Here is a 144,179-nt window from a genome sequence, read left to right as displayed (position 1 = left end):
CCAGGTAGGCAAACTGTTGCCATTTTGAACCATTTCATGTGTCTGAAGGCACAAAAACTTTGCCTTCCCGGCAGGCCCAGAGAGAAAATCATGTGCACTATAGGCCTACCACTGGCCAATCGGATGGCTCAGATGATCGTGTCTGCAGTAACGTAGCAGGCATAAAAAGAAAGCTACAGCAAAGTTGATATTGTGAGATTTCAAAAGGTTTAAAACTATAACTGCAGAGACTGTCAACGAATACAGCAAAGAGATGCTGTTTTTATGAGTTCATGTTTAAGTTGCTACTCAGCACTGTCAACACTTTGATTTCAACACTTTTAAAAGCCATAAAAAGCACGTTCTTCCTATTTCCACTCTGTGCTACAACAAGCACTGCAGCAGTAATGAATGAGCATCTATAGGCTTGCGTTGTTGTTATTATTATTAGCGGCTTGGGTATTTGTTAATATCAAGGGATATTTCACTTTCTCTGTTCATATCTGGAAGACGGTGCCCCTTTTTGGTCAGGGAGAGGAAAGGAGAGGAAAGAGGAAAGGGAGAGCGGAGGGATGTTGAGAGGCGGACACTCAGTCTGCGGCTCTCCACCTCTGCTGAGAATGAATGACCATCAGATGCAGGCACCATCAGCCCAGTAAAATAAAAAAGCAAATTATTTCAAATGTATGCTCACTCAGCTGTGTTTCAAATATAGCCTACCTCAAATATAATTTTCAAAAATGGCCCGAACAACAATGCATTGGCAGGACAGTTCAAGCAAAGCCAATATGCAGTGATAATGTATAGTTTATAGTCTAGATTACTGCACAAACCTCATTGATACATTACTGTTTTTAATTTCTTAAGTCATGTTAAAAGAAAATTCTAAGCGGTAGATCTCGGCTTGGTGGTTTTCCTACTAAATTCAATACATTTTGGAATATTGTTGAATTCAGTTTTAATGTCTGGATTCCGTCATTCTGTCCGCATCACAGATTTTATAGGGCCCTAATTATTCAGGAAGGACACAAGAAGGAAACTGGAACACAGTGCCAGTCAACTCCAGCAGCTCCTTAAACTGTGAGCGACCAAAATATTGCAGATGAGAGAAAGAGTTTAACCCAAATAACAAATTGTAAAAGTTTGGAACGAGTTCAACATTTTTGGACATGTGAATACTCCCCTTGCTTCTCAAAAACTTAGCTAGCCAAAACTAAGGAGATGTTCTCCAGCTGTGCCATCCATCCTGAACCTAATGGAGCCTGTGAGGGGAAGGGCCTGCTACATCTGTCTGGCTTCATCATTTCTCTAGTCTGGTTTGGGTTGCTGGTAGTTGACAGTGTCAACATGAGCCCTGGAGGGGGTGGGAGCATGCTCTTTTTCACTAACTGACACGGTGAGGAATGCCTGGGCTCCGCTCTGGGGCCTCCAGGGTTCCCTGGAGACTGGTGACTCCGAGGGACGCTAGCAGACCTGGGTTCAAATAGTATTTGGCCTCTTGAGCCTGCCTGGCGTATATGAAATGGAGTGGCGTTTGCACTTAGGGGACTATTCCATTGGCACTGATGCACCAGGCAAGCTTAGGCTTGAGTGATTTCAAATACTATTTGAACCCAAGTCCAGACTCTAGAGAGCGAGGCAGCAGGTAACCTGAACCGGATCCAAAGCCTGGAAAGGAATGGGCCATGGGCAGGCGAGCGACAGCATTTGAGCGGCTTATTATTCCACACCGAGGACACCAAACCTCAACCACTTCAGTCAGTCAGACCGGAGTTTGGTTTCAGTTTTAGTAACAAATCTACAGCCCAGCAGAGCATGTCTGTATTACTGTACATGACATGTCAAGATGAGTGCGATTCAATTATAGTGCTGTTGCTTGGCTTTGGTGAAGCCAACATAAGTCATTACACATTTTGAGCTGAGGGTTTAAGCGGCTAGAGCTACTTTACCCCCAGCATATGGCTGTGTAGCCTAACCTCTTTAGCCTTGTTTTAAAGAGGATCAACCTCTACATGGGCCTTTGTCCCAAATCAGAATCAAAGGACTGTTTGAGGCTACACCGTTTGCATTCTTTATTGAGCGTCACACCGCAGTACTTTCTTCAGGGTCTAGGGTATGCATATCTACTGTCCTCATAATTCCTACTCACTTCAGTATACAGACGCCCACGTTCAGAGACAGATATTCAGGTTTAACACAGAACGAAAGATGTAGATGACACAATGTAAATGTGTAAGTTGGCCAGAATAGTTCGTACTTTTATATGTCATCAAACCTTGAAAATATAACCTTGACAGTGTTTTCCCCTAGGATTTTTCTCAGCAGTGGTGGCAAAGGTAGCAGGGGTAGCTGTTCGCATAGACTTCCAGTCATTGAGCCAATGACGATCCCTTTAAAAAGCGAGTCTCAGCTGCTAAATGAATATAGGGGAAACACTGCTTGACCGACCAACTATAAGGGCAGCAGCAAGCTTTCAAAAGCAGACAGCATACAGGATTATCTAGGCAGCTTGCTCCGCAATGAGGATTCTGCATTTAATTCCATATAGTCTCAAGTCAGCAAATTGTAGTTTTCATTAAATGAGACAAAGATGCACGAGGCCCACCACCACCAGACAAAAACATATAGACGCCAATGGAATGAGGACCAACTTAAAATAACTTTACATTAAGATCGGTATGGCACCTTTTCTCATTTATGGATTTATTTTGCATTTCCAGTATAGGCCTTGAGGTTATGTGATGCCACAGTATGACAAAACAGTACAGGTCAGGGTGGTATTTCCCATCTAAGATACCATATATTGACAGTGGGTACTCAGCTGGCAAAATGGAGGGTGTTAGGTGATAGGACAAACAACGGGCGCTATGCGTAATCAAATGCACTTTCACTAAATTTGGTCGTTAAAATACATACAATCATTTGAAAACATGAACGTGGAAGTTACCCATAATATATAAAAATCACAATAATATACGTTTTATTTACGCGATGAGCCCAAATGTAAAGTGCCTTGGTGAAAACGGTCAAATCTGTGGGACAGCCTTCATGAAACCCCTGTGCTCATATTTGTTCTTTGCCATTAGGTATTACTCACTCTTCCAGAGTAAGATTAATGTGACATTGTATTGCCAACAAGTATGGGAACGTTCTGAGGGTGTTTTACGGTCAACAGACGTCCTTGGACGTGAAATATAAGGTTATATGTTGTTTTTTCGCTTCGGTCATTCAGATGTTTTCAAAAGACACTAAAAAACAGGTTACAAAGTACAGCTTTTGTATCTACATTTTGGTGTATGGGGTGTCAGAGATAAGTCAAAATTCACATGTTGCCACCTGTTCTCAAGACAAGATGCTAGCTAGCTGTATGAGGGAGTATGTTGGCTTGACGCCGTTCGCTTAGGTAACGCTCTGTGCAATAGGCAGCGCTGCTCTGCAGTGGCTGTATCAGGGTTTCGGTTAGGAAAACGTGGCGCCGAACAACGTGACCCGGGGAGATTTAAATTAACCGGCCATTGGGTGCATAACCCATTTTTAAAAAATGGATTTAACCTTTATTTAACTAGGCAAGTCAGTTAATTAGGGCGTCCACCCACGGTGCTCAGAATGACAGAAATCGCATTTAAATTCTGGTAACGCATCTTAACAGAACATGCAACTCATGTAATAAACAGCCAATAAAACATTTTGAAACATTTGCCAAAATTCAATCTGCGGGAAAACACCATTCTAAACAGCGCACCTGATGACGCTTCCATGTGACAGAGATTAAAATATCTGCTAGAAATTTACAAAAACAGTGAATCTAAAGATGCAATAATTAGGATGGGTTGCTAATATGACTAGGATTGTGCCTTTGGCCTGTTTATATGAAATAAATATGCAAAAATAAATAATATTATTCAAAATACTTTACCAGAAAGCATGACTTAGCCGCACAGGAATCGAGAAGCATTAGCTTCAAAAACGGTGTATTGTCTCAAATCACAAGCTCGTAGGCCTATACTTATTTGGGAAGTCCGCAATTAGGGCAGCGTGCGTGGCAATAGGCCTAGCTGATTATTGAGTTGCGGCTGTCAGTGACAAGCATCAAAAATATGTGTGAAAATGTGACTTGAGTATAATTTTAAAAAGGTGCACTAAGCTGTGAAATGTCTTTTCAATAACCAAAAATATTGTATTTGCAGCTGGTGTACAAAAAGTTAAAAGATGCAACAAAAATAAACAGGAAGCATAGAAATAGTGCACATAGAACAGATCTATCGCTTCTTAGACTTGCTTTCAATGAGAATGACATATCTATTATATTTACATCGCTATGTGAATTTGGTCAGGTAGCCAAAAAATTGTTACATATTGCAGCTTTGAAATGTTGCGACAAGAAGAAGAGGGGTGTGTGGTGAAGATGTAGGCAATGATTGGTTGGATAAATTGTAAGCTTCCTCAAACTTGAAACTCGTGTGAAGTCTTTATAAAATAATTGCCTCCCAGTTTCCATTGTCAGATTTTGCCTATTTAAATTTGCAATAGGCCTAGCTTTGAAGAAAAGTAAGACATGCCTCATAATATGAAATAAAACATTCAGGTTTTATAAATACATGCATAGAGTACCAGTCAATAGATTGGACACACCTACTCATTCAAGGGTTTTTCTTTATTATTATTTTTTTTATACTATTTTCTAGATTGTAGAATAATAGTGAAGACATCACAACTATTAAATAACACATATGGAATCATGTAGTAACAAAAAAAAAAGTGTTAAACAAATTTAAACCAAATCAAATGTTATTTGTCACATGCGCTGAATACAACAGGTGAAATGCATTAGTGAAATGCTTACTTATAAGCCCTTAACCAACAACGCAGTTAAGAAAAATAAGTGTTAGGTAAAAAATAGATAAGAAATAAAAAATTTATAAACAATTAAAGGGCAGTAGTAAAATAACAGCAGCGAGGCTATATACAGGAGGTACCGTTTTTTTGTTGCAGCAATTCCAACCACAAAGGCCTGATTCACGCAGTCTCCTCTGAACAGTTGATGTTGAGATGTGTCTGTTACTTTAACTCTGTGAAACATTTATTTGGGCTGTAATTTCTGAGGCTGGTAACTCTAATGAACTTATCCCTTGCAGCAGAGGTAACTCTGCATCTTTCTTTCCTGTGGCGGTCCTCATGAGAGCCAGTTTCATCATAGTTTCATCATGGTTTTTCTGACTGCAATTGAAGAAACTCTAAAAGTTCGAAATTTTCCAGATTGACTGACCATGTTTTAAAGTAATGATAGACTGACGTTTCTCTTTGCTTATTTCAGTTATTCTTAACATAATATGGACTTGGTCTTCTACCAAATAGGGCTATCTTCTGTATACCACCCCTACCTTGTCACAACACAACTGATTGGCTCAAACACATTAAGAAGGAAAGAAATTCCACAATTTAACAAGGCACACCTGTTAATTGAAATGCATTCCAGGTGACTACCTCATGAAGCTGGTTGTGAGAATGCCAAGAGTGTGTAAAGCTGTCATCAAGGCAAAGGGTGGCTGCTTTGATGAATCTCAAATATAAAATATATTTTGATTTGTTTAACACTTTTTTGATTACTACATGACTCCATGTGTTATTTCATAGCTTGATTTCTTAGTAAATAGTAAAAATAAAGAAAAACCCTTGAATGAGTAGGTGTGTCCAAACATTTGACTGCTACCATTAAATATGCACACACATGCACCCACGTAATCATTTTTAAAGTTCGTTTGATGTGTCTAGCTTAAAAAGGTGTAAGAGCAGAAGCATAAAAAATAAAAAACATTTAAGTGAATGTAACTTTACAATTCCCAATTAAAATATTATATATATATATATATATGGTATTGCTATATTAAATTGTTACAACCTCCCAGTTCTGCATAAAACATCAATATATGTTAACAATATGACCATTTTACTTTAAATGAATGAGCTTAACATTCTGTACATACTAATTAGCATGTTACGTATATACCTTGCATAAAGTAGTATAAAAAGTTGCATTCTAATGCCATAAATTGGTTCATATTGTTACACGATCTCAGTTTTGCATAAAGCATGATCATTTGTTAATATGACAAACCTACCTTAAATGATTGGTCTTATGTTACTGTAATTATGTACGCCGTGCTGCCTCATTTGCATAATATTGCATTTAATACAATTTACTTGAATCATCTCTGTTCTACACCAGCCCTAAAAATGTCATAACAATATGACCACCCTATTTTATTGGGAAAAAAACATGTTGAATTTAAGGATCCAGACAGGCGATTTAGTGCCATTATTGACTAGGGATTAACATTGACCAGTCCACAAACGTTCGACCTTTTCCGATCACTTGAAAATAAGATCTCAGCAACGATAAGTCCTGTCCTCATGAAATAAAGTGTTGTGTTTTCCTGAGAAGCTTCTATATGACATATAATACAAAGTATAACACAATAACCAAAGTTTCAATTTGACCCCTAACACTCCACAAATTGGTAAGAATGCCTCGTATGTGGTTTACGGCTAGTTCCATGGATGCTTCTTCATGTTTTTTTTTCAGTGGTCTTGGTGCACTGGAAATGTAATGCTGCACACACGGAGGAAAAGGAATATTCCAGGTATATCCACACACAGTGATTCCTCTTACATCATCAATCAACAGATACCTTCCCACTTATACTTGGCCCTGACTGAGAAGACACCCAAGTGCATTAAACTATTCAATCACTACTACCGCTGTTGCACAGCCTGTTTGCCATGCAACAAATTGCCTTTCTACATTACAGGTGTCCGCATACTTGTTAGTGAGAAATCCCATTTGTTTGTCTCTCTGTTCAAGCAAAGTGTAATAAACTTTAAAACGAGGCAAGTGTCACTGTCAAAGGCCAAGGCGCATTTTATCATCGACTGTGTACAGTATTTCTAACACAACCATACATAGAGAAGCCAGTTATTTTACCAACAGATATCCACCCACCTGAGGACAACGAGATGAGAAAAACAGCAAACGCCAGCTCGCTAGCGGCTCCCATTTTCAATCCAATTGAAATCCTTTTTATTTCCGGGAAATAAACACAACACACAGCTGCAAAGGTTTGCTCCTCCACTGTGTGTTATGAAGGTCTGTGCAAAAAGCTAAAAAATAAAAGACTAACGTAACTAGCCAGCTATTTTGCAAGCTAGTATTGTCAACAACATGTTGTGGTATTGACACTGACTTTCCAGCTGACAGGTGTTTGTTGAGAAGACCCACTCCAAAAGATCCACTGGCCAGCTACTACGTTACACAGTTGAAGGTCCTGACGAATTATGCCCACAAATATGGAAGAAGTGATACTTGTGTAGCTAGCTAGACTAAAAAAGGGTTAAAAAACCATAGCTATTGACTGACTTGTGGCAGGTTGGTCTAACGACCCATCTAAACGTTAGTTAGCATGTTACAGTACTACTAGTAGCTAGCAATATTACTAACGATTTCCAATTGTTCAACATTGTTATTTGACCTAATAAGACTAAACTAGGTAAATTTAGCAACAATACCATGGAACATAGCTAATTAACCCTGAATCTTAAAAATGTGTACGTTAGCTAGCGTCAGGTAGTTTAAATTACTTAGTTGTCTAGTTATCGTAAATTATCTAACGTTAGCTAAAGACGTTTCAATACACCACATGTAGTGGACTAACGTTATATTTGATACATCTCATTTCTTGGTCCTCACAACGCTGTCTTCACCTTCCAAAATGTAACGTTAACGTTATGCTAGCGCATAATCCGATTCCAAACAGAGACATTGCATTTTCCCTTCCCAATGGATTGCAACGTGTTCTGTCCGTTGACTTTTGCGAGCTAGTTATGCATACGGTAAAAGCTGGCAACCAGTGTCTGTAAAAATCGTATCCAATTGCAGCTTTGGAACAACCAAGATTTAATCAGAAACGTCGTTGGGAAATACACATGAGATCAACAGTTAATTCGTTTTGTCAACACGGCTGCTGTCAAGTCATGAGCGTATCCAAGACAAGCACGGCAGTACAGCATTTTCCCATGCGTGCAGTATCCTCAACGTTTCCCTCTTCTGTGCCACAGTTTCAAGATGGCGTTTGGTGAGGATTGTCTTTGTATTTTTCTTTACTCCACCCTCAGACCCCTCCCCTCCGTTAACTCGAACCCCCTCTTGTCATATCGAAAGCGAGCTCGGGCAGCCTAAAGATGACTGGAATCCAATCAGAGAGGAAGAAAACCGTTGATATTTGGGATTCATCTCAATAGCCTCGTGGATTCCTCCTTTTAGGTCCTCTCCTTCATCTGCTCTGATCGGAAAACATTTGATAAGTGAAATAAATATGATGTATTCTTAAAGGAAGTTGTTTTACCTGTCCTGTTCAGTTTCAGATCAACCCATGAAGGAAGAGAGTCAATGTCAAAAAGCAATATACCCCCTAGCTGACTAAACTAAACTCCACGAAGCAATTTTCCCAGTAAGCAAAATATGTTGAAAATATGTCTTAGATGTATTTTCCAGATGTCGACGTCAGGTGCATTTTAGGTGCAGAATGAAAAGTGAAAGGCGTATTTTCCAGACGTAACAAATACATATGTTCCAGATGTCGAAAATAAGCCTTTTCTAAACATCGCAAATACGTATTTTGTGGACGTTATAAATACATATATTCTGGATGTGAAAATACGTATTTTACGGACGTAGAAAATACGTATTTTACAGACTTAGAAAATACGTATTTTCCGGATGTTGAAAATACTCATTTTCTGGACATCTGACATTTTTTATTTTGTGGAGTTTGGAAATACATATTTTACGGATGTTGAAATCAGGTGCATTTTACGTGCTGAATGAAAGGTGAAAATAGATATTGATTCTATGGCCAAATTTCAACTGCACATACAGTACCATTCAAAGTTTGGACACACCTACTCATTCAAGGGTTTTTATTTATTTTGACTATTTTCTACATTGTAGAATAATAGTGAAGACATCAACACTATGAAATAACACGTGGAATCATGTAGTAACCATAAAACTGTTCAACAAATAAAATAAAAAATATATATTTGAGATTCTTCAAAGCAGTCACCCTTTGCCTTGATGACAGCTTTGCACACTCTTGGCATTCTCTCAACCAGCTTCATGAGATAGTCACCTGGAATGCATTTTAATTAACAGGTGTGCCTTGTTAACAGTTAATTTGAGGAGTTTCTTTCCTTCTTAATGCGTTTGAGCCAATAGGTTGTGTTGTGACAAGGTAGGGGTGGTATACAGAAGATAGCCCTATTTGGTAAAAGACCAAGTCCATATTATGTCAAGAACAGCTCGAATGAGCAAAGAGAAACGACAGTCCATCATTACAGTAAGACACGAAGATCAGTCAATCCAGAAGATTAAGAACTTTCTTCAAGTGCAGTTGCAAACCATCAAGCACTATGATGAAACTGGCTCTCATGAGGACCGCCACAGGAAAGGAAGACCCCGAGTTACCTCTGCTGCAAAGGATACACATTCATTACCAGCCTCAGAAATTGCAGCACAAATAAATGCTTCACGTAGTTCAAGTAACAGACACATCTCAACATCAACTGTTCAGAGGAGGCTGTGTGAATCAGGCCTTCAGGGTCAAATTGCTGCAAAGAAACCACTACTAAAGGACTCCAACAAGAAGAAGTGGCTTGCTTTGGCCAAGAAACATCAGCAATGGACATTAGACCAGTGGCAATCTGTCCTTTGGTCTGATGAGTCCAAATCTGAGATTTTTGGTTCCAACTGCCGTATCTTTGTGAGATGCAGAGTGGGTGAATGGATGATCTCCACATGTGTGGTTCCCACCGTGAGGTGTGATGGTGTGGGGATGCTTTGAAGATGACACCGTCTGTAATTTATTTAGAATTCAAGGCACACTTAACCAGCATGGCTACCACATCATTCTGCAGCGATACACAATCCCATCTGGTTTGCGCTTTGTTTTTCAAAAGGGCAATGACCCAACACACCTCCAGGCCGTGTAAGGGCTATTTGACCAAGAAGGAGAGTGATGGAGGGCTGCATCAGATGACCTGGTCTCCACAATCAACCAACCTCAACCCAATTGAGATGGTTTGGGATGAGTTGGACCGCGGAGTGACGGAAAAGCAGCCACCAAGTGCTCAACATACACTACCGTTCAAAAGTTTTGGGTCACTTAGAAATGTCCTTGTTTTCCATGAATAAGAAATATAGTCAAGACATTGACAAGGTTATAAATAATGATTTTTAATTGAAATAATAATTGTCTCCTTCAAACTTTACTTTTGCAAATAATCCTCCATTTGCAGCAATTACAGCCTTGCAGACTTTTGGCATTCTGGTTGTCAATTTGTTGGGGTAATCTGAAGAGATTTCACCCCATGCTTACTGATGCACCTCCCACAAGTTGGATTGGCTTGATGGGCACATCTTACGCACCATACAGTCAAGCTGCTCCCACAACAGTTCAATAGGGTTGAGATCCGGTGACTGTGCTGGCCACTCCATTATAGACAGGACACCAGCTGACTGCTTCTTCCCTAAATAGTTCATGGTTTGGAACTGTGATTTGGGTCATTGTCCTGTTGTAGGAGGAAATTGGCTCCAATTAAGTGCCGTCCACAGGGTACGGCATGGTGTTGCAAACTGAGTGATAGCCTTCCTTCTTCAAGATCCCTTTTACCCTGTATAAATATTCCACTTTACCACCACCAAAGCACCCCCAAACCATTACATTGCCTCCACCATGCTTGACAGATGGCGTCAAGTACTCCTCCAGCATATTTTCATTTTTTCTCTCTCACGAATGTTCTACTTTGTGATCCGAACACATGAAACTTAGATTCATCTGCCCCATAACACTTTTTTTTCAATCTTCATCTGTCTGAGTTTTGAGTTGAGTTTATTTTTATTTTTACAGGGACAGTGCACATTAATCAACGTTTCAGTAAAAGTGCCGGTTTTAGCCAGCCGGCTAATTTTCAACCGCAGTCCCTGGGCAGGTTATTAAAAACAATTACAATATAGACAATAGCAACATAGAACAAGCAAGACATAGCAACATAGGACAAGCAAGACATAGCATACAGACAGAGCAACATAAAACAAAAAGCAGCAAGACAAAATTCATAAAAGCAACAAAGTATTTCCACACCTCACAAGCTACAGACAACAGACAACATGGAGAGCGGCAACACACAGCTAGGGACCATGTTCACAAATCTGATTGACCTTTAGCCATGTCTTCAAGCATTTTGTGAAAGTGTGATATGTGGTGCAGTTATGTGTGTCTGATGGCAGTGTATTCCAGACATGGGAAGCTCTCACAGAGAATGCAGATTTACTAAAGGTGCTTTTCCTTAGGGGAACTATACAGTCACCTCTCATGGCAGACCTTGTGGATCTGCTGCCATATGTCTGGGTTTTCTGTTTAACAAAAATATTGAGTGGAGGGGGAGCCAGGCCATTAAGGATCTTGAATACAAGACATGCGTCGGTGTATTGCACAAGATTTTCCCAACTCAAGAGCTCATGCTTTCTAAGGATGTGACAATGATGATGGCTATTGGGCTTCCTATCAAGCACTTTGAGAGCCTGTTTGTCACGACTTCCGCCGAGGTTGGCTCTCCTGCCCGTTCAGGCGGTGCTCGGCGGTCGTCATCACCGTCCTACTAGCCACTACCGATCCCTTTTCGTGTATCTGTTGGTTTTGTCTGATTGGTTTCACCTGTGTGTTGTTTAGTTAATTAGTGTCTGTATATAATGTAGGTTGTCCCACCCTTGTTTTGTGCGGGATTGTTTATTTTGTCATTCATTTTCGTCTGTCGGTGTTATCGTGTTTCTTATTCTCCGGTTAGTCTGTTATCCTGTGTTGGATAATTTCACCCTGTGTGTGTTTGGGTTGACCGTGTTTGTTTTGTTCACCGGAGAATAATCTTTATTATCGCTATCTGCTCTCTGCGCCTGATTCCACCCACCTTGATTAGATGTGACACTGTTTGTAGACAGACTGAATAGGTTTTAATGTTGTACAGCAAGCTTGGGCCCAACTAGTCAAGCAATATGTTAAGTGGGGGAGTATCATAGATTTGAAGTACAGTTTTGCTACCTCTGTAGTCAAACAATTTCGTATAAATCGGAAATTAGCTAGGTTGAATTTGGTTATTTGAATTACCTTTTTCACATGCTTTTTAAAAGAGAGGTTGGAATCAAGTATGATGCCAAGGTACTTAAAATCGGATACCACCTGGAGCTTCTCCCCTGACACAGAGACATCTGGCTCAGTAGCATCTGTTGCCCTCTTTGTGAAGAACATGCAAACAGTTTTTTTCACATTGAGATGCAAACACGAGTCACTGAGCCACTTTGTAACCTGGACCATTACAGTAGTGAGTTCTTGTGCAGCTTGTTGTTTGCTCATTGCATGCACATATATCACTGTATCATCTGCATACATTTGAACTTCAGACCCAGTACAGACAGAAAGCAGATCATTAATGTACAGGCTGAACAGGAGGGGCCCCAGTATTGACCCTTGGGGCACGCCCACATCATAGCTACGAGTGGGTGACAGCTCATTGCTCACTCTGACACACTGAGTTCTGCCTTCAAGGTATGATTTCATCCATCTCAAGGCATCAGGGGAAAAGTTGAACTTGGACAATTTTGTGATGAGAATCTCATGGTTAACAGTATCAAAAGCCTTCCTTAGGTCCAGAAACACAGCCCCAACAGCCCCCCCTTTGTCCATCTTGGACTTCACATTTTCCAGAAAAAAGCAGTTGGCCATTTCTGTGGAGTGTTTCGCTCTGAAGCCAAACTGCATGGAGTGTAATGTGAAGGGGCTGTTGTTGAGGTGGGCAATCAGTTCAAATCAAATCAAATCAAATTTATTTATATAGCCCTTCGTACATCAGCTGATATCTCAAAGTGCTGTACAGAAACCCAGCCTAAAACCCCAAACAGCAAGCAATGCAGGTGTAGAAGCACGGTGGCTAGGAAAAACTCCCTAGAAAGGCCAATACCTAGGAAGAAACCTAGAGAGGAACCAGGCTATGTGGGGTGGCCAGTCCTCTTCTGGCTGTGCCGGGTGGAGATTATAACAGAACATGGCCAAGATGTTCAAATGTTCATAAATGACCAGCATGGTCGAATAATAATAAGGCAGAACAGTTGAAACTGGAGCAGCAGCACAGTCAGGTGGAAGTTGAAACTGGAGCAGCAGCATGGCCAGGTGGACTGGGGACAGCAAGGAGTCATCATGTCAGGTAGTCCTGGGGCATGGTCCTAGGGCTCAGGTCAGTTGAAACTGGAACAGCAGCATGGCCAGGTGGACTGGGGACAGCAAGGAGTCATCATGTCAGGTAGTCCTGGGGCATGGTCCTAGGGCTCAGGTCAGTTGAAACTGGAACAGCAGCATGGCCAGGTGGACTGGGGACAGCAAGGGGTCATCATGTCAGGTAGTCCTGGGGCATGGTCCTAGGGCTCAGGTCCTCCGAGAGAGAGAAAGAAAGAGAGAAGGAGAGAATTAGAGAACGCACACTTAGATTCACACAGGACACCGAATAGGACAGGAGAAGTACTCCAGATATAACAAACTGACCCCAGCCCCCCGACACATAAACTACTGCAGCATAAATACTGGAGGCTGAGACAGGAGGGGTCAGGAGACACTGTGGCCCCATCCGAGGACACCCCCGGACAGGGCCAAACAGGAAGGATATAACCCCACCCACTTTGCCAAAGCACAGCCCCCACACCACTAGAGGGATATCTTCAACCACCAACTTACCATCCTGAGACAAGGCTGAGTATAGCCCACAAAGATCTCCGCCACGGCACAACCCAAGGGGGGGGGGGGGGGTGCCAACCCAGACAGGATGACCACAACAGTGAATCAACCCACTCAGGTGACGCACCCCCCCAGGGACGGCACGAGAGAGCCCCAGCAAGCCAGTGACTCAGCCCCTGTAATAGGGTTAGAGGCAGAGAATCCCAGTGGAAAGAGGGGAACCGGCCAGGCAGAGACAGCAAGGGCGGTTCGTTGCTCCAGAGCCTTTCCGTTCACCTTCCCACTCCTGGGCCAGACTACACTCAATCATATGACCCACTGAAGAGATGAGTCTTCAGTAAAGACTTAAAGGTTGAGACCGAGTTTGCGTCTCTGACATGGGTAGGCAGACTGTTCCATAAAAATGGAGCTCTATAGGAGAAAGCCCTGCCTCCAGCTGTTTGCTTAGAAATTCTAGGGACAATTAGGAGGCCTGCGTCTTGTGACCGTAGCGTACGTGTAGGTATGTAAGGCAGGACCAAATCAGAGAGATAGGTAGGAGCAAGCCCATGTAATGCTTTGTAGGTTAGCAGTAAAACCTTGAAATCAGCCCTTGCTTTGACAGGAAGCCAGTGTAGAGAGGCTAGCACTGGAGTAATATGATCACATTTTTTGGTTCTAGTCAGGATTCTAGCAGCCGTATTTAGCACTAACTGAAGTTTATTTAGTGCTTTATCCGGGTAGCCGTAAAATAGAGCATTGCAGTAGTCTAACCTAGAAGTGACAAAAGCATGGATTAATTTTTCTGCATCATTTTTGGACAGAAAGTTTCAGATTTTTGCAATGTTACGTAGATGGAAAAAAGCTGTCCTCGAAATGGTCTTGATATGTTCTTCAAAAGAGAGATCAGGGTCCAGAGTAACGCCGAGGTCCTTCACAGTTTTATTTGAGACGACTGTACAACCATTAAGATGAATTGTCAGATTCAACAGAAGATCTCTTTGTTTCTTGGGACCTAGAACAAGCATCTCTGTTTTGTCCGAGTTTAATAGTAGAAAGTTTGCAGCCATCCACTTCCTTATGTCTGAAACACATGCTTCTAGCGAGGGCAATTTTGGGGCTTCACCATGTTTCATTGAAATGTACAGCTGTGTGTCATCCGCATAGCAGTGAAAGTTTACATTATGTTTTCGAATAACATCCCCAAGAGGTAAAATATATAGTGAAAACAATAGTGGTCCTAAAACGGAACCTTGAGGAACACCGAAATTTACAGTTGATTTGTCAGAGGACAAACCATTCACAGAGACAAACTGATATCTTTCCGACAGATAAGATCTAAACCAGGCCAGAACATGTCCGTGTAGACCAATTTGGGTTTCCAATCTCTCCAAAAGAATGTGGTGATCGATGGTATCAAAAGCAGCACTAAGGTCTAGGAGCACGAGGACAGATGCAGAGCCTCGGTCCGATGCCATTAAAATGTCATTTACCACCTTCACAAGTGCCGTCTCAGTGCTATGATGGGGTCTAAAACCAGACTGAAGCATTTCGTATACATTGTTTGTCTTCAGGAAGGCAGTGAGTTGCTGCGCAACAGCCTTCTCTAAAATTTTTGAGAGGAATGGAAGATTCGATATAGGCCGATAGTTTTTTATATTTTCTGGGTCAAGGTTTGGCTTTTTCAAGAGAGGCTTTATTACTGCCACTTTTAGTGAGTTTGGTACACATCCAGTGGATAGAGAGCCGTTTATTATGTTCAACATAGGAGGGCCAAGCACAGGAAGCAGCTCTTTCAGTAGTTTAGTTGGAATAGGGTCCAGTATGCAGCTTGAAGGTTTAGAGGCCATGATTATTTTCATCATTGTGTCAAGAGATATAGTACTAAAACACTTGAGCGTCTCTCTTGATCCTAGGTCCTGGCAGAGTTGTGCAGACTCAGGACAACTGAGGTTTGGAGGAATACGCAGGTTTAAAGAGGAGTCCGTAATTTGCTTTCTAATAATCATAATCTTTTCCTCAAAGAAGTTCATGAATTTATCACTGCTAAAGTGAAAGTCATCCTCTCTTGGGGAATGCTGCTTTTTAGTTAGCTTTGCGACAGTATTAAAAAGGAATTTCGGATTGTTCTTATTTTCCTCAATTAAGTTAGAAAAATAGGATGATCGAGCAGCAGTAAGGGCTCTACGGTACTGCACGGTACCGTCCTTCCAAGCTAGTCGGAAGACTTCCAGTTTGGTGTGGCGCCATTTCCGTTCCAATTTTCTGGAGGCTTGCTTCAGAGCTCGGGTATTTTCTGTGTACCAGGGAGCTAGTTTCTTATGAGATTTTTTTTTTACTTTTTAGGGGTGCAACTGCATCTAGGGTATTGCGCAAGGTTAAATTGAGATCCTCAGTTAGGTGGTTAACTGATTTTTGTCCTCTGGCGTCCTTGGGTAGGCAGAGGGAGTCTGGAAGGGCATCAAGGAATCTTTGTGTTGTCTGTGAATTTATAGCACGACTTTTGATGTTCCTTGGTTGGGGTCTAAGCAGATTATTTGTTGCAATTGCAAACGTAATAAAATGGTGGTCCGATAGTCCAGGATTATGAGGAAAAACATTAAGATCCACCACATTTATTCCATGGGACAAAACTAGGTCCAGCGTATGACTGTGACAGTGAGTGGGTCCAGAGACATGTTGGACAAAACCCACTGAGTCGATGATGGCTCCGAAAGCCTTTTGGAGTGGGTCTGTGGACTTTTCCATGTGAATATTAAAGTCACCAAAGATTAGAATATTATCTGCTATGACTACAAGGTCCGATAGGAATTCAGGGAACTCAGTGAGAAATGCTGTATATGGCCCAGGAGGCCTGTAAACAGTAGCTATAAAAAGTGATTGAGTAGGCTGCATAGATTTCATGACTAGAAGCTCAAAAGACGAAAATGTCATTTTTTTTTTTGTAAATTGAAATTTGCTATCGTAAATGTTAGCAACACCTCCGCCTTTGCGGGATGCACGGGGGATATGGTCACTAGTGTAGCCAGGAGGTGAGGCCTCATTTAAAACAGTAAATTCATCAGGCTTAAGCCATGTTTCAGTCAGGCCAATCACATCAAGATTATGATCAGTGATTAGTTCATTGACTATAATTGCCTTTGAAGTAAGGGATCTAACATTAAGTAGCCCTATTTTGAGATGTGAGGTATCATGATCTCTTTCAGTAATGACAGGAATGGAGGTGGTCTTTATCCTAGTGAGATTGCTAAGGCGAACACCGCCATGTTTAGTTTTGCCCAACCTAGGTCGAGGCACAGACACGGTCTCAATGGTGATAGCTGAGCTGACTACACTGACTGTGCTAATGGCAGACTCCACTATGCTGGCAGGCTGGCTAACAGCCTGCTGCCTGGCCTGCACCCTATTTCATTGTGGAGCTAGAGGAGTTAGAGCCCTGTCTATGTTGGTAGATAAGATGAGAGCACCCCTCCAGCTAGGATGGAGTCCGTCACTCCTCAGCAGGTCAGGCTTGGTCCTGTTTGTGGGTGAGTCCCAGAAAGAGGGCCAATTATCTACAAATTCTAACTTTTGGGAGGGGCAGAAAACAGTTTTCAACCAGCGATTGAGTTGTGAGACTCTGCTGTAGAGCTCATCACTCCCCCTAACTGGGAGGGGGCCAGAGACAATTACTCGATGCCGACACATCTTTCTAGCTGATATGCACGCAGAAGCTATGTTGGGCTTGGTGATTTCTGACTGTTTCATCCTAACATCGTTGGTGCCGACGTGGATAACAATATCTCTATACTCTCTACACTCGCCAGTTTTAGCTTTAGCCAGCACCATCTTCAGATTAGCCTTAACGTCGGTAGCCCTGCCCCCGGGTAAACAGTGTATGATCGCTGGATGATTCGCTTTAAGTCTAATACTGCGGGTAATGGAGTCGCCAATGACTAGAGTTTTCAATTTGTCAGAGCTAATGGTGGGAAGCTTCGGCGTCTCAGACCCCGTAACGGGAGGAGTAGAGACCAGAGAAGAATCGGCCTCTGACTCCGACCCGCTGCTTAATGGGGAAAACCGGTTGAAAGTTTCTGTCGGCTGAATGAGCGACACCGGTTGAGCGTTCCTACAGCATTTCCTTCCAGAAACCGTGAGAAAGTTGTCCGGCTGCGGGGACTGTGCCAGGGGATTTACACTACTATCTGTACTTACTGGTGCCACAGACGCTGTTTCATCCTTTCCTACACTGAAATTACCCTTGCCTAACGATTGCGTCTGAAGCTGGGCTTGCAGCACAGCTATCCTCGCCGTAAGGCGAGTACAGCGGCTGCAATTAGAAGGCATCATGTTAATGTTACTACTTAGCTTCGGCTGTTGGAGGTCCTGACGAATCGTGTCCAGATAAAGCTTCCGGAGTGAAAAAGTTGAGGAAAAAATTAATAAATATATGAACGGTAATTAAAAAGTGAAAACCGTAAAGTTGTCAGGTAGCAAAACAGGTTGGCAACAAAACGCACAGCAACTCGAAAACAAGCCTGCAAGTTGTGACCGGAAATGTAGCAGTTGTTCTGCTACACACTTTTCAACAACCTTTGACACCACAGGTAGTATACTAATGGGCCTGTAGTTACTCACGTCAGCAGGGTCGCCTGATTTAAAGATGGCCGTTATTATGGCCGACTTCCATACCCTTGGAAACACACCGAGACCAATAGATGTGTTGGTGACCTTAGTAATGGGGCCAATGAGTGACTCTTTGTAGGTTTTAAGAAAGGTAGAGTCCATCCCAAACACATCTTTGGCTTTAGAGTTCTTTAGTGAGCTAATCACCTTGTTCACCTTTGACTCAGAAACCTCCCTTATGATGAAGACAGGTTGAGTGTCATTCACTAGCACTGAGCCCAAGAAACAAGTGGAGGGGTTCTGTGTCAGTACCCTGACAGAGTCAATAAAGTAGGAATTGTAGGCTATTGCTATTTCGACTGCATCCTGTGTTAGATTGTTATTCACCATGATTTCTAGTCTTTTTGCAGTGTTACTATGGTCTTTCCCTGTTAACTTTTTTAGATTCTCCCATATCAATTTAGAATTTCCCTTTGCTTCACCAATTATGTTAATAAAAAAGTTTGCCTTGGCCTGTCTGATTTCTTTCATCACCTTATTTCTCAACATGGTAAACCTACGTCTGTCATGCTCTAATTTAGATTTTAGGGCTATTTTTAGAGCATAATCTCGTTCTTTCATCAATTTCCAGATTTCTCCATTTAGCCAAGGAAGAGTGCTCTTTTGGCCAGGTTTGGATTTGATTTTCTTTAGGAAGCCATTTATTGTAGTCTGGATTGTGGATAGAAAAATCTGACTGTCAGCTTCTACGTCTGTATAGGACAAGAGATCATTCCAGTTTATTCCCTTAATTGCTTTTTCAAAATTATTTAATTCACTCTTAGGTATTCTGAGTTGATCCGGCTTTCTAACAGTAGAGAGGTTAAACCTGCTCTTAGACAGCTTTCTGGCTATAAGTGTCAGATTATGATCAGACAGCCCAGTAACCATATTGAATGATTTAGTCACTCTCTCTGGTTTATTACTGAACACCAAATCAATCTGTGTTTTAGAGCAACAAGTCACCCTGGTTGGCCCTTTAACTAGCTGTGTAAGGTCAAAGGTATTAGTGATCCGTTTGAGGGTTTTCCTACAACACTTGTCTTCATAATTAATGTTAAAATCTCCCATTAAGATGACCTCTTTCCCAAAATCACATTCCCTAAGCATGGTATTAAACTGATAAAAAAACACACTTTTGGTGGAAGGTGGCCTATACATTCCAATGAGGGTAAAAGACATTTGGGGAGACAGTGTAACGTTCAGGCCGATACATTCTAGTTCATTATCACATGACCACTCAATTTGTTTACATCGGATATGTTCTTTAATGTAAATCATCACACCCCCTCCTCTTCCCTCAATCCTGTCTCTCCTGAAAACATTGTAGCCAGGCACAACCAAAGCAGCACATGGAGAGTGTTTATGGAGCCATGTCTCTGAGAGGCAGAGAAAGTCAAGGTTGGAGTCTGTGAGTAGATGTTGAATTTGATCACTTTTTGGAACGACACTACGAATGTCTAGTGTCTGTGTTCTTTTGCCCATTTTAATCTTTTCTTTTTATTGACCAGTCTGAGATATGGCTATTTCTTTGCAACTCTGCCTAGAAGGCCAGCATCCTGGAGTCGCCTCTTCACTGTTGACTTTGAGACTGGTGTTTTGCAGGTACTATTTAATGAAGCTGCCAGTTGAGGACTTGTGAGGTGTCTGTTTCTCAAAGTAGACACTCTAATGTACTTGTCCTCTTGATCAGTTGTGCACCGGGGCCCCCACTACTCTTTCTATTCTGGTTAGAGCCAGTTTGCGCTGTTCTGTGAAGGGAGTAGTACACAGCGTTGTACGAGATCTTCAGTTTCTTGGCAATTTCTTGCATGCTATAACCTTCATTTCTCAGAAGACTGAATAGACTGACACGTTTCAGAAGAAAGTCTTTGTTTCTAGCCATTTTGAGCCTGTAATCGAACCCACAAATACTAATGCTCCAGATACTCAACTAGTCTAAAGAAGGCCAGTTTTATTGTTTCTTTAATCAGGATAACAGTTTTCAGGTGCTAACATAATTGCAAAAGGGTTTTCTAATGATCAATTATCCTTTCAAAATGATAAACTTGGATTAGCTAACACAACGTGCCATCGGAACACAAGAGTGATGGTTGCTGATAATGGGCCTCTGTACACCTATGTAGACATTCCATAAAAAAATCTGCCGTTTCCAGCTACAATAGTAATTTACATCATTAACAATGTCTACACTGTATTTCTGATCAATTTTATGTTATTTTAATGGACAAAAAATGGGCTTTTCTTTCAAAAACAAGGACATTTCTGACTGTTGGAAAAAGATTCCAGGTGTAGCTGGTTGAGAGAATGCCAAGAGTGTGCAAAGCTGTAATCAAGGTTGCTTCTTTGAGGAATCCACTCCGCTCTCAAACAAGTATACATTTACGGGTTGTGGCTGTGGCTTTTGTGGCGCGATGGGTAACGGTGGGTGTCAGTTGTTGATGTGTGCAGAGGGTCCTTGGTTCGAGCCCGGGTCGTGGCGAGGGGACGGACAAAAGTTATACTGTTACATGTACTGTACTGTGATGTGCTCTACTGTACTGTATTGTGCTCTTCTGTCCAAACTTGTAAAACATATGATTGGTTCAGATTTGGTCTGGTCTGGACCGGGCGGCAGGGTAGCCTAGTGGTTAGAGCGTTGGACTAAGGTTGAGAGTTCAAACCCCCGAGCTGACAAGGTACAAATCTGTAATTCTGCCCCTGAACAGGCAGTTAACCCACTGTTCCTAGGCCGTCATTGAAAATAAGAATTTGTTCTAAACTGACTAGCCTGGTTAAATAAAGGTTAAATAAAATATACAATTGAAGTCAGAAGTTTACATACACTTAGGTTGGAGTCATTAAAACTAGTTTTTCAACCACTCCACACATTTCTTGTTAACAAACTACAGTTTTGGCAAGTCGGGTTAGGTCATCTAATTGTTTACAGACAGATTATTTCACTTATCATTCACTGTATCACAATTCCAGTGGGTCAGAAGTTTACATACACTAAGTTGTGTGCCTTTAAACAGCTTGGAAAATTCCGGACAATTATGTCATGGATTCAGAAGCTTCTGATAGGCTAATTTACATTATTTGAGTCAATTGGAGGTGTACCTGTGGATGTATTTCAACGTCTACCTTCAAACTCATGCCTCTCTGCTTGACATCAAAATAAATCAATCAAGGCCTCAGAAAAACAATGGTAGACCTCAACAAGTCTGGTTCATCCTTGGGAGCAATTTCCAAACGCCTGAAGGTACCACGTTCATCTGTACAAGCAATAGTACCCAAGTGTAAACACCATGGGACCACGCAGCCGTCATACTGCTCGTGTTGACGTGTTCTGTCTCCTAGAGATGAACGTACTTTGGTGCGAAAAGTGCAAATCAATCGACATAACCTGAAAGCCGTAACGACCATCATTATGTTTGGAAGAAAATGGGGGAGGTTTGCAAGCCGAAGAACACCATCCCAACCATGAAGCATGGGGGTGGCAGCATCATGTTGTGGGGGTGCTTTGCTGCAGGAGGGACTGGTGCAATTCACAAAATAGATGGCATCATGAGGGAAGGAAAATTATGTGGATATATTGAAGCAACTTCTCAAGACATCTGTCAGGAAGTTAAAGCTTGGTCGCAAATGGGTCATCCAAATGGACAATAACCCCAAGCATACTTCCAAAGTTGTGGCAAAATGTCTCAAGGGCAACAAAGTCAAGGTATTGGAGTGGCCATCAAAAAACCCCGACCTCAATCCTATAGAACATTTGTGGGCAGAACTGAAAAAGCATGTGCAAACAAGGAGGCCTACAAACCTGACTCAGTAACATCAGCTCTATCAGGAGGAATGGGCCAAAAGTCAAACAACTTCTTCTGGGAAGCTTGTGGAAGGCTACCCAAAACATTTGACCCACCTAAAACAATTTAAAGGCAATGTTACAAAATGCTAATTGAGTGTATGTACACTTCTGACCCACTGGGAATGTGATGAAAGAAATCAAAGCTGAAATAAATAATTCTCTCTGCTATTATTCTGACATTTCACATTCTTAAAATAAGGTGGTGATCCTAACTGACCTAAGACAGGGAATTTTTACTAGGCTGAAATGTCAGGAATGGTGAAAAACAGAGTTGAAATATATTTGGCTAAGGTGTATGTAAATCAAATCAAATCAAATCAAATGTATTTATATAGCCCTTCGTACATCAGTTGATATCTCAAAGTGCTGTACAGAAACCCAGCCTAAAACCCCAAACAGCAAGCAATGCAGGTGTAGAAGCACGGTGGCTAGGAAAAACTACCTAGAAAGGCCAAAACCTAGGAAGAAACCTAGAGAGGAACCAGGCTATGTGGGGTGGCCAGTCCTCTTCTGGCTGTGCCGGGTGGAGATTATAACAGAACATGGCCAAGATGTTCAAATGTTCATAAATGACCAGCATGGTCCAATAATAATAAGGCAGAACAGTTGAAACTGGAGCAGCAGCACGGCCAGGTGGACTGGGGACAGCAAGGAGTCATCATGTCAGGTAGTCCTGAGGCATGGTCCTAGGGCTCAGGTCCTCCGAGAGAGAGAGAGAAAGAAAGAGAGAAAGAGAGAATTAGAGAGAGCACACTTAAATTCACACAGGACACCGAATAGGACAGGAGAAGTACTCCAGATATAACAAACTGACCCTAGCCCCCCGACACATAAACTACTGCAGCATAAATACTGGAGGCTGAGACAGGAGGGGTCAGGAGACACTGTGGCCCCATCCGAGGACACCCCCGGACAGGGCCAAACAGGAAGGATATAACCCCACCCACTTTGCCAAAGCACAGCCCCCACACCACTAGAGGGATATCTTCAACCCCAAACTTACCATCCTGAGACAAGGCTGAGTATAGCCCACAAAGATCTCCGCCACGGCACAACCCAAGGGGGGGCGCCAACCCGGACAGGATGATCACATCAGTGACTCAACCCACTCAGGTGACGCACCCCTCCCAGGGACGGTATGAGAGAGCCCCAGTAAGCCAGTGACTCAGCCCCTGTAATAGGGTTAGAGGCAGAGAATCCCAGTGGAAAGAGGGGAACCGGCCAGGCAGAGACAGCAAGGGCGGTTCGTTGCTCCAGAGCCTTTCCGTTCACCTTCCCACTCCTGGGCCAGACTACACTCAATCATATGACCCACTGAAGAGATGAGTCTTCAGTAAAGACTTAAAGGTTGAGACCGAGTTTGCGTCTCTGACATGGGTAGGCAGACCGTTCCATAAAAATGGAGCTCTATAGGAGAAAGCCCTGCCTCCAGCTGTTTGCTTAGAAATTCTAAGTAAATGTAAACTTCCAACTTCAACTGTACATCTATGTTTGGGCCAAATCAAGGCCGGTCTGAACCGGACTGAATTTGAACCAATTATAGACGTCTTTAATTTGGCCAAATATATTTGGGCCAAATATAGTCCTATCCGGTGGATATCTGGACCAAATCTGAACCAATTATAGACATCTACTGTATGTTTGGGCCAAATAAAGGTCTGTAGACGTTGAAATCAATGCCAGTCCGGACTGCTCCAAAAAAAGACGTCCAGACAGGACCAAACAAATACTTCCAAAAGATGGTAAATGCTTAGTGGGTTTTGATGAACTCCACCAGGAGCAGAGACAAATATTGTCTATTGTATTGACAAGATATTTGAGTGACCGCTCTAACAATGGAAATGCATGCCTTCAAATATGGAAAGCAAACGGGAGGAGGTGAGATCAGGTGTGACCATTCAAGCCAATGAGAGGGCAGATACACATGTGAAAGCATGTGAACAACAGGCCATAGAGATATATGGAAGACTCATCTTTGTATCTGTGCCATTGTAGCATATGTGACAGCATGGGCAATGCTATTTTAAAGCAGTCAATTTTCTTCTTCATCAATGGCTGATTACTCCCAACTCATAGGAATCCCCACCCAATGACTACTTTAAAATGGTGGAAGCCCTCAATGGCAATGTCCATGCTCAAACAGGTCATATCCATGATGAGTCCTCTATTTATGACAGGCAACACTCAGATACTTTATAAAATCGTTTTTTTTTTCTTCAAAGTTGCCAAAATGCCAAGTGTGTCCACTTATATCAGTGCATTCGTAACAACCCAACCATTATAAAACTTCTCTTCGAGCAAATACGTTTCATGCAGCAAATTAGCAATGCCATTATTTGCTGACCAAATTCAACACACTCATTGACCTCCATGCAAAAATTCCTCAGTTCTTCTTCTTCTTCTTCCTCTTCTTTAACAGCAGTTGGCATCCAATATGTAGCTGTCACGTTCTGACCTTTATTTCCTGTGTTCTGTATTTAGTTAGTATGGTCAGGGCGTGAGTTGGGTGGGCAGTCTATGTTTGATTTTCTATGATTTGGGGTTTTCTATGTTTCAGCCTAGTATGGTTCTCAATCAGAGGCAGGTGTCATTAGTTGTCTCTGATTGAGAATCATACTTAGGTAGCCTGGGTGTCACTGTGTGTTTGTGGGTGATTGTTCCTGTCTTTGTGTTTTGCACCAGATGGGACTGTTTTAGGTTTTCTCACATTTGTTGTTTTTGTTAGTTATCTCATGTGTAGTTTCTTTATAAATTAAAGAATATGAATAACCACAACGCTGCGCTTTGGTCCGCCTCTCCTTCAGATGAAGAAAACCATTACAGTAGCATTACAGGTCGCAACTGAACTATAGTTGTGATACAAAAGGGGAAATTGGAAAAATGTAATTTAAAATGTAACATATATTTTTAATTACCCTATCAACTAACCCTACACTCATTAAAACCCATCACCTTATTCCGCTACTTTAACCCTATCTGATCCTAACCCAGGACAACGACCTGAGAGGACAGGACACTACCACTCAACACACCCTGTAACTCTTCTGAAGTCAACTCTCGTAACCCCAAGTACTTCTCTGCAGCTGCCACCACAACATCTATTTCAAATCAAATCAAATGTTATTAGTCACATGCGCCGAATAAAACAGGTGTAGACATTGCAGTGAAATGCTTACTTATGAGCCTCTAACCAACAATGCAGTTTAAAAAAAGATATGGATAAGAATAAAAAATAAAAGTAACAAGTAATTATTGGTATAGAGTATAGAGGTATAGAGATTGGTATAGAGGTCCTGGATGGCAGGAAGCTTGGCCCCAGTGAAGTACTGGGCCGTTCGCACTACCCTCTGTAGTACCTTGTGGTCGGAGGCCGAGCAATTGCCATACCAGGCAGTGATGCAACCATGCTCTCGATGGTGCAGCTGTAGAACCTTTTGAGGATCTGAGGACCCATGCCAAATCTTTCCAGTCTCCTGATCGGGAAAAGGTTTTGTCGTGCCCTCTTCACGACTGTCTTGGTGTGCTTGGACCATGTTAGTTTGTTGGTGATGTGGACACCAAGAAACTTGAAGCTCTCAACCTGCTCCACTGCAGCCCTGTCGATAAAAACGAGCACTGCAGTCCTCGTTTTTCTGTAGTCCACAATTGTCTCCTTTGTCTTGATCACGTTAAGGGAGAGGTTGTTGTCCTGGCACCACACGGCCAGGTCTCTGACCTCCTCCCTATAGGCTGTCTCGTTGTTGTCGGTGATCAGGCCTACCTCTTATCAGGCCTACCACTTATTTAACTCAAAGCGAGCATAGAAGTAGTTTAGCTCATCTGGAGGCTTGTGTCACTGGGCAGCTCTCGGCTGTGCTTCCCTTTGTAGTCTGTAATGGTTTGCAAGCCCTGCCACATCCCACGAGTGTCAGAGCCGGTGTAGTACGATTCGATCTTAGTCCTGTATTGACGCCCTGTTTGATGGTTTGTAAGAGGGCATAGCGGGATTTCTTATTAGCATCCGGGTTAGAGTCCCGCTCCTTGAAAGCGGTAGCTTGGAGGGCGAGCTTTGTTGTCTCTGTGTGTGGAGTAAAGGTGGTCCAGAGTTTTTTTCCCCTCTTGTTGCTCTTTTAACATACTGATAGAAATTTGGTAAAACGGATTTAACTTTCCCTGCATTAAAGTTCCCGGCTACTAGGAGTGCCACCTCTGGGTGAGGGTTTTCTTGTTTGCTTATGGCGGAATGCAGCTCATTCAATGCTGTCTTAGTGCCAGCCTCTGATTGTGGTGGTATGTAAACACCTACGAAAAATACAAATAGAAACTCTCTAGATAGGTAGTGTGGTCTACAGTTTATCATTAGATACTCTACCTCAGGCGAGAAATAGCTCTAGACATCCTTAGATATCGTGCAACAGCTGTTATTTACAAATATACATCGTCCACCGCCCCTTGTCTTACCAGACGCCGCTGTTCTATCCTGCCGGTGCAGTGTATAACCAGCCAGCTGTATGTTGATAGTATCGTCGTTCAGCCACGTCTCCGTGAAGTATAAGATATTACAGTTTTGAATGTCCCGTTGGTAGTTTAATCTTCCGCGTAGGTCATTGTTAAGATATTTTATCAAGGTTTAAGATAAATGATTAAATAATTCTACCCAGAAACTTTACCATTAGGGATTAGAGTTTGTGTAGCATGAACAAGGAGTAATTAAAACTACTAAACACAGCTCCAACTAGGTTGGAGGGGGGAAGAGAGGAATGCATGTGTGTGCCTAACGAAAACAAAGAGGGTCCTTAATCTATGTTTGAACCGACCCAGCTATAACTCTGTGGAGATAAAATAAGACAGCGAAAGCCCCTCCAGGTTTTCCGTATCTGGGGAGGACTAGAACTGTCAGGTAAGTGGTCATAAACTGTGGTGAGACTTCAGGAGATAATCCAGATATAGTGTGTAATGTATGTGCTTTAGTGGGTTGGAATGGACTTTTAAAGCTGCTCTGTCTTTGTTGAAGAGGAGGAGGGACATTTAAAACACTATGACGTTATATGTGATATATAAACTGATGTACATGGTATTTTAAGCTTTCGAGAATAAACGCTATTGGCTAATTTTGGTTGACTGGTCTCTGTCTATTTTATGCAAATAAGAATCTTACAAGTTCTTAGAAACGGACAGTGTTTTAAATTGAATTGGTTCATGAACACATAAGAACTAAATTCATCTAACAGTCATCTATTTTATTGTCCAAAGATTGCATGTTTGTTAGCAGAATGGAAGGAAGTGGGGGTTTATTTGATCACCTATGAATTCTCAGATTGCAGCCCGCCCTCCGGACCCTTTTTCTCCGCCTCCTCTTCACGCAAATCACTGGGATCTGGGCCTGTTCCCGAGAAAGCAGTATATCGTTTTTGTCGGCCTCCTCAGACTCGATGAGAATGGGGGTCATGCTCGGTCCTCTTTTTCCTGTAGTCCACAATCATCTCCTTTGTCTTGGTCACGTTGAGGGAGCGGTTGTTGTCCTGGCACCACACGGCCACGTCTCTGACCTCCTCCCTATAGGCTGTCTTGTCGTTGTCGTTGATCAGGCCTAACCCTGTTGTGTCATCAGCAAACTTAATGATGGTGTTGGAGTTGTGCCTTGCTGTGCAGTAATGAGTGAACAGGGAGTACAGGAGGGGACTGAGCACGCACCCCTGAGGGCCCCATGTGTTGAGGATGAGCATGGCGCATGTGTTGTTACCTACCCTTGCCACCTTGGGGTGGCCCGTCAGGAAGTCCAGGATCCAGTTGCAGAGGGAGGTGTTTAGTCCCAGGGTCCTTAGCTTATTGATGAGCTTTGAGGGCACTATTGTGTTGAACGCTGAGCTGTAGTCAATGAATAGCATTTTCACATAGGTGTTCCTTTTGTCCAGGTGGGAAAGGGCAGTGTGGATTGCAATAGAGATTGCATCATCTGTGGATCTGTTTGGGCGGTGTGCAAATTGGAGTTGGTCTAGGGCTTCTGGGATAATGGTGTTGATGTGAGCCATGACCAGCCTTTCAAAGCACTTCATGGCTACAGACATTTAGGCAGGCTACCTTAGTGTTCTTGGGCATAGGCACTATGGTGGTCTGCTTAAAACATGTTGGCATTACAGACTCGGACAGGGAGAGGTTGAAAATGTCAGTTACGACAGCGCATGTGCATGGTCAGCGCATGCTCACAGTACACGACCTGGTAATCCGTCTGGCCCTCACATCTACTGCGGAGAGCGTGATCACACAGTCTTCCAGAACAGCTGGTGCTTTCATGCATGTTTCAGTGTTATTTGCCTAGAAGCGAGCATAGAAGTAGTTTAACTCATCTGGAGGCTCGTGTCACTGGGCAGTTCTCGGCTGTGCTTCCCTTTGTAGTCTGTGATGATTTGCAAGCCTTGACTCCTTCTGAAAATATTAAACTTTTCCAAGACGAAATCTCTTTTTAGCATCCTAGAGAGAGAGAGAGAGAGAGAGAGAGAGAAAGAGAGAGAGAGGGAGAGAGAGAGAGAGAGAGAGAGAGAGAGACATGCTAAGCCCTGTACTCCCTCCACTTGAAACACAGTAAAGCCTCCAGTCAAGAAGCCAGTCTCCCGAAACCAATTTAGTTTAAAACCCTCTTTCTTTGGCTTATTTTCATGGACAGAATTTGGGCGGAGTAAAACCGACTACATCGATTCACCCAAGGTCAATACTTCAACATTTTAATGATGAAACGCTTACCTTGTAACTAAGTTTGTCCTCTGTAGTTGCGTGCCTTTTTTTGTTTGCTGAAATTCATACTTTTTCAATAAACGTTAATCAAATATTACCACAGACTGCTTCCTTGTTGAGATTCAATTGCCACATGCAACACGTTTATTGAAAAAATATGGATTTCAGCAACAACAAGAAAGAAAGGCACGCAACTACAGAGGAAAAGGCACGCAACTACAGAGGAAAAGGCACGCAACTACAGAGGAAAAGGCACGCAACTACAGAGGAAAAGGCACGCAACTACAGAGGAAAAGGCACGCAACTACAGAGGAAAAGGCACGCAACTACAGAGGAAAAGGCACCCAACTACAGAGGAAAAGGCACGCAACTACAGAGGAAAAGGCACGCAACTACAGAGGAAAAGGCACGCATCTACAGAGGAAAAGGCACGCAACTACAGAGGAAAAGGCACCCAACTACAGAGGAAAAGGCACGCAACTACAGAGGAAAAGGCACGCAACTACAGAGGAAAAGGCACGCATCTACAGAGGAAAAGGCACGCAACTACAGAGGAAAAGGCACGCAACTACAGAGGAAAAGGCACGCAACTACAGAGGAAAAGGCACGCAACTACAGAGGAAAAGGCACGCAACTACAGAGGAAAAGGCACGCAACTACAAAGAAAGGCATTTTCAACAATCAATAAATTCAACAATTTATTTTGTACTGATGTTGGGCGAATTGATGTAGTCGGAGCTGAATTCCACAAAGGCTGGTCTCTGCTCCACTTCCTTCACCGTGGAGTGGTGTTTAGACAGCTAACCCCCCTGGAGTTGATTGGAAAATCAATGGTAGTGGAGCAAGGAAAGGTGTAGGCCTACCATTAGCAGGATCATGTTATTTACAATTTCATGATGGTGGACTGGTGGATACTGATATGTGGTGAAAGAAGTCATCAGAGCCCGATGTGCTGTGCTTGCGTGAACATTTGTCTCGTGATCACAGCTTCCTGAGGCTGATTATAGTGTTCCCATTGTATTTAAAAAATACAATATTTTTTTTAATTGTTTTTGTCACGTACCCTGTTTACAGCAGGTGTACACAATGCATTGAAATGCTTATTTATTAACATACAGTGTATGTGAGTAATATGGGAAGAGGAAAGGATTGTGTATGATTGAGTTCATTTACCCATAAACCCCGTGTCTCAAGGCAGTGAATGTATTTGCCTCCTGCATGTTGGTAGCTGAAGGATTTATCTGACTGCACAAGGTGATCTATCAGGCTAAATTGGTTTTGATGGATTAGGCTATGATTAATGTACTCAGGCAACAATGCCCCCCCCCCCCCCTCTCTCTCCCTCAACACACAAAGGCATCTGCTATGTTGTACCCATTCTACTTGTGTGCTACTGTAACACAATACTGTAATAAGGCTCAGTGTTTGGGATAGTTGGAATTCTTTGATGTCAACAGTGATTGGTCATACTATAGTGTTTTCTGAAGCTACACTGAGGTTGTCATACCTACACAAACATAACCCCGCTGTGTCTTAGGTACTTTTTTGCCAGGCAAAACACAGCAGCGGTGTGTTGTAGGAGCGCTACAGTAGTCAGTAGGAATACCTTTTTACATGAAGTGTTTGGATAATTATGGATTATTGCTCAAGTGTTTTATTGTTCTGGTTTGAAAGATTCTGACCCAATAGGTCATAGGCACACGCATGCACTTGAACTTGGGATGTGTTCTCACTCACAATCCCAATCTCTGGCTGCATAAGAGACCGTAATTGGACTAGAGCAGCGTATCCTAATTACACGAGGACTAGTTCTTAGTTAAAAATGCCAAGAGGTCACACAGGATTTCAACTATGATCCAACCGGGCAGCCATGTCCTCCTGCTGTTACGTAGCTTACTAAGTGTACAATGTGAGGTGAATAGAGTATGGATGTCCTCCTGCCAATGTTACAGTAGGCCCACTGGTTTGAGGACCCCCATTGTACACCTAAGAACACTTTCTTTGCCAGTTCTAGTCAAGCAGAAGTCTATATAAATGTATGTCAAGAGCACAACCCGGATCCAACAATTTAAGATTTGAAACAATTCCACATGCCAAATGGGCCAACCGCCAAACAAGGCTAGGGATCTTGGCACAGGAGAGATTACATAATGCCACTAAGATAAATTATCTCCCACTGCTCACACACACACACAAGCACAGAAACACACACATTTGTTTTACTATCCTTGTGGGCACCAAACAATTGATTTCCATTCAAAATCCTATTTCCCCTAACCCCTAAACCTATTATTTTTTTATTAACCTTTATTTAACTAGGCAAGCCAGTTAAGAACAAATTCTTATTTACAATGACGGGCTACACCGGCCAAACCCGTGCAACGCTGGACCACTATGGGACTCCCAATCACGGCCAGTTGTGACACAACCTGGGTTCAACCAGGGTGTTTGTAGTGACACCTCAAGCACTGAGATGCAGCTCCTTCGACCGGTGCACCACTCGGGAGCACTCCCTAACCCCTAACCCTAATTGTAACCCTAAACCCTAACCCCTAACCCTAAAATAGCCTTTTCCCTCATCCCCACTTGTCCAAATATTCCTTGTTTTAATATCTTTGTGAGAACTTCTCCACAAACCTTGGATACTTCTCCTTCCTACAACTTACTAAGTTCACCAACCCCCTGTATTCCAGTTTGGGGATATTGTCTTCCTTTTAAAATAAAATAAAAATGATATGTATTTGAAGGAGGAAAAAGGAGGACAGCCTTCAGAGCTGGCTGTTTGTTTATATTTAAGTTTTGGTTAGGGAATGTGAAATTGTTCACACAGCACGGTACTGCTCTGACAAACTGTCTGCGCTCCTATCCCTAGCCTACAGCTTGCTATATAAGCCATGCGTGTGTAATAAAAGTAATCACTTGAGAAGGACACTTGCCAATGTCCTGGCTTGTTAAATTATTTTTATCCTAAATATATTTAGGGAGGACAAATTAGCTTCAGTAGTGTGGAATATAGCACCCCTACAGCTAGTATGAACAGGCCGCTATTCAATAGCGGGATATGGACATTTGATCAGGAAGTAAACTGAATATATATCGCTTAGTTACTGCCTTGCATGTCTGTTTTGATCAGAAGCAGAATCTAACAGCTCGATCCATTGACACACCTAATCTTATTCACACCTGCCTGCAGCTGATCTCTGCCAAAGCCATTACTATCCTATAGTCCCAGGCCCCAGGATAAAAATTGTATAGGCTTAGATGAGGTGCATTGTGTGAGGCTAACGGCCTTGCCACATGGCATAGTCAAGTAGACCCTCTTTTCCTCCATCTTTCACATCACAAGTATCTTCTTCTAGCTTTTTTCCCCCCTTTTCTTTTCTCTCTTCTTGAGTAGAGGAGCGATGTACGGGAAGGAAGAATGGAACAGTATATCCCATAGGGAAATGGGCTTTGAAATGAAGTACAGGCATAGGCTACATGGCATAGAGATAACATACATCACAAGACATATAGGCTACATCCTGCTGGCGCCCGATATGTCCCAACTGGCACCCTGTTCCCAACCAAGTGCACTACTTTTGACCAGGGCCCATAGGGTTATATAGGTGTAATTTGGAACGCAGTATTACCCTCCTCTTAATCTCATTAGGAAAAACAACATCTCCTGTAACGGCATTACACATCCAGCCATTGCATATGATGATGCTAGTTAGCTAGGTTGTTCGTGATTGGCGTACTGCAAGTATGTCCTTAAATGTACGTGCAGAGCAGGCATGTGCCTCACTTCAGCCTCTCCAACAAAGAGTGGAGTGGACACTTATGCAGCAACAGTTTTCAGTGAATATCTCGGAGTGATTGTTAAAGGGCCTAGTACTCCACTATCTGATTAAGTTGACACATAATAGCTACTTCTATTTCAGCGTCAGAAACAAGAATTTTGGTTTGGTTTTCTGATCGATGTTCTGTTGACATCAGGCTTACTGGCTACCTACCGTACACAGGAGGTTGGTGGCACCTTAATTGGGGAGGACGGGCTCATGGTAATGGCTGGAGCAGAATCAGTGGAATGGTATCAAAGACATCAGACACGTGGTTTCCGTCTGTTTGATGCCATTCCATTCGCTCCATTCCGGCCATTATTATGAGCCGTCCTCCACTCAGCAGCCTCCTGTGATACTATACTACAATACTAGTTTATTAAATTATTTATTTGTGTGCTCTACATGTTTCACACATACATGTCTCACACCCACACCGAGCAAACCATCCAAAATAGTTATTATGGTATTTCTGGGTCTCTCTTTCCCCTATTTGTCAAAGCAGGCAGAATCTGTCTCTCCTCGACACCTGCACTCCATGGCGCTTGACATGAGTGATGGTATCAGTGACAGCTTTGCACCTCATCCCTGTAAGAGGGGCGGGACTGCATCGGAAACCCAAAGCCTATGTGGATGCTGTCCCAATTCCTGCTTTTATCTGGCACTGCTCTCCTCATGTCCTTACATGAACCCAGACACAATCTCTCTCTCTCTCTCTCTGCCTCTCTCTCTCTCCCTCCACCTCGCTCTGTATCTCTCTCTTTCTCTCTCCCTATCTCTGCTTTCTCTCTTCGTCTCTCTCTTCTCTCTCTTCTCTCTCTTCTTTCTCTCTTTGATTCCTTCCTTCCTTCCTTCCTTCCTTCCTTCCTTCCTTCCTTCCTTCCTTCCTTCCTTCCTTCCTTCCTTCCTTCCTTCCTTCCTTCCTTCCTTCCTTCCTTCCTTCCTTCCTTCCTTCCTTCCTTCCTTCCTTCCTTACTTCCGTCCTTCCTTCCTTCCTTCCTTCCTTCCCTCCCTACCCCCCCCCCCTCTCTGTCCCTCTGTGCAGGGAGGCTTTGATGAACATGCTCAACATTAAAGCTGGCAAGCTCAGTGCTTTTTAAAGCAAAGCACGTATTTGTGTCTCTTTAATCTTAGCCTGCCCAACATTAGCTACTGTTGCCCCTGTTGCACTCTAGATAGACAGGCAAGACATATTTATTTGCCAGGCATTGCCAGGACAGGCAGGGATAAGTGATTACCGGCATTATATCTGTATCAATATAAGGCTTTTAAAGTGTTTCGATTACCTAGACTTTTTCCTGGTACAGTGCGAAGATCTTCCCAAAGAATCTGATGACACATTTTTCGCCACATCTGGAGTTTTGAGTCGAGAAGGATTTTGCTCTTGAAAGCACAAAACTGTTTGTGTGTACACAATTGTGTGAGCATTGGAGCACACGTTCCAAGTTGGCCATTTTTGCACAGCCACTGTCATTTCAACTCACTCCAAAATGTACCCGAAACAAGTTGATGGGGGTCAACGGATTCTCAGCATCAGTTCACGTCATCTTCTTCTCATCTTCATCTCTTTATGCTTTCTGTTCCATCGCCATTCACGGCATCAAGGGATTTTACTGTAAGGCCATCCATCAGGTAGATGAAGGCCTACCCACCCATAGGCCCATTCACCTTTCAACCCATCTTTATTGGAACAAATAAACATCTTTCTTTCCATATTCCAGGGAGCCACTGAAACATAATTGCGTCGACAGATGAACGCCATCAATGATTTGAGTTTACATATAGCAATGAAGGTTATTACTCTCCAGCCTCTCATGAATTCGTTTCCTTGCATATCCTTGCAATGGAATTTGAATTCACACGTGCACTTTTCCTTCGGAGAACCTCGGGTCTTAATGCATGTGCATGTGCATGTGCAGTGGCAGACTTCTGAAGTTCATTTTGACACACTAAATGTTAGATGAGCAAACTGTGTGACACTGCATTGAAAAGTCACATCCTTAAATAGACGATGGTTGCATTTGGCAGTGCCATCATAATGTCTGTGCGGTCGGAGTTATTTGACCACAGGATCCGTCTTCTCTCCAATCAAAGCATGTGTTGATGGATTTGCCCTATAATGAACTCGCAATGTTATGAGATATATTGACATTGCGGAAAGGTCTGTCTTTACGTCGTCCATGTAAAATGACATCACAATATACACACAGTGTTGGCAAATTGCAACGCTATAATAAATCATTGTAAAGGCAACAGGGTCATAAATATGTCATACACCACTGTATGTTGCTGTCTTTGGGCCTACTGTAGCTGCTCCTCCTCTCCAGCTGGTTCTGGTGTCACGCTGAAATACTTCTCCGCCAGCGTTAGCCTGTCAACAGGGCCTAAAGGCGCCCCTGAATTAGGAGCCCACTGGTGTTGAGAGGACACTTATTGGTGCTGCTCCCAATTTAGGGTTCAACCTCATGCTGAGTTTTGTGATATCTCCAAAAATGCGACCTCAGTTACCACATTAGAGTATTAATCAGCATGTGATGGCTGTTCACATATAGACCTACTCCTGAAATAAGGAGTCCCAAATGGCACCCTATTCCCAAGTGTGATACTTTTTTAAGTGGAGGCTGTCTTGCAGTGCACTATATGAGAATGGGGTGCCATTTGGGACACAGCCATGTTGTTACCTCTCATTGGGGAGATGACAGCACGACAGACTGAGCAGTGACAGCTCTATACTTAGTCCATCACCACCCAAAATATGCACTGTTATTTTTGTAAAGCTCCTCTCATGAGGGCTAATTTGAGAAGAATATCAGTTTTGCTTTGGTTGGTAGACGATCAAACATGTTTTGAACATGACAGTACATTCACATAGCTACCCTGGCCCCACAAACAGGCAATCAGGCAGGCAGACAGACACACAGGCACACAGACACACACTGACACAGACAGCAGCCAGGCATTGTGCTAGCCTGAGCAGCAGAGAACCCTGCTCGCTCAAACAACGTCCGGGTCCTGTCATCCGGTAGCCAATCCGCCACATAGGCATGCTACGTTCTGTACCCATTGAGTTCTGCCAGAATCCTGCCACCATCAGCATTTGCATATTTCCAGACTAAAGGGGATTTACCCCGGTCCTTTCTGTCCTTTTCTGTCTAGTCAGACACGAGGCATTGAAAGTGTTGTTGTCAAGCTAATCCATAGTGTGGCAGAGGGAGGGTGATGGGTGCGGAGCAGGGAGCTGCCACTGCAGGGTAAACATGAAGCATTATACCCTGTTGGGGGGGGGTAGACGGACAGACGGACAGACAGACAGACAGACAGACATAGATAGCAGCATGGTCCTCAGAGACCCAGAATAACTAGAATATCTGTCAAGAGGCAGGGGAAGACAGACAAAATGGGTAAACAGGGAGGGTTTATTCAAGTGCCCTCTGTTCTGCTGTTGTTCTAGCATGCGGTGATGGCTAGCTGTACTATATAGAAGCAGTTTACACTTCCAGGATGAGTTAATGGGATTTAGTTCAGGTCAGCCCTGGAAATTTAGTCGAGGTAGCCCTGGAGTCTGATAAAAGAAAGAAAAATATAACTATTGTCCATTCTCACAGAGGAATGGAAATGAGTCCAAGACACACATACGAACACACGTAGGTTGTCAGATTATTGTGGAGAGGATCACTGGAATGTTGCTGTCTTTCAGAGCACGTGCTCTGTCTAACTCCAGCTCTGTGGTGTGGCCCATGTCAGAGATAGTTTTTTAACACAGCCACCTAAACCTCAGCTGGGAAGCAGTAGCGACTCATTCAGGAAACTCCTGGGCAGTCTGAGATCCTGCTGTAGATAAAGTGGCGCCAGCCCGACAGCGATCTCTCTCGGCCCTCCCCTTAAGTTCTCTCTCTCTCTCTCTCTCTCTCGCTACACAATCTCTGGACATGGCCCATTTCACTCGACCCTTCCCTTAGTCTCGCAGGCCGCACCCCAAAAATGCCAAGTATTCCCACGAAACAGGACAAACTGGTAAACGATGGGGTTTGAGTGGAGTGGGTAATGTTGCTGTCTGAGGTTTACCCAGTGGCTGGGTCTCTTGAGAGGAGGGGGTGGTGGTGTGTGTGTGTGGGCCATCTGTTGCAGGCTGACAGAGTTGTTGTGTCTGAGGAGGAGGATGTGTTCCCCAACTCCATAGCATTTAGTGGCAACTAGGTCCCTTCACAGCTACAGCTGAAGCCTTGCCAGGGTGGTCACACTTAACAGATATCCTGGCAGTGTGTCTTTGTAGGCCGTACACAGGGCAATTATCTTAGCCAAGTCAAGTACTAGCCAATCAACTGTGGCCCATACCTGTGAAAGGCAGAATTCTGCCCCACTGGATCGACTTCGAAAGAAGTTAATATCACTGACTTCCCTTTATATGTTGGCAGAACAGCTTGGCATTTTTCTTTGGGTTGACTGGTTACCAGAGGAGGCTCAGTCAACGCTCTACAGACGTTATTCACGTGTTTGGCATTGCTCATTGACTAATGTTCATTTTCTAACCTTGAACGTTCAGCTGTAAATAAGGTCTAGTGGAGGCTCAGAAGCGGGACGGCTGAGTCTTGCCATCTGTTCATCTGTTCACAGTGATTTTAAATGAAGAGGAGATCAGATAAGCAGTTTCCTATCCCCCTTAGACACCTATCTGGTGTGGAGGCGGAGGTGCGACCGAGCTCTGGGATGTGAGACGAGCTACACATGGTGGTGTGCTTTATTTGAAGAGTATGTTTCTATTAGGCCGTTTGTTATCTTGTTGTTATCCATATGTGCTCTTTCAGTTTCTCTGGGAACCTTTAATAAAATGATTCTACAGAGAACCCGATTTCACTTCATCCTTGATGACTCATTGGTTTGTGGACTGTATATTTCTGTGGTCAACAAATGTATTTTCAAACAGCACTTTGCACACTGCTATCTGTATCTACTATGCATTAGCTTATCCTAGTGGACTCATCTTACTGTAATTCAAAGCCATGCATTAAAATAATCTCCATATAGCAGTCTCTGGTGATAAATTGATTGGTGTGTTTTTGAGTATGCTAATAATACCACTATGGCAACCTGGGGAAAACCAACGACTGAAACCAACGACTGAAACCAAAGAAACTCAATGTCCTTCAGTGGATCGTTTTCTCCTCATGGGCTTTCTAATAATGTGGGAAAGAAAGAGAGTTGCTCAGAGAAGAAGACAGGGTCAAACCATTGGCACAAGAGTGTTCTGATCTGGTTCATCTCACGTCTCCAGTGATCAAAATGAAAGGATCAGGCAGATGTTTCAACACAGCTGTGAGTTTGGCATGAACAGTACTGAAAGAACCACCAAACATATATCTCTCTCTCTCTCTCACACGCCCCTGCCTCTGCCTCTCTCTCCCTCTTTCTCGCTCTCTCTCTCTCTCTCTCTCTCTTTCTCTCTCTCTCTCTCTCTCTCTCTCGCTCGCTCTCTTTCTCTCTCACACACACCTCTGCCGCCCTCTCTCTCTCTCTCTCTCGCTCGCTCTCTTTCTCTCTCACACACACCTCTGCCGCCCTCTCTCTCTCTCTCTCTCTCTCTCTTTCTTTCTTTCTCGCTCTCTCTCCCACACACCTCTGCCTCCCTTTCTCCCTCTTTCTCTCGCTGTCTCTCTCCCTCTTTCTCTCTCTCTCTCTTTTCTCTCTTTCCCTCTTTCTCCCTCCATACATCACTGGTTCCCAACAGGAGATGTGATTAAATCCGTTGTGTAACACAACAGTGTTATGGCGAGGGAAGTCAATGGCTGTCTGCTGCATTCAAGAACACTGTGTCCTCCATAAGAGGGATATGACCCACTTTTCACATCAGGTGAATTGATGCTTATGTTCTTGCTCTGGCTCCCTGCTCCATGCCTCTATGCATAGGAATATATGCCAGCAGCAGGAAAGGCATTTATCCAAAGTGATTTACAGTACAGTGTGTACATACATTTTTAGCATGTGATCAGTGTGAGTTTTGAATCCACAACCCTGGTGTTGCTAGGGCCACACTGTATTCAGAGATTGCCTCTCTTAAAATATTTATTCACTGGGGGATTCTGTTCCGATGCATTGTTGCTATACTTTTCAGTGAAGATGTTATGTGTGTCAGGCAGATATTTTCGCTCTAATTCTATCAGGGGAGCATTTTAATTAATCTATCCTAGATTTCTCTTAATCACCCTGCACCTCTGCTGTACAGTAATTGTCGATGGGGGTTTGGAGCTGTGCTGCTCTCCTTCAATGAGCTGGAATGAGAGGCGCCAGCCAGCCCAGGGGTTTTAAAGAGACCACAAATCTTCCACTGCCTTTGAAACCAGACACCCCGACTGCTATGGAGTGCGGACCACCAAGAAATCATTATGCGTGGGCGTCTAAAGGTCCGTCAGTTTTTCACAGGGAGAGAGAGAGAGAGAGAGAGAGAGAGAGAGAGAGAGAGAGAGAGAGAGAGCAAGAGACAAAGAGAGAGAGCGAAAGAGCGAAAGAGCGAGAGAGAGAGAGTGTAGTATCATGTATCATGTCCGGGCATCATGTTCGCCTGTATATTATCCTGTATGATCAGATTGATATAAAGTACTGGGAACAAAAAAGAGAGAAGGTTGAGCATTTTCTTTATAGATTAAAATTATGATCTGTCCGTGTAAAGTGATAAGCGGCAGGCGCTGAATGATTTTGGAATCTTAAACCTACCTAGGTTGGAGTCCATTCCATTTCAATTCCAGTCAATTCAGAAAGTAAACTAGATTCCAATTCCAATTCAAAAATGTTCTCATTGAAAAGCAGTGAAGAACTTCAGCACATTTCCTGAATTGGCTGGAAAATAAATGGAATTGACCCTAACCCTGAAACCTACACACTCTTTCACGCAGGAGATTGATACTCTTAAAGCTCAGCTCAGTAAGACTCCTCGAAGTTAGAAAAAAGGCAATCTTGCTTTTAATAAGTGTGAAATGATCGGTGGTGGGACTCTGTTAAATGTTAGTCTCGTAAATCCCACCCTGGGAAACAGGTCTGCCTAGAGAGACTAGTTAAATGTAGAGATCTTCCCAAAAGTAGATGCTGTGGAAGTAGAGTGTGGACTCTACAAGGTGAGAAAGCGTTGCACAGGGATGCTGACCCATGTTGACTCCAATGCTTTCCATAGTTGTGTCAAGTTGGCTGGATGTCCTTTGGGTGGTGGACCATTCTTCATACACGCAGAAAACTGTTGAGAGCAAAAACCCCAGCAACATTGCAGTTCTTGACACAAACCGGTGTGCCTGGCACCTACTACCGTACCCCGTTCGAAGGCACTCCGATTTTTTTTGTCTTGTCCATTCATCCTCTGAATGGCACACATACACAATCCATGTCTCAATTGTCTCAAGGCTTACAAATCCTTCTTTAACCTGTCTCCTCCTCTTCATCTAAATCAAATCAAATCAAATTTATTTATATAGCCCTTCGTACATCAGCTGATATCTCAAAGTGCTGTACAGAAACCCAGCCTAAAACCCCAAACAGCAAGCAATGCAGGTGGAGAAGCACGGTGGCTAGGAAAAACTCCCTAGAAAGGCCAATACCTAGGAAGAAACCTAGAGAGGAACCAGGCTATGTGGGGTGGCCAGTCCTCTTCTGGCTGTGCCGGGTGGAGATTATAACAGAACATGGTCAAGATGTTCAATGTTCATAAATGACCAGCATGGTCGAATAATAATAAGGCAGAACAGTTGAAACTAGAGCAGCAGCACAGTCAGGTGGAAGTTGAAACTGGAGCAGCAGCATGGCCAGGTAGACTGGGGACAGCAAGGAGTCATCATGTCAGGTAGTCCTGGGGCATGGTCCTAGGGCTCAGGTCAGTTGAAACTGGAACAGCAGCATGGCCAGGTGGACTGGGGACAGCAAGGAGTCATCATGTCAGGTAGTCCTGGGGCATGGTCCTAGGGCTCAGGTCCTCCGAGAGAGAGAAAGAAAGAGAGAAGGAGAGAATTAGAGAACGCACACTTAGATTCACACAGGACACCGAATAGGACAGGAGAAGTACTCCAGATATAACAAACTGACCCCAGCCCCCCGACACATAAACTACTGCAGCATAAATACTGGAGGCTGAGACAGGACACTGAGACAGGACATCTACACTGACTGAAGTGGTTAAGTGATATCAATAAGGGATCATAGCTTTCACCTTCATTCACCTGGTCAGTCTATGTCATGCTCTTAATGTTTTGTATCCTCAGTGTACATTTTCACACTACGAGGATTGAATAATACTGTGAAATTGTGAAAATTATGATACTGCCTTTTAGTGTAAGAGCTGTTTGAAAAGACTGCCTGAAATTTCAGCCTGTTTTGGTGGGAGGGAGTTTTGTTCTGCCTCGTGATGAATTAGTTAATAGACCAATAAGAAAGAGAGTTCCTAACCTCTCTGCCAATGACAGATCGTTTTTAGACCACTCTCAGAAAGTCCTAGCAATATTTTTGCATGAGAAATGGCTCTTTGCTAAAAAGCTATTTTTGATTATTTTTGACCATTTTATATGCCGTAAAAAAATAAACCCGAAATGTCGTGTTGGTCCCATTTATCATGAGCTGAAATAAAAGATCCCAGAAATGTTCCATATGCACAAAAAGCTTATTTCTCTCAAATGTTGGGCGCAAATTTGTTTACATCTTTGTTGCACATATCAAAGCTGCAGGCTAAAGTTAAATCTAGACTTGGTTTCATCTATCGTAATCGCTCCTCTTTCACCTCAGCTGCCAAACTAACCCTGATTCAGATGACCATCCTACCCATGCTAGATTACGGAGACATAATTTATAGATCAGCAGGTAAGGGTGCTCTTGAGCGGCTAGATGTTCTTTACCATTCGGCCATCAGATTAGCCACCAATGCTCCTTATAGGACACATCACTGCACTCTATACTCCTGTAAACGGGTTATCTCTGTATACCTGTTATTTATAAAACCCTCTTTTAGGCCTCACTCCCCCCTATCTGAGTTATCTTACTGCAGCCCTCATCCTCCACATACAACAGTCACATTCTGTTAAAGGTCCCCAAAGCACACACATCCCTAGGTTGCTCTTCTTTTCAGTTCTCTGCAGCTAGCGACTGGAACGAGCTGCAACAAACACTCAAACTGGACAGTTTTATCTCAATCTCTTCATTCAAAGACTCAATCATGGACAATCTTACTGACAGTTGTGGCTGTTTTGCGTGATGTATTGTTGTCTCTACCTTCTTGCCCTTTATGCCGTTGTCTGTAATCAATAATGTTTGTACCATGTTTTGTGCTGCTACCATGTTGTGTTGCTTCCATGTTGTTGTCATGTTGTGTTGCTTCCATGCTGTGTTGTCATGTGTTGCTGCCTTGCTATGTTGTCTTAGGTCTCTCTTTATGTAGTGTTGTGTTGTATCTCTTGTCGTAATGTGTGTTTTGTCTTATATTTATGTAGTTTTTCCCAGCCCCCATCCCCACAGGAGATATTTAGCCTTTTGGTAGGCTGTCATTGTAAATAAAAAATGTGTTCTTAACTGACTCACCTAGTTAAATTAAGGTTAAATAAAAAAAGAAAAAATTGTGAGCATTTTTCCTTTGCCAAGATAATCCATCCACCTGACAGGTGTGGCATATCAAGAAGCTGATTAAACAGCATGATCATTACACAGGTGCACTCTAAATGTGCAGTTTTGTCACACAACACAATGCCACAGATGTCTCAAGTTTTGAGGGAGAGTGCAATTGGAATGCTGACTGCAGGAATGTCCAACATAGCTGTTGCCAGAGAATTTAATGTACATTTCTCTACCATAAGCCGGCCTCCAACGTTATTTTAGAGAATTTGGCAGTACGTCCAACTGGCCTCACAACCACAGACCCCTTTTTACCACGCGCCCCTGCCCAGTCATGTGAAAAACATAGATTAGGGCCTAATGAATTTATTTCAGCTGACTGATTTCCTTCTGTGAAGTGTAACTCAGTAAAATCTTTTGTTGCATGCTTCATTTGCATTTCTGTTCACTATAATTGAAAACAATCACATTAAGATACTTCATTGTTACCCAGAAATGATTTGATATGGAGACAAAAATGGTTGTATTGGACCTTTAAGACTGTGTGTTGCTGGATCAGTCAACAGTCAGAAGTGGAGTCTTACCTTGTACACGTGCAGTATGAGTGTGTTTCTGCATGTGTTTGCATGCTTGTGTGTTTGGATGTAGCAGATATGAATTACCAGAGTGACATTATCCTGGAAGGCAAGCCAGTTTCCTAAAAAGAGTTCCCGAAGTGTTCCCTCTCTCCTCCTCCATGTCCTTTGGCAGGACCGGGTCATAAACAGCCTCTTCATGTTTATCCAGAGAGAAACAACAATGGTCTGGGACTGATGGAGATCTGGGACTGATGGATTGTCTGGGACTGATGGAGATCTGGGACTGATGGAGATCTGCTGAGGTTGCAGGAGAAAAGAGGGGGATCCCCAACACTGGGCCTCAGTAACAGATGCCATATACAGCGTTCCTCACTGAATTCCCTGAATTCCTATCGGACCTTGTAGTCATAGCAGATAATATTCTAATCTTTGGTGACTTTAATATTCACATGGAAAAGTCCACAGACCCACTCCAAAAGGCTTTCGGAGCCATCATCGACTCAGTGGGTTTTGTCCAACATGTCTCTGGACCCACTCACTGTCACAGTCATACGCTGGACCTAGTTTTGTCCCATGGAATAAATGTTGTGGATCTTAATGTTTTTCCTCATAATCCTGGACTATCGGACCACCATTTTATTACGTTTGCAATTGCAACAAATAATCTGCTCAGACCCCAACCAAGGAACATCAAAAGTTGTGCTATAAATTCACAGACTACACAAAGATTCCTTGATGTCCTTCCAGATTCCCTCTGTCTACCCAAGGACGCCAGAGGACAAAAATCAGTTAACCACCTAACTGAGGAACTCAATTTAACCTTGCGCAATACCCTAGATGCAGTTGCACCCCTAAAAACTAAAAACATTTCTCACAAGAAACTAGCTCCCTGGTACACAGAAAATACCCGAGCTCTGAAGCAAGCTTCCAGAAAATTGGAACGGAAATGGCGCCACACCAAACTGGAAGTCTTCCGACTAGCTTGGAAAGACAGTACCGTGCAGTACCGAAGAGCCCTTACTGCTGCTCGACCATCCTATTTTTCAAACTTAATTGAGGAAAATAAGAACAATCCGAAATTCCTTTTTGATACTGTCGCAAAGCTAACTAAAAAGCAGCATTCCCCAAGAGAGGATGACTTTCACTTTAGCAGTGATAAATTCATGAACTTCTTTGAGGAAAAGATTATGATTATTAGAAAGCAAATTACGGACTCCTCTTTAAATCTGCGTATTCCTTCAAAGCTCAGTTGTCCTGAGTCTGCACAACTCTCCCAGGACCTAGGATCAAGAGAGACGCTCAAGTGTTTTAGTAATATATCTCTTGACACAATGATGAATATAATCATGGCCTCTAAACCTTCAAGCTGCATACTGGACCCTATTCCAACTAAACTACTGAAAGAGCTGCTTCCTGTGCTTGGCCCTCCTATGTTGAACATAATAAACGTCTCTCTATCCACCGGATGTGTACCAAACTCACTAAAAGTGGCAGTAATAAAGCCTCTCTTGAAAAAGCCAAACCTTGATCCAGAAAATATAAAAAACTATCGGCCTATATCGAATCTTCCATTCCTCTCAATTTTTTTTGAAAAGGCTGTTGCGCAGCAACTTACTGCCTTCCTGAAGACAAACAATGTATACGAAATGCTTCAGTCTGGTTTTAGACCCCATCATAGCACTGAGACGGCACTTGTGAAGGTGGTAAATTACATTTTAATGGCATCGGACCGAGGCTCTGCATCTGTCCTCGTGCTCCTAGACCTTAGTGCTGCTTTTGATACCATCGATCACCACATTCTTTTGGAGAGATTGGAAACCCAAATTGGTCTACACGGACAGTTCTGGCCTGGTATAGATCTTATCTGTCGGAAAGATATCAGTTTGTCTCTGTGAATGGTTTGTCCTCTGACAAATCAACTGTAAATTTCGGTGTTCCTCAAGGTTCCGTTTTAGGACCACTATTGTTTTCACTATATATTTTACCTCTTGGGGATGTTATTCGAAAACATAATGTTAACTTTCACTGCTATGCGGATGACACACAGCTGTACATTTCAATGAAACATGGTGAAGCCCCAAAATTGCCCTTGCTAGAAGCATGTGTTTCAGACATAAGGAAGTGGATGGCTGCAAACTTTCTACTTTTAAACTCGGACAAAACAGAGATGCTTGTTCTAGGTCCCAAGAAACAAAGAGATCTTCTGTTGAATCTGACAATTAATCTTAATGGTTGTACAGTCGTCTCAAATAAAACTGTGAAGGACCTCGGCATTACTCTGGACCCTGATCTCTCTTTTGAAGAACATATCAAGACCATTTCAAGGACAGCTTTTTTCCATCTATGTAACATTGCAAAAATCAGAAACTTTCTGTCCAAAACTTTCTGTTCTGCCTTATTATTATATGACCATGCTGGTCATTTATGAACATTTGAACATCTTGGCCATGTTCTGTTATAATCTCCACCCGGCACAGCCAGAAGAGGACTGGCCACCCCACATAGCCTGGTTCCTCTCTAGGTTTCTTCCTAGGTTTTGGCCTTTCTAGGGAGTTTTTCCTAGCCACCGTGCTTCTACACCTGCATTGCTTGCTGTTTGGGGTTTTAGGCTGGGTTTCTGTACAGCACTTTGAGATATCAGCTGATGTACGAAGGGCTATATAAATACATTTGATTTGATTTGATTTGCTACCAATAGTCTGTAACTGTCAATATGGTTTAACACAGTATGTCCCTTCTTTTGGAAATCTCTGGGATTCTGTGTTCCATGTGTGTTTGTGTGTGCATGCACATGTGTGTATCACCTGCAGACAACCCACTGGGCCCAACCTGGTTGAATCAACATTGTTTCCACGTCATTTCATTTAAACGATGTTGAACCAACGTGGAATGGATTGACGTATTGACATCTATGCCCAGTGGGAAAGATTGGCTTACATGGCACCCTTGGTTCAGAACAAATAGAATACAAGCACTTCTGAGGAAAGAACCCTGCAGAGATGCTTGGCTTTCCGAGGTGTTGTCACGGTAATCAATTACAGTCATCTCAGAAGAGCACAAAGACTGATGAGAAGCTAGCCTTCCAGCCTGGGAAAATATTTCATTACTCAATGTCTGTAATTTACAGCCTTTCAGTAGGCCTACAATCTAATTTTATGCAGTGCAATTTGTGCAGGTATTGTAGACTAGTGATATACTGCTTTTTCTTTTTTTCGTGCCCACCTGAAACGAAATGTTTTTCCTTATATAGTATATGTAATGATCTTCTTCATCTGAGGAACAGGAAAGATCGGACCAAAACGCAGCGTGGTAAGTGTTCATAGTAAATCAAATAAAATGAATTGAACACTGAATGACAAAAAAAAACAAACAACAAAGAGCGTGAACTACCCACAAACACAGGTGGGAAAACAGGCTGCCTAAGTATGGTTCTCAATCAGAGACAACGATTGACAGCTGCCTCTGATTGGGAACCATACCAGGCCAAACACATAGAACAAAACATAGAATAAAAAACATAGAATGCCCACCCCAACTCACGCCCTGACCAAACCAAAATAGAGACATAAAAAAAGGAACTAGAAAAGGTCAGGACGTGACAGTATAATATTTCTCTCCCAGAGCCCAGTGGATGTTCATTAGTGTGATATCTGCAAACACCAGCCCTACTGTAATCAATCCCCCTGAAAAGTTAACAAAGAAAGCAGTCAGCAACAAGACTAGTGCTTACTTCTCTCTAGTGATCTTTTAAGGATAATATTGGAGTGGTTTTCTTTGGGAATTGCTTCTAATGGTTCTAGTTTACTGCTTACGGTACAGTACCATTACCCACAGCCTATAGTAATGAATGAAATGAAGGCCCGTTGTTGAACCTACATGTCTTTATCTCATAGCAGATTACTTTCCAAGCTGTTTCTGTGTCTGACAGTGGCACAGTGATGTACAGGTCTTGTGTGTGTGCGCGTCTGCATGAGTGCGTGCATGTGTTTCTCAATGTGCGTGTGTGGAGATCCAGCCAGGCATGGCAGTGATGTATTGGACGCTGCTGCTAAGTCAATGAGGAAAACCTCCTGGGGTGAAGTGGAGAGGGGATCCTTCCTTCAGACAGCTAATGTGTTCAGGAAATGGCTACCCCAGACATCCTGAAAATTGGCTACCTTGTCTGAGCACTGAACAGCAGATAGCCTATTTTCCAGTGGTGAGCATTGCCCTTTCACTCTGAGAATGGGTTTTCCTTTGTCAGGTCATTCACAGCAGTACTGACTTACAGACAGGATACAGACAGTGTGTTACAGCTGCTAGTAATGTTCAAGAGGAGAGCTGATGCTTAGAAATAGTATGCAAATATGAGAAATGATCCAATGAATAGAGCATGCCTGCAGAGCACGACGGTTTCCTGAAGTCCTCGTTTCTCCAACAAAACCATAATGAGACTCTTTTCTCTGAAGAGGTCGGAGCACGGCAGAGTCCCTCACCCTCCCCCCTCTACCCGGCTTCCCAGGTCCCAGACCGCACTCTCTAGTCTCGGCTCTACTGTAATTAAGCAAATACAGTTGCCAAGAAGCGTTCCCCAAGCTCCCGAAATAGGACCAAGGTGTTAAATATGGAAGATTAAACGCACACTGCAGTAAAACACTTCTATTGTGTGATACATATTATAGGGATCTTACAGCATATACACAACTCTCTCTCTCTCTGTGTGTGTTTGTGTGTGTGTGTGTGTGTGTGTGTGTGTGTGTGTGTGTGTGTGTGTGTGTGTGTGTGTGTGTGTGTGTGTGTGTGTGTGTGTGTGTGTGTGTGTGTGTGTGTGTGTGTGTGTGTGTGTGAGAAAGAGATTTAGACAGGATCACATGATCACTCTAGTCCTCCATGGCTGTCTGGACACTTTTTAGGCTAGCCCCACACCTCTCGTCTCCAGTTTCATAAGCAGCCCATCTAAACATCAATAGTCCTGGAGTAATTTTACAGGCAGAATTTGGCGTGATGAAAAGTAATTTAGTGCCTGATAACATTATTGCCCTTGAACATTGGGCCCGAGGGAGGCATTATGTAATGTGAAAAACAGAGAAGAAGCAGGAGATGTCTACTGACTACTCTCTCTACATCTCTGCAGGCAAGGACAGACTGTCACTGGTGAATATGCAATACAGAGAGAAGTGAGAACTGCCTTGCTGAGTCCACAAGTACAGTGACTTCAGAAAGTATTCAGACCCCTGGAGATTTCCTACATTTTCTTGTGTTACAGCCTGAATTTAACATGGATTACATTTAGGTTTTTTTGACACTGGCCTACACACAACACCCTATAATATCAAAGTGGAATTATGTTTATGTTTTTTTAACATGTTTGCAAATTAATAAAACAATTAAAAGCTGAAATATCTTGAGTCAATGTTATGGGAAGCCTAAATAAGTTCAGGAGTAGAAATGTGCTTAACAAATCACATAATAAGTTGCATGGACTCACTCTGTGTGTAATACTAGTGTTATTTTACTATGATATTTTAATGACTACATCATCTCTGTACACAACACATACAATTATCTGTAAGGTCCCTCAGTCGAGCAGTGAATTTCAAACACAGATTCAACCACAAAGCTCAGGGAGGTTTTCCAATGACTTGAAAAGAAGGGCACCGATTGGTAGATGGGTAGAATAAAAAAAAGCAGACATTGAATATCCCTTTGAGCATGGTGAAGTTATTAATTACACTTTGGATGGTGTATCATCCAGTCACTACAAAGATACAGGCCTCCTTCCTAACTCAGTTGCCAGAGAGGAAGGAAACCGCTCAGGGATTTCACCATGAGGCCAATGGTGACTTTAAAACAGTTTAATGGCTGAGATAGGAGAAAACTGAGGATGGATCAACAACAATGTAGTTACTCCATAATACTAACCTAATTGACAGAGTGAAAAGAAGGAAGCCTGTACAAAATACAAATATTCCAAAACATGCATCCTGTTGGCAACAAGGCACTAAAGTAGTACTGCAAAGAATGTGGCTAAGCAATTTACTTTTTGTCCTGTTATGTTTGGGGCAAATCCAATACAACACATTACTGAGTCCAAATTTTCAAGCATAGTGGTGGCTGCATCAAGTGGTGGATATGTTTGTAATTGTTATGGACCTGGTTGTCTGCTTTCCACCAGACACTGGGAGATGAATTCACCTCTCAGCAGGACAATAACCTAAAACACAAGGCCAAATCTACGGTACACTGGAGTTGCTAAACAAGAAGACAGTGAATGTTCCTGAATGGCCGAGTTACAGTTTTGACTTAAATCTACTTGAAAATATATGGCCTGAAAATGGTTGTCTAGCAATGACCAATAACCAATTTGACAGAGCTTGAAGAATTTAGAAAATAATAATGGATACATGTTACACAACCCCGGTGTGGAAAGCTCTTAGAGACTTACCCATAAAGACTCACATATGTAATCACCGCCAAAGGTGCTTCTACAAAGTATGGACTCCTATATGTCTCTATTTCATTGTCACGACTTCGGCTCCTCTCCTTGTTCGGGCAGCTTTCGGCGGTAGACATCACCGGCTTTCTAGCCATCGCCGCTCCATTTTCTCATTGTTCCATTTGTTTTGTCTTGTTCCCTGCACACCTGGTTTACATTCCCCAATCACACTGCATGTATTTATTCCTCTGACCCCCCCCCCCCCCCCCCCCATGTCTTTGTGTGAAATTGTTTTGGAACATGCTTAGTGTGATGCGCCAGACTGGTTTTTCCCCGGGTATCGTATTTTTGACACGTTGTATACATTTGTATATTTGTGAGTGTTTTCGCGCTTATTGACTTTTACCTGTGGCTGGAGGATTTTGGACGCAGTTGCTTCTGTCTTTTGGGCTTTTGCCAAATAAAAGTGTGCCTGATCACAACTCACTGCTCTCCTGCACCTGACTTCATACCAGTAGCGCACAACAATGTTTTCACTTTGTCATTATGGGGTATTGTGTCATTTTGTATTTTTTAATCTATTTTGAATTCAGAACAAAATGTGGAAAAAATCAAGGGGTATGAATACTTTCTGAAGGCACTGTATGTAGACATGGAGTTGAAGTCGGAGGTTTACATACACTTAGGTTGGTGTCATTAAAACACGTTTTTCAACCACTCCACAAACTTCTTGTTAAAAAACTATAGTTTTGGCAAGTCGGTTAGGACATCTACTTTGTGCATGACACAAGTTAATCTTCCAACAATTGTTTACAGACAGATTATTTCACTTGTAATTCACTGTATCACAATTTCAGTGGGTCAGAAGTTTACATACACTAAGTTGACTGTGCCTTTAAACAGCTTGGGAAATTCCAGAAAATTTGGTCATGACTTTAGAAGCTTCTGATAGGCTAATTGACATCCTTTGAGTCAATTGGAGGTGTACCTGTAGATGTATTTCAAGGCCTACCTTCAAACCCAGTGCCACTTTGCTTGACAACATGGGAAAATCAAAATAAATCAGCCAAGACCTCAGGAGGTTTACAAAAATTGTAGACCTCCACAAGTCTGGTTCATCCTTGGGAGCAATTTCCAAACGCCTGAAGGTACCACGTTCATCTGTACAAACAATAGTACGCAAGTATAAACACCATGGGACCACACAGCCGTCATACCACGTGACATCTCTAGGAGATGCGTTCTGTCTCCTAGAGATGAATATACCTTGGTGTGAAAAGTGCAAATCAATCCCAGAACAACATCAAAGGACCTTGTGAAGATGCTGGAGGAAACAGGTACTAAAGTATCTATATCCACAGTAAAACGAGTCCTATATGAACATAACCTGAAAGGCTGCTCAGCAAGGAAGAAGCCACTGCTCCAATACCGCCATAAAAAAGCCAGAGCACGGTTTGGAACTGCACAAGAGGACAAAGATCCTACTTTTTGGAGAAATGTCCTCTGGTCTGATGAAACAAAAATATAACTGTTTGGCATAATGAACATCATTATGTTTGGAGGAAACGGGGAGGCTTGCAAGCCCGAAGAACACCATCCCAACAATGAAGCACGGGGTGGCAGCATCATGTTGTGGGGATGCTTTGCTGCACGAGGGACTGGTGCACTTCACAAAATAGATGGCATCATGAGGGAGGAAAAGTATGTGGATATATTGAAGCAACATCTCAAGACATCAGTCAGGAAGTTAAAGCTTGGTCGCAAATGGGTCTTCCAAATGGACAATGACCCAAGCATGCTTCCAAAGTTGTGGCAAAATGGCTTAAGGACAACAAAGTCAAGGTTTTGGAGTGGCCATTACAAGGCCCTGACCTCAATCCCCCCCAAAATAATTGTGATCAGAACTGAAAAAGCATGTGCGAGCAAGGAGGCCCTCAAACCTGACTCAGTTACACCAGCTCTGTCAGGAGGAATGGGTCAAAATTCACCCAACTAATTGTGGGAGCTTATGTAAGGCTACCCAAAACGTTATACCCATGTTGAACAATTTCAAGGCAATGCTACCAAAAATGAATTGAGTGTATGTAAACTTCTGACCTACAGGGAATGTGATGAAAGAAATGAAAGCTGAAATAAATAATTATCTCTAATATTATTCTGACATTTCACATTCTTAAAATAAAGTGGTGATCCTAACTGACCTAAGACAGGGAATTTTTACTATGATTAAATGTCATGAATTGTGAAAACAGAGTTTAAATGGATTTGGCTAAGGTGTATGTAATCTTCAGACTTCAACTGTATACAGTAGGTATGGATATATAGATATGGAGATATAGACAAAGATAAGATATTGTACAGTATCTACAGGCATATCTAATATCAAATATGACAACGTTTGAACTCCCTGGTCGCCTGGTACGGCAACTGCTCCGCCCACAACTGTAAGGCTCTCCAGAGAGTAGTGAGGTCTGCACAACGCATCACCAGGGGCAAACTACCTGCCCTCCAGGACACCTACACCACCCGATGTCACAGGAAGGCCAAAAAACACATCAAGGACAACAACCACCTGAGCCATATCATCCAGAAGGCAAGGTCAGTACAGGTGCATCAAAGCTGGGACCGAGGGACTGAAAAATAGCTTCTATCTTAAGGCCATCAGACTGTTAAACAGCCATCACTAACATTGAGTGGCTGCTGCCAACATACTGACTTAAATCGCTAGCCACTTTAATAATTTAAAATGAGATGTAATAAATGTATCACTAGCCACTTTAAACAATGCCACTTGATATGTTTACATAACCTACATTAGTCATCTCATATGTATACACTGTACTCTATACCATCTACTGCATCCTGCCTATGCCGTTCGATCATCGCTCTATATATTTTTATGTACATATTCTTGTTCATTCCTTTACACTTGTGTGTATAAGGTAGTTGTTGTGAAACTGTTAGATTACTTGTTAGATATTACCGCATGGTCAGAACTAGGAGCACAAGCATTCTGCTACACTCGCATTAGCATCTGCTAACCACGTGTTTGTGACAAATCAAATTTGATTTGATTATTTGATTTGATTTCGTTAACGATCCTCATGGTGTACATGCTTTACTCACTCCTTCCTTTTCTAAAGGTCCTCCAGATGTCATAAAAAGACAGAATCCCATTTTAATCCATCAGATGAGTGATAACAGCCTCTCCGGTCTTAATTATGATCATTATCCTGCCCCAAAGGTGTTGACGAATGTGTTGCAAAACAATGACATTATCTGTGCTAGACTATCATCTAATTGTTCAATCTCTTAGCATAGACATATTCATTGGAATAAACCCTCAAAAGTAGTGCAGTACGTAGGGAATCGAGTGCACTGTGAAATGCACCCAGGGCCTGCCATGCTGCCCGCGCTGCCGGAAGAGAGGAGGCCTGGAGGGAGCAATGAACTCTTGGTAATTTCATTATCTGCATCATGGCTGTATCAATACTCGGTGAGTGACAGCCACGCTCTCTCAGCTTCATCCAGGTAGCTGCATGCCAAAGTCCACTGTTTGAGCTTTGTTGTCCGCCAACCTTAAATGGTTCACTCCTCCTCCTTCCCTTACCCCATTTTACAGGGCGTGGGCTTTTCATACGGTCCACGTGGAACCTTTTCACTGCAGACGCGTCCCACAGTGTTATCGATTCCAGGTAGACCTCGATCAGTTCATACTGTACATGCTGTTTCCTACCCTAGTCAGAGTCATCTGTGTGTTCAGCCAAGCCAATGCACTGTTTCTTTGATGTCATAATAATCTTAGGCTTTCTGGCGTTTCTAGCCCCCTCTGCTGGTATACCAACAATAGCACCACAAAACTGGCTTCACAACCCAACCTACTCACCCAGCCTGTGGTTTCGTTCATCCTTTAACTCTGAGAGGAGGCCTTGGGTTGTTAGAAGGCTGTTACGTTAGGTAAGATTCCCTCACCTACCGGCGGTGCTCTATGAATGTAGTTTCTGGAAAACTCTTAGAAAAAAAAGAAGAACCAAGTAACCCTTTTGGAGACTCTTTTTTTCCTGAGTGTTTTGTTCGTGGTCGAGATTTTATATTGCCCTAAGTGTATTAGTTTGTGTTCCATTCTACAGTTTATATAACGTGGCAAGACATGTTCTGAGTCTAGCGATTGCATTGAGGAGGGAGAATAGGAGGTGGACAGCTTGTTGGCAGAGCACACGCACGTGCACACACACTAACAGCATTCTACTTGATTAATATTCCAGAATTTTAGGCGGTTGTGCAGGGTGGGGGAGGGGGAGCTGGTTTAGCTCTGTGTGTGTGTGCATGTGTGTGTGGTGTAGTGTGGGCTTTACTGTATGTTTTCTGACTGCAATATGTGGGTCACAGTGTTCCTCTGCTGCCCATATCAGAACACTGGACTCTTAGTATGCAGCGCCATACTCTATGGGCGCAATACTTCTAATATGTATTTATTTATTTATTTTGATTGAACCTTTATTTAACTAGGCAAGTCGGTTAAGAACAAATTCGTATTTACAATGACGGCCTACCCCGGCCAAACCCGGACGATGCTGGGCCAATTGTGCGCCTCCCTATGGGACTCCCAATCACGGCCGGATGTGATTCAGCCTGGAGTCGAACCAGGGACTGTAGTGACGCACTGAGATGCAGTGCCTTAGGCCAATGCGCCATATATAGAAAATAATATAAGCTATGTCCCAAATGGCACCTTATTCCCACAGGGATCTGTTCAAAAGTAGAGCACTATATAGGGAAGGGGTGCCATTTGGGACGCAGCTTTAAATCATTCTATATGTTAGTTGCTATACAATGAAACAAAACAAATAAGGATGACATTTTCTATGGCTTTCGTGTTGAGTGTCTATAGCTACCATCCATAACTGCATGATTCAGTACTGTATGTCTGATTGCTTTTTGAGATGGAAAAAAATGTATTGAGTTGATAAATTGTATTACATGTCAAAGGTTCTTTCCACCAAAAGCTCTTTTTCATTAATCTGTCATTATGCTAAAGACCACTGACATCGCCTCAATAAACTGTAAACAGGATGGATCATCTCATCCTAGGTATTATATGAGGATTTGGTTGCAATTGTGAATATTCCATGTTTTGAATTCACTTCATATTTGCTTGATTTTCAACTGGGTTGACATTTGTTACAGGCCATACTGTCGGCCTGTACAAGTCAGGTTCAACTTATCCAGAGTGTCACAGAACGTAGACTTCACTTCATACTGTATAAAGTACCAGTCAAGAAGTTTGGACACACCTTTATTTTAGATTTATCAAAGTAGGCACTCTTTGCCTTGATGACAGAGTTGCACACTCTTGGCATTCTCTCAACCAGATTCACCTGGAATACTTTTCCAACAGTCTTGAAGGAGTTCCCACATTATGCTTAGCACTTGCTGGCTGCTTTTCCCACACTCCACACTCCCACACAAACTCATTCCAAACCATCTCAATTGGGTTGAGGTCGGTAGATTGTGGAGGCCAGGTCATTTGATGCAGCACTCCATCACTCTCCTTCTTGGTCAAATAGCCCTTACACAGCATGGAGGTGTGTTGGGTCATTTTCCTGTTGAAAAACAAATGCAGCGTATCCCCGCAGAATGCTGTGGTAGCCATGCAGGGTATAAATCATAAACAGTATCACCAACAAAGCAGCCCCACACCATCACACCTCCTTCTCCATGCTTCACGGTGGGAACCACAAATGCAGAGATCATCCGTTCACTTACTCTGCGTCTCACAAAGACACTGGGTTTGGAACCAAATATCTAAAATTTGAACTCATAAGAGGAAAGGACAGATTTCCACCGGTCGAATGTCCATTGCTCGTGTTTCTTGGCCCAAGCAAGTCACTTCTTATTATTGGTGTCCTTTAGTACTGGTTAATTTGCAGCAATTCGACCATGAAGGCCTGATTCACGCAGTCTACTCTGAACAGTTGATTTTGAGATGTGTCTATTACTTGAACGACTTGTGAAGCTGTCACAGTCGTCATAAAGAGGAGACCAAGGCGCAGTGTGGTAAACGTACATTCTGCTTTAATTAAAGAAAGAACACTGAACAAACTAGCAAAACAAACCGTGACGCTAATATGGCTACCTAAATATGGTCTCCAATCAGAGACAACGATAAACAGCTGCCTCTGATTGAGAACCAATCTAGGCAACCACAGACATATAAACCCCTAGATAAACAAATCCTAGATAAACAAAATCCTAGATAAACAAAATCCCCTAGACATGCAAAACCCCCTGGACAATACCAAAACTAAACAAACCACCCTCATCACACCCTGACCTAACCAAAATAATAAAGAAAACAAAGATAACTAAGGTCAGGGCGTGACAGAAGCATTTATTTGGGCTGCAATCTGAGGTGCAGTTAACCCTAATGAACTTATCCTCTGCAGCAGAGGTAACTCTGGGTCTTTCTTTCCTGTGGCGTTCCTCATGCGAGCCTGTTTCATAATAACGCTTGATGGTTCTTGTGACTGCACTTGAAGAAACTTTAAAAATTCTTGAAATGTTCTGCGTTGACTGACCTTCATGTCTTAAAGTAGTGATGGACTGTCATTTCTCTTTGCTTATTTGAGCTGTTCTTGCTATAATATGGACTTGGTCTTTTACCAAACAGGGCTATCTTCTGTACAGTGCCTTGCAAAACTATTCACCCTCCTTGGCATTTTTCATATTTTGTTACATTACAACCTGTAATTTAAATATATTTTTATGTGGATTTCATGTAATGGACATACACAAAATAGTCCAAATTGGTGAAGTGAAATAAAAAAATTACTTGTTTAATTATAAAAAATAAAAAATCTAAACGGAAGAGTGGTGCGTGCATATGTATTCACCCTTTTGCTACAAAGCCTCTAAATAAGGTCCATCTGTGTGCAATCTAAGTGTCACATGATCTGTCACATGATCTCAGTATATATACGCCTGTTCTGAAAGGCCCCAGAGTCTGGAACACCACTAAGCAAGGGGCACCACCAAGCAAGCGACACTATGAAGACCAAGAAGCTCTCCAAACAGGTCAGGGATCAGGGTTGGGTTATAAAAGAATATCCCAAACTTTGAACATCCCACATAGCACCATTAAATCCATTATAAAAAAATGGAAAGAATATGGCACCACAACAAACCTGCCAAGAGAGGGCCGCCCACCAAAACTCACAGACCAGGCAAGGAGGGCATTAATCAGAGAGTCAACAAAGAGACCAAAGATAAACCTGAAGTAGCTGCAAAGCTCCACAGCGGAGATTGGAGTATCTGTCCATAGGACCACTTTAAGCCATACACTCCACAGAGCTGGGCTTTATGGAAGAGTGGACAGAAAAAAATAAGCAAACATGTTTGGAGTTCACCAAAAGGCATGTGGGAGACTCTCCAAACATATGGAAGAAGGTACTCTGGTCAGATGAGACTAAAATGTAGCTTTTTGGCCATCAAGGTAAACGCTATGTCTGGCGCAAACCAAACACCTCTCATCACCCCAAGAACACCATCCCTGCCGCATCCCTTCCCTGCTGCTGAAAAACATCCCCACAGCATGATGGTGCCACCACCATGCTTCATCGTATGGATGGTGCCTGGTTTCCTCCAGACGTAACGCTTGGTATTCAGGTCAAAGAGTTCAATCTTGGTTTCATCAGCCCAGAGCATCTTGTTTTGAATGATCTGAGAGTCCTTTAGGTGCCTTTTGGCAAACTCCAAGCGGGCTGTCGTGTGTCTTTTACGGAGGAGTGGCTTCCGTCTGGCCACTGTACAATAAAGACCTGATTGGTGGAGTGCTGCAGAGATGGTTGTCCTACTGGAAGTTTCCCCCATCTCCACAGGAGAACTCTGGAGCTCTGTCAGAGTGACCACTGGGTTCTGGGTAACCTCCCTGGCCAAGGTCCTTCTCCCCTGATTGCTCAGTTTGTCCGGGTGGCCAGCTCTAGGAAGAGTCTTGGTGGTTCCAAACGTCTTCCATTTAAGAATGATGGAGGCAACCTTGTTCTTGTGTTCAGACATTTTTTGGTACCCTTCACCAGATCTCTGCATCGACACAATCCTGTCTCGGAGCTCTATGGACAATTCCTTACATCTTATGGATTGGTTTTTGCTCTGATATGCACTGTCAACTGTGGGAACTTATATAGACAGGTGTGTGTGTCTTTACAAATCATGTCCAAATCAATTGAATTTTCCACAGGTGGACTCCAAACAAGTTGTAGAAACATATCAAGGATGATCAATGGAAACACGATGCACCTGATCTCAATTTCATAGCAAAGCGTCTGAATACTTATGTAAATAAGGTATTCCTGTTTTTGTTTTTTTAATAAATTAGCAAACATTTCTAAAAACTTGTTTTCGCTTTGTCATTATGAGGTATTTTGTGTAGATTGCTGAGGATTTTTTTTATTTAGTCCATTTTAGAATACGGCTTTAACGTAACAAAATGTGGAAAAAGTCAAAGGGCTGAATACTGTACCGATACACTATATATTAATTCTTACTGCAGCTGTTCCATTGTTACTGTTGTGAACAAAACACTTACAGTGCCTTGCGAAAGTATACGGCCCCCTTGAACTTTGCGACCTTTTGCCACATTTCAGGCTTCAAACATAAAGATATAAAACTGTATTTTTTTGTGAAGAATCAACAACAAGTGGGACACAATCATGAAGTGGAACGACATTTATTGGATATTTCAAACTTTTTTAACAAATCAAAAACGTAAAAATTGGGCGTGCAAAATTATTCAGCCCCTTTACTTTCAGTGCAGCAAACTCTCTCCAGAAGTTCAGTGAGGATCTCTGAATGATCCAATGTTGACCTAAATGACTAATGATGATAAATACAATCCACCTGTGTGTAATCAAGTCTCCGTATAAATGCACCTGCACTGTGATAGTCTCAGAGGTCCGTTAAAAGCGCAGAGAGCATCATGAAGAACAAGGAACACACCAGGCAGGTCCGATATACTGTTGTGAAGAAGTTTAAAGCCGGATTTGGATACAAAAAGATTTCCCAAGCTTTAAACATCCCAAGGAGCACTGTGCAAGCGATAATATTGAAATGGAAGGAGTATCAGACCACTGCAAATTTACCAAGACCTGGCCGTCCCTCTAAACTTTCAGCTCATACAAGGAAAAGACTGATCAGAGATGCAGCCAAGAGGCCCATGATCACTCTGGATGAACTGCAGAGATCTACAGCTGAGGTGGGAGACTCTGTCCATAGGACAACAATCAGTCATATATTGCACAAATCTGGCCTTTATGGAAGAGTGGCAAGAAGAAAGCCATTTCTTAAAGATATCCATAAAAAGTGTTGTTTAAAGTTTGCCACAAGCCACCTGGGAGACACACCATACATGTGGAAGAAGGTGCTCTGGTCAGATGAAACCAAAATTGAACTTTTTGGCAACAATGCAAAACGTTATGTTTGGCGTAAAAGCAACACAGCTCATCACCCTGAACACAACATCCCCACTGTCAAACATGGTGGTGGCAGCATCATGGTTTGGGCCTGCTTTTCTTCAGCAGGGACAGGGAAGATGGTTAAAATTGATGGGAAGATGGATGGAGCCAAATACAGGACCATTCTGGAAGAATACCTGATGGAGTCTGCAAAAGACCTGAGACTGGGACGGTTGTCTTCCAACAAGACAATGATGCAAAACATAAAGCAAAATCTACAATGGAATGGTTCAAAAATAAACATATCCAGGTGTTAGAATGGCCAAGTCAAAGTCCAGACCTGAATCCAATCGAGAATCTGTGGAAAGAACTGAAAACTGCTGTTCACAAATGCTCTCCATCCAACCTCACTGAGCTCGAGCTGTTTTGCAAGGAGGAATGGGAAAAATGTCAGTCTCTCGATGTGCAAAACTGATAGAGACATACCCCAAGCGACTTACAGCTGTAATCGCAGCAAAAGGTGGCGCTACAAAGTATTAACTTAAGGGGGCTGAATAATTTTGCACGCCCAATTTTTCAGTTTTTGATTTGTTAAAAAAGTTTGAAATATCCAATAAATGTCGTTCCACTTCTTGATTGTGTCCCACTTGTTGTTGATTCTTCACAAAAAAATACAGTTTTATATCTTTATGTTTGAAGCCTGAAATGTGGCAAAAGGTCGCAAAGTTCAAGGGGGCCGAATACTTTCGCAAGGCACTGTAATTTAAATTATTTGTCTCCTGCTTTTCGCATGCTATGAAAGCCTTTACTTTTACATGTAGGTTTCCAGAGAAACTGTTTATTATTATTTATTATTTATTTTTTATTTAACCTTTATTTAAGTAGGCAAGTCTTAAGGCTGGGGGGCAATATTGAGTAACTTGGATGAATAAGTTGCCTAAAGTAAACTACCTGCTCCTCAGTCTCAGTTGCTAATATATGCATATTATTATTGGTATTGGATAAAAAACACTCTAAAGTTTCTAAAACTGTTTGAATGATGTCTGTGAGTATAACAGAACTCATATGGCAGGCAAAATCCTGAGGAGAAATCAGGAAGTGAGAAATCTGAGCTTTGTATGTATTCACCCCAAATGAAATCCACTTGAGATATTAATGATGTTGCACTGCCTAGGGGTTCCACTAGATGTCAACCATCCATAGAAATTTGAATGAGACTTCTACGGTGTTGTGGGAGTGAATGAGAGCAGAATCTATCGGGTGTCTGGTAGTCAGCCATTTTCCATTGCTCATGAAGACACGAAGGAATACTCCGGTTGGAACTTTATTGAAGCTATATGTTAAAAACATCCTAATGATTGATTCTGTACTTAGTTTGAAATGTTTCTTCGACCTGTAATATAACTTTTTGAAGTTTTTGTCCAATATAACGCTGACCAGAATGAGCGTTTGGATATGTATACCAAACACGCTAACAAAAGAAGGTATTTGGACATAAATAACGGACATTATCGAACAAAACAAACATTTATTGTGGAGCTGGGATTCCTGGAGTGCTTTCTGATGTAGTTCATCAAAGGTAAGGGAATACTTATCATGTAATTTCTTGTTTATGTTGACACCATCATTGCGGCTATTGTGACGTTTACTTCTGAGCGCCGTCTCAGATTATTGCATGGGTTTCTTTTTCCGTAAAGATTTTTTAAAATCTGACACAGCGATTCCATTAAGGAGAGGTATATCTATAATTCCATGTGTACAACTTGTATTTTCATCTACATTTATGATGAGTATTTCTGTTGAATGATGTGGCTATGCAAAATCACTGGATGTTTTTGGAACTAGTGAATGTAACGCGCCAATGTAAACTCATATTTTGATAAAAACATACATGTGTTGTGTAACATGAAGTCCTATGAGTGTCATCTGATGAAGATGATCAAAGGTTAGTGATTCATTTTATCTCTATTCGTGGTTTTTGTGACTCTGGCTGGAAAATCTTTTGCTTGAAAAATGGCTGTGTTTTTCTGTGGCTATGTGGTGACCTAACATAATCATTTGTGGTGCTTTTGCTGTAAAGCATATTTGAAATCGGACACTGTGGTGGGATTAACAACAAGATTAGCTTTAAAATGGTATGAGATACATGTATGTTTGAGGAATTTTAATTGTGAGATTGTTGATGTCTTGAAATTGGCACCCTGCACTTTCACTGGCTGTTGCCATATCGCTCCCGTTAATGGGATTGCAGCCATAAGAAGTTAAAAGTTAAGGATCGCACCCTTTTTTTCAATTTTCGCCTAAAATGACATACCCAAATCTAACTGCCTAAGACCCTAAATAGGGGATAGGTATATTCTCTGTACTATTTGAAAGGAAACACTTTGAAGTTTGAGGAAATGTGAAAGGAATGTAGGAGAATATAACACATTAGATCAGGTTAAATATAATACCGAGAAAATACCAACCGTTTCTTTGGTACCATCATATTTGAAATGCAAGAGAAAGGCCATAATGTATTATTCCAGCCCAGCTGCAATTTAGATTTTGGCCACTAGATGGCAGTAGTGTAAGTGCACCGTTTTAGACTGATCCATGGAACCATTGGATTTCTGTACAAAATTTTGTATCAAGACTGCCCAAATGTGCCTAATTTGTTTATTAAGAACAAATTATTGTTTACAATGACGGCCTACTCTAGCCAAACCTTAACCCAGACGATGCTGGGCCAATTGTGCGCTGGGACTCCTAATTACGGCCTGGTTATTATACAGCCTGGAATCGAACCAGCGTCTATAGTGATGCCTCTAGCACTGAGAGTGCAGTGCCTTAGACCGCTGTGCCACCCGGGAGCCCACTCACTGTTGAGTGCTACTGTATATTTCACAGGACTGAAAACTCTCTCCCTCATCCAATAGCCTACACGATAGGTATGGGATGTGAATTGTGTGTTTAAGAGCAGTCTGTTTGCTAAAAATAAAACCGTACAAGAGCCACAGTCTCCATCCCAAATTGCACCCTATTCCCTACATAGCGTACTAGTTTTGATCAAGGGCCATCTGGTAAAAAGTATAGCACTATATAGGGAATAGGGTGTCATTTGGGAAACGCTCATGAATCATTCCACATGTTAATTGCTATACAATGGAGCAAAACAAATAACGATAACATTTCCTATGGCTTTCGTGTTTGTGTGTGTCTATAGCTACCATCCATAATTGCATGATTCAGTACTGTATGTCTGATTGCTTTTTGAGATGGAAAAAATGTAGCCAGTTGGATAAAATGTATTACATGTCAAAGGTTCTTTTCACCAAAAGCTCTTTTTCATTAATCTGTCATTATGCTAAAGACCACTGACATCGCCTCAATAAACTGTAAACAGGATGGATCATCTCATCTCAGGTATTATATGAGGATTTGGTTGCAATTGTGAATATTCCATGTTTGATTTAATTTCATATTTGCTTGATTTTCAACTGGGTTGTCATTTGTTACCGGCCATACTATCGGCCTGTACAAGTCAAGGGTCAAGTTATCCAGACAGTGCTGAAGCACATAGACTTCCCTTACATTCCTTCTTACTGCAGCTGTTCCATTGTTACTATTGTGAACAAAACACTTTCAATTCAATCATTTGACTGAACGCCTCCTGCCTTTCGTCATGCTATAAAAGCCTTTTGCTTTTATAAATGTTTCCAGAGAAACTGTTGAGTGCTACAGTTTATACAACAGGTGGGTCTAATTCTGAGCGCCCGATTGGTTAAAACCGCATTCCAACCGTTGTCCATTCCACAAGTTACCACCGGCTAAAGCTATGACGTTGAAATGCCTATTTACTCTGTTCCATCTCCTTGATCAATCCACTGTCATCAGCCCAGCCAGACAATTTTTTAAAACTTGATCTCCACTATAAAAAGCATCTAGACATTATCTCCCATTTCTTTTAGAATAGCAATTGGTTTTCAATAGCCGAGATTTGCAAAAACTTTGCTGTCTGTCTCTCTGATATTTGCAACATTGTTTCAGTATTGAATTTCGATCTCCAGCTGTCCCATAGTAATGAACGTGTCGGGGTCGGTAGTCAGGATGAGACGGACAGGCAGGCAGCTTTTTTCAGCCATGAATCAGCTGCCATCATTTTTATGGATATATACAAAGAAAAGTACATTGAAAAAAGGTTAAACGAAACAAAGTGCAGCTAGTTTGCAGTCTTTCCAGCTTCAGTTTGAAGTGATTGCATTAGCTGTGTTGTTGGCTAGCTCCTCTGAACAACAGTGTCCTGACTGGTGAAATCGCACAACATCAGCTCATTGTTATGGATGTACCAAAAATAAATGTCACCTGAAAACAGCTTTAAGACATCCAAATGCAGCTACTTTGTTGTTATTCTGGCTGCACTGTTTGACGTGACTGTAAGTTAGCCGCAGTTGACTAGCTAGCAATTAAGGGATAAGAACGTTGCCAGACAGTATTGCAATAGGACATTTAAATTGAACGACTGGGTCTTGTCCATAGATACAGAACAAAAATACTTAACAACTGGATTGCGTCTATGGCAACAGAACCGATAGAACAAATAACCATCTGGCTTGGGTAGCAACGTTAGATTTGTGTCAGGACCATATCTTGTGGAAGGATTAAATAGTATGAATAAATTCATCAAAGTAAAATTTCTGAAAATATGTAAATCATTATTTGAAGTTGTTGGTAATCGGTTGTATAAAAATGACAATGCCCTCAAAGCTGGTGTTTGGAGGATATATTGGCATGGTTTGCTGGCCCTTGACCTGGTCTGGGCCTAATAACACCCGTGCCAATATATCCTCCAACCACTGGCTTCTCTGGCATTATCACTTAAATATTTCACAGGGCTGAAAATTCTCTCCCTCATCCAACAAATAGCCTAAATGACGGGTCTTTGATGTGAAATGTGTGTTTAAGAGCTGTCTGTCTGATAACAAATAAAACAGTACAAAAGTATTGCCCTATGTAGGGAATAGGGTGCTATTTGGGACGTATTGACTGATCAGCCGCTGGCCTACAGCCAAGTGTCCACAGAGAAGGGATAAGGTTACGGACGAAGAGCGTCTACATTTTGAGAGCAAAATAATCATTCCCGGAGACTTGTACTTTCAATCAGGTCCATTTGCAACAGTTGATATCTTGGCATGGCGGTTGAGATCAATAACAACCTGAGTGACTCTGGCAAAACTGATCAGAGTAGCTGAGCAAGCCTTTCATATCTTCCTCAGTCTTTCATATTTCAATAGTCAAAATAGAGACATTGATCATAGAAACAATCAGAAATAGGCCTAGGTGGCTTGCCCCCCGTCATTGGCTTGAGGCCATTGCACACATCTTTTTTTCTGCTCAGACTTCAGTCCGAACAAAGGGAAACCCTTCACCATGAGGGTCTATGTGGGCACTCCTGACATTTGACCACTAGTCAGTGTGTTTGTAAGGTGTTGGTTCGAATCCCACTTCTGACACCGTGTATAGACAGGCCACCATTATGTTAGCTTCCGAACTTAAATCTAGAATCCGGAGTTGAAACAATAACAAAGTGGACACCCCGCCTCTGTTTTGGGTAAAAAGCTGAGGGACGGGCCTGGATAAATGTAGCCACTCTCAAAGTCATAGTCAGTGCTATGGATGCAAGCATCCATGACTATAGTTTTGAGGCTATATCATTTTTTACGTTGTTTACAAACATTGGAGTAAAACAAGCTTATATTGTCGGTTCGGATGGGTGTATGACAGCTGAACTATGTGTATAAGTTATGCTCTTTAAGAATCAATGGTTATAATTAGGGTTACAAATGGATGTAGCAACTTCAGATTCTAGATTTAAGTGCACTTGGTGAGCCTATAACTGTCATAACATTTAGACCATGTGAAAGCACAGTGAAAGGCCCTCTTTGGAAGCTGCACTACGGTAGCTATTGCTATATACTACTACACTAATTCTGTTGACTTCACTTCATATCTCTATTCTAAAATAATTGATACATTTGGCATCATGGGCATTTTGGTAATATTTTTGTTTGTTTGTTGCATACACACGTTAATAAAGGGAACTTTGACCTGTGAAATTACCTCTTCTAATTGCAGTCAATTAGACAGTAGATTATAATTATCCTGGTTTGACGACAAATTAAGCCACTTGAATTAAGACAGAGAGCGAGAGGTGGGTAACAAGAGACGCAGGGAGGAGAAAACACAACGCGGTAGCCATATGAACTACCCTGTTCGTTCAACACGTTCGTCGTTGCTATTGTTATACGTATTCCCCATCCTCATGGGTTAAACATCAGAGGGATTCAGCTCAGGTTAATATCAGAGACAAATCCTCTCCTACATAACAACCTACTGTCACGCCCTGGCCTTAGTTATCTTTGTGTTCTTTATTATTTTTGGTTAGGTCAGGGTGTGAAATGGGGGATGTATGTGTTTTATCTTGTCTAGGTAGTTTTGTATGTTTATGGGGCTGTTTCCTTTCTAGTTTTTTTTTGTAGATTTATGGGGTTGTGGTCATTCTAGGTGTTTATGTAAGTCTATGGTTGCCTGGATTGGTTCTCAGAGGCAGGTGTTTATCGTTGTCGCTGATTGGGAACCATATTTAGGCAGCCATGTTGTTTGGGTATTTTGTGGGTGATTGTTTCCTGTGTCAGTGTTTGTGCCACACGGGACTGTTTCGTTGTCAGTTCACTTTATTATTTTGTGTTCCTGTTTAGTTGTTCTTATTAAAAACCATGGGCACCTACCACGCTGCGTATTGGTCCGATCCTTGTTTCACCTCTTCAGAGCAAGAGGAGGAAATCTGCCGTGACACCTATTCTGATGGGGAATGGGTCCTCTCTAGCTCAGTTGGTAGAGAATGGTACTTGCAATTCCAGGATAGTGTGTTTTGATTACTGGGATCCCCCCCCCCCTATACATAAAATGTATGCACACATGACCTTAAGTTAGTTTAGATAAAAGCGTCTGCTAAATGGCATTTATTATTATCATGTTATGTGTCTTTTCCTCTTAGTAGCCCTGATGTTGCAGATGGTTGCTAGTTTTGAAGGTTTTACATCCTTTGATCATGTTGTTTTTCCTACTTTACTTGAAGGCACTGATTGGGAGTCTTATCCAGAGAGACTGAACTGTAAAATCTAAATGCCATGTAATGAATCTGTGCCGTAGTGAGTTACACATGCTCCTACTCTGCAGTAAGGCACCCATGCCTGTTTTAGTTGGGCCCTCAAAGGGTACCACAGCGGCTGCTGTGACAAGGCTGACTGGGAGTGCGTCCCAAATAGCATTCTATTCCCTATGTAGTGAGTCACTTTTAACCAGGGCTGGCTGGTCCATAAGGCGCTGGTCAAAAGCAGTGCGCTATATAGGGAATATGGTGCCAATTTGGGACGAAACCTGGTTGTTGTAGGTCTGACTTAATCTGCATCCTAAATGGCACCCTATTCCCTAAAGAGCGTAGGTCAAAATTAGTGCCATTTGAGAGGGAGAAAATGTAGCAGGGGGGTGCAGGGTTAGGGGTCCTGGAAGATAGGTGGGTATAGGGTGCCATTTAGGTCTCTTCTGACCTTGCACATTTTAAAAAATGTAACTAGGCAAGTCAGTTAAGAATCAATTCTTATTTACAATGGCTTCCTACACCAGCCAAACCCTAACCCTGGACAATGCTGGGCCAATTGTGCACTGCCCTGCCCTATGGGACTCCCAATCACAGCAGGTTGTGATACAGTCTGGAAATGAACCATGGTCTGTATTGATGCCTGTAGCACTGAGATGAAGTGCCTTAGAGCGCTGTGCCACTCGGGAGCTACAACACAGCAACACAGCAACAGGCTCAGAGACTTTTCACCTGAAGAGAATCCACTGCTGGGACAGTTCTTTATTGGGGTCGAAATCCAGTGTTGTTCTATCTAGTGCCATAGTTCTAACATGGGATTTATTTGGGATGATGTCAAGATAGTCGTCCGACGATATAGCTCTACAACAATCCATCTTCAGTAGGCATTGGAAGATGTACTGTGTGCTGCTAGGGATAATGAGTGGCCTTGTAGACAATTCAGCAGGACTGACAAGTTTCTCCCAACACCGTCACAGCACATCCCATCAAACGTCATCAAGAGCAATCCATTGGGTTGTCAGTGGTGAAAACAATGTGACGTGCTGAAATGAAACAACGGTAAGGCTTTTTAAATCTGCAGTGGGACACACACACACATACACACAACCCCACAACTTTGCCAAGCCTGTCACCACTGCTGCAAACATGGAACAGCCTAGATTAGTCTATAATGCATGCCGCATCTATGAATCGTGGTTTGTGATGAGATCCATTTGTTTCTGTAATTAATGTAGAAAAGGCAGTTAAGAGTCCATTCTTATTTACAATGGCTTCCTACCCAGCTAAACCCTAACCCTGGACATTGCTGGGCCAATTGTGCACTGCCCTATGGGACTCCCAATCACAGCAGGTTGTGATACAGTCTGGAAATGAACCATGGTCTGTATTGATGCCTCTAGCACTGAGATGAAGTGCCTTAGACCGCTGTGCCACTCGGGAGCTACAGCACAGCAACACAGCAACACAGCAACAGGCTCAGAGACTTTTCATCTGAAGAGAATCCACTGCTGGGACAGTTCTTTATTGGGGTCGAAATCCAGTGTTGTTGTTCTATCTAGAGCCATAGTTCTAACATGGGATTTATTTGGGATGATGTCAAGCTCTAGAACCGTCCACCATCTTCAGTAGGCGTCGGAAGATAAAGATTCAAAGATTCAGTCACTCAGTGGGCTGCCGAGTGACGCGGTGGTCTAAGGCACTGCGTCTCAATTGGCCCGGCGTCGTCCGGGTTTGGCCGGGGTAGGCCGTCATTGTACATAAGAACATGTTCTTAACTGACTTGCCTAGTTAAATAAAATAAATAAAGACACCACAGCTTCTGTGCTGTGTGGCGTGAGGGATAATGAGTGGCCTTGTCGACAATTCAGCAGGACTGACCAGTTTCTGCCACAACACATCCCATCAGGCATCATCAACAGCAATCCACCAGTCAGTGGGGAAAACAATGTGACGTGCTGAAATTAAACAACGGTAATGCTTTTTGACCTGCAGGAGAAACCACACACAAACAGTGTCCCAGGTCGAAATCAGTCCTTGATTAGAGGGGAACAATGGAACAATGCAGTGGAACTGGATTTGAGGTCCAGAGTTGAGTTTGTGGGATATAGGGAATAGGGTGCGATTTGGTCCTCGACCTGTATATACCTGTATATGCTTCTGCAGTCAGCTGCAATAACATGTGGAAAAGGGAATCAGAGAGTGTATGTGTGTCATAGTAAGAGGTCAGGGGGTTGTTGCAGGCCCTGTGTTTAGATGTCCTGGTTCTCTGATGTCCCTCCATGTCCCTTTGTGCCCCCGTGCATGTTGTTGTTGGAGCACGAAATAGCCTGAGCATTCCTCGACCTGGGCCAGAAAAATCAGGATTAGCGATGCTGATGAGCCAGCCACCAGCTCAGGAGTGTGTGTGGGTGTGGGTATGGGTGTGTGGAGCTGGCTGAGGGGGGGGGGGGGGTGTCGGGACTATTTTCAACAGACACAAACACCTGACCTCCCTAGCCTCCCGCTGCCGCTACATATCCTGCCCCCTGAACCCCAACACTCTGGCCAAAAAGTCAGGCAGGCGCCATGCGCCATCATCACACACCACCCTTCCTGCTGGCTCTCAGCCAGCTTACATCACCACATGGCCACTCTCCGAGTCCCGCTGCGTCCTGTCAGTGTCGAACAGTGTGAAGCACACACCCACCCCACTGGGCACGCTGGTTGAATCAACATTGTTTCCACGTCATTTCAATGAAATCACATTGAACCAACATGGAACAGGCGTCGAACTGACGTCGGTGCCCAGTGAGAAACACACACAAACAACCCCATAACTAGGGGCGGTAAAGGGATAGGGAGGTAAGGGGTACAGTGGATGAGGGGTGACCTCATGTAACCGTGTCTTTGAAGGACTGAAATGGTAATGATGACAGCACATGGCTGGTTGTCATTTATAACACCACACTGACTGCTGTTTAAGAGTATCACAGGCTGCCGCCGCTTCCCTCAAAAACCTTGACTGGGATATGTATGAAAGGAGGCCTGCTTTGTAATGTGACACTGCCAACGTGGTCAGTACTGGTTCTAGGGGTTTTAAATGTCTCAACTGTTGAACTGTATGAACCCTTCTCTTCAAGTGCGGGACAAGACTGGCTACCGTGATAGGCTCCTAGCCATTGTTGTGCCAGCCCTGTGGGGTGTACAGTATGTACAGGAGGCTTTGACTGTCACAGGCGGGACTGTTCTACTAAAACAACACCACAACCTGATAGGCGTCTTCTATGACAACACCACATTTACACCGCCAGGGTCAAGGCTCCCTGTGTTTTTCCCTCTGTCCCTTAATATTACGTTCTGATCAAAGAGCCCACAGATCTCCTCTCTCTCATCACAGTCACTCCCGGTCCTATTTTAGAGAGCGCTGCTACCAAGGTACACAGCGATGTCGAGGCAAAATAAACCTCGCTTTGATTGACAGAGGAATGTGCGGATATTAAGTTGCTGCAGGAGGGAGGGCAGGGGGTTCATGGGGAGCTGGGTGTGTGAGTGTGGAGAGCTTCTTTGCTTGGACACACTCTCTTCTCGTTACCAAGATTTTTTCTCTTTTACAGAAAGAGACCTTGGTCACCCCATCGTACCCCTGAGAGGGTGAGACCTTGAGGCCTGTCACTCTAGGAATCCGATACCACCAACAGTATGATTGATGATGTTTGTGTGTGTGTCTGTGTGTGGCCCCTCTCTCATTTGCAGCTCAATGGTGAAATATTAAACATGCCTCCTGTTGATGTTTACACAGTGTCATTTCATATGGGCCCTGTTTGCCTGGAGGCTTCAAACTAAAACATGCATAACATTGTTTTTACTGGTTTGATGAGTTTAAATGTCTCTGCAGAGCAGGATGCTGATGAAGAGGTGCATCGCTTGAAATAATATTTGATCTATTTCTACATTTCACTGTTGTTTCCCCTCATTATCTGACACGCAAAGGATGAAAAACCCCAAGATATTACATTGGGTGTCTACAGTAGAGTTAATGAATGTCTCCAGCTGGGTGAGAGCAGCCAATTGGCTAGTGGTGATGTCATGCACAAGATAAATTATGCCTTGGTCTCTTCCCACTCCAGCCAAAATGAGCTCATCGATCGCCCTTGGTCTGTGTTCTTTCTCTCTCTCTCTCTCTCTCTCTCTCTCTGATTCTACTATTAATTTCATCATGAGATGCAGTGATTCTGCTGGCTTCACCATTCTGACTCATGTCCCCATGTCCCCCGTGCCCCACCGTCTGAATCCAAAGACAGACAGGAAGTGAGCCGGCCATAGAATTAAAATCATTGTATTTCTATGGAGATGGCAACATGGGTATTGCTGGCATCAGTATCATAGATGCCCTCACCCTAAATGCCATCTCCTGCTTCATTCTGTTGACTAAGCACTAAGCCATAGGGTTCCAAATGTATAGTACTGTCCCAATGCCTGTACTGAGCCGCTCAAATGTAATGTCGCTTCAAAAAGGTAACACTGTATATTAATGTTGAGTAATACATTTATCAGGCGTTTACGAACAGTTTGACTGCCACATTGGTAAATGTTAGTAAGCTAGTTATGCACACTTTTATTTAAAATGTTCAATATATTTGCTATACTGCTTATTATTTTACCAATTTACCATGTTCTGGGCCTTTTTGAGACCTTTAAAGAGATTCTCCGGTACTTTTGTATACTTTCTAGCCAGCAGTTCTGAAAGTAGCTCTCATAAGCCAAAAGTGGTCCCCGAAATATTCTTACTACTTCACGTACCTGTATATGCAGATATGTGTACCACGTCATCGCTCTCTCTCTCTCTCTCTCTCTCTCGGGCGCGATCTGCTGTGTATGCCTCTTGCTAGCTGTCACTCACATGGCGAGTGGCTGAAGCTAATTTGATAGAACATGAATTGCTAGGGGGCTGGCCCACATCGGGGGAAAATTTAGGGGCAATGGAGCAGCATAGCTTCCAGAAAAACAGCTGCTTTCAGACTTGGGATTTTGTGGCTAATTATGGTCAAACAGAAATTCTGCACAAAGATTATGCATGTATGAACTACACATTGACACATCCAGCCCAAAGCAGGAGGTTTAAAAAAAAAAAACGTCAAAGTTCCGGAGCATGTCTTTAAGGAGCATCAGGTACTGCTGGAATGTCTACCAATTGCATGTCCATATTTGTTTGTGAGAAATTACACTGTTCACGCAAAACATTTACAAAGCATTTAATAAAGTATAAACAGAGCTCGCTTTAGATTAGGGACCGCAAAAACACTACTAATGATTAGTAAATTGTTTATAAGTGTGGTTGTAATGATTAATAGATGCTGAACACACTATTATAACGGCCTTATAAATGGTTTATTACTGAATGTTAATATATCATTTGACCTTCAAAAGTTCAGGTCATTTCTCCATCTCCAGATTTAACCCTGAGAAGCTTTGAACATTTGAGCATTGTTACCTACTACCGAACAACAAAGCAGAGGCCTCTTGAATATCCTGTATGAATCATAGGAATTGTTAGAATGATCATCTAACAAATATGGCCTCTGGGCATTTTCTCTTCTTTCATATAGCGATGTGAATGGCTCTATTGTACCTAGTGACTACGCAAGCAGAGAGACGGTGATGTTTATAGGTAGTCTTTTGCCATACCAAGAGTATAGTATATCCCATTTATGTTGGTTCAATGCCAAGGCAATTTGAGAAAGGACCCTATTCGAACATCAAGAGAGGTGATTCAGGTTGGGATACGGTCTTTGATTTTCTAATATCGTGTAAAATGCAGTACTTGTCAAATGCTGCCCTCTGGTGGTAACTACAAGGGACCAAGAAAAGCCAAACAATGGGTAGAATGGTTGATTGAATTGGCTTCTAGTATATGTGTTATTACTGACATCTAGTGGAAGTTTAGTTTAATTCCAGCCACAGCCGTATATTTAGGCTGTGTTATTTTCTATAATGTGGTTCTGGTTGCAGCCATGTCTAGACTAGAGCAAGCAGCCTACATTCGAAGTGTGGCACAAAGCATAGGGATTAGGCTACTCTGCCCACAAACAACACCCTCACTATCCTATGTTTAGGCCTTTTCTCCACACAGGTATGACGAAAGGCAGAATGCAGAGAAAAGCCATAGTTTAATTTGATTGGCTCTTTACATTGTTTTGATGTAGCTATATAGAGCACATAGGCACACCCTTTTTCCTATGTTTTGCAAAATGGCAGATCTTTCAGTTTTCCCTAGCCCAGTTTTCTAGACCCAATTGGAACTCCCGTCTAGTTTTATAACATCTACCCACCCACCTACCTGGCGAGTTATTTGCTGACCTATGCTTGGCTGTAGCTGCTTGGCAACACGTTTCCCGTGCCCAAGCCCATATCCGTAATCGGTAGAGGGTTCTGATTAAGAGGTCCTCGTTTGCATCGCTGAGCAGGGCCCAAGAAAGAATGAAATGCAATTGTTAGATGCTACCACCTCCCCTCCAAATCAAAACCAAACATGGATTCCATGGTGTGTTCTTGCTTCGCGCGCACACCTGTCTGTGCTTCACACTTGTTTTCTCCTAGCTCGCAATATGGCCACCATGCTGCCGCAGACAGGAAGTAGACCAGAAGTGGAACGGCGCACCGGCGCGCAACATTGACATCCCCATGTTTGGTTTTGATTTGGAGGGGGTGGGGTAGCATCTAATAATTGGATGTAATCATCTCCCGGGCCACTGCTTGGGGTTGCAAATGAGGACCTAGTAAGGTGAACGGCTGATGTAGGCCACAGCTGATCCAGCGAGAATGAAATCACACATATTTCAGAGTGGTAGGTGCTGCTATACTTACTAAACGTAGGCTATATATTTCTGTTTATTTTAGAGTCTGAATCGGCTGGAGTTTCTTGTTTGGTAAATTAACTATCTCTGTTTCCCCCGCTTGTTTTTGAGAGCTCACTGTGGAATTAAACCAGATACAGTGCCCTCCGAAAGTATTCACACCCCCCTTGACAAAGTGGGATTAATTTTTGGGGTCAACAATCTACACAAGATGCTCTGCAATGTCAAAGTGGAAGAGGAATTATATTCATATTAAAAATGTGTATTAACAATAAAACCCAATATATTTTGATTAGATAAGTATTCAACCCCCTGAGTCAATACCTGTTAGAATCACCTGTGACAGTGAATCTTTCTGGGAAAGTCTCAAAGAGGTTTAAGTCAAAACTGTAACTAGGCCCCCCTCAGGAAAATTCAATGTCGTCTTGGTAAGAAACTCCAGTGTAGATTTGGCCTTGGGTTTTTGGGGTTATTGTCCCGCTGAAAGGTGAATTCGTCTCCCCAAGTGTCTGGTGGAAAGCAGAGTGAAGGCTCTGTGTGTGTTTATACACAACCTCAGTCTCTCGGGCACTGAGGTCTGAAAGGTCATGAAAGGTCATCCTTCACGTGCCTTCAGAAAGTATCCACAACCCTTGACTTTTCCTACATTTGTGTTGTTACAGCCTGCATTTGAAAATGGATTCAATTGAGATTTTGTGCCATTGGCCTACACACGATGCCCCATAATGTCAAAGTGGAATTATGCTTCTAGTATTTAAAAAAAAATAAGTATTCAACCCCTTTGTTATCAGGAGTACACATTTGCTTAACAAGTCACATGGTCATTTGCATGGACTCACTCTGTGTGCAATAATAGTGTTTAACATGATTTGTTAATGACTACCTCATCTCTGTACTCCACAAATACCATTATATGTGGTCCCTCAGTCGAGCAGTGAATTTCAAACACATATTCAACCACAAAGATGAGGGAGGTTTTCCAATGCCTCGTAAAGAAGGGCACCGATTGGTAGATGGGTAGAATGGGGAAAACCTCCCTCATCCTCCCTCATCCCTCAATATCCCTTTGGGCATGGTGAAGTTCTTAAATACACTTTGCATGGTGTATCAATATACTCAGTCACTACAACGATACTGGCGTCCTTCATAACTCTGTTGTCGGAGAGGAAGGAAACCGCACAGGGATTTCACCATGAGGCCAATGGTGGCTTTAAAACAGTTACAGAGTTTAATTGCTGTGATGGGAGGGAACTGAGGATGGATCAACAACATTGTAGTTACTCCACAATACTAACCCAAATGACAGAGTGAAAAGAAGGAAGCCTGTACAGAATTAAAAATATTCATAAACATGCATCCTGTTTGCACTAAAGTCAAATTGCCCAAAAATTGGCAAAGAAATGAACTTCATGTCCTGAATACAACGCGTTACGTTTGGGGCAGATACAACACATCACTGAGTACCACTCTTCATATTTTCAAGCATGGTGGTGGCTGCATCATGTTATGGGTATGTTTGTAATTGGCAAGAACTAGGGAGTGTTTTAGGATGAAAATGAACGGAATAGAGCTCAGCAGAGGCAAAATCCTAAAGGCAAACCTTGTTCAGTCGGCTTTCCAACAGACACTGGGAGATGAATTCATCGTTCAGCAGGACAATAACCTAAAACTCAAGACCAAATATACACTGGAGCTGCTTACCATGATAACATTAAATGTTCCTGAGTGGCCTAGTTACAGTTTTGACTTAAATCATCTTGAAAATCTATGGCAAGACTTGAAAATGGCCGTCTAGTAATGATCAACAACCAACCAAATAAAAAGAAAAATGTGAAAATATTGTACAATCCAGGTGCGGAAAGCTCTTAGAGATTTACCCAGAAAGACTCACAGCTGTAATCACTGCCAAAGGGGATTTTATTGACACATGTATTAAATACTTACTGTATGTAAATAAATGCTTTCACTTTGTCATGATGGGGTATTGTGTTTAGATGGGTCATTATTACAATTTTAAAAATCCATTTTGAATTCAGGCTGTAACACACCAAAATGTGGAATAAGTCAAGGGGTATGAATACTTTCCTGTTCTATTTGATAGCAGATGGCTAATCTATGTGGAAGCAGTAGTGGAAGAGTCACAGTACAGCTGATCTTTTATAAACTAGGTATTTTATTCAAGAACAGCCTTGTGTGTGTGTGTGTGTGTGTGTGTGTGTAGGAGCACTGAGCCCTTCCACTTTCCAATCTCTGGTGTCTTTTATTAATTATTTTAGAGGATCTAGTCTCTGGAGCTCCCAATCAATTTTCGATTTTCCTTCAAACATCACGTGTATGTAAAGTTGCACCGTGCATACAAATGTAACATTTGCTTCTGATTAATAACGTTTCTATTGCTTGCATGGACATATCAAACGGTCTCCATTTGAATGGTGTGTGTGTGTGTGCGCGCGTGCGTGCGTGTGTGTGTACGTGCGTGTGATTGTGTCAATGTGTGTGTGCGCACGGTGCACAGTGTCTTCTGCATTTGGAAATAAGGACATCAGGAAGTGAACACACTCGGGGACCGGCAGGACTCGTCTCCGTATTGAACCCTGGGCCACGTTCTGCAGCCAAACGTCGTTAACCGTCCACAGATAGAAATGCTGTGAATAGAGCCAACATGATTTATTGCTCTTCAGGTTGGAGAGGCATGTTTGTTCTACATAACGTATTTCTATCTGGACATTCCCGAAACGTTGTGTCCTGCTGAAGTCGCCCCTGGATTCACTGTATTTATTTAGAGGTCTATGATTGGCATAATCTTAGATAACACATCCATGCTTGGCATGCTCTGTGTGGTGTTGGCCTACCTCTGTTTCATTGTTGAACGTGTACAGCACCAACAACAGTGAAGTTAAATTAATCACTGAATGATTGAAATTATTAATCAATGCTACAGTCTTCTCAGTGCAAATGGAACAAACGTTTTATTTTCCAGCGTCTGAGTCCAGCTTTGTGACCGTGTCTGTGATTGATTGAGGAAAATTGAACCAAATCGGTCAAGTGTATCTTTCTCCAAGTCTATTTCTCTCTCTCTCTCTCTCTCTCTCTCTCACTGCCTTTCATACGTTCCGAGGGAGTCGGTCAAGGAAGTGTGATGATATGACAGACTTCAGTTTTGCCTCAGCACACAAGCCATTTACTTTACAACGGAGAGAGCAGCAGCAGCAATCACTAGGCCGGTCAGGTAGAATCTCTCTGAAGAAATACTAAACGTGTTCATCTCACTCTCGCTGCCTGCCATGCCAAAGCCCTGAAAAAGAGTGTGTGTGTGTGTGTGTGTGTGTGTGTGTGTGTGTGTGTGTGTGTGTGTGTGTGTGTGTGTGTGTGTGTGTGTGTGAACATGAATTATGAGCCTTGCGTCTCTAGTCGTCGTTGTTCTACAATGGAAATTATATTTTGGGGAAAAAAGGAAAAAAGAGGGGAAGGAAGAGACTACCCGTGCTGTCAATTCTGAGCGGGGCATTAAAAGTGTAATAACAGTTTAAGGATATAATCCATCAATCCTGTCTATTGTTGCGACGGAGAGGAAAATAAGTTGATCCATCTCTTAGGTCATCATTTTCCAGCATATTAGATGACAAATAATTGCCCATTCATCAATAACAATAGATGAAAGATGAAATGATTTATTGCTGTTTGGCTGAATGTCTATGATGGAGCCTCCGCGGGTCACTCATGCACAGTGCTGCAGGAGAGGTTGAGAGAGAGGGAGGGAGGGAGGGAGGGACAGAGTGAGATAGAGAGAGCTAGAGGGAGAGAGGGAGGGAGAGGGAGTGAGAGGGGGACAGAGAGAGAGAGAGACAGAGAGAGACAGAGAGAGGGCGGAGAGAGGGAGGGAGAGTGAGTGAGAGAGAGGGGGTCAGAGGGAAAGAGAGCGACAGAGCGAGGGAGCGCGAGTGGGGAGAGAGGGGGAGAGTGAGGGGGACAGAGAGCTAGAGAGAAGGAGAGGGAGGGAGAGTGAGGGAGAGAGAGAGAGGGGGACAGAGGGAGAGAGAGAGAGAGAGAGAGAGTTTGAGAGAGTGTGAGAGCTGCTAGAGAGAGAGGGAGAATAAGGCGGAGGGAAAGAGAGAGAGAGAGAAAGAGAGAGAGAGAGAGGAGAGATAAAGGAGAGAGCTGCTAGAGAGAGAGGGAGAGTAAGGAGGAGGGAAAGAGAGAGAGAGAGAGAGAGAGGGAGAGAGAGAGAGCTAGTCTTCAGTCTTTATTTAATTTCCACGGGTCCACACTAACATAGTCATAGACAAAAGGCTGAACCCACCTCAAACAAGGTGGATCATTCAGGGAAAGATGACAGAAAGGTGATTAGTGAGGTGGTTCTTCATGAGCGGTGGAGCAGCACAGGGAGACTATCCTCTGCCAGGCCCCCTGCTCTGTAAACTACTAAATCACTCTGGCCTGGGCTGGGCTGCTCCCTGGCACTATGGTAATGAAGGGAAATTGTCTGTGGGACGCAGGACCTAGGCCCAGATAGTCCATGGGCCAGAAGGTCGAAATTCACATATCGGTACCAACTCAAGTGTCAAAGTCTAATTATGATATTAGTAAAGATCCATGTACAAACAGGGGTTACGTGTAGGCTACAGGAACCTATAGCTCGGATGCTGTTGTCGATGACGTGGCGGGGTTATTGGCGTAAATTCTTGATTGTTAATTTGAACAGGATATCTTGCACAGCTGCACGTTGTGATGCACAATAGCACTATTGATTCTGTGAGTGAACTGCAGATCCCTGTGAGATCAGGCCCCCCCATCCCTCTTTCTCTACTGACTCAAGTCATTCCATCTTGGCACTATCAGGGCTATTTCTCTTGGCTTTGTCTCTTTTTTAGGTTTCAGTATTTTTATTATGATCCCCTCTTCTGTACGGTTATATTAGTATGTTGCTCTGTCCCAAATGGTACCCTATTCCCTATATAGTGCACTACTTTTGACCAGGGCCCATGTAGGTCCGGTTAAAAATAGTGCACTATGTAGGGAATAGGGTGCCATTTGGGATGCAGGCGGTGTACAGCAGGCCCCTAGCTCTCGCTGTTTCGGCTGGGTCTAGATTTGAACTATATATTCGTGGACTAAAGCAGGCTATTCGGTTAGACGGGTGCTCAATTGCAGTTATCAAAACTCATAATCTCTATATTTATCTACAGAGGAGCTTTGCTGGCAGGAGCTCAGCCACTGAAGTCTCTGGATCCTCTCATCTCCTCAGCTCATCCAGGTCTCTCTCTCTCTCCCCATGTCTCTCTCTCCCCATGTCTCTCTCTCTCTCTCTCTCTCTCTCTCTCTCCCTCCCCATGTCTCTCTCTCTCCATGTCTCTCTCTCTCTCCATGTCTCTTTCTCTCTGTCTCTCTCTCCATGTCTCTCTCTCTCTGTCTCTCTCTCTCTGTCTCTCTCCCTCTCCCCCCCCCCCCCTCACAGAATCAATGAATCCAGTTACTGTAAGAGGTCGTTTATCTTGTCATCTTGGGAGGAAGTGCGATGCAGCCCCAGACGCTCAGTCACTCAGTCTCACTATTGCATTTTGGGTAGTCTGACAGACAGACACAGGAGACACAGAAGAAAAGAGGCCTGGGGGCGCGAGAATCTTTGAGTTGTTTGACATCTCTGTAGGTGCATAGGAGTCTTGTTACCATGAAACAGATTCTACAACTGTCAGATTAGAGCGAGTGCCTTACCTGTCAACGATAGAAGCCACACAGAACTGGCTCGCATATCTCTTCCCCTCCACCCCTCCTTCATTTGATAGTTGTCCTTAACACCTGGAATTGTCAGAGGAGTGCTCTATCATACCTATCAGCAATGAAGGCTTTCTTGACCTCTGTTGACTCTGTTGGGATAGTAGTACAATGATGTGAGGTGTCGTTAAGAGACGGGAGGAAAGCAATCTTGTAGTTTACATGTACAGTATATGCAAAGGTAGCCTTATTATTACCAAACATATACATGCCTGTGTCAGAGAGCTGCTTTGTCATACCTGTCAACGATAGAGATCGTATTCAGTTGACTCCTTTTGGGATAGAAGTACAATAGCCTATGTGAGGCTCCTTCAGTCCCCTCTTTCCTTTCCTCCTTCCTTTCCTCCTTCCTTCCTTCCTTCCTCCTTCCTTCCTTCAATCGCTGTCCTTAGTTGAGCAGGTGTCATGTCATTGGGACTTCCTCCACGGTTCAGAGTGTCCCCGCTCGCTCCTCTGCTTGTGTGTGTCCCTCTATTATCCTATTATCCTTCTCTCTCTCTCTCTCTCTCTCTCTCTCTCTCTCCTTCCTGAGTAATTGAAGTAATTTCCACCTTGGCCATGATGAATGTGTCCCCGGCTTGGAGCCTGCCCTTCTACTTTACCAGACCTAATTAAAGAAAACACTCCATGATTGCCTATTTTTCCTCATGCGTGACAACCTAATATTCTTCCTACTACCTGATTAGAGACTTATTATGCTTAGATTTAGATTGATTTAACAGAGCAGTCTAATAAAAGACTACTTGGTTTGATTTAAAGGGAATTGCAGGTTTGAGCCGTGCAGTCTCTGGAATGTAATTGTCATTACTCGGTCATGATATGAAGGGGGGGGGGGGGGGGGGTTCGAGGCGGTTGAGGGGAACCGAAGGAGGCTGAAATTGAATTAGAAAATTAGAAGGTCACTCTGTGAACAACAGGTGACATTTTGGGGACATTCTAGCCACAATAGAGCTGTCAAAGAGGCGCGTTAGATGGTAGGTTTGTCCAGAATGATAAATCACATCCATCACGGTCGTTCTGAAACTGACATATTTCCATCACAACAAGATTAATCTTTCCATCAGCAGGAACAAGGTTTTCATAATCATTTGTAAGTGTTGGATGTTAAACTGGAGAATAAATGGCCTTTTCAGTGTTTCCCCTGTATTAATCTAGCTGCGGCGCACCGCCGCTGCTAAATTGGTGCCGCCAATTGACTAACTTAAATGACTAAAATCAGACAAGGTTTGGAGAAAAAACAATTTACCTATTTATTTTTTTATCATATAATATTGGAGAATTTAAAATGAAAAAAAAAAATGAAAAACAATAAAAGTTCTAAAACAATGAAACCAATAAAAGAAAATGATGAATTTAGGAGTTATTTTGGTATGGCTTAGATTACCGACTCGGCACACAGGGCACATGCCCAGGGACCACGATTCATCATGATCCATTACACCTCATAGCACAACAAACTGCTTAATACTGATATAGAAATACAATTTTCTATCTTCAAAAATGCTTATAACGTTGTTTAAAAGTGTTATAAAGTCTAAAAATATTGAATTACCCCTAATCCTCAAAGAACGGAGCCACATGGCAAGTGGTTGCAAGAACTGTCTCTAACCAGAATAGAAAGAGGAGTGGGAGGCCCCGGTGCTCAACTGAGCAAGAGGACAAGTCCATTAGAGTATCTAGTTTGAGAAACAGATGCCTAACAAGTCCTCAACTGGGAGCTTCATTAAATATCACCCGCAAAACACCATTCTCAACGTCAACTGTGAAAAGGCGACTCCGGGATGCTGGTCTTCTAGGCAGAGTTCCTGTGTCTGGTGTCTGTGTTCTTTTGCCCATCTTAATCTTTTTTCTTTTTATTGGCCAGTCTGAGATATGGCTTTTTCTTTGCAACTCTGCCTAGAAGGCATACATACAGTGGGGAGAACAAGTATTTGATACACTGACGATTTTGCAGGTTTTCCTACTTACAAAGCATGTAGAGGTCTGTAATTTTTATCATAGGTACACTTCAACTGTGAGAGACGGAATCTAAATCACAAATCCAGAAAATCACATTGTATGATTTTCAAGTAATTAATTAGCATTTTATTGCATGACATAAGTATTTGATCACCTACCAACCAGTAAGAATTCCGGCTCTCACAGACATGTTAGTTTTTCTTTAAGAAGCCCTCCTGTTCTCCACTCATTACCTGTATTAACTTATTGCGTCGAGCAATCCCGTATCCAGGAGTGTAATCATGTGGTCTGCTGAGACAAAAATAGAGCTTTTTTGTCTAAACTCCACTCGCCGTGTTTGGAGGAAAAAGAAGGATGAGTACAACCCCAACAACACCATCCCAAATGTGAAACATGGAGGTGGAAACATCATTCTTTGGGGATGCTTTCATGCAAAGGGGACAGGATGACTGCACCGTATTGAGGGAAGGATGGATGGGGCCATGAATCGCGAGATCTTGGCCAACAACCTCCTTCCCTCAGTAAGAGCATTGAAGATGGGTCGTGACTGGGTCTTCCAGCATGATAACAACCCAAAACACACAGCCAGGGCAACTAAGGAGTGGCTCCGTAAAGAAGCATCTCAAGGTCCTGGAGTGGCCTAGCCAGTCTCCAGACCTGAACCCAATAGAAAATCTTTGGAGGGAGCTGAAAGTCCGTATTGCCCAGTGACAGCACCGAAACCTGAAGGATCTGGAGAAGGTCTGTATGGAGGAGTGGGCCAAATGCCCTGCTGCAGTGTGTGCAAACCTGGTCAAGAACTACAGGAAACGTATGATCCCTGTAATTGCAAACAAAGGATTCTGTACCAAATATTAAGTTCTGCTTTTCTAATGTATCAAATACTTATGTCATGCAATAAAATAAATAAATAACTTAAAAATTATACAATGTGATTTTCTGGATTTTTGTTTTAGATTCCGTCTCTCACAGTTGAAGTGTACCTATGATAAAAATTAGAGACCTCTACATGCTTTGTAAGTAGGAAAACCTTAAAAATCAGCACTGTATCAAATACTTGTTCTCCCCACTGTATATATATATATATATATATATATATATTTTACAGTGCACCTACCTGATTATATGCTATGGTGCCATATATAGGCTATGGTAAATGAGTCAGCCCTACATTATTTTTTTACTAATATGTTGTTACCCTGAAATGACCTTTTCACAGTCCTACAGAAAAGCCACCACTGCTAAAGAACGTTCTAGGGGAAACACTGATGTTATTTGTGTTGCAGCATGCAAGTGATTGATTAGATTCTTCTGTAATGAATGTGTTAATTAGAGGATACAAATCTTCTCACTCTGATTGTTGAGTGTTGTTTATGAATAGTTTCTGGTCATGTATCACCGGATGGACATACGCAGTAGCTCATTATCAATTGAATACATACTGTATGTTCATTTGGGTAGATGCATTATTGAACATAACATTTTGACTCCATGAGGTATCGCTAAAATGTGTCATTGCCACTTACAGTGTCTCGAATATCAACGACAGCAGCGACAAAAATCCAAGTGGTCAACCCAAAGAAAAGCCACGGTTGATTTTGCTCTAAGTGAAGTTGCTTTCTGCGGAACTTGTTGAAGTTAAATGACGGCAGCCCCCCTGTGCCCTTGCCTAAATCTAGTTAGTGTAATCCCACATATCGACGTGCTTCAGTGGCAGTTTGATAAATGACACGATTAGAGGTCAAATGAACAGCTTCACTTCAGCCATGAGATAAAGACATTAAGATCTTATACGTGTGCGACCGGGAGACCCCAAGTCCATCCTTGACTCGGAATTATAACAATTTATTGTGGAGTCCAATGTAGCCTGGCTTTGACATGTTATCGTTGCATGATTATTGACCATGTTAACTCTTATATTGGCTTCTTGATTATGTTTTTCTTGATTAAAAGACTTCTAGCATGAACCACAGAAAGGAGACATCCAAGCTTTTGCTCAAGAACCTTAGTCCCTGGCTACATAAGCTAGGTAAGTAGCTTCGCGCGAAACAGAACGGCTCATAGGACAGGAGCCTGTGTCTCGTGTCTCTGTAGCGTGAGGCAGCTACTCTATCGCAGGGCCTTTACCCCCAATATATCTTCTTAAGGCCAAGCAGAGATGCATCAGGTCTTTGGTATGACTCGGCCAGGGATTGAAATCACCACCTTCTGATCTCAGGGCGGCCACTCTAAGCACAGAGCCACTGAGTTGGTGGCTACGTGAGGTAGTGACCATTTTTATAGACTTGAACCCATGCTGCTGTGGTATATGTGTTCCGGAGGCAACGGGTTAGACCACCGTATTGGCTTAACACACAGTCCTAGACTACTGAGCTCACCTAGAAAGATGAGAGGGAGAAAAAAAAAAACATTTGTTCCCCACATTTGTATCCCACAGACAGCCAAGATGTGAAGGCTTAGAACAGGGTGGGTTCATTTTCATGTGTGCAGTGCACTGTAGTATCCAGTAAATTGTTTGAAGGAGGATGAGAAATAAATGCAGATAAATGATGAGATGTCAAGCCCCTGATGCTCTTAAATGAACCTATTATGGCAGGAGAGGGGCTGGGAGGAGGGCTGTGGAGAGAGGAAAGGGGGGCTGGGAGGGGAGAAAGGGGGGCTGGGAGGAGAGGAGGGGGACAGGAGGGGGGCTGGGCCGGGTTGGGGTTTCTGAACAGGAGGGGCGGGGTGTCTGAGATGGAGGGGGGCTGGGCCGGGTTGGGGTTTCTGAACAGGAGGGGCGGGGTGTCTGAGATGGGGGGGGGGGGGGGGGGAGAAGCGCAGTCATTGCCTCATTATAAGAAGTGTTCAACTTGTCAGTAAAGTGAAAAGAGCTGGAATGATTTCCAGTTTATTTGTCATTTCAGTTATTAAAGCTGTCTACTGGGCTGGCATGAAAATGAATGAATGGAAAGACTCTATACAGAGTAAATTGTGTGTAGTGACGCAGGCTTGGCTTTCTTCACACAGATAGATAGATCTTCTATTTGTCCATTGAAGCAGAAAAAATAAACCTTTAAGACATGAAGTGGCACTACATGAGAGAGAGAGGGGAAGAGGCAGCAGAAAGAGGGAGAGTGAGAGAGAGAGAGAGAGAGAGAGAGAGAGAGAGAGAGTGAAAAAAATAGGGAGAGAGAGACGGCGACGGAGAGGGGGAGAGAGAGCGGTAGAGAAAGAGAGAGGCAGGGAGGGCAAAGCAGAGAGAGAGAGAGGATCAGAGATTCATGCTGTTTATTAAGCCCTGCGTAAATGAGATGTTGCCCGGGGGGGGGGGGGGGGGGGGGGGGGGGGGGGGGGGGGGGGGGGTGGGGGGGGGGGGGGGGGGGGGGGGGGGGGGGGGGGGGGGTTGGACCCGTGGCGGAAGACAGGGCTAAACATTAAAAACTGATTTCTAAAAGAATGAATAACTCTGAAGGCCATTGATGATCACTCACTGAAGACTTCATTATTGCAATTAATGGACCCCTTGGCTACTTGACCCAATCAACAAAATTAGTGCCAAGGAACCTTTAGGACTGATGGATGGACTGCTGGTGCCTCGCGGCGGGCTAATTGGCAGCAGCCACAATCAAGAGGGAAGACGTTGATATGAGATTGGGCGCGTCCCAAATGTGGCGCCCCATTCTCCGTGTAGTGCACTACTTTTGACAAGAGCAGAGATGAGCCCCCCCCCCGGACAAAAGTGGTGCACTAACGTAGGGAATAGGGTGTCATTTGGGATGTAAACATTGCCTGGCATACGTTAGCCAACACAGAGGCAGAGGGACGAAAGACGCAGAACAAACGCGGTGGCACACCTTCGTCTTTTGGATTCACAAATGAACCATTGTAAGAGGTGTAATCCAGCGTTTTTGTTGTTGTTGTTGAGTAACACGGCCTATACGTTGTCAGGTGACGTTTATATCCATGTGCTACAGTAGCCTTCGTCACAACTTGGTAGCATTAGAGACTTGCTGTTTATTCTTCACTTTTTAACACACCTGCTCTAACAACTACTGCAGGAGATGGCATGACTCTGTCAGCTGTGGGCATGAAAGGAAACGTTACAATTTCTGGTCAGTGTATGAGGTAGAGACGTGTTTTTCTCCTCTCCTCCACTCTCAGGGGTGATATAAACATGATGTATAAAACACAAGATGTACCGGACCCAGGTGAGCCATCGCTGGGACGTGGGACGTGGGAGAGAGGGACATACAAAAGCGAACATAAATGGTAGCCCCCAGCGCTAGACTCATTGATTTCCCTTTCAGACAGATGGAAAGGAGGGAGAGGACAAATGGCTCCCTACTTTTCTCCCATCCATCAGACTAGCCAGGCAATAAAATAGTTAGCCTGGATGGGTGATCATGAACTTTGGCTGACAGTGAGGCTTAGCATGGATAATGTATGGGTAACATATGCTGTACTGGTAGTGTATTGGTAATGTATGACTATTATGAATGCCTATTGCATAAGATCCACTTTTATCTTCCTGGTGGCGAGACATCAATATCGTCTGAAAGCTTGGATGGGGATCTTAGTATGTTGTCCACCAAGCCACAGCTTTAGGCCTAAGTGAGAGGCCCCTGTATAAAACCTCAGTCAGATCAGTAGTCTCTTTAATCACTGCCGAGTGCCCATATCTCACTAGATCAGTTTGAGATGGCTCATTAGGCCTAAGCATATAGATAACACTCTCAATTGACAAGCATAAAGTATGGGGCTGGCTCGCGAGAGAGAGAGAGAGAGAGAGAGAGAGAGAGAGAGAGAGAGAGAGAGAGAGAGAGAGAGAGAGAGAGAAGAGAGAGAGAGAGAGAGAGAGAGAGAGAGAGAGAGAGAGAGAGAGAGAGAGAGAGAGAGAGAGAGAGAGAGAGAGAGAGATTCATGCTCCTTAGGAACACTCGTTGACTCTGGCACGCCCCTACAGAATGTTCCAACGTATTCCGGAATTCCCAGGGCTTGGCTTCTATTGTTCCGTGGTTCCTCAGTCCTGCAACCTCAAGGACAGCCTTCACCATTTGACTTGAGCCGTGACAGATGGGCTGCTATAACGCTGTGTGATGGATAACGCCGCTGCACTGGGACTTAATACCTCTAATTGTAACAGCTACATTATCATGGAGATTAATGGCCTTGTCAAAATGTAACTTCTCCACGCCGATTATAGCCCCCCTCCTCCCCCATCTTTACCCCCATTTCAAAACACTTTTCAGCTGTTAAAAAATGTTGCATCCAGCTAATTTATTCAAATTATCCCGTCCCTGGTTCCTCGTCTTCTCAGCATTTTTTTTCTCTCTCTCTACCCCTCCCTTCCTTCACTCAATCTTGAACCTTTTGGTGCAAATTAACGTAACAAAAAGTATATTAATTAATGTTTGTGGCTTTTAATTTCTGGCAAAGGATGCCTGTCTTGAAGCAGCTGGCTGTTGGGTGGGCTGGGGCGGCTGTGGGCCCATATCTCTAGCATTGTGGTTGAACCCATGCCAGAAAAGTGCAGATGTAATTCTGTTATCTCTTGCTTAGTCATTTATGCAAATTAATTTCAACAATTAGCTCTCTACCGGTATTTCATGAATCATGCAGGGGGAGCTGCCTGGAAAGGAACACTTGCTGTTGTGGTAGAAGCAGTTAATATCGGACTAGCATCTAAACATTTAAACAGCAGCCATGGAGGCCAAGAATGTGTCTCAAATGGCACCTTATTCCCTATGTAGTGTACTACTTTTGACCAGGGTTCATAGGGCTCTGGTCAAAATAGTGCACTATATAGGGAACAGTCATAGTGTGGCATTTGGGACTCGTTATGCAGGGTTACCCAACTGGCAGTTTTTATTTGGCCCCCCAAGTTTTCTGAGCAAAAAAAAAAACAAGTGTTTTTTAAATTTTTACTCTTGGACCTAGAAGATTGTAAAAACACCAGCAAATCAGCTGTAAGTGAGAATTACACAAAAAACCCATTCCAACGCATAATAGAGAGATATATGTAATCTTATACAAATATAAGCAAGATTTGAAATGATTGTGTTTTAGTCAAATATGATATCTATCTGGTCTTCTTGTGATTTACAGTTTACAAATAATTTGCAATTATGTTCCAGCCCCCTGACCATCCGCTCCAGAAAAAACCCACCGCGCTGCTGAATCTAGTTGATGATCCAAGCTTTATAGTGTACTACTTCTGCCCAGGGCCCATAGGGCTCCATGGTTAAAAATAGGGCACTATAGGGAATAGAGATGGGAATTGCCAGGGACCTCACCATACAATATTATCATGGAACTTAGGAGCCGATACAATATGTATTGCGATTCTCCCGGTTCTATATGTATTGTGATTCGATACTGTGATTCTATTGCGATTTGATGTTCCAAACATATTGCTAACTATGTCTCTGCAGCAGAGCGACAAGAGAGATCATGAGAACATTTGTTTTAGTCATTCCTGGAGATTAAAGTGCTGGAAACATGTTGGCTCACTATTTAAAAAGAAGATTTAGAACTATAGTTATAGGATGAAAAATACCGGAGTCAAAGTATTGATATAATATCGTAAAAAAAGAATATTGCAATATGTATTATTCCCCCCATCACTAAGGAATAGGGTGCCATTTGGGATGCATAGTCTCTGTGGGTTGTGACACTACTATACAGTGTGTGTCTCAGAGACGGGGGGCCAATGTTTGGGCTCCTCGCTGTTCAGCTTATTATTTCATCCCAGGTCATACTACGGAAGTAATAACATGACATGGCTTTCAAAATGTGATAAATCAAATGCCTTAGATTCGAAGGGAAAGTACTCCCAGGCAGTTATAGCTGTTGCCGTATGACCTTAATCACTTGGCAATAGGCCTATGCTACTACTGACGGAGACACACTCTAGTGAATCAAGGCAATTTGCTTTAGTTAATATCCCTGATGTGGCCTGTGTGTGTGTGTGTGTGTGTGTGTGTGTGTGTGTGTGTGTGGATTTACAACTGGTTTAATCTAGATCGCTGCTGTATTTTGGTTGCGACCCTTTTGAATTTCAAACGAGTGGAGAAGTGGTTAGTTACAGAGATAGAGAACAGGATTCTGTTGTAGACTGAATATTGCTCGAGTTGATCGTCTTTCTCATCTTTTTCTCATGTGTTTTAACACGTCCAATAGACACAGTCTCCGTTTCGAAGATAAAGCTGGCACTTCATTTGATGTGCATAGGTCTCCTCGAATAAAGGCCACAGTTCGATTTTATTTTTTAGAACTAAGCTCATCAACAATAATACTTACTCAAGTGTCGGTTTAATGTCAAATTATGGATTGTGCATGAAGACTTTCCCCAATCCCGAAAATACATCTGATATTATATCTTCATTTTGTTTTGCTCTGAAAGTCCATTTTGCCAAGAGGCGGGCGAGTGAAACAACATTTTCTCATTACGACCAGTAGGGGGAGTTTGTCCCCTATAGTTTCTGACCGAGCATTTCATAACCACCACTTCCCTCTGAACTCTGTGCTTGATTGCTCCTAGTAAAAGATTTATGACTTTGGAAATAATGCAGATTTTGTTTCACATTTTTCTGTGGTAGACCTAAACATACTGTTGAGGAAAATGTGTAACCCTTAATGGTTCATAATGTAGATATCGATATCATACGACAATTTAAAAAAACATAGCCCATGTCAGGGGATGGGTCACCACTGAAAATTGATTTGAAAGTGTTAAATATGACACTATACATCTACTGCACGGGGAAAGTAGAGTTTGAACTAGCGTCATGAAAGGAAGACACTGGCAACTACTCAACCCAACATCTTCACAAAGCTAATGAGATGACGGCAAAAGGAAATTGAAATGGAGGTTTGCTTGGTTTGAAATGTATAATTGAATAAGCACGTTTCTTGGTGTAGAGGCCAATGAAACGTGGACATGATTTATAAATACTGTACTATAGACATGTTTTTAAAAAGATATCATTAAACTTAATAAAGGGAATCCATACCCCCTTGCTAATGACATGTAATCTCTATGACATTTATGTGTTGTTACGCAAATGTATTGGGAACATTCTCCCAGTAAGTGCCTGCTAACTCAATTGCACTTGTGTATTTCTTCTGTTTCAGTGTTTAATGTCCATTAAGAGTTTGAGACGCCATGCCTGAAAACTATAATGGTGAGTGTTCAGGCTGCACACGACAACAACAGCGTCAGTTTTTCATGGGCTTCTTAAGAGCAATTACTGCAAATGTCTTCTTTTTAATTGCATTTGCCTTGTCACTCGCTCATAAGCCATTATATAAAACGAGGATTGACGTAATCTGATGGAGACGTTTTACCAAGTGTTTTGAGATATTGGTTGGGTGTTTTGTTATTCAGAAGGATGTATATTGTACAGGCAAATATACTGTGTGTATTGACAAATATACTGTGTGTATTTTATATATATATATATATACTACCGTTCAAAAGTTTTGGGTCACTTAGAAATGTCCTTGTTTTTGAAAGAAAAGCCAGTCATTGTCCATTTGAAAGACCCATTTGTGACCAAGCTTAAACTTCCTGACTGATGTCTTGAGATGTTGCTTCAATATATCCACACAATTTTCCTGCCTCATGATGCCATCTATTTTGTGAAGTGCACCAGTCCCTCCTGCAGCAAAGCACCCCCACAACATGATGCTGCCACCCCCGTGCTTCACGGTTGGGATGGTGTTCTTCAGCTTGCAAGCATCCCCCTTTTTCCTCCAAACATAACAATGGTCATTATGGACAAACAGTTGTGTTTTTGTTTCATCAGACCAGAGGACATTTCTCCAAAAAGTACAATCTTTGTCCCTGTGTGCAGTTGCAAACCGTAGTCTGGCTTTTTATGGCGGTTATGGAGCAGTGGCTTCTTCCTTGCCGAGTGGCCTTTCAGGTTATGTCGATATAGGACTCGTTTTACTGTGGATATTAAATACTTTTGTACCTGTTTCCTCCAGCATCTTTACAAGGCCCTTTGCTGTTGTTCTGGGATTGATTTGCACTTTTCACACCAAAGTACGTTCATCTCTGGGAGACAGAACGAGTCTCCTTCCTGAGCGGTATGATGGCTGCGTGGTCCCATGGTGCATACTATCGTTTGTACAGATGAACGTGGTACCTTCAGGCGTTTGGAAATTTCTCTCAAGGATGAACCAGACTTGTGGAGGTCTACAATTTTTTTTCTGAGGTCTTGGCTGATTTCTTTGGATTGTCCCATGATGTCAAGCACAGAGGCACTGAGTTTGAAGGTAGGCCTTGAAATACATCCACAGGTACACCTCCAATTGACTCAAATGATGTCAATTAGCCCATCAGAAGCTTCTAAAGCCATGACATCATTTTCTGGATTTTTCCAAGCTGTTTAAAGGCACAGTCAACGTAGTGTATGTAAACTTCTGACCCACTGGAATTGTGATACATAAGTGAAATAATCTGTCTGTAAACAATTGTTGGGAAAATTAAAAGTAGATGTCCTAACCGACTTTCCAAAACTATAGTTTGTTAACAAGACATTTGTGGAAGTGTTGAAAAACAAGTTTTACTGATTCCAACCTAAGTGTATGTAAACTTCCACCTTCAACTGTATATATATTATTACAGTGCACCTACCTTATAATATGGTATGGTGCCATAAATAGGCTATGATAAATGAGTCACCCCTACAATATTTTTTTAACCAATTCTTTATTACTAGAAATGACGGTAGTATATATATATATATATATATATATATATATATATATATATAAATATGTGTAGGCTATAACTTAAACCACAAGTAATAACTGATGTAACAGAAGACGCATTCAACATCCTACACAGGACCTATATACACTGGAGACTCCCCTTATATCCTACACAGGAGAACCGGCTGTCACAAATGAAATGCAGAACTGAGTGTCTGTGACTGGGTCTTTGGTGTATGTAATTCATCATGGTTTAACGACAGGAGAGGAGAGTGTGTATGTGTGTGTCTGTGTGTGTCGGTGCGTGTGTGTTCTGGAGATCTGCCAAAGCCAGTGGAGAGGTCGAAAAGGTCAACCGGAAGTGATGTCATCAGTGCTTGTGTTCTGAGATGGCTCTTTTCTGCTGCAGAGTAATGGCAATGGCAGAACAGTATCTGATACAATTTGTGTAGGGCAGGCAATGGGGTAAGAGGTGAGTGGGGATGTTGTAATATTCACATTCCATTAGGTAAGTCTGCAAAAAGCAGTTTTGCTCCCTTAACCTGCCAATCTAAATGCAATTACAGCTGTACAATAAGGTCAAATATTTGACTTGGGTCTATTAGAAAACATCAGTTAGATGTTTGCAACGGTCAAATATTTGCTGACAATACACATTGTTGTCATTAGTTATTATAAATACTAATATTATTATTACAAATAAATCTGATTTGCATAGTAGTACTACTACTGTAGAAGTATTAGCAGTAGCAGTGGCAGTATTGGCGATGTATAATTGAATTGGTAGTAATAAATCTGTAGTAAAATTGTGCCCAGAACATTCATATTCTCATTGCTTGTAATCATCCAAATGCAACATTTTATGAAGTTGCCAAAAGGGAAAGTGTATTGTCTGAACCTTTGCATTTTATAATGGTGCTGTCATAACTATTCTTCTCTATTCAAGGCTAAATGAATGTGAGCCACATCTTTTCAACTAAGCTAACAAATGAACACATTCTCCATCATCAAACCAGCTCTGACAGTGATGTATGGATTCCAAGATGGGCTCTGAAAAACTGATGGATTTGTGATCTTATAAATGCTTAGACAAACTAATGCATGTAATTATATATTTTTTTCCATCTGAAGTCTATTGCAAAGCATCTTATTACAATATCATTAGTCAAAATGGACCCAAAAATGATACAGTTTGCAAATTTTTCTTCGGGGCAATTATGGGACGTTTATTTCTTTGACTGGAATAAAAACGAATTCAATTTGTTTCTTTCTCAGGAAGACATTATTGGCCATTGCAGTGTAAGTGTTGGTAATTGTAGAAAATCTTATTTGCCGCACTCTTGTGTATAACCCTCAGCCAATGGAGATTGGGAGATTGTCCATGTGGGGTGTGCATGAATACAGATGTATGCTAAAGAAGAGTGCTGCTGTGTGTGTGTGTGTGTGTGTGTGTGTGTGTGTGTGTGTGTGTGTGTGTGTGTGTGTGTGTGTGTGTGTGTGTGTGTGTGTGTGTGTGTGTGTGTGTGTGTGCATGTGTGTGTGCGTGTGTGTGTGTTTGTGTCTTTTTCAACATTCTTGAGAAAGAGAATGAAACATGGTAGGAGCGGTAGCAAAGCTCATTAGCAGAGTACCAGGGGACCTTAGGCTCATAGCAGCCCCCTCTACCCTAGTCACCAGGGCTCTCCGCTGGGCTAGGGCCACAGCGTCTAGAACTTCCATGACACGGAGACCTTGATCTCTCTCTCTCTCCCATATCATCACATCACAACTTGAACAAATGTAGCTGCACTCCTTCAGTATGACTTTGTTTCTGTTATAATTATGCTGAGATTCATGTTTATTTGACCGTAAGACCCGTTGTTAAATAGGCTTGCGCTTTTATTGCAACCTGTATTCTTAGTGTTATGTGTAGGACTGCTGTCCGAGTTATCAGGTAAATTGTACGGTGTCCTTTCTAGGCCAAAGTGTAGGTGTGCTGCACTGTAGCAGCACTGTTTTCACACCAACGGTGTCGAGGTCCTCATCCTAAACCCTTTATCGTAATCCTAGTGGTCTCAGAGTTGAAACTACGGCCATTTCCTGGTGGCTGACATATGTGATATGATAGCAGAGTGACTTTCTTATTAAAGGCTGTCAGTATTGAAACTGTAAGGAACGTATCGAGACATAACGAAACGGACTTAGCCGCCATCTAATATATATTACAATTCCATTTGCTATTATTATGATTGCACCATTTTATGGGAGTGAACTACGGTTAAACCTGTGGAATGCCGACGTTTCCCTGCCTCCCCCTTTGACAAATGAGATGTTCGTTGAGCAATTATCGTTTTCGCGATCGCAAATGTGCTAATGTAATTTGTCACTGTCTCATTGTGTGTTTAAAACCATATTAATCAAGTGATTAATTGCTAAATATTAGTCATGGAACAAGAACTGTGTTTCCTATTCTAGTGCATCACCAATGTGCCTTTTACAGTAACTTGACTATTGTATTATAACATTTTACTTGGTGTTAGAACTATATTACCAGCCAAAAGTTTGGACACACCTACTCATTCAAGGGTTTTTCTTTATTTTTTACTATTTCTTTCCTCCTTAATGTGTTTGAGCCAATCAGGTGTGTTGTGACAAGGTAGGGGTGGTATACAGAAGATAGCCCTATTTGGTAAAAGACCAAGTCCATATTATGGCAAGAACAGCTCAAATAAGCAGAGAAATGACAGTCCCATCATTACTTTAAGTGCAGTTGCAAAAACCATCAAGCGCTATGATGAAACTGGCTCTCATGAGGACCGCCACAGGAAAAAAAGACCCAGAGTTAACTCTGCTGCAGAGGATAAGTTCGTTAGAGTTACCTGCACCTCAGAAATTGCAGTCAAAATACAGTAAATGCTTCAGAGTTCAAGTTACGAACACATGAATCAGGCTTTGCTGCAAAGAAACCACTACTAAAGGACACCAATAATAAGAAGAGACTTGCTTGGGCCAAGAAACACGAGCAATGGACATTAGACCGGTGGACATCTGCCCTTTGGGCTGATGAGTCCAGATTTGAGATTTTTGGTTCCAACTGCCGTGTCTTTGTGGTAGGATGATCTCCGCATGTGTGGTTCCCACCATGGAGCATGGAGGAGGAGGTGTGATTGTGTGAGGGCGCTTTCCTGGTGACATTGTCAGTGATTTATTTAGAATTCAAGGCACATTTAAACAGCATTCTGCAGTGGTACACCATCCCATCTGGTTTGGGCTTAGTGGGACTATCATTTGTTTTTCAACAGGACAATGACCCAACACACCTCCAGGCTGTGTAAGAGCTATTTGACCAAGAATGAGAGTGATGGAGTGCTGCATCAGATGACCTGGCCTCCACTATCACCTGACCTCAACCCAATTGAGATGGTTTGAGATGAGTTGGACAGCAGAGTGAATGAAAAGCAGCTAACAAGTGCACAGCATATGTGGAACTCCTTTGAGACTGTTGGAAAAGCATTCCAGGTGAAGCTGGTTGAGAGAATGCCAAGAGTGTGCAAAGCTGTCATGTTTATAATACTTCCACTTGCTTACAGGCGTAATGGTCCTCCCTCCGATTCACATGTCATTGACAAGTTGATCATCTCTTAGGAGATCAAAGATGAATACATGAATAAATGAAAATGGATAAATCATTTCAACATACTGTGAATATGAATCACCGGAGCGGCTCCTACTCACAGTTTTGATACGACTGTTATTGTTTTTATTTTTTAAGAAAGTGAGCGGTCTTAAATCAAGAAAACAATGCTAATAGTGGTTGATCGATGAATCATTTAATGGTGTTTTGCCTTGTAATAGGTGTGGATTCATGGTTTATTGAAGACGTTGAACGGGTGCTCTAAATGGCCACTGGAGGGGGCTAGTTTAATGTGTCATACCACTCTTTCTTTCTGCACACACCTCTCTCTCTCTCTCTCTCTCTCTCTCTCCTCTCCTTTTTGAACACACTCCAGTTCAAAAACAATTCTAATTGGGCCTTTTGCTCTTTCTCCCCTTCCCCGCTTCGCCTCAGTGATAGACATATACCGTGTTCCACTTCTATCTTAGATGCACAATTTAATTCTGACAAATGTGATGTTTCAGTTAAAATGTTAATGGGGATAACAGGACTGTGAGAAGAGAGGCAGACATCAAAGAGACTGCATTAATACTTACTACTCAAGTTATTTCTGCTGCTGTTTAGTCTCCCGGGGAGAGGAATATTCCAGACGTGTTTGAGGAGAATCTCCTGTTTTCTCGGTGTTGTTAATACGTTCTGATACTTCAGTTCCTCAAGGTAAAGTACCTCGGCATGCAAATGAGGTGGGCTGATGGGTTGATCGTGGTGGGTGCTCCACCAAGTGACAGATCTGAAGTAAGGGGGTTGAGCCCTCAGCCCAGATCTACAGATGTAAGGAGTGGTTGCTTTGAAGAGAATTCCATCAAAAGAAACAATAAATGAAGGAGAGCGTTGCATTAAATACCTTGTGTTTTTTTTAAACTCCGACAGACAAATCTCAATTGGCTGGCATTAGAAAGAACAATGGTAGAGAGTCGGTCTGTGTGTGGGAATATGAAAGACTTTTAACTATGAATTCCTCCTTCAGATGGGGTGCCTGATTGTTACAGTGTTTCTGATGATGTGAAACACCTAAGTGTAACTTTTACCTCTCTGAACGTCTACTTCGTTTTAGAGGAAAAGGACCTGAGTCTCGTAATCAATCAGTCAATCAAATTGATTTATAAAGCCCTTCTTACATCAGCTGATGTCACAAATTACTGTACTGAAACCCAGCCTAAAACCCCAAACAGCAAGCAATGCAGGTGTAGAAGCACGGAACACTGATATAAAATCAGTTTAGCCTTCTAGATCATGATGAATTATATACAAGTATGGACAGAGGGCAACTGATCCTAGATCAGCACTCCTACATGGGCCTTGGCCTGCTTGTCTTGTTCCTGTACTGTTGATGTAAGGTGAGCTCAGTTCAGCTCCTCACTATCTCACTCGCTCTGGGTCCCCGGGCTAGATTCTCTCCTCTCCTGCCGTGTGGTGTGATGTGCTGTGCTCACCGTCTTACCGACAACCCTGCCAACTGCGCTAAGTGTCTTTTAACCAGGTGAAACAGTGCTGACCTCCCTCCGACACACATTCTCCTCATGACAAGTGAAACGTGGGGGAGGGGAGTGTATTCACCGAGACGTACGGAATTTGGCCCTACTACACGTCTGCCAGAAGCAGTTATGTGTCAGTCTAAGACGATGTAAACATTGACGTGACCAATAAGGCCCAGGTAGCAGTGAATCTGTCAGTGTGGATTTGTACAGCCTTCGCTCTCCCTCCCCAGCTCTCCTTCCTAGTGCTTTGCTGGCGTGTGCAGACTGTGTTTACTCGTCGTGCAGCAATGGGTCGGTCACGTTTTCTGCAGCAAGCAGTTTCCAAAATGTGATATTGACATTGTTCTCCAAGTTATAGTTTTTTTCAATCGCTTTGCTGCAATTTGTACAAGTATGTGGTACATTTTCACGACCAAAACAGATCATCAAAAAGGCAGTCATTTCAAAACCCATTTTCAATTGGCTTAAGTACAACACATCAAATCACTTTTTCAAACGTAATCAGTGTTTCATTGAAAAGTGATTGTTTCACATTGCAATACATGTTCATATAAAGTGATTACCTTTCAGAATGCAATGCTCACATTACTTTTGACATAATTTCCCCCTCATTTGTTAAAATACATTTGACTATTACTTAATCCGACTGCTCCTTAATTGATGATCCCTGAACCATTTGGTAAACCAATAGATTTTTATACAGGTTTGTCTGCTACAGATTTTGAGAACTATAATAGGTAATGAAAATGTATGTCTGTAAAATCTTAACATGTCAGGTATATACTGTACCATTATGACTTATGATTTTTTTTTTTATCAATTGACATCAGAGATGTACATGTACTGTATGTAATGCATCCCCTATACAGATAACAGGTATCCATAATAATGTTGCTGGGCTCTTTTTGATGGGGAGTTTCACACTGCTTTACTAAAATGTCATTGGATAATACAGTACTGTAATACCATAATATATTCCATTTATGTAGCAGACGCTTTTATACAAAGTGACAAGAGTGAGTCCACACATTTTTGTATGTGACCCCAACGGGAATCGAACACACAACTCTGGTGTTGCTAGTGCCACCCTCTTACTAACTGAGCAGCACCGGACCACTACAATACATAAATACAATATAATACTGTTAAAATACAATACGTAAATACAATACAATACTGTTAAAATACAATACATAAATACAATACAATACAATACTGTTAAAATACAATACATAAATACAATACAATACTGTTAAAATACAATACATAAATACAATACAATACAATACTGTTAAAATACAATACATAAATACAATAAAATACTGTTAAAATACAATACATAAATACAATACAATACAATACTGTTAAAATACAATACAGGTGGAGGCGTTCGATTGCCACCCTCCTCCAGGCCATGGATGAGGCATGCGATGACATCAATCCAGACCTACAGTATATGAGGCTTGGATTCGCAGTGCCCAAAGGTTTCTCCCCAGGCGCATGAACAATGAGGATATGTCCAAATGCTCAAGACAGGCTTGATGCAAACTAGTGCCTGCTAAACGCTATGTTTCTTTTGTTCATTTCATTTGCTTCACTTGATTACAGTACACCTAAGTTGTAATTATATATGAACAATATATTTTTTTGCATCAATTATTGTAAAAGATGGCTTCAATGATCACACTTTTGATTACACATGGGGTAGAAATGATGGAAATTAGATTTTTTTTAAATTTGATGTGTCAATTTCGATGTGAAAACAATGTAATGTGCTGTAATTTACAGTACTGTAGCATACTGCATTCAAAGGGCTATTTGTTGAGGGATTAGGCCTGGCTCACAGTCCCTATAACCCCAAAGGTGTTCGATGGGGTTGAGGTCAGGGCTCTGTGCAGGCCAGTCAAGTTCTTCCACACCGATCTCAACAAACCATTTCTGTATGGACCTCACTTTTTTGCATGGGGGCATTGTCATGCTGAAAGAGGAAACTGTTGCCACAAAGTTGGAAGCACAGAATCGTCTCGAATGTCATTGTATCCTGTGGCATTAAGATTTCTCTTCACTGGAACTAAGAAGCCTAGGCCGAACCAAGAAAAACAGCCCCAGACCATTATCCCTCCTCCACCAAACTTTATAGTTGGCACTATGCATTGGGGCGGGTAGCGTCATCATGGCATCCACCTAACCCAGATTAGTCTGTCGGACTGCCAGATGGTGAAGCTTGATTCATCACTCCTGAGAATTGGTAGTGAGTGTTGCAACCGAGAACAGATGATTGTTACGCGCTTCAGCACTCGCCAGTCCCGTTCTCTGAGCTTGTGTGGCCTACCACTTCGAGGCTGAGCCGTTGTTGCTCCTAGAAGTTCCTACTTCACAATAACAGCACTTACAGTTGACCTGGGCAGGTCTAGCAGGGCAGAACGACTTGACTTGTTGGAAAGGTGGCATCCTATGACGGTGCCACTTTGAAAGTCACTAAAACCTTCAGTAAGGCCATTCTACTGTCAATATTTGTCTTTGGAGATTGCATGACTGTGTACTCAATATTATACACCTGTCAGTAACTGGTGTGGCTGAAATAGCCGAATCCACTAACTTGAAGTGGTGTCCTCATACCTTCATATAGGCCTATATAGTGTCATTTGATTCAATGGTTGTGTGAATGCACAATAAAAGGTTTCGAATATAAGACCTGCTGCGTTACAAGTGTTGTTTTTTAATGAGTGGAGTTATGTAATGAGAGTTAAAAAATTCACCACATACTTGTGAAAATAGCTTCATAAGCAATTGAAAAAAACTGGAATTGATTCATGTCTGAGGCAAATCGCCTTCAGACAGACAATGGAAAACGGAGCCTGCATCCCAAATGGCATACTTTTCCCTATGTGGTGCACAACTTTTGACCAGAGACAGTAGATCACAATGTAGGGAATAGGGTGCCTTTTGGGACAAGACAAAACACAGCAGAAGGAACACATGGTCATACCGCCCAAACCTCTCCTCTTATGTTGTCTTTTGCAGGACTGTGCCAGACCAGTGTTGTGGGCTGTGTTTAAACTAGACTTTGGCTTGTTCCTAGGTTCTTATTGTAACCTTTTTTTGTTCCAGTTCCACCCCTTCGTTTTTGATTTCCCCAAAGTGTTTTATGTGTGCTTTTCTTGGGCTCGGGACTTAGAAGTGACTCCCAAATGGCAACCTATTCCCTATAGATAGTGCACTACTTTTGACCAGAGTCCAAGGGACGTGGTCAAAGGAGGTGCACTAAATAGGGAATAGGGTGCCATTGGGGACACAGAGTTAGAGCTGGCAAGGTGGAGAAGAGCAGAGAGACAACTGTCCGAGAGAGACGTGGGAGTAAAATGAAATGGCTGTTTATACTTTCTGCAAAAACCACATACCTTTTCGGTGGATTTGGATTAGTGCCTACAACAACATTGGAGGCAATGTGCACAAATTATAGGTCCTGCTAGGGGGTCGAAAGGGGTTCATTGTAGCTGTTCTGCCAAAATAATACATTGTGAGTTTCTGGATATGAGGATATGCGAAAGGTTGAGCTGTGCAATTATCAAAAACATTAGGAACAAAATGAAGAGTTTATTTCCAAAACACAATAGCCCCCCCCCCCCCCCAAAAAAAAATCAAATTTGTGTTCTTTCATTAAAAAAAATCACTGCTTATGGGTATCTTCATGTGTGTGTATTTTTTGGGGTGTGTATTAAAACGTTTTTAATAATAATTAAGTCAAGTCGTCAAATTTCTGCCCTGCTAGACCTGCCCAGGTCAACTGTAAGTGCTGTTATTGTGAAGTAGGAACTTCTAGGAGCAACAACGGCTCAGCCTCGAAGTGGTAGGCCACACAAGCTCAGAGAACGGGACTGCCGAGTGCTGAAGCGCGTAACAATCATCTGTTCTCGGTTGCAACACTCACTACCGTTTTTGCGCCTGGCACCTACTACCATACCCTGTTCAAAGGCACTTACAGTACATTTTTTTTGTCTTGCCCATTCATCCTCTGAATGACACACATACACAATCCATGTCTCAATTGTCTCAAGGTTTACAAATCCTTCTTTGTCCTGTCTCTTCCCCTTCTTCTACACTGATTGAAGTGGATTTAACAGGCAACATCAATAACGGATCATAGCTTTCACCTGGATTCACCTGGTCAGTCTGCAGTATGTCTTCGAAAGTGCAGATGTTCCTAATGTTTTGTGCACTGTTTCTCTCTGAAATGAAATCCATCAAGTGATAGATTTCAAAGAAATACATGTCTGCCATTGAACAAGCCCATGCCAGGATTACTTAGTAAAAAAACGCAATCTTTCATAAGTTACTTAAACAGTAAAAGCTCATTTGCCAACATTTCTGAAAATGAATACATAACATTTTAGGAAAGAAACTCTCTCTGCCTTCAGAAAGTATTCATACCCCTTGACTTATTCCACTGTTTGATGTGTTACAGCCTGAATTCAAAATGGATTAAATATTATTATTGTTTCACCCACCTGCACACAATAGCACATAATGACAAACTGAAGCCACGTTTTTGTTTTTGAAATCCAATCATATCTCATTTACATAAGTATTCAGACCCCTGATTCAATACTTTTGATTACAGCTTTGAGTCACCTTCGATATGTTTGTATCAGCTTCGCACATCTGGATTTGGGGATTTTTCTCCCTTTCTTCCTTGCAGATTTTCTCTGTTAAGTTAGATGAAGAGTGGCAGTGAAAAGCAATCTTCAAGTCTTTCCACATATTTTAAATGGGATTCAGGTCTGGGCTTTGCCTGGGTCACACAAGGACTTTCACATTCTTATTCTGAAGCCAATTTAGCATTGCTTTGGCTGTATGCTTGGGGTCATTGTCCTGTTGGAAAATAAATCTTTGCCCCAGTCTAAGGTTGCTTGCACTCTGAAGCAGGTTCTTAATCAAGGACTTGCCTGTAGATGGCTGCATTCATTGTTCCCTCTATCCTTACCAGTCTCCCAGTCCCTTTATCTGAAAAGCATTCTTCATACCATGATGCTGCCACCACCATGCTTCTCGGTAGGCATGGTGCTAGGCGGGTGTTGAGTTGTGCCTGGTTTTCTCCAGATTCAGGCCAAAAAATGACATTTTTCATCTCATCAGACCACATACTCTTTTGCCTTATGCTCTCAGAGTCTTTCTGTCATGTGCCTTTTTCTCAGGAGTGGCTTTCGTCTGGCCACTCTCCCGGTTAGTCAGTTTCATTGAACGGCCAGCTGCACCTTAGCTCAATTTGGAGTGTCATAGCAACGGGGTGTGAACACTTATCTAAGTCAGATATCTCTGTGTTTCATTTTCAATACATTTGCAAAAAAATAACTAAAAACATGCATTCATTTTTTCATTATGGGGTATTGTGTGTAGATGAATTCAGGTTGTAACGACAAAATGTGGATTCAGTCCAGGCATTTTAATACTTTCTAAAGGCACTGTATATAGCTCCTTACATTATTTCATAAATGATTGCTTCCAACGTTAACGACAGGGGTGGAACGAGTACAGAAATATCCTACTCAAGTAGAAGTACTGTGACTTGAATGACATTTTACTCAAGTAAAACTACTCAACAAAAAAAATAGCTAATTTAAAAAGTACTCACTTGGGTAGCCAAATGGGTAGTGCAGGGCACACTGGATATGGCTAAAATACCTGATGTCAAATTGGCTCTGGAGGCAACAACAGAACATCATGGAAATGCAAAATGAATGAGCAAACCCCCCTGAAATATATAGCTAGCTAGCTATACTAGGTGTTAAAGCCATCCACAGAAACATTTTGATCATTCATAACTAGCTAGCTAGTTATCTTAGCTAGCTACTGTACCAGAGTGTAAAGCTATCTGTGACCTCGTAATCTACTATTATGGATAGCCTACAAAAATGGTACTCTTTAACAGATGGTTTTAATAAGGTTGCGAAGTACAATACTTCATTCAAAACATGAAAGAAAAATGACTGAATTATTGTATTCACTAAAAGCTTCCGACAGTACTCATTTAATCAATCTAGAATGGCCAGGGATATACAAGAATTCAGAATTCAGTTATGTAAGAATTTCTAATGCCACAACACTAGACTAACTTCTGGCCTGGTCTAGACCACAGAGCATGTGAGTAGTGCTTCTGTCCAGGCCTTGGTGGTGAGACTACAGCCAGGCTAAAGCTAAATGTCTAGGATGGTTCAAATCCCTGAGCTGATTAAGTGAACAATCTGTTGATGTGCCCTTCAGCAAGGCACTTAATCCTAATTGCTCCTGTAAATTGCTGGACAAGAATGTCTGCTAAATGAGTCAAATGTCAAAATGTTGAATAGTGATGGTCAACTGTAGTGCACTACATAAGGAATATGATTCCATTTGGGACACAACCTAGAGGTTTGGTATTTTTTCCTTTAGTTTATTTGGTAAATATTTTCTTAGCTCTTTCTTGGACTGCACTGTTGGTTAAGGGCTTGTAAGTTAGGATTTCATGGTAAGGTGTTAATACTTGTTGTGACAAATAAAGATGGCTCTGCCTTTCCTCAGTCCTCAGCTGAGCCTAGCTGTCCTCCTCCTCCCATCCAGCTCCCGTGACCTCCCATGACCCCTGGTGTGGAACCAGTGGCCTATTGTCCAGTGGCTGATGGGAGCAGGAAGGGTCAACTGCAGCCAGGAAATGGGGTTACTCAGCACATAACAACCCAGCCACTGAGGTCCAGCGGTCTGGAACACGTCTACTCATCCATCAATGTCCTATCTCTTGATTCCCTCTCGATTCTCTCCAAACCCTACTAATGTAATGAAACCATTGTCTCTCAGTTCGTTTGGTTCTTTTAGTGTTTGGAACAGGGGTGTTAAAGCCCACAGACGACGACATTTTTACTTTACTCAACCGTGTTATTATACCTTGGGTATTGCAGTTCTTAGCTAAGCCAAAAGAGATTTTTTTTTATGAGCCAGAGCTGTGTAAAGGTGGAATATAGTGGGTGATATCATCCTGTCGTTGAGTGTGTAGGAAGATGGAGATGAGACCAAATATTCCCTCTGCTCCGTATTGGTTTGGCAGTCAAACGTTACATTAGTGGGCGTTGTAGTCTCTGGGTCTCCAACACACCCCGGCAGCACTGCCTTTGTGTGAGAACACAGGTCGCAACTATTTGTGACTTTTTGTTGGTTGGTCTGAGCCATAGCATGCCAGGGTATTTATAAGTACGTTTCACCGACCCGGGCAGCGCAAGAAAAACCTTTTCAATGAAGTTTTACAAAGGGTGGGGCAGGAAAAATGTGAAGAACATAAAAAAGTTCACGTACGAGATAGACGAGAGAGAGACGCACGACCGCAGTGGGTTGAGGCAGGACACACAGCTGTGGCTGGGCTGGCCAGTTGAACACTGCCTTTGGCTGCGAGGAGAGATCGTGATCCAGTACAGACACAGGCTGAGTACCAAATGGCACCCTAATTCCTACGTGGGGCACTACTTTCGAAAAGTAGCTGCACTGGGGAATGGGGTGCCATTTGGAACACATCCAGAGGCCCAGCAGCCACTTTAGAACACGCTGCACCTCTTCAGTTCAGCTTTTTAATCACATTGGCTTCACCCACAGTTAATGGGGATACTCCGTAACACTTGTAACCTACCGTTAAACTGCACTACGATGCAGTTATAATGCATCTGAAGACTTGTCATAAGCATGCATGACACCTTTTATAATGTATTTCCCTAATTTCATATTCTGTCTCATTTAGCAGAAGCAGTGGCGCTGTTGTGGTAACATCCTGTAGGTCTGATGTCCGATTGGAACTTAACTTTACGGTGATGCTAGTGGTCAACAACTCGGGTTTAGAGTCCAAACAACTCGGACGGTTATAAAAGAGCCTCAGATTCATTGTCTCTTCCTCCTTTGTTCCTGAACTGCCCCGGTTGAGATACCGCACCTATTCTCTCTCTCTCTCTCTCTCTCTCTCTCTCTCTCTCTCTCTCTCTCTCTCTCTCTCTCTCTCTCTCTCTCTCTCTCTCATGGTTATGCCTTGTATGTGAACCAATCATTGCGAGTCTACTAAAAGTCATAGCCTTTATTTATTTATTTAACCTTTATTTAACCAGGTAGGCAAGTTGAGAACAAGTTCTCGTTTACAATCGGCGACCTGGCCAAGATAAAGCAATGAATATTATTACAATATATATATATATACTATATACACATATATATACACACACTGTAAATCAAAGAAAAGACTCATTGGTTAGGTTAGGAGAAATAGAAAAACTGCCGAAGTGGTGCTTTGAGGGAAGCAGAAGAAGAGGGAAAAGAACCAGGATGGCAAATAGCCATGAAATCCCCGGTGCCTGCCGTCTGCCAAGCTAGAGATATGAGGCTCCTCCAACTGGCCAAATCCACAGGAACTCTCCTCTCCTCTCTCCTCCTCGCTCATGCACTCGACTCCAAAAATGGCTAGGACATCACCAAAGCCTCCCAATGTCAAGTGGAATTTATTAAATACATTGAGAGGAGATTTAGTTCTTGTGTTTGAGAATGTCCCTGATGATCTTATGTGGTCCAAGAAGGAATATAGCACCAGTCTTGTTCTGTGTTCCCCCATGTCTTATTTTCTGTACTTTTTGACACTGATCCACATTCTGTGTTCTTTTGTGATTATTGTAATAATCCCGTTCAGGCCTCAGTTTCAGTCGGGTACACCTGGTACCAAACACTAGGTATACACTGGAGCCAGAACAACAGCTAAACCATTAAACAACGACTAATACTTTTGGGAGATTACTCAAACATTCCAAAAGACTCGTTTCATTCTACTCTCAGAGGACTTGACAGGATTTTTGCTTGTGAAAATCATTCACGTTTGTTGTTTTGGGGTGTGCGTGCGTGCGTGTGTGTGTGTGTGTGTGTGTGTGTGTGTGTGTGTGTGTGTGTGTGTGTGTATGTGTGTGTGTGTGTGTGTGTGTATTCAAGAGAGAGTTAGAAAAAGGTCTGACATATTTCACACGGCACCGAAAGGAGCCATGGGTGGTAAATCTTTCCCTGTACAGAAACATGCTACTTAGGAATGAGCCGCGGGTCTATTGGGCTTCAGATTAATTCTATTTTTTTACACACAGAGGGCTGCATGGTGTTATAATGGCCCTGTGAAGTCACTGTGTCTTATTTCTCTTCCCCGCAATCTGCTGGTGCAGATGATACTAGCTACAGACCCCAAGTCAACTGCTTATTGTTCATTTTTTCATTCAGCTGTCCAGCATCGAAGAACATGGGATTTGGTATCCGAGGATGATCTGTTTTTTTATTGATTCGCAAGCGATGTTAATGCCGTGTCTCGGGCGTATTGTGGCTTTTTGGTCAAAGAATAGAAATGGTGAAAACAGAGTTTATGAGTATATTCCCCTTTAATCCTTAGGTGACCACTGGCAGAGCCCCGATGAATCGTTACAGTGACCATGGTTAGTCTGAAATAGTTTGGAAACTGGTGGGGCATCCCTTTGTCTTCTCATGTGCTGTACTACATTAACCAGGTAGCGGGAGGGAGGCAAGGCGCAGAGAGAGAGAGCTCAGCAACAGGGAGGCCAACATTTGTCAGTTCACAGTTTAGAGGAAATTGCAAATCAATTAATTCGATTAAGAGGTCTCTGCTTTGCTTCGAGCTCGTCTGTTTTTGTTTTTTTCAAATAATATTTTTTAAGAAAACTCAATTTCCTGATTATGTGCCACTTTATCGCAGAACGAGGAAGTATAAATTCTGGCCCAGACGTTTTAAATCCTATTTTGGCTCTCTCTCTCTACACACGCGTCTCATTGTGGCATGTCTTCGTCTTTTCAAGGACATTGTGGGGATTAGGTGTGGCTTTGCTCTGCAGTGCCCACTTTGACCTTCCTTATGCCAATTCCTGTTTTATATAAACAGTGTAAAAAGTGAAAAAAAAGTCTATGGTCAGGATATTAGACCGGTTATTTATTCACTTCATATTTCAGCACACTTAATAATCTTAAAGGGAGGATTAAAAAGAAGAAAACAAACAAGTTAGCATTTAAAATGACAGGGTTCAGCAGAAGTTTAAATCAATGAAATCATCTTATTTTCTCAGATGATATACATAGTCCACTCACAATCCAATGAATTTATGGGAGAGTTTTCTGGATGTTTAGCAACTGAGACGTTTGGTTTTAAAATGTGGTGACTGGCCACAAGTATGTGTATCTATGGTTGCATATGCTTCTGAGAGACACAAATCACTGCTGTACTTGATAAGAAAGCACCTTACAACTTGGTAAGGAGGCAGAAATTGACTGGTAAGGACCTCATGTACAGTATATACTGTAGATTGTGTTAGCCAGAGTTTATTTGGTTAGAAACCCCCTTACAAAAACTCTGAAGAGAAAAGAATAGAAGATAATAGAATAGAGTATAGAGGAGAATAAAATATCATAGAATAGATAAGAATAGAATAGATGAGATATAATATAATTCAAAGGTCACAGTATGGCAAGTGTTTCTTCTTTCTGTGACAACTGTCTGATTCTAATACATAGAGTTCCACAATCAGATTTAAGAAAATAAGTGTTTATTAAGTCTTTCTCTGGAAAGCTAGACCATCTAAAAGTTATGGTATAACCTCGACTCAGCCACTTAGAAGGGTTTCAAGCCTTCATTGGGGCTTATCTTTTCATCTAATATTAATGTTAATAGTCGTCTAATTTAAGAAAATGTATCTCCGGAAAGCAAGATGATCCAAAAGTTCTAGCTATATAAGTCCTCAATGACTTTAGTAGGGTTTTAAGACCATCCTTGCATTTATGTAATGAATCTATTCAGAATTGATTCATCCAATTAAAGACAGGATTTATGCACACATGGCTTGTGATGTGTTAAGATAAAGCTTGAAATCCTTCAAGGCCCAATAGAAGGGAGCCTTTAATATTGTCATGGAATTATTTCATGTTTGTGAGCATTTGTTTCTTATTTAACAGTGTGATTTATTCACAGTGTGATTTTCAAAGGGATTCATGCATCCCACTCGAATGAGATAATGTACAATGGTACGGTAGTAAATCCTTGTGTGTTGGAATGCCCTCTCACAATAAAACCTCAAAGTTAACCCTTTTACCATTGCCTGCTGTCCTTGGAGAAGCTGTTCATACTATATACTTAAGCAATAAGGCCCGAGGAGATGTGGTATATGGCCAATATACCACGGCTAAGGGCTGTTCTTATGCACGACGCATTGCGGAGTGCCTTGATACAGCCCTTAGCCGAGGTATATTGGCCATATACCACAATCCCCGAGTTGCCTTATTGCTATTATGAGCTGGTTACAAATGTAATAAGAACAGTAAAAGTAAATGTTTTGTCATACACGTGGTATACCACAAACCCCCAATGTGCCTTATTGCTATTATCAACTGGTTACCGAAGTAATTAGAACAGTAAAACAATTTATTTTGCCATAACCTTGGTAATAGGCCTGATATACCACGGTTTTCAGCCAATCAGTATTCAATGCTCGAACCACCCGGTTTATGTCTGATATACAGTGTACAAAACATTAGGAACACCTGTTTTTCAATTCGTCGTGCCATGGACTCTAGAAGGTGTTGAACGCGTTCCACAGGGATGCTGGCCCATGTTGATTCCAATGCTTCCCACAGTTGTGTCAAGTTGGCTGGATGTCCTTTGGGTGGTGGACCATTCTTGATGCACACAGGAAACTGTTGAGCGTGGAAAAACCCAGCAGGCTCACAGTTCTTGACACACTCAAATCACCTACTACCATCCTCTTCAAAGACACTTCAATCTTTGTCTTGCCAATTCACCCTCTGAATGGCACACATACACAATCATTCTCAAATGATTGCCTCGCCTGGTTCACCAACTACTTCTCTGATAGAGTTCAGTGTGTCAAATCGGAGGGTCTGTTGTCCAGACCTCTGGCAGTCTCTATGGGGATGCCACAGGGTTCAATTCTTGGAACGACTCTCTTCTCTGTATACATCAATGATGTCGCTCTTGCTGCTGGTGAGTCTCTAATCCACCTCTACGCAGACGACACCATTCTGTATACTTCTGGCCCTTCTTTGGACACTGTGTTAACAACCCTCCAGGCAAGCTTCAATGCCATACAACTCTCCTTCCGTGGCCTCCAATTGCTCTTAAATACAAGTAAAACTAAATGCATGTTCTTCAACCGATCGCTGCCTGCACCTGCCCGCCTGTCCAACATCACTACTCTGGACGGCTCTGACTTAGAATACGTGGACAACTACAAATACCTAGGTGTCTGGTTAGACTGTAAACTCTCCTTCCAGACTGTAACGGTTTTCTTGTGTCGATGGAGAGGTGGACCAAAACGCAGCGTGGTGATTATTCATGGTTCTTTAATAAAGAAACTATACATGAATAGACTAACAAAACCAAGAAATGTGAAAAACAACAATCACCCACAAAACCCAACACCAAACAGGCTACCTAAATATGGTTCCCAATCAGAGACAATGACTAACACCTGCCTCTGATTGAGAACCATATCAGGCCAAACACAGAAACAGACAAACTAGACACACAACATAGAATGCCCACTCAGATCACACCCTGACCAAACAAAACATAGAAACATACAAAGCAAACTATGGTCAGGGTGTGACACAGACCCACATCAAACATCTCCAATCCAAAGTTAAATCTAGAATTGGCTTCCTATTTCGCAACAAAGCATCCTTCACTCATGCTACCAATCCTTAACTTCGGCGATGTCATTTACAAAATAGCCTCCAATACCCTACTCAACAAATTGGATGCAGGCTATCACAGTGCCATCCGTTTTGTCACCAAAGCCCCATATACAACCCACCATTGCGACCTGTACGCTCTCGCTGGCTGGCCCTCACTTCATACTCGTTGCCAAACCCACTGGCTCCATGTCATCTACAAGACCCTGCTAGGTAAAGTCCCCCCTTATCTCAACCCACCTGTAGCACGCGCTCCAGCAGGTATATCTCTCTGGTCACCCCCAAAACCAATTCTTCCAGTTCTCTACTGCCACTGACTGGAACGAACTACAAAAATCTCTGAAACTGGAAACACTTATCTCCCTCACTAGCTTTAAGCACCAGCTGTCAGAGCAGCTCACAGATTACTGCACCTGTACATAGCCCAACTATAATTTAGCCCAAACAACTACCTCTTTCCCTACTGTATTTATTTTATTTTATTTATTTAGTTATTTTGCTTCTTTGCACCCCATTATTTGTATTTCTACTTTGCACATTCTTCCACTGCAAATCTACCATTCCAGTGTTTTACTTGCTATATTGTATTTACTTTGCCACCATGGCCTTTTTTTGTCTTTACCTCCCTTATCTCACCTCATTTGCTCACATCGTATATAGACTTGTTTCTACTGTATTATTGACTGTATGTTTGTTTTACTCCATGTGTAACTCTGTGTCGTTGTATGTGTCGAACTACTTTGCTTTATCTTGGCCAGGTCGCAATTGTAAATGAGAACTGGTTCTAAACTTGCCTATCTGGTTAAATAAAAAATAATAATCCATGTCTCAATTGTCTCAAGGCTTACAAATCCCTCTTTAACCCGGTCTCCTCCCCTTCCTCTACACAGATTGAAGTGGATTTAACAGGTGACATCAACAACGGATCATAGATTTCACCTGGATTCGCCTGATCCGTCTATGTCATGGAAAGAGCAGCTTTTCCTAATATTTTGTACACTCATTGGATACAAGGCTGCAATTCTGTTTCAGCCCATCAGCATCCAGGACCCAAACTACCTGGTTGATAATATACAGTAGATTATCTCTAGGTTATGCAGTATTTTGTTTACCGATACCACAATAGCCATCACCTTCAGAGAATGTAATTGATGCTAAAGAGATCTGGCAGTTACAATTGGAGAAAAAAACACACACACAAAACACATGACCTAGTCACTTCCTTTGTTGAATCTACATTGACAGAGCTCTGTTTTTCCACTGTCTTCCATGCAGCAACTCTGCTCTGTTTGTTACATGGCCTAAGTAAACCAAGTGTGCCTTTTCTCCCATTTTGAAGCCAAGTGGAGGTAGAGAGAATGGAATATATTTTCATGCCGGACGTAAACTCTCCCCCCCTGCTGATTTTGTTCATCAAAACATGTATTGTGGACTGAAACGTAAATAAAATATAAAAAAATCATTCATTTTTTTTTCAGGCAAAACGGCAATAAAAAGTCAGCTTCCGTTTGCTATAATGTTTAATGCAAGAAAAACTCATATAAAATGGGTTCTTTTCTTCTTCATAGTGGTGGAGTTTAAGGTGGATCTGGATAACATGGTTGTAGATATGTTATTTCACCTAGGTGGTAGGTAGAGGGTAAATATAAGTATTATTTCTCTAAAACACCAGAGATACACGTGAAACTCTGCTGCAGCGGGGAAATGGTGGTGTGGTGTTGCTCATCTATACCGTATATCAAGGTGCTTCTGCATGCATGTGCAGATATATTACATTTGGTCATCATGACTCCATAAATCAACAATCCACCTCTTGTCAACATCAGAGCAGAAGATGTCTCTTTTGATGAAAAAAAGAACACCATGCGTGCCACTGTACTGTCTACGGTACCTGAAACACATCTGCATCATTGACTTCAATCAAAATGGCAATGAAAGTGTGATGGACCTGTTTCTGTTCAAAACAAATATATAGGTTGCAACCTACGGTTAATGACATTGATGAAATGAAACGTGGTTTCGAGTTGGAGCGCTTACCTTGGAAAAAGAATGTGGTGTACTTGCCACTGTCACCATCAGGTATAGGATATCACACCTGCGGTGAAGTCACATGGCATTCTCCTCTTTTCATTCCTGTATTCGTCACCTGAGAGCGTGACTTTTAAAGACGTTCTTGTGGGAGAGAGGCGTGTAGGATATGCAGGAAGAAGTGTGTGTCGTCTTGGAATTAGTGCAACATTTTACAGGTAACCTCCAGAAGAAGAGCATTTAAAAAATTAAAAAATAAAATGATTTCACTATACCTCTATCTGTATGTACAACTCCCCTGCATATCAATAGAGCTGTCAAATCAACACATGCCATCTCCTTTAACACAAGGCTTGACAGTAACTTGGCGGAATCCACCGTATTCGGAGCCAGTCTCTCCTCTCGACGGCAACCCCTCCACCTTAAAGAAAGCAGGGAGTGAAGGAAACAGGGAGAAAGAGGGGGAGGTAAAGCAGATCAAATGGCGTTATTAGCCTCTCCACAGTCGTGGGCCATTTGTGTCCATTTGCATGTTGAAGGAACCTGCAGCTGAGAGCATGTCGGCGAGGTATAATGACTGGTTGTCACAACACACAGGGAGGTGGCCCTGCGCTGCAAATGATGGCCCTGTCACTCCTCCTCATTCCTCCGCTAAGAGACGACGCTGGCAACCTGTAATTCCCCTTGCAGCTCTTCCTTCCTGGACCCGGCGTTTTGGTTAAATGGCACTTTTGAAGGAAGTAAATCTACAAAGTTGTGTTTAATAACATTAGGAGAGTGACGTCTGACGGTGGAGGGGTGGAGGGGGCATATATCGAGAGGCTCACAGGGTTAAGAGGGATTTGTCATTTGTTTGCACTCACTGGGCCTAATCTGTTCATTGAAACGGCCTATCTTTTCAACTAGCCACGTTGAAGTAAATGAAAACCAATTATCCAGCACGTCGCATGCAGATGGGGCAAGCCAGGTTGGTGGCTCTCTCTGTGAAATATGCCTACAGTTTCCCTCCTTCAGATGGCCATGAACGATCCTGGGACTGTCAACGTGTTTTTCCGGCAACTCTCTCTCTCTCTCTCTCTCTCTCTCTAGACGCACATCCTGCTGCTATGGAAGCGTTCGTCTCCCAAATACAAACTGCCTTTAATGACAGCCGTGTATTTAAGTGATGGATACTATTATCACTGTTTTTGGTCATTACCTTAGCAAGAGACATACTTAAAAGGTGTCATCAAGCGTACAAAGTTAGCACCAATATGATTAGAAAGTACTGGAGGGTAAAATGGAGTCCCCATAATGTAAAAAGGTACAAGAAACACACAGTATGAATTCCAAGATTTGTCAAGATGGAGGGAATAATGATGGTTAAGGTAAAGGATGGGGTTGGGCTCTGACTTGTTCCTCATGGAGGCCTATATGGGATATACAGTATGTATTTTTGAATATTCATTAAAGGCCACATTCACATTCGTTTCGGATAAAAAGTTCAACTTCCAAGAGTTTTTTGTTGCACTTGCACTTAGAATGTTGGTCGTCAGTTGAACATAACTACTTTCATGTGACTCATGTCGGGGTTTTAAGACATTGACTCTCTCTCTCTCCCTGAGATGTACGAATGGACTTTTACGGCAACACTGATTGAAGCAACTCTAGCCATGTGCACCATCAACGCAGCGCAGATGTATTTGTGAAGTGGCACATTTTGAATGCAAATAACAAACAGAAGAAACTTCGACTGAAAGACCCCCAAAAGGCAAACACATAACTTAACCAGACCTGAGTAGAGAAGTGTGTGCCGAGGGAAAATTAAGGAACAAAAGCATTATAATTTGTCATTGGTGCATAAATCTTGCTGACAGATCCAAGTCACTTTAATGGCCTCTCTCTTCTGCATCTGGAAAACTGTGCAAACTTGCGCAGTTGCAGAGAAAACCGGAAAACTATGTGTTGAACATCACCTTATTTGCATAATTTACCAAAAGCCAATGAGGCAGCGCAAGGAGTACGGGTGATAGTAATAAGTGTTTGGGAAAGGCAGAAGAGATCGCTAATGGTTTGCCTATGGGGATTTTCTGCTACACCATGGGGGAGGAAAATGAGAAATATTTTTCAAACAGCAGGGGTAAAGGTTTTAAAACTAGGAGCACATGGAGAGAGAAAGATGTTAATGCCATGGGGTGCGACGCAGGAAAAAATGGCAATGGCTGAGGAAAGACAAAAAGAATGCCCCCGTAATTTCGGCATTAAGAGGTAATAATCATGTTTCAGCAACGATATTAAAACAGTAACCCGCAAAGGCTGGGTCTGGTGGCATGATGGATAGATAAATAAATAAGGAAGTAGAGAGAGAGAGAGAGAGAGAGAGAGAAAGAGAGAGATCCTATCATCAGGTAGCCTGCCTGCCCTGGGTAATGAGGTGGTGGAATGTATGTGCTCTGCCTCCTGACTATGTCTAAGTGCTCTTATCGCAGACTCCGTATGAGAGTAAACAAAGACGGTGTGTACAGGAAGGAGAGGAGCAAGCGCATCAACTCCAGGGACCCCCACCAATCCTTTATCTATCAATCCCCCTCTGCTCTCACTTCCTGCTGTGCCTAGAGAGAACACCAGTTAGGGGCTTAGCTAGTTGACTAATGTGTTGTTGGGGAGGTGTTCCATGTCGGGTAGAAGTAAAGCTGCACAATGTATTTGTTACATTAAATGTGTCGCGAAGTAACTTGTGTACTAATGCAACATATGCTCAGGTTATAAACGATCTGCACAACGTACTATATAGAGTCACTCATTTCAGTAAACATACACTGAGTGTACAAAAACATTGGTTGGGGCATGGACTCTACAAGGTGTTGAAAGCGTTCCGCAGAGATGCTGGCCCATGTCGACTACAATGCCTCGCACAGGTGTGTCAAGGTGGCTGGGTGTCCTTTGGATTTTTTATTTGTTTTTATTTAACCAGGTAGGCTAGTTGAGAACAAGTTCTCATTTACAACTGCGACCTGGCCAAGATAAAGCATAGCAGTGTGAACAGACAACAACACAGAGTTACACATGGAGTAAACAATTAACAAGTCAATAACACAGTAGAAATAAATAAACAAATAAAAAAAGAGTCTATATACATTGTGTGCAAAAGGCCTGAGGAGGTAGGTGAATAATTACAATTTAGCAGATTAACACTGGAGTGATAAATGATCAGATGGTCATGTGCAGGTAGAGATACTGGTGTGCAAAAGAGCAGAAAAGTAAATAAATAAAAACAGTATGGGGATGAGGTAGGTCAATTGGGTGGGCTATATACCGATGGACTATGTACAGCTGCAGCGATCGGTTAGCTGCTCAGATAGCAGATGTTTAAAGTTGGTGAGGGAGATAAAAGTCTCCAGCTTCAACAATTTTTGCAATTCATTCCAGTCACAGGCAACAGAGAACTGGAACGAAAGGCGGCCAAATGAGGTGTTGGCTTTAGGGATGATCAGTGAGATACACCTGCTGGAGCGCGTGCTATGGGTGGGTGTTGCCATCGTGACCAGTGAACTGAGATAAGGCGGAGCTTTACCTAGCATGGACTTGTAGATGACCTGGAGCCAGTGGGTCTGGCGACGAATATGTAGCGAGGGCCAGCCGACTAGAGCATACAGGTCGCAGTGGTGGGTGGTATAAGGTGCTTTAGTAACAAAGCGGATGGCACTGTGATAAACTGCATCCAGTTTGCTGAGTAGAGTATTGGAAGCCATTTTGTAGATGGCATCGCTGAAGTCAAGGATCGGTAGGATAGTCAGTTTTACTAGGGTAAGTTTGGCGGAGTGAGTGAAGGAGGCTTTGTTGCGAAATAGAAAGACGATTCTAGATTTGATTTTGGATTGGAGATGTTTGAAATGTGTCTGGAAGGAGAGTTTACAGTCTAGCCAGACACCTAGGTACTTATAGATGTCCACATATTCTAGGTCGGAACCATCCAGGGTGTCGATGTGCAGTCAGCGAACGGTTGAAAAGCATGCATTTGGTTTTACTAGCGTTTAAGAGCAGTTGAAGGCCACGGAAGGAGTGTTGTATGGCATTGAAGCTCGTTTGGAGGTTAGATAGCACAGTGTCCAAGGAAGGGCCAAAAGTATACAGAATGGTGTCGTCTGCGTAGAGGTGGATCAGGGAATCGCCCGCAGCAAGAGCAACATCATTGATATATACAGAGAAAAGAGTCGGCCCAAGAATTGAACCCTGTGGCACACCCATAGAGACTGCCAGAGGACCGGACAACATGCCCTTCGATTTGACACACTGAATTCTGTCTGCAAAGTAGTTGGTGAACCAGGCAAGGCAGTCATTTAGAAAAAACAAGGCTACTGAGTCTGCCGAAAAGAATATGGTGATTGACAGAGTCGAAAGCCATGGCCAGGTCGATGAAGACGGCTGCACAGTACTGTCTTTTATCGATGGCGGTTATGATATTGTTTAGTACCTTGAGCGTGGCTGAGGTGCACCCGTGACCGGCTCGGAAACCAGATTGCACAGCGGAGAAGGTACGGTGGGATTCGAGATGGTCAGTGATCTGTTTGTTGACTTGGCTTTCGAAGACCTTAGATAGGCAGGGCAGGATGGATATAGGTCTGTAACAGTTTGGGTCCAGGGTGTCTCCCCCTTTGAAGAGGGGGATGACTGCGGCAGCTTTCCAGTCCTTGGGGATCTCAGACGATATGAAAGAGAGGTTGAACAGGCTGGTAATATGGTGGTTGCGACAATGGCGGCGGATAGTTTCAGAAATAGAGGGTCCAGATTGTCAAGCCCAGCTGATTTGTACGGGTCCAGGTTTTGCAGCTCTTTCAGAACATCTGCTATCTGGATTTGGGTAAAGGAGAAGCTGTGTGTGTGGGGGGGGGGGGAGCTGTTGGCCAAGGTGGGAGTAGCCAGGAGGAAGGCATGGCCAGCTGTTGAGAAATGCTTGTTGAAGTTGTCGATTATCATGGATTTCTCGGTGGTGACCGTGTTACCTAGCCTCAGTGCAGTGGGCAGCTGGGTGGAGGTGCTCTTGTTCTACATGGACTTTACAGTGTCCCAGAACTTTTTGGAATTAGAGCTACAGGATGCAAATTTCTGCTTGAAAACACTGGCCTTTGCTTTCCTGACTGACTGCGTGTATTGGTTCCTGACTTCCCTGAACAGTTGCATATCGCGGGGACTATTCGATGCCATTGCAGTCCGCCACAGAATGTTTTTGTGCTGGTCGAGGGCAGTCAGGTCTGGAGTGAACCAGGGGCTATATCTGTTCTTAGTTCTGCATTTTTTTAACGGAGCATGCTTATCTAAGATGGTGAGGAAGTTACTTTTTAAGAATGACCAGGCATCCTCAACTGTCGGGATGAGGTCAATATCCTTCCAGGATACCCGGGCCAGGTCGTTTAGAAAGGCCTGCTCGTAGAAGTGTTTTAGGGAGCGTTTGACAGTGATTAGGGGTGGTTGTTTGACTGCGGACCCGTAGCGGATACAGGCAATGAGGCAGTGATCGCTGAGATCCTGATTTAAGACAGCGGAGGTGTATTTGGAGGACCAGTTGGTCAGGATAACGTCTATGAGGGTGCCCTTGTTTACAGATTTAGGGTTGTACCTGGTGGGTTCCTTGATGATTTGTGTGAGATTAAGGGCATCTAGCTTAGATTGTAGGACTGCGGGGGTGTTAAGCATATCCCAGTTTAGGTCACCTAACAGAACAAACTCTGAAGCTAGATGGGGGGGCGATCAATTCACAAATGTTGTCCAGGGCACAGCTGGGAGCTGAGGGGGGTCGGTAGCAGGCGGCAACAGTGAGAGACTTATTCCTGGAGAGATTAATTTTTAAAATTAGAAGTTCGAACTGTTTGGGTATGGACGTGGAAAGTATGACATTACTTTGCAGGCTATCTCTGCAGTAGACTGCAACTCTTCCCCCTTTGGCAGTTCTATCTTGACGGAAAATGTTATAGTGGGGTATGGAAATTTCAGAATTTTTGGTGGCCTTCCTAAGCCAGGATTCAGACACAGCAAGGACATCAGGGTTGGCAGAGTGTGCTAAAGGAGGATCATTCTTGAGACACACGGGAAACTGGTGAGCGTGACAAACCCAGCAGCGTTGCAGTTGTTGACACACAAACCGGTGTGCCTGGCACCTACTACCATACCCTGTTCAAAGGCACTTCAATCTTTTGTCTCGCCAATTCACCCTCTGAATGGCAGACATACACAATCCACGACTCACTCGTCTCAAGGCTTAAAAATCTTTCTTTAACCTGTCTCCTCCCCTTCATCTAGACTGATGGAAGTGGATTTAACAAAGTGACATCATTAAAGGAATCATACCTTTCACCCGGATTCACCTGGTCAGTCTATGTTGTGGAAAGAAGAATTGTTCCTAATGTTTGGTACACTCAGTGTATACTACTATACTGAGCTACTATACTGCATGAGTTCAGGTTATGATCCGATGCCTCTCGCAGTCTTTTTTTTCACTCCACTGAAATGTAGAAACCCTACATTGCTTGAACTGGTCAAGATCTATTCATCCAAAGCCTGAAAGTAGCAAGCAGAGGAGATATTTGTAGTTCAGGAAAAGGCCATGTTGTAATGTAGAGGTCACAGGAGAATCAGACACTTGTAACCTGCCGGTTCTCCTTGTTTGAGTTTTGAAACGTTGTGACTGCCTTGCAGCCTCCCACTTACCTTCCCAAAGTTAATATTTTGGTCTATTTGATTCATAACGTCCAGTGTGAGCCCCATAGTCATGAGCTGATACAGTATACATACTGGATGGAAGCACATCTGTATATTGACTCAATTACTAACCACAGTAGTACTGGTTAATCACAACAGAATAAATCATTTTTACTGCCAGGCGTATCTGCATGTTCGAGTCTCATCGGGGACAACTGTAGCATTTTACATAACCTTCCCCTAGCCCTTATTCTAAATTTAACCCAATCCTCCTAACCTGCTACATAAACTCACCTGACCTTTGTTGTTTTAGTTCTCCTAACCTGTGGTTAGTTCCCCTAGCCACCAGTGTAAATTCTGCCCGTAATTCTTCTTTGTTTTTATGGAACCAGGTCTTAAATGAAGACATTCAGTGCTATATATCTTCCAAGAGGTATGATAAGCGACATCATCCAAATCGGATGCTATTGTACGACCGGGTAAGACATATGATACTATACGTCCCCCAATTTGTATGGTATTGTACGACCGCTATTCCACTCATAATGTAACCTAACGTAACGTCACATATCATACTAAATGGAGTGCCACAGATTTACGTACGGAATAATACAAAACGCCCTGAGACCACACTGCTTTTTTAGGGAGAGATTTGTTCTGAGTGGGAGAGAGAGATGGAGAATGGAGAACGAGAGGTTTTGTGAATGTCAATGGCGGTAGCTGTTAACTTTCCATGAAGAAATTCACAAACAAAGAGAGACAGTTCTAGCTACAGTACATTGCGATAATGACATCTGGGAAGGGATACTGTTGCAAAGCTGTTAAGCTCTTTCATTGCACCAAGAAGATTAGTGCATAACTAGATGGGCCTGAATGACAGTGAAGGTACAGTAGGCTAGCATCGTCCTATCCTATCCCAGCCATGCTGCTGAGGACTTGGCATACAGAGGTCCGTTAAAAGCCAAACACTCACTTTACACCAAGGACCAATTGTCCTTCAGTCACACAACAAACTATTGCAAACCAAAGCCATAGCAACAAAGCAAGGGCATTCAGTGTCTGTAGCGCAAACCAATACATCCGCTACGTTTGTGGGCTTTTATGAATCAGTGCTTGCATTTTATATTTGTTTAACTTGTTTGTAATGTGGTAGTGTTTTTTTTTGTGTTACATTTTTCAATTTTTGCCTTTGTCTGTGGGTTTCATAACGTCTTCATAACATTCCCACTCTGTGCCGGAGTGACGGACTGTGAACGGGTTTGTGGTGTACAGGGCCTGCAGTGGGAAATGCAGTCGGGCATTAGTAGTAGTTCTCTGAAGAAGGTGAAGGGGAGCCATCTTCCCCCGTCCTTTCCCGCACAACCCCTTTCCACCCTCCGTCTCAAACCCCGAATGGTGGCAGTATTGGCGCATTAGACCTGTAAGACCAAAACCCAGACAGGAACCCAAGAACTCTGGACGCACAGCTTTGTGTTGTATGTCCTTTTATCTGGCACATTGGCTTGCCACAGCTTTAACTCTTGTCACATTGCCTATTCCCATTTATAAGCCTTTTGGGACAAAAGCCCACAACGTCCGAAATGTGTGTGTGTTTGTCTGTATGTCTCTGTGTGTGTTTTACCCCCCCCCCCCTCCCCAACCCTTTAGCTTTCTTCAGAATGTTTGTATCTGTCTTGGTATTTGATATTCCTTGTCTTGCCCTCTGTGTCCACAATGGAGACCTTGATTTATTAATATTGTCTGACTGACGGAGGGGGCTGAGAAAGCATTTTGTCAGTTCCTAAGTGTGTGACAATCTGAATGAAGTTCAGCATGCTAGGAACAAGAGGCCAGGGCATCCTTTCTTCTGATGGAAGGGAAGGTGCCGGGGAGAGGGAAAAAAGAGGGAAATGACAGAGGAGAGGAGATGAGCGAGAAAGGAGAGCGAGAGGAGAGCGACAGTGGAGCAACGGTCGCTGAACCCCTCAGTGCATTAAGGAATTCTCATCCTGTCATCAGAAAGCAGGGGCTAGAGCAGAGAGTGGAGTAGGAGGACACAACGTCGCTGACCCCCAGCTCCCCCCAGCCTCGCACCGGGCTCCCATGTGGTCACAGCCCGGAGAAATTGAAAAGAAGTGGTGAAACACGGAAGCTGCCAAAGTGACAGTAAAGTCATCTCAAGAGGGGATCACTCTCCTCTCCCCGTCCTCTCCTGGACGACCACTCAGTCAAACCCCTCCCCTCTTGCCTGTCAATGACAACAACCCCTTGAACTTGTCGTAGATTTTGTCAAATAGTGAATAACATGATAAAGGGACATGAACGATTCACTTAGACAGAAGTGTAGAGAATCGCTTAAACGATTAGAAGAAACATTGTTTTGTTCTCCAGATGATGTTGTAGGTGGTTTTGTTCATTTGTGCTCGATGGGCACAAATGGTGCTCTTTTCTGTTTTTGTTTTTTTGGGGGGGGGGGGTTGACACTGGTACTTGGCCTAAGGCCTTTTCCCACCAATGAGTAAAAAAAAAAATTATGGTAGAGTGGTCAGACGGAAGCCACTCCTCAGCAAAAGGCACATGACAGCCCGCTTGGAGTTAGCCAAAAGTCACCTAAAGGACTCTCAGACCATGAGAAAAAATATTCTCTGGCCTAATGAAAACAATATTGAACTCTGGCTTGAATGCCAAGCATCATGTCTGGAGGAAACCAGGCACTGCTCATCACCGGGCCAATACCATTCCTAAGGTGAAGCATGGTGGTGGCAGCATCATGTTTTTCATCATCAGGGAATGGGAGACTAGTCAGGATCAAGGGAAAGATGAAGGGAGCAAAGTACAGAGAGATCCTTGATGAAAACCTTCTCCATAGCTCTCAGGACCTCAGAAGGGGGCAAAGGTTCACCTTCCAACAGGACAACAACCCTGAGCACACAGCCAAGACAACATAGAGTGGCTTTGGGACAAGTCTCTGAATGTCCTTGAGTGGCCCAGTCAGAGCCGGGACTTGAACTCGATTGAACATCTCTGGAGAAACCTGAAAATAGCTCTGCAGCAACACTCCCCATACTGTACAACCTGACAGAGCTTGAGAGAATCTTCAGAGAAGAATGGGAGAAACTCCCTAAATGCAGGTGTGCCAAGCTTTTAGCATCATACCGAAAAAGACTCCAGGCTGTAATCACTGCAAAAGGTGCATCAACAAAGTACTGAGTAAAGGGTCTGAGTACTTATGGAAATGAGATTTTTCAGTTTATATTATATTATATTACATATTATATCAAATATATATATATATTTTTTCTTTTTGTCATTATGGGGTATTATGTGTAGCTTGATGAAATAAAACAAATAAATCATCCATTTTAGAATAAGGCTATAACTTAACAACATTTTGAAAAAGTGAAGGGGTCTGAATACTTTCCGAATACACTGTAGATTTTCTTTTTTGTTTTAAATATTTTCTTTTTGCAATTTCCAATTAAGAACATTCAAAACAAAAGTGAAAAGATATTAGACAACAATAGGACAAAGTGACAGTAACAGACGAGCGTAACAAAAAAAACAAAAATTATAATTATATATACAAACATACAATAAGAAAAAAATTATAATGAGACATTGGATCACCTGCCGTAGGCTACATATTATACATTACGTGTGAAACATTATGTGAGGATTATATAGAGATTCAATCAATGAGATGTGGGGGGAGATTCTCCATATAGTCAATAAAAGGTTGCCAAATTCTGTAAAATGTCTTTAACTTATTCCTCAAGCAGTAACTGATTTTACACTGTAGATTTTTATCCTCACCCATCTACAGACACTCCCCAAAAATGACCAAGTGAAAATATATTTTTTGAAATTGAAGCAAATATAATGAAAATTAAATACAAAAATATCTATTTTATTTGACATACACTGTAAGTATTCACACCACTGAGAGTTAGAATAACCTTTGGCAGTGATTACAGCTGTGAGTCTTTCTGTGTAAGTCTCTAAGAGCTTTGCACACCTAAATTGTACAATATTTGCAAATGTATTCTTAAAGAAATTCACTGTCAAGTTGGTTGTTGATCATAGTTAGACGGCCATTTTCATGTCGTGCCATAGCTATTCAAGCTAATTTAAGTCAAAACTGTAACTAGGCCACTCAGGAACATTCAATGTCATCTTGGTAAGCAACCACAATGGATATTTGGCCTTGTGTTTTAGGTTACTGTCACGTTCTGACCTTTTTTCCTTTGTTTTGTATTTATTTAGTATGGTCAGGGCGTGAGTTGGGTGGGCAGTCTGTTTGATTTTCTATGATTTGGGATTTCTATGTTTCGGCCTAGTATGGTTCTCAATCAGAGGCAGGTGTCATTAGTTGTCTCTGATTGAGAATCATACTTAGGTAGCGTGGGTTGCACTGTTTGTTTGTGGGTGATTGTCTATGTTAGTGGCTTGCGTCAGCACAGGTCTCATTTGTAGCTTCACAGTCGTATTTGGTTTATTGTTTTTTGTTACTCTTTTGTATAGTGTTCAGTGTTCTCTTTATTAAAATTCACTATGAACACATACCACGCCGCATATTGGTCCTCTGATCCTTCTCGCCTCTCCTCTTCAGATGAAGAGGAGGAAGACCGTGACAGTTACTGCCCTGCTGAAAGGTGAATGTGTCTCCTAGTGTCTGTTGGAAAGCAGACTGAACCAAGTTTTCCTCTAGGATTTTCCCTGTGGTTAGCTCTATTCCATTTCATTCTATCCTAAAAAAAACTCCCTTGTCCTTGCCGATGACAAGCATACCCATAACATGATGCAGCCACCACCATGCTTGTAAATATGAAGAGTGGTACTCGGTGATGGGTTTTTATATTTGCCCCAAACATAATGCTTTGTATTTAGGACATAAAGTTTGTTTCTTTACCACATTTTTTCAACTTTACTTTAGTGCCTTATTGCAAACAGGAAGCATGTTTTTGAATATTTTTATTCTGTACAGGCTTCCTTCTTTTCACTCTGTCAATTATGTTTGTTTTGTGGAATAACTACAATGTTGTTGATCCATTCTAATTCATCTATCAAAGCCATTAAACTCTGTAACTGTTTTAAAGTCACCATTGCCCCTGTGGTGAAATCTCTGAGCGGTTTCCTGCCTCTCTGGAAACTGAGTTAGGAAGGACACCTGCATCTTTGTAGTGACTGGGTGTATTGATACACCATCCAAAGTGTAATTAATAACTTCGCCATGCTCAAAGGGATATTAAAACTCTGCTTTTCAAAAAAAAAAAATTACCAATCTACCAATAGCTGCCCTTCTTTGCGAGGCATTGGAAAACCTTCCTTGTCTTTGAATCTGTGGTTAAAATTCACTGCTTGACTGAGGTACCTTATAAATTGTATGTGTGGGGTACAAAGATGAGGTAGTAATTCAAAAATCATGTTGAACACAATTATTGCACACAGAGTGAGTCCATGCAACTTATTATGTGACTTGTCAAGCAAAAGTTTACTCCTGAACTTATTTAGGCTTGCCTAAACAAAGGGATTGATTTTCATTTTTAATTCATAAAAAAATGTCTAAAACATAATTCCACTTTGACATTATGTGGTATTGTGTGTAGACACACAATCTACATTTAATCCATTTAAAATTCAGTCTGTAACAATACCAAACTTGGACAAAGTCAAGGGGTGTGAATACTTTCTGAAGGCACTGTAGACAGTAAATCCACTTACAGTGGCAAAGTGTTTTTCCTTTCCTAAATAAAGCTATATCTCTTCCGTCTCACCCAAAGCACTTGCACTTAAGCTCGCAATGATACCAACATAAACACATGCCGTGTTCTTCATTGTAATTTGTAGTCCGGAGTGTTTAATGAAACTGAGATGTTTTTCCTCAACAGATTCACGCAGAAAATAAAGAACAACAGCAGAGAAAGCATCGGCGAGCACAGCAGGTACTCCTGAGTAACAGTGTAACAAATACCTCCCGAAGAATGTTATTTAAATGCCCCCATCTGCTTTGACAGGTGCTGTTTGGAATGTAACCCCACAGGGGACAACCTTGTAACTTTTTATGCACCTCTTTGTAACTGGGAAAGAAAAACACTGAACGCTGAATCTCTTTTTTGTTTGTTGTCAACCCTCTGTCTCGCACCTAAAATATACAGCACGCGAAGCGTTTGAGGCCCTCAAACTTGTTCAAAAGCACCCCGAGTTCACGCCGTGATGCTCCACTGTGCTCCCCACTGGAGAAGATATTTACGAAAGAAGAGGTAAGTGTTTATGTACAATTATGTGCGTTTTGTGTGTGTGTGTGTGTGTGTGTGTGTGTGTGTGTGTGCGGACATTCGTGCATTCGTGCGTGTGCGCGCGTGTGTATGCATGCATTTGTGTGTACATATGCGCTGTTTGTGTGTGTTTTTTGTTTGTTGTGTTGGCATGATTTGCATTAATATACACGTTATAAGGTGTTTCGTGACCAACACAAACAGTGCTATGAAACCTGTTTACTTATAATAAATCAATGCACCTGTTTTCACCGCTTCGCTGTGAAGATGAATTACACATTTAATAAATGATGACACCCAGTGCACAATGACAATTACCTGACTTATTTTCCATTAGGGTTGAAATGGAAGACACCTTACACTGTCACGGATGACAGAGCGTAAACTGCATCCTTTAGCTGTAATTGGGCCATGTATCTCCCCATCACAATAGCCCCACACACTCAATCATCACCCACCCTTGCCTCAGCCTCCCAGCCCGTCCACAGCCCTGCAAATCTCTCCGTACGCGCATTTAGACTAGATTAATACCAGAATATTAATACCATTCCCCCCCCCCCCCCACACACCCACCCCCACCCCTTTGTCTAGGTCAAGCATGCACTTCACAAGTATCTAGTCGTTTGTTGTTCGTTTTCCTCTCGCGTCTTGTCGTCGTTCTTTGTTATCGTAAAAGGTTTACGAAAGCGTTTGATTTAATTGCTCCACCATACCCTTGACTATGGTGTGTAGTTGACATTATGCTTCCTGAAGGATAATTGTTATCGGTGTAGAGATCACAGAGATTGCCTTTATGTGTGTTTTGCGTCTCTCAGACGGATGATATCTGCCATTGCAGCAAGGTTGATTCCTTAGACGGTAATTGCTGTAGTTAATGGAGGCCAATGTCTTTCTGCACAATTTTTCTGTCAGTTATTTTTTTAAATATTTTTTCCCCCTCAGGTAAAATATACAAACCACACACTCCTCACAAACAGTGTGGTCATAGGTCATACATTGACTGACATTTTACAATTTAGGAACTAGAGTTGTGGTGTTGTAATGTGGAAGAGGTTTTCTATTCAATTTCTATTATATTTCTATTCTACAACACTCCAATCCTATGCATGATGGTACTTATGCTAGGAGTAACGGAAGAGGACGTCAACATTAGAGCTACAATTGTGGCAGACTTTAAAGGCTCAGTCTAGGCAAATGTTGACTTTACCTAAAATCAAGATAACACATTTTAAGGGCCTGAGATGGAATCATTTCCCTAAAGGTTTCAAATCACGCGAGAACCCTGAATTAAACTCGCCCTTTCATGCAGGAGTAAAAGCTGAAACTAAACTGAAAGAAAGAAATTGTAATAGTATTATTTCAAAACCAAAAGAATGCAAGACTCCTTGGAGAAAGAAGTGGAATAAAAAACCAAAAGAAAGCAGTGGCCAGACATCCTGGCATCTGTTACTATTAATTTACTGCTCACTGCTTTCAATGTGATTTCCCTCCATATGCTTCAGACGCTGCTGCCTTCCTTCTTCTGAAACAAACGGCTTTTTCTCTGAATAATTCACTGAACACACAGAGAGAGTGGTTGGAATACGGTCCCCCGTAAAAGCACCATAAACAATTTATCCGCCGCTCTGTCATTAAAAGATGTCATTCCCATTTCCTGAGATACTCTGTTCCATTTTTGGTCATTAGGTTCTCGTCTTTACACACTTACCTGAAACAAAAACACACACCTTGGCGAACATTCAGTCATCTGACAGACAGGTAGGTCATTTTGGGGGATTTATATTTGGTTCCCATGGCTAGGTTGGTCTCTATATCAGACAAAGTGCCGGTGTGTCTTGCACATTGTAATGTGTTTAGCCTAAAATGTACCCTAACATAAATCTATTAGTTTAAAGGACATGGAGACAGAAACCCCCGAGCAGATAACATTTTAGGTCTAGAGGGTCAACATATTGTCGAATATTTACCTCAGAAATGAGGATAATCTTGTGTACTTTTTGCAGTAATTGCATGTTTCTTTGACTTGATTGAAGCTCAAGCTTAATGTAACGTAGCTCACCCAAATCACACATCATCATCTCATGGTATGTATACCAAGAAAACAGCTTACACTATATGCCCAGTCAGTGAGAGATTTGGGTTTAAATTATTTTGACTGTGTGTCTGCCCTTGTCTATACTTGATCTCAGATACACCACCCTGCGAGTTGCTGGCTACCGGAATATCACAGCAGTGTTTCCACAATTCACCCAAAGCAACGGTTGGACATGGGGTATTTTTTCTCCTGTTACAGACACAGCAAAAAATAAACAAGAGCATCTTTGTTGGCAAAAGGTGGAACTGTATGTTGCTCATACACAGATGACTGCATGGTAAATTCCCAGTCATGGGAAACGTATGCTACTATCCACCATGCCATATAAACCGTGGTCAGCGATAACAAGCATCGCGACAGCCAGCCTTTCCTCTCAGAGACATGTTTGTCAACCTACTAAACCGGAGACACGAGATCTTAATAGATGTTCAGAATGTAAAGCAAGTGAAACAGGGTACCACAATAGCTATACGTGTATAATTGGGTACACAATGACTGAATTCAGACAGTACATATCAAAGGGTCTAGCATTACTGTGGCATTATGTTCACTCGATAATGTGTCCATGGATATGTCCTCATTGCAGCATTACTGTCTCTAGGCATATCACTCTTTCGCGGTAATCACCACATGCATAGACTCTTTCGCGGTAATCACCACATGCATAGACTCTTTCGCGGTAATCACCACACGCTTGTTTTGAAGAATTAGACATAAAAACTGCCAAAGTTTCAAACTCCTTCCCTTTAAATGACGAAGCTAGGAGACACTCGGTCCCTTGTGCTCTGGACTCATACCAGTCTCAGACAATGGTAATGGGAAAGCTAGATCCTATTGTCCCTTATTTTTTTTCTGCTTTCCCCCCAAAGTGCTACTGATGTGACTGCCAGAGTTCTGGAGCTACATGATGTCATTTCTTTGATAAGATGACGTTCTTCTCCACTCCCACCAAGCCAGCGGCAACACATATCACCCTTTTACTTCAACCTCTCCACATTTACCGGCACTGCTCAGAGACATTATCTGGAGGGGATGAAGATGTACAAGATCTGATTTTCCTCCGATAAGAATCAGGAGCATTTTACTGCAGTGACTCATCATATCCTATCGTAGACTTATTTCCTCCCATGATTTGTATTACAGAAATAAGAGAAATTACATTTAGGCCCATACAGAAATGCAATAAACGGTACTCTGAAATGGGATAATGACTGTTATTCATTGATTAACACTGAGTTTTGAGCAAAGAGCTTTCATCCTTATCTGGTTAGATTCATTGAGTTCTGTTTGATCAAAGCAAATAGGGGGAAACACCAGCGGCTTTAGACGATTCTTCCCCAAGTTTCAACTTTAAATGGTCTGATTCGCAGGGCAGATGATTTTATTAGGATGTGTACACTACAAACTCAGGAAATCAGATATGAGGGGAAACATTACTGCTTTTGATATCAATTTGACTCATTCTTTCTTTGCCATTCAAAAGGTCTGACCTCAGTAGAACTACTCCGTGACTATAGAGCAACTTCAGTTCGAACTTTGGTTTTTGTCTAAGGTCAACGACTGTGTGCCAATACAGCAGTATGTCTAATTTAGTCGAGTGGGCCAAGGCCTAGTGTGTAGCCATTCAATCTGCTGTCGTAGACTTATGTATTCGTAGATTTGTATATTACTAAAGATTGTTGATGAAAGTACATAGTCACATCAACATTTTGTTTTCTACACTTTTGCATGTTTGTCTCCATCTTGCTAATGATAGATGCATTTAAACAGTGAAGATTCATTATTGCCCCTCTTTCTTTCTGCTAAGATTGGGATCAGTAATTACAGATGAACCCAGAACAGAACGGGGCCGCACCATCAGCGACCTGGAACAATTGAGGCCTTTGTGTGTGTGTGTGTGTGTGACGCTTGTGTGTGTGTGACGCCTGGGCATGTGTGATGCCTGAGTGTGTGTCTGTATAGCCTGTATACATCCTGTATGTGTGGGCTGTGTGAAAGACCTGTGTGTGTTTTTACGTGTTTCCTGTGTGTTTGCAAGGCCGGTGTACTATATGAGACCTGTGGCTATCGGCAGCATCTTTCTCCTTGTTCGTTGAAGTTGGTTGCCAGTCCTCTGTAAACCACATGAGTTCATACAGACCTTCTGACGTTTCCCCAACAAATGGAGGGAATTACAACCAGCTAATGAGGATGCATTCTAGGTTCAGGTGCAAAGGAATGAAGGTGTGAATTGATTCGTCTTCTGTACAGAATGCCAGATGCATTTGCTAACAGAAAAGTCTGTGTTCTTGAGTTTAACCTGTTTTTATTTGCCAGAGTGTCTTGTAGGATTGTTACTGTCAAGAAGTATTCTATGAACTGCAGGATGCATGGATTGATGGAGATAGGAGCACAAGTGAACCCAGACAAAGGTTGCCTAAATGTTATGTGATAGGGAGCATTCCCAGGAGATGACTAATTGTATTTTCACATACTGTTCTTTATGTAACTCCAAGCAAACTGTTTCCCGACTAGAAGCCCTGTCACACCCTGATCTGTTTCACCTGTCTTTGTGCTTGTCTTCACCCCCCCCAGGTGTCGCTCATCTTCCCCATTATCCCCAGTGTATTTATACCTGTGTTCTCTGTTTGTCTGTTGCTAGTTCATTTTGTTTCGTTAAACCTACCAGTGGTTTTCCCCTTGCTTCTGTCTGTTCTAGTTCCTGTTTCGACCATTCTGCCTGCCCTGACCTGAGCCTGCCTGCCACTCTGTACCTTGCACATAGGATTATTGACCACTGCCTGCTCTGACCCTGAGACTGCCTGCCGTTCTGGACCTTTTGCAACCTCTCTGGATTACTGACCTCTGCCTGCCCTTAGCCTGTCATTTGTTACTTCGACACTGCCTACATCTGGGTCTTACCTGAAATGTGATAGGCCTTACAGATGGACGGTATTAAATGTTGTGGGGTAAAGAGGCTTATTTTTTAACAGGTAAAATCACAATAATCATTATTCCGTAATATGGTCAAGTGATGATCACATCTCAATATTGCATTGGTATCTTATTTTGAAGACAGTATGACCCTTAAACAGTGACCCTTGAACAAAGTGACCCTTAAACAAAGCTTTTATTGGTTGATCCGTATCTACTGACGCAATCTTAACGAAATTAGACACACGTGAAGCCAGTGTGGCTACTGTAGCTGGACGGTACGAGGAACCCGAGGCTAACATAAATACAAGAGCAGATGTCCTGCTATTTGTGTGGCAGTTGCCTTAGTGTACTGCATATATGCTGCATTTTTTTGCGGTTTGAGGACATTTTGGAAAGCAGAAGCCTTTACTTAACTGTATCAGTACGCCCTCTTGGTTAGCTAATGGTTTTATTTTGACAGTGTTCATTGTTGTAATTGGTCAGAATTGTACCTCAGACACGATGAGATGTCAGCGAAACTGTCACTTATTGATGAAAGCGATGTCATACACACTCCAGCTCAGCGAGCTAATACATCAAACTCCCGCCTGTGTTTACTTTCAGATTCAGATTGAGCCTTATGGGACGGCACAGCGTTCGTTTCCTAATGGCCTTTACTTAAATACCAGTGAGGACCAGGGTTCTGCTCCCATCCAGTTCTTGGTGGGTGAAGAAGCCTGGGATGTGAAGGAGAGGGATCAGAGGGCATGTCATGCGTCCCAAATAGCAGCCTATTCCCTCTGTTATGCACTTCTTTTGATCAGACCCCTATTGGCCCTGGCCAAAAGTAGTGCACTACAAAAGGAATAGGGTGCCATTTGGGATGAACCCTATGTGTTTAGTATCAGTGTTTGTCCTGGAATGTTGGCTAATTAGAAAGCTGTAGTCGTGGCTACAATTGTTTCAGAAGAATTCTTTGACACTGTGTGGTATAAATAACCTTATGGTCCAGCAGCACAGTGCGGTAATTTACTCTTCACAAAGTGTGTGTGTGTGTGTGTGTGTGTGTGTGTGCGCGTGCGTGTGTGTGTGTGCGTGTGTGCGTGTGTGTGTGTGTGTGTGTGTGTGTGTGTGTGTGTGTGTGTGTGTGTGTGTGTGTGTGTGTGTGTGTGTGTGTGTGTGTGTGTGTGTGGAAGTCTGCAGTGGAAATGCAATAGAGGGACACCAGATGGTGCTGTGTCGTGTGAGCACATCCACCATCACCGTATCATGTTGTTGCACACTGAATTTCTCCATAGTGTACTTTCAACAGGAGGGGACAACCTGGTTAAACTGCCATAAGCAACCCATAAGCAACTCTTAAGTACTACTTACTACTAAGAGTTGCAATAGACACTCTTCAAGTTCAACATTTTACAGTTTTGTGTTCCTTGACTTCAATAATGTTGGTTGGTATAATAATTAGTGTATAACAACAACAGGTCTAGGAATAGATTGTGTGTGTGCGTACCCTAGTAAACACCAACCCAGAAAATCCACAGACAGACATCAAGGAGAGGAAAGCATAATTTTTATTATCAAGTCAGTTAAGAATACATTCTTATTTTCAATGACGGCCTAGGAACAGTGGGTTAACTGCTTGTTCAGGGGCAGAACGACAGATCAGTATCGGTGCTTGTCCGCTCGGGGATTTGAACTTGCAACCTTTCGGCTGCTAGTCCAACACTCTAACCCTGCCACCCAGGGTAGAACTAGATAGTGTCATTTTTGAGGCTCCTTTCTTTCCCAGCCAGCAGGTCCAGATATTAGAATTGCTGAATGACAGGGGGAGTTTACAGCGCCCTGCTAAGTCTGTTCATTAGCATCAACACTTCATTAGAATAAATAGATCACATCGATAACCCTCACTAAGTATAAATAAACACAGGGAAATCCCCTATTAAATACATTATTCCATCTCTAACTTTTTGGGTATAGCCCTGCCTGTAATTTATTGAAAAATTGTCCATAAATGGTAAATGCAAAAAGAAAAGAAGCATCACTAAGGGTTTTCTCGAAAGATTGATAAATACGGTGGAATCTCAATTAGGCTTTTGGAGGGGAATGCAGATATTAAAAAATTTGGTCAAGAATCTAATTAGCCAGAGGTAATTAAACAGTCTCACACTAGGTCATTAATCTTTTCCGTGGACCTTTGATGTTTTGCATACTGTCTTGCAGTCATTAATAAAATTCCTAACGCTTTGCTTTGTGGTGTTTTATCATCGCCAGATGATTTCCGTGTGTGTGCAAGAGCACAAGAGCAAAGTGTCAACATATCACAAGGGCTCTCTCTCTCTCTCTCCCTCTACGCTCTCCCCTCTTGCTCTCTCCACAGTTAATGTACTTTTTGTGCATATTACATTTAAAGTTGCACTGTCCCCTCTTTTTATTTTTTTTGGAGGCACAATTACAGCAGCAGATCAAATTAAATTCTTCTGCAAGCACAGCTCGTTTGGAGTGTAGAACATCGACGGGCGCGCGGCACTGGGGCACCAGAGTGTGTGGCGTGTCAACGCCTCAGAGAAGGAAGGGACGAGAGAAAAAGAGAAGCACCGAATTGTGTGGCCATTGTGTCCCCTATAATTAAACTCTACAATCAGTCCATCTCAAACCAGTCACACCATAACTATGAAAGAGATGAGCTTCAGTTCTTTATACATTATACAGTAGCAGGGTCGTCGATCGTCTGGACTCATCAGTAGCAGTTTTCAACCCTTGGACCACGACAACAATCCAAAACACTGTTACTACTGCTACAGTGCCTGTGCATGCCTGCGTCTGTGTGTGTGTGTGTGCGTGTCTGCGTGCGCGTGTGTGAGAGAGACACAGACAGAAAGTGAGTGACATTAATGCACAGCGATCGTAGTGAGACGGTGTACACGGTATACAGAGACGGGCAGCCGTTACCGAAGGACGACATGCCTCAGATATAACACAACAGAGGAAAGGGCCATGGGTGGCTTGCATTAACCATGAGGCAAGTAGGTCACAAGGCAAGACAATATTGTTTGATGTCTTTTGTCTAACATTCATTTTGTATTGTTCACATTCCAAGCATATGAACATATTTTATTTATTCAACCTTTATTTTTTACTTTGAAGTTTCCTTTGAAAAAAAACAACCTTTGAAAATAAGAACTGCAGATACTATATGGTTGCTAAAGAAATAGGAGATACAGTATAGAGGACAAATCGGGATTCTGAAACTCACACTCTCCATCTCTCTCCATCCTCTTCACTGTCATTGAAAAAACTGAAGTGGTTGCCTGGAGGTCTATTTTTACTCCTGACTGGAAAAGAAAAAGCCTCCCTTTTCACCTCATGTTGTAGCACGACATAGGAACTCTCGCTCCCCACTGTTAAAAATTCCCCAAATGTTGGTTCCCTTCTTTTGACCAGAGCCCTTCTTTTGACCAGGGCCCAACGTGCACTAGATAGGAAATAGGGTTTCATTTGGGAAGCGGACAGAGAGAAAAAAATAGAAGATATTCGGAGAGAGCACTGATGCCAAACATGCCACCTCACAGCTCCCAGTCAACTCAGAGGTCACAGTCAGAGCAGCTGGGCATGGGAGAAGCGCTCAATTCCAGAACCATTATATCATTTCCTGTTCTGTTTCCTGTCAGCCGGAGCTGCCAAAAAGGCCTTTTAATGGGCAATTTCCACAGGGCATAGGGAGGAAACCAAGAGGGAGAGCTCAAAAGTTCTTTATGCGGTAGGGAAAGAGGGAGAGAAAAATGCAGTTATGGGAATCGTACCAAAGGGACTTTAGATTTACATGTTGGGATCATGTTATGGATTGGTTATGAAGAGAGAGAGAGAGAAAGGGTGAAAGACACAGGATGGTTATCAAACTGAAAGATAGCCATGTACTGTCTCTGGTACCGTCTTGCATACACAGTACTGTACGTACAGTACAGTGAGTTCATTGGAGAAGCCTCCTAACTTGCAATCCATCACCTCCTTCTTCTTCCTCCTCTTTACCTCTACCCAGAGAAGTGTGGGTTGTTGTTTTTAGGAGAGGCCCCCGGCCACTCTTTGTCACTATCCGCCTTTTCTCTCTTCTCCTTTCTCTCTCTCCATATTGAAAACGAAGTGTCTCACTGCTAAATATATATATATATATATAGAGAGAGAGAGAGAGAAAGAGAGATCCTCCTCAAAGCCAAGGCACATTTCATCTGCTGGCTGGCGGAGCAGAGAGAGGAAGGATATTCAGTTACCTGATAAACGGAGATTGTCGCTGAGAGCGTTAGCAGATAAAATTATTTTGAGAGCGAGCACAATGGCAGAGGTGCTTATGTTAATCCTCTCACTTTAAAAAGGAGCAGCAAATAAGATAAGCTCCTGCCTCAAGGTAAGAAGGCCTCCGTTTTGTGTGTGTCGGGGCCGCTGTATTCACTTCACCCATTGGGTGAAGACTCCTTTAGCGAATCCTGTCCAAGTATGTGTCATGAGAATTTGCATAATTCACACCTACTCCACACACTACACGGTGACAGCATCGTAACCCCCCCCCCCTCCCCGCGCCCCGAGCCCCCACAAACAATATCTTCTTCTCCTTCGCAGCACAGGGAACAAACACAACAACAGCGTTGATATAAGTTTGACAGGAAAAACACTCATCCTTGCCGTTGCCTGCTCCCCTTTAAGTTTAAACTTTCTGTCTCCTCATACCTTGCATCCACACTTTTTGACTTAAAATGGATTATATAATACTGAGATGGACTCAAATCTTGGATTCCTATTGTGTGTGTGTATTTGTCACATTCAGGAAACCTGGGGGAGGGAGTCTCATGAGACCTTATGAGGTGTCAGGTTTCTCATTCAGGGGGCTTGTATTCTGTGATCTATGTACGCGCACACGCACACACGCACACACGCACACACACCTATTAGCAGCCAGCCACTGTCTGATGCACTTTCTTCCCTTAGCAAAACGCTCCGATGATAGTCTGTTAGGAGTCGTAATTAAATACGCCTGTTAAACAATAGCTCCTAATGAGGAATACAACACTTCTAAACAATGAGATCTGATTAAACTAAGACGCCACACAGGCTGATGAAGATAAATCAAGGTGCAAGAAGAACAGGGAGGAGAGGGGAAAATCAAGCAGTTTTTTGTTGTTGGTGCGGGTGTTAGGATACTTTTCCCAGCATGGCCTGATTTCAAGGCTTTGACCAAAATGACTATTGTGACATACAGAAGGGTAATATTGTAGCTATGGTGGAATGAACCAGTGCTATATACAGGTAAATAAATCCACATCTGCATATTTGCCTGTAAGTTCAAGCATATTCCATCTTTTGTGTGTATGTGTGTGTGTGTGTGTGTGTGTGTGTGTGGGGGGGGGGGGTGCATAGAAAATGGGGCTCTTTTGTTGCATTCCTTAGAAAATTAAAAGCCCTAAATATGTTTTGAATTATTCCGGAGCTGTACAGTATACGATACATTACACGCAGCAGCGGTGACCTGACATAGCTTAAAAGTACTTTTGAAAAGCCATGTGGGGAAATTGAAGGAGGGCTAAGATAAGAGTAGTCCTGTAGAACATAATTATATGTTTTATTCCCGGGTGTAAAGCAATTGAAAGGAGTGTATTCAACCTGAGATTCAAGCATAGCGAGTTCAGGAGTTCTGAAAAAAGAAGAGAATACTCCTTTTTAAATGGCGGAAAGGAGGGAAATCCCTGAATAAAGTAGCTAGCTAAGGTCATATAATAATCTTAACATCATTATTTTATTTGGGAGCACACGAGGCTCCTGCAGGCTTTCACCACAGGGATCGGGATTATGGTCCATCTTGTTCTGGTGGAGGTTGGGGACAAGAACCGGGGAACCAGCGTCCATGTTAGGCACTTAATCCCTCGGTGTGTCCCAATAATATCTCCTTTCTCCAGAAGTGTGCACCCGTTCACTACTTCCCACAAATCTAAACGCATTGGATTAGTGGAGGCATGGACGAGTGGAAATTTTCCACCATATATCTTATACCAGTCATTTCCTCTCAAATCAGTGAAGTGAAGTTGACAAGTGCATACTTCACAAGGCAGGAGAAATAATTGGGAAATAACCACTATCTGCTCTCCATCCAGTAGCCATGCACTGCAGCTGACCCTGTGGCTGACCCCGTGGCTGAACCTGTGGGTAACCCTGTGGCTGACCCTGTGGCTGACCCTGTGGGTAACCCTGTGGTTGACCCTGTGGCTGACCCTGTGGCTGACCCTGTGGTTGACCCTGTGGCTGACCCTGTGGCTGATCCTGTGGGTAACCCTGTGGTTGACCCTGTGGCTGACCCTGTGGCTGACCCTGTGGCTGACCCTGTGGGTAACCCTGTGGTTGACCCTGTGGCTGACCCTGTGGGTAACCCTGTGGTCGACCCTGTGGCTGACCCTGTGGGTAACCCTGTGGTTGACCCTGTGGCTGACCCTGTGGCCGACCCTGTGGGTAACCCTGTGGCTGACCCTGTGGCTGACCCTGTGGGTAACCCTGTGGTTGACCCTGTGGCTGACCCTGCGGCTGACCCTGTGGGTAACCCTGTGGCTGACCCTGTGGCTGACCCTGTGGCTGACCCTGTGGGTAACCCTGTGGCTGACCCTGTGGGTAACCCTGTGGGTAACCCTGTGGTTGACCCTGTGGCTGACCCTGTGGCTGACCCTGTGGGTAACCCTGTGGCTGACCCTGTGGCTAAACCTGTGGGTAACCCTGTGGCTGACCCTGTGGGTAACCCTGTGGTTGACCCTGTGGCTGACCCTGTGGGTAACCCTGTGGCTGACCCTGTGGCTGACCCTGTGGGTAACCCTGTGGCTGACCCTGTGGTTGACCCTGTGGCTGACCCTGTGGCTGACCCTGTGGGTAACCCTGTGGTTGACCCTGTGGCTGACCCTGTGGCTGACCTTGTGGGTAACCATGTGGTTGACCCTGTGGCTGACCCTGTGGCTGACCCTGTGGGTAAGCCTGTGGGTTACCCTGTGGCTGACCCTGTGGCTGACCCTGTGGTTGACCCTGTGGGTAACCCTGTGGTTGACCCTGTGGTTGACCCTGTGGCAGACCCTGTGGCTGACCCTGTGGCATATTGTAGACCTTATTTTCATGAATTCTCACATTCATTTATTAGAACATTTACACTTCATGATTTTTTTAAAGAAAGTTGATTTAATTGATTCATTCACACAAATCAAGTCGGAAGTTTACATACACTTCGGTTGGAATCATTAAAACTCATTTTTCAACCACTCCACAAATTTCTTGTTAACAAACTATCGTTTTGGTAAGTCGGTAAGGACATCTACTTTGTGCATGACACAAGTTATTTTTCCAACAATTGTTTACAGACAGATTATTTCACTTATAATTCACTGTATCACAATTCCAGTGGGTCAGAAGTTTACATATAATATGCTGACTGTGCCTTTAAACAGCTTGGAAAATACCAGAAAATGATGTCATGGCTTCAGAAGCTTCTGATAGGCTAATTGACATCATTTGAGTCAATTGGAGGTGTACCTGTGGATGTGTGTCAAGGCCAACCTTCAAACTCAGTGTCTCCTTACTTGGGAAAATCAAAAGAAATCAGCTAAGACCTCAGAAAAAAAATTGCGGATCTCCACAAGTCTGGTTCATCCATGGGAGCAATTTCCAAACGCCTGAAGGTACCACGTTCATCTGTACAAACAATAGTACGCAAGTATAAACACCATTGGACCACGCAGCCGTCATACCGCTCAGGAAGGAGACTCGTTCTGTCCCCTAGAGATTAATGTACTTTGGTGCGAAAAGTGCAAATCAATCCCAGAACAACAGCAAAGGACCTTGTGAAGATGCTGGAGGAAAAGGGTACAAAAGTATCTATATCCACAGTATAACGAGTTCTATATCGACATAACCTGAAAGTCCGCTCATCAAGGAAGAAGTCACTCCTCCAAAACCACCATAAAAAAAGACTACGGTTTGCAACTGCACATGGGGACAAAGATGGTACTTTTTGGAGAAATGTCCTATGGTCTGATGAAACAAAAATAGAACAGTTTGACCATAATGAACATCGTCATGCTTGGAGGAAAAAAGGGGAGGCTTGCAAGCCGAAGAACACCATCCCAACTATGAAGCACAGGGGTGGCAGGATCATGTTATGGGGGTGCTTTGCTGCAGGAGGGACTGGTGCACTTCACAAAATAGATGGCATCATGGGGGAGGGAAATTATGTGGATATATTGAAGCAACATCTCAAAACATCAGTCAGGAAGTTAAAGCTTGGTTGCAAATGGGTCTTCCAAATGGACAATGCCCCCCCCCCCCCAAAAAAAAAGCGTGTGCGAGCAAGGAGGCCTACAATCCTGACTCAGTTACACCAGCTCCGTCAGGAGGAATGGGCCAAAATTCACCCAACTTATTTTGGGAAGCTTGTGGAAGGCTACCCGAAACATTTGACCCAAGTTAAACAATTGAATGGCAATGCTACCAAATACTAATTGATTGTAACTTCTGACCCACTGGGAAAGGGATGAAAGAAATAAAAGCTGAAATAAATCATTCTCTCTACTATTATTCTGACATTTCACATTCTTAAAATAATGTGGTGATCCTAACTGACCTAAGACAGGGAATTTTTACTCTGATTAAATGTCAGGAATTGTGAAAAACTGAGTTTAAATGTATTTACCTAAGGTGTATGTAAACTTCCGACTTCAACTGTATATAAATCATTACGTCTCTTTTTTGCAAGAGGTTAGCGCTTATCAACTTTTCACATCTGAGTGTACGTGGCCAAAGTTTACTTGAGAGTTGAACTCTGTGGTGCAAATTAGAATTTTATTGTGTGATTATTTCCCCTCTATCGGTGTCCTTTGAAGGTCAGAGTTGCTTACCTTTCTAGTTTCCGTCTATTTTAGAACAATGGGTAAACAGACTGTATGGAGCTCGGCTGGCACAGGGAGAGGTTTCCAACAATTGACAAAGTACATCAGTCTTTTTACACTGGCAGAACATCAAAGGAGATTTCTGTTTCCCCCTCATGTGAGAGGTGTGTTCCTCATTGTTCAGTTTGAGGGTCTGCATCCCAAATTGTGCCCTATTGGTGGTCAAAAGTCAAAAGTAGTGCACTATTTAGAGAACAGTGTGTCATTTTGGGACAAAACCACAATGGCTATGTTTACACCAGAAGACCAATTCTGATCTTTTTTCCACTAATTGCTATTTTGACCAATCACATCAGATCTTTTCAAAACAAATCTTTTTCAGAACAGATCTAATTGGTCAAAAGAACGATTAGTACATTTTTTTTATTTATCGGGCTGCCTGTGTAAACGCAGCTAATTTAGATTTTGTTTAAACTGACACAATGGCTTTTTTGTTACATTAAGTATAAAGTAAATATTAAACATCACGAAAAGACTTGATGACATACAGTACTGTAGCTTATAGAGTTGTGTCAGTGAAATGAGCCTCTTGGGAAACTATAGGAGCTGTAACCTACTAGAGAACTACAAATCAGACTTAAGCTACAGTATATAGTACATTTCTGTACTGTATCATTCAAGGGTTATTTCAAACAATATGTTTCTCTTTGAAATACTGTTTACACACAGATCTAATTGCCACACTACCACTGTGCGGTACATGAAAGTTGAGAAGCACACAAAGTGAGAGAAGTTATGTCCAGACTGATCAAAGTCATTAATCCCAATGCGATGTATGTTAAAGGTGATAACATTGCTTGTGTGAGTTGTGTGTCCTTTTCTGCCTGTGTCCTTTCACAGCTCTTGTCAGAAGAGCTTCCCACCGTCCGTCAAAAAACGTCCCCAACCAGAGACCACAGTCGGTCCACAGCCAGTCCGCATCCTAAGCCGTAAACACAGTGGTTTTCCAAATGGTAATTAAACAGAATAATTATTTCTCTGAGGTTACAGTACAAACAAACAAACAGACAGCTTTTTTTTATTTTTTTTTGCTGAGGGATGAGGAGGGGCTGGAGGCCATAGTTACAGTAGGCCTAATAATATCTTCCCAGGGACTTTATTCAGTGTCTTTCTGAAGCGCTAGCTTCTACTTTATTATCTCTGTCCACAGCCCTGGCCCTCTCTCCCCGTGCTGGTCCCCCCCTCGTTGCAGCGTCGATCCTGCTGGCTCGCCCCGGCACCGGGATCCCTCTGTTCTCCGCTCAAGTTTTCACCACATGAAAGTGGGATGCCCCACTGAGAGAGAGAGAGTCCGTAACGTGGCCTGTGGATGTGACTCTCTACCTTTCACTCAGCAAACTTCCCCTGACCTAATTTAGCTCCAGATTAAATCCGAGAAGACACTTCATTATTTATACATTTTTTTAGTAAGATTTAGAAATGGGAATGAAACGTGTACTGTACTGCATTCGGTTTGAAGGGCTAGTACTCAATAGTAGGCCAGCACAGATAGTGTCAATGTTGTGAGGAAAGTGAAGATGGTACACTAAATACACAAAAGTATGTGGACACCCTTTTAAATTAGTGGATTCGGCTATTTCAGCCACACCCGGTGCTGACAGGTGTATAAAATCGAGCACACGGCCATGCAATCTCCATAGACAAACATTGTCAGTAGAATGGCCTTACTGAAGAGCTCAGTGACATTCAACGTGGCACCGTCATAGGATGCCACCTTTCCAGCAAGTCAGTTTGTCAGATTTCTGCCCTGCTAGCGTTCCCCTGGTCTACTGTGCTATCATTGTGAAGTGGAAACGTCTTGGAGCAACAACGGCTCAGCCATGAAGTAGTAGGCCACACACATAGCCGAACAGCCACACACATGCCTAAGAACACCATGCTCAATGCCAAGTCTAGGCTGGAGTGTGGAGTGGTGTAATGCTGGATGCCATCGGAATCTGGAACTGCAGTGGAAGCACGTTCTCTGGAGTGATGAATCACGCTTCACCATCTGGCAGTCCGACAGACAAATCTGAGTTGATGCCAGGATAACGCTACCCGCCTCAATGCATAGTGCTAACTGTAAAGTTTGGGGGAGGAGGAATAATGGTTTGGGGCTGTTTTTCATGAATCAGGCTAGGCCTCTTAGTTCCAGTGAAGGGAAATCTTAACGCTACAGCATACAATGACATTCTAGACAATTATGTGCTTTTAACTTCGTGGCAACAGTTTTGGGAAGGCCCTTTCCTGTTTCAGCATGACAAGGTCCCCATGCACAAAGTGAGGTCCATACAGAAATGGTTTGTCGAGATCAGTGTGGAAGAACATGACTGGCCTGCACACAGCCCTGACCTCAACCCGATCATACACCTTTGAGATGAATTGGAACACTGACTGCGAGCCAGGCCTAGTCGCCCAACATCATTGCCCGACCTCACTAATACCTTTGTGGCGGAATGGAAGCACAAGTACCCGCAGCAATGTTGCAACATCTAGTGGAAAGCCTTCCCAGAGGAGTGGAGGCTGTTATAGCAGCAAAGGGGGGGACCAGCTCCATATGAATGTCCATGTTTTGGGAATGAGATGTTTGAGGAGCAGGTGTCCACATACTTTTGGTCATGTAGTGTATATGCTCAGTTCTCATTTTCATTACCTCGTGACTTAAATGTACATGTCCAAAAAGGGATGTTTCAATCCCAGATTTCCTGTTTGAATTCTTATTGACATAAAGATGAGTGGTTTTTTCCTCAGTTTCTGTCGTTCGTATATATCACACAAGGAGAACATCTGCCGGGTTAAAACAAGTGCCCGTTTTTTCCAGCCCCGTAGTTTCGTGAATCCGCTCTATTAATGGTTCACTTGACCGATTTGCCCCCGAAATCATTAAAATAAATATAACACTGCGTTCCAAATGGCAGCAGCCTATTCCCTAGATAGTAGCCTGCACTGCTTTTGGGTCCTGGTCAAAAAAAGTAGGCCACTACAGAGGTAATAGGGTGCTATTTGGGACGAAGACAAATTTGAAACACATTGCCGATAATGACCTCAGGTCTACGTTAAGGCTGTTTCATGGTATATATTCATGTGTGGGCCGGCGGGTCCCCAGAACACTTAAGGGGCCACATGTTTCAGGATTTTGGGCTCAAATGGCACCCTATTCCCTCTATACTGCACTACTTTTTGACCCGGGTCCATAGTGCTCTGGTCAAAAGTAGCCCAATACATAACAAATAAGCTGTCATTTGGGATGCAACCTCAGTGTGGGGATCGTTAGAACAAGGTACCACAGAGATATGAGTCAACACAGCGTGTAAAAACAAATGAAATGTCTGATTTTAATCGTTTGAAGAGAAATGCAATTGGCGAATGACTGGAAATACAATACGACAGTTGTGAACGAGAGTGGACGTTGACTTTGAGTGTACTTTTGTTTCACATGTACACACTTTTACAACACTTTTGTTTCACATGGACAGTATCCTTCGTTTCTTTGACAGTGTCACTCAGCCAGCGTACAGTGGTAGGCTACACCGAGCTCCTGCATGGTCCTGTCTTGTCCTTCATGTTGTAGATCAGTGGCCTGGCTGTAACAGCTGCAGGCTACCTCCTCTGGTGAAGAGAGTAGTTGACTTCCCAAGCAGTGTCCTGTCAGTGTAAAAACTCTCTCCTCTGGGATTTGCTTCTTTTCTACAAATGTGGTCGGATCTATCTAGCTACACGTGGGGAGTGTTGCATATTTAATGGGACGTATGTAGGAATTTGAACACCTACTGTAGAATGGTCTCCCATTAGTACTGTAGATCGGACAAAGGTGGATGGCTACACATGGAGACCACTGCATATGGGAGATATATGTAGGAATCTGGGCCTGTATATATAAAGCACCTCCGAGCATGAGAGCTGATCTAGGATCAGTTTGACCTTTTAGATAAATAATTAATACGATTACATGAATAGGGTGAACCTGATCCAAGATCAGCACTTGTAACACTTCCAGCAGAATACCGTGGTCTCTATCTCTAGCACAGATTGGACAACATCACTAATGCAAGACCATTAGAATGACTAATAAAAAATAATGGAATACAGCCACTCTCTCTTTACTTCACTTACAATGAGAGCGTTTTGTAGCTTGAATAAGGAGCAGGAGCAGTTTATGACGGGGGGTATTGTTCTGCTTTGCTAAGCAATCCTTCTCATTTATGTTTCACTGTGCTCTTTGGGTTAGTGACCCAACAGGGCTAATAGCCTAGAGGACAACAGTGTAGAGGACAATAGTGTAGAGGACAACAGTATAGAGGACATATGGTTTTAGACTGTATGTTTCCTGTACTGAATATGTTATCACTTTACAGATGCGTGGCTATATTTTGCAGTGGGTGGCTGGTAAGAGGTAATAATTAGTTCATAACAAGCTTGACTGTCATTGCTTGTGCCGACAGTTATATAGCAGGCTAGAGTCAAGTGCGATAGTAACGCATTACATATCATCATCTCATGTTCTCAGTCTACCTGCTCGCGTAGAGCACAGCCGCAGTTGTTATCAGAAGGCCTAATTAATAGATCGAGGAGACAGAGGTGTCACGCAGAGAGAGGTAAGAGCTTTTCCAAGTTTGAGTTTTTTGAATCTGAGTTTCAAACATACACAACACACTCTCGCAAATAACAAAAAGAAGAAGAAAAAGAAAGAATGAAAGAAAGAGAGAGCCGTGCGATATGTAAAAGAGACAAGATCAACCGTGCAGTCTTGCCGTGGCCCTTGGGCAAAGAGCTACAGACGTAACAAAGATGGCTGGGCGGATTGTCAAGAGGCATGGATAATGATAGCTTTGCATGTGGGTACAAGGAGAACATCAAGGCCGGCACAGCACAGTGCAGGACTTTAAAGGCTCTGTGGCGAGAGGGGTGCATGGGAGTAAAGATGGTCCTACTGGCCCCTGGTGGCGCCCTGCTTCTCTTCTGATGGCCAGGGCAGGTAACTAGGAACAAAGCAAATTAGGGAGCCCAGTGCAGCTTAGGGATCTGTTTGAAAGGTTCTGCTGAAAAAAAGTTGAAGATGTATCTTGGAATGGAAAGGAAAGGGAATGCGGTTACTGTAGTAGTCGGGTAGTGGCCTGATTTTGGACCGGATCTGACAGATACAAGCTAGGCCTTTGGTTTGATAAAACACGTTGATAGGTCTCATTATTCCCATTAGCTGTGTTAATTGATATATTGCATAGTGTACAGATTAGTGAAATGGTGGTTTGATTCCATTCAAATGCCCATTCAAAAGCTATGGAACAGAGATGGGGAATATATGTATGGCTTGGCAGTGTGTACGGGGTGCCAACCCTTTGAGCAAAAGACTTAATCCCTCCTGGGAGTGAAGCAGAGGGGACAAAGGCAGACAGACTCCTCTTCATAGACGATGATGAGGGGCTAGGTTCTAAAACATGGGCTTGAACTCCAGGGGGCCACCGTCGTCCTCAGTAAGGGGAGCGGTTCGCCCTCGGGCCAATGGCTGAGCTGGATCACTTGAAACCCGGTCATGACTGGTCCTGATTGGCCCGACGTGTCCTGAAAAGAGAGGTGACAGTCTATAGGATGCTATGTTTCAGAGGTGAACTACACCATTGAAGTAGCATTATTAGCCTGTATGAAAAACAGAGAGTAGCAGCAGCTTAAAAAGAGGGGTTGGGGAGGCACACAATGCAAATAGTCCAGGTAGCCATTTGATTACCTGTTCATGAGTCTTGTGGCTTGGGGGTAAAAACTGTTGAGAAGCCTTCTTGTCCAAGACTTGGCACTCCGGTACCGCTTGCCATGCGGTAGTAGAGAGAACAGTCTATGACTGGGGTGGCTGGGGTCTTTGACAATTTTTAGGGCCTTCTTCTGACACCGCCTGGTGTAGAGGTCCTGGATGGCAGGCAGCTGAGCTCCAGTGATATACTGGGCCGTACGCACTACCCTCTGTAGAGTCTTGCGGTCAGAGGCCGAGCAATTGCCGTACCAGACAGTGATGCAACCAGTCAGGATGCTCTCGATGTTGCAGCTGTAGAACCTTTTGAGGGTCTCAGGACCCATGCCAAATGTTTTTAGTTTCCTGAGGGGGAATAGGCTTTGTTGTGCCCTCTTCACGACTGTCTTGGTATGTTTGGACCATTCTAGTTTGTTGTTGATGTGGACACCAAGGAACTTGAAGCTCTCAACCTGCTCCACTACAGGCCCGTCGATGAGAATGGGGGCGTACTCGGTGCTCCTTTTCCTGTAGTCCACAATCATCTCCTTAGTCTTGGTTACGTTGAGGGATAGGTTGTTATTCTGGCACCACCCGGCCAGGTCTCTGACCTCCTCCCTATAGGCTGTCTCGTCATTGTCTGTGATCAGGCCTACCACTGTTGTGTCATCTGCAAACTTAATGATGGTGTTGGAGTCGTGCCTGGCCATGCAGTCGTGGGTGAACAAGGAGTACAGGAGGGGACTGAGCACGCACCCCTGGGGAGCTCCAGTGTTGAGGATCAGAGTGGTAGATGTGTTGCTACCTACCCTCACCACCTGGGGGTGGCCTGTCAGGAAGTCCAGGATCCAGTTGCAGAGGGAGGTGTTTAGTCCCAGGATCCTTAGCTTAGTGATGAGCTTTGAGGGTACTATGGTGTTGAACGCTGAGCTGTATGAATAGCATTCTCACGTGTTCCTTTTGTCCAGGTTGGAAAGGGCAGTGTGGAGTGCAATAGAGATTGCATCATCTGTGGATCTGTTTGGGCTATATGCAAATTGGAGTGTGTCTAGGGTTTCTGGGATAATGGCGATGATGTGAGCCATGACCAGTCTTTCAAAGCACTTCATGGCAACAGATGTGAGTGCTATGGGCCGGTAGTCATTAGGGAGACTACCTTGGTGTTCTTGGGCACAGGGACAATGGTGGTCTGCTTGAAAGTTGTTGGTATTACAGACTCAATCAGGGACATGTTGAAAATGTCAGTGAAGACACCTGCCAGTTGGTCAGCACATTCCCGGAGCACATGTCCTGGTAATCCGTCTGGCCCCGCAACCTTGTGTATGTGGACCTGTTTAAACGTCTTACTCACGTCGGCTACGGAGAGCATGATCACACAATCGTCCGGAACAGCTGATGCTCTCATGCATGACTCAGTGTTGCTTGCTTCGAAGCGAGCATAGAAGTGATTTAGCTCATCTGATAGGCT

General features: G+C 42.8%; 1 protein-coding gene across 3 annotated transcripts in view; it reads right to left on the bottom strand.

The window, feature by feature from the left end:
* The window catches only part of LOC109890681 (activin receptor type-2A), a 35,188-nt gene extending 27,090 nt beyond the window's left edge, over window positions 1-8,098 (bottom strand). Inside the window, exon 1 of one of the 3 annotated variants that reach the window (XM_020482651.2) lies at window positions 6,980-8,098. In XM_020482651.2, coding sequence (XP_020338240.1) covers window positions 6,980-7,034 — 55 coding nt within the window. In that variant the 5' untranslated portion in view covers window positions 7,035-8,098. Of the gene's footprint in view, window positions 1-3,895; window positions 4,050-6,979 lie in introns of those variants that run through there. The other 2 variants (XM_020482653.2, XM_031824519.1) reach the window with 2 other exon arrangements.
* Window positions 8,099-144,179: the final 136,081 nt, after the last annotated feature.

This window comes from Oncorhynchus kisutch, linkage group LG5 (genome assembly GCF_002021735.2).
Source record: "Oncorhynchus kisutch isolate 150728-3 linkage group LG5, Okis_V2, whole genome shotgun sequence".
Lineage (NCBI taxonomy): Eukaryota > Metazoa > Chordata > Actinopteri > Salmoniformes > Salmonidae > Oncorhynchus > Oncorhynchus kisutch.
Note: the sequence above shows the minus strand (reverse complement) of the source record. Positions and strands in the feature narration are given on the sequence as shown.